This window comes from Haliotis asinina, chromosome 1 (assembly GCF_037392515.1).
Source record: "Haliotis asinina isolate JCU_RB_2024 chromosome 1, JCU_Hal_asi_v2, whole genome shotgun sequence".
Classification (NCBI taxonomy): Eukaryota; Metazoa; Mollusca; class Gastropoda; order Lepetellida; family Haliotidae; genus Haliotis; species Haliotis asinina.
In genome coordinates, this window is record NC_090280.1 from 36,112,830 (window position 1) to 36,257,008 (window position 144,179).

The 144,179-nt window shown below is 40.5% G+C and overlaps 7 protein-coding genes across 10 annotated transcripts; 3 read left to right on the forward strand and 4 right to left on the reverse strand.

The window, feature by feature from the left end:
* Window positions 1-3,608: 3,608 nt before the first annotated feature.
* LOC137272194 (uncharacterized) lies at window positions 3,609-11,493 on the reverse strand. Its single transcript, XM_067804551.1, has 7 exons — window positions 11,250-11,493; window positions 9,957-10,313; window positions 8,887-9,045; window positions 6,537-8,746; window positions 5,903-6,134; window positions 4,298-4,705; window positions 3,609-4,141 (listed from the first exon to the last, which is right to left on the reverse strand). The coding sequence occupies exons 1-7, from the start codon at window positions 11,491-11,493 to the stop codon at window positions 3,609-3,611; spliced, it is 4,143 nt and encodes a 1,380-aa protein (XP_067660652.1).
* An 8,686-nt stretch (window positions 11,494-20,179) lies between these two features.
* LOC137272203 (uncharacterized) lies at window positions 20,180-20,740 on the forward strand. Its single transcript, XM_067804563.1, has one exon. It carries the CDS (start codon window positions 20,180-20,182, stop codon window positions 20,738-20,740), a length of 561 nt encoding a protein of 186 aa, XP_067660664.1.
* A 1,143-nt stretch (window positions 20,741-21,883) lies between these two features.
* LOC137290920 (cilia- and flagella-associated protein 68-like) lies at window positions 21,884-28,313 on the reverse strand. 2 transcript variants are annotated; one of them, XR_010957239.1, is made up of 4 exons: window positions 27,954-28,313; window positions 24,826-24,910; window positions 22,783-23,564; window positions 21,884-22,711 (listed from the first exon to the last, which is right to left on the reverse strand). XR_010957239.1 is itself a non-coding variant. In XM_067822127.1 (3 exons), exons 1-3 carry the CDS (start codon window positions 28,173-28,175, stop codon window positions 23,395-23,397), a joined length of 477 nt encoding a protein of 158 aa, XP_067678228.1. In that variant the 5' UTR covers window positions 28,176-28,313; the 3' UTR covers window positions 21,884-23,394. The 2 variants fall into 2 exon arrangements, 1 of the variants encoding a protein (XP_067678228.1); XM_067822127.1 differs by having other exon boundaries at window positions 21,884-23,564.
* A 1,564-nt stretch (window positions 28,314-29,877) lies between these two features.
* LOC137290867 (uncharacterized) lies at window positions 29,878-64,614 on the forward strand. The gene is made up of 19 exons (XM_067822032.1): window positions 29,878-29,983; window positions 31,922-32,040; window positions 34,580-34,642; window positions 35,379-35,411; window positions 37,395-37,567; window positions 39,179-39,338; window positions 39,746-39,812; window positions 46,954-47,039; window positions 47,372-47,536; window positions 50,306-50,387; window positions 50,986-51,143; window positions 51,813-51,975; window positions 52,493-52,573; window positions 53,630-53,775; window positions 54,781-54,898; window positions 61,126-61,261; window positions 61,606-61,629; window positions 63,527-63,659; window positions 64,259-64,614. The coding sequence occupies exons 2-19, from the start codon at window positions 31,934-31,936 to the stop codon at window positions 64,380-64,382; spliced, it is 2,019 nt and encodes a 672-aa protein (XP_067678133.1). The 5' UTR covers window positions 29,878-29,983; window positions 31,922-31,933; the 3' UTR covers window positions 64,383-64,614.
* Window positions 64,615-67,683: 3,069 nt separating this feature from the next.
* LOC137278653 (uncharacterized) lies at window positions 67,684-74,240 on the reverse strand. Of its 2 annotated transcripts, none has more exons than XM_067811156.1 (2): window positions 74,019-74,240; window positions 67,684-70,231 (listed from the first exon to the last, which is right to left on the reverse strand). In XM_067811156.1, exon 2 carries the CDS (start codon window positions 69,488-69,490, stop codon window positions 68,864-68,866), a length of 627 nt encoding a protein of 208 aa, XP_067667257.1. In that variant the 5' UTR covers window positions 69,491-70,231; window positions 74,019-74,240; the 3' UTR covers window positions 67,684-68,863. The 2 variants fall into 2 exon arrangements, with proteins under 2 accessions (XP_067667257.1, XP_067667265.1); XM_067811164.1 differs by lacking the exon at window positions 74,019-74,240 and adding an exon at window positions 71,967-71,995 and having other exon boundaries at window positions 68,224-70,231.
* A 3,096-nt stretch (window positions 74,241-77,336) lies between these two features.
* On the reverse strand, window positions 77,337-115,498 carry LOC137290900 (uncharacterized). Of its 2 annotated transcripts, none has more exons than XM_067822078.1 (2): window positions 115,469-115,498; window positions 77,337-82,088 (listed from the first exon to the last, which is right to left on the reverse strand). In XM_067822078.1, exon 2 carries the CDS (start codon window positions 81,320-81,322, stop codon window positions 80,303-80,305), a length of 1,020 nt encoding a protein of 339 aa, XP_067678179.1. In that variant the 5' UTR covers window positions 81,323-82,088; window positions 115,469-115,498; the 3' UTR covers window positions 77,337-80,302. The 2 variants fall into 2 exon arrangements, with proteins under 2 accessions (XP_067678179.1, XP_067678190.1); XM_067822089.1 differs by lacking the exon at window positions 115,469-115,498 and adding an exon at window positions 82,291-82,322 and having other exon boundaries at window positions 77,378-82,088.
* A 15,015-nt stretch (window positions 115,499-130,513) lies between these two features.
* On the forward strand, window positions 130,514-131,026 carry LOC137272212 (uncharacterized). Its single transcript, XM_067804576.1, has one exon. It carries the CDS (start codon window positions 130,514-130,516, stop codon window positions 131,024-131,026), a length of 513 nt encoding a protein of 170 aa, XP_067660677.1.
* The last annotated feature ends 13,153 nt before the right edge of the window (window positions 131,027-144,179 follow it).

Genomic DNA, 144,179 nt, shown 5'->3' on the forward strand with positions numbered 1-144,179 from the left:
CAGGACTGCTACTGTCAACATGATCTCATATCTAATCAACACTCAAATATTTATCAAACATGAATAATGTTGAGGCCTGACATGCACATTATTGCTCCTGTCTACATCATGTCATATCTAATGGAGTATGTGATGCAATCTGTCAGACAGTCCTTGGATGGGTGATCTGAATACACAGGACTGCTACTGTCTACATCACGTCATATCTAATGGAGTATGTGTAGCAGTCTGTCAGACAGTCCTTGGATAGGTGACCTGCGACCTGAATACACAGGACTGCTACTGTCTACATCATGTCATATCTAATGGAGTATGTGTAGCAGTCTATCAGACAGTCCTTGGATAGGTGACCTGCGACCTGAATACACAGGAGTGCTACTGTCTACATCATGTCATATCTAATGGAGTATGTGCAGCAGTCTGTCAGACAGTCCTTGGATGGGTGATCTGAATACACAGGACTGCTACTGTCTACATCATGTCATATCTAATGGAGTATGTGATGCAGTCTGTCAGACAGTCCTTGGATGGGTGACCTGCGACCTGAATACACAGGACTGCTACTGTCTACATCATGTCATATCTAATGGAGTATGTGTAGCAGTCTGTCAGACAGTCCTTGGATGGGTGATCTGAATACACAGGACTGCTACTGTCTACATCATGTCATATCTAATGGAGTATGTGATGCAGTCTGTCAGACAGTCCTTGGATGGGTGATCTGAATACACAGGACTGCTACTGTCTACATCATGTCATATCTAAAGGAGTATGTGTAGCAGTCTGTCAGACAGTCCTTGGATAGGTGACCTGCGTCCTGAATACACAGGACTGCTACTGTCTACATCATGTCATATCTAATGGAGTATGTGCAGCAGTCTGTCAGACAGTCCTTGGATGGGTGATCTGAATACACAGGACTGCTACTGTCTACATCATGTCATATCTAATGGAGTATGTGCAGCAGTCTATCAGACAGTCCTTGGATAGGTGACCTGCGACCTGAATACACAGGAGTGCTACTGTCTACATCATGTCATATCTAATGGAGTATGTGCAGCAGTCTGTCAGACAGTCCTTGGATGGGTGATCTGAATACACAGGACTGCTACTGTCTACATCATGTCATATCTAATGGAGTATGTGCAGCAGTCTATCAGACAGTCCTTGGATAGGTGACCTGCGACCTGAATACACAGGAGTGCTACTGTCTACATCATGTCATATCTAATGGAGTATGTGCAGCAGTCTGTCAGACAGTCCTTGGATGGGTGATCTGAATACACAGGACTGCTACTGTCTACATCATGTCATATCTAATGGAGTATGTGCAGCAGTCTATCAGACAGTCCTTGGATAGGTGACCTGCGACCTGAATACACAGGAGTGCTACTGTCTACTGAAGCACATGTGATACATGTGGACTGACCTTAGGCAAATGAGTTTGTACGAAGTTGCCTCTGTTCACAAAAAAGAAAATGGGTAGCCAGTTTGAAAGTAATGTGACCTTCCTGAATATGAACCTTCTAGTGCTTCACAAGGAGCTTGGGTTATCCAAAGTAATACTAACCTTACCGCTGTTATACTTGAGTAGTACTATTCAAGTCACAAACTACATTTCTGTAACGTAACATAAATTCACGATGTGCAAACACTGGCATACAAATCCCTTAGTATTAAAGTACATACAATATAAAACCGTGGCAATGTGTCTTCATTACAGTAACAAATCAGTTTAATATACAATAACTCATATTGCGAAGAATCATAAAACACACATACGCCAAAACCATATCTCCACACACAATGTGGACAGAACTTAAAATACAAGAATTCCTATACAATTTCATTGCTCCACGTTTATGCACCTATAGACATTTTACAGAACCATGACAAATACATCAGGACTCCATGACATCCGTGGAATCACTTATATACAACTATGGACTCACAATGTTCTGTCTCTTAACCAGGCCTATCTGATACACTGCACAGAATGCACAACGTATGAATTACCTCCCTTTAGATACAGTCTATATTCTTCTGGTCCTTGCAGACATAACAATTAATTTAATTGCTCACACGCAGCTTGGGTGAAAGGATTTTCATTACATCTTGTATCCATGTCAAGAACGTGTCCCTCACATCTTTATATATCAGGACACATCTTTTTCAGGAAATATGTTTTCTGAACATTTTCAGTCTGACGCAATCAATCTGGCAAACAGAATTCTAACGCTGATTTTCATAGAGCATAGAAGTTCATGCAAAATATTCATGACATTTCAGCTCCTTCAGCTAAACATTTCAGCTAAATAATTTACCACTAAACCTCATGATCAGAGTGAACATATTAGCACATAGTGATGATGCAAATCTTGTGCTTTTAGTAGTGGAAAGCTCTTCACATTTGCTTTCATATTATCTTTGTCATAAAAAACCCAACAAAAAACTAAAACAGAAAAAAACAAACCAAAACAACAACAACAAAAATACCCAACAAAAAACAAAAAACAAAACAAAACAAAAACAAAACAAAAAACCAAACAAAAACCAAAAACAGCTGCAATCTCATTCTGTTTTACCAAATTGTCTACATTTGCAGTTGAAACATAATCAGGGAACACCTATGCTCGGGTCGAAATAAGAGAGGATCTAACATGGAGGCATCGATTGGTGTACCCCTAGTTTAGTGACGTTTATGGTTTTATGTGGAAAACAGCACAAGGGTTATCATAGTTTGCAAATATTTCAGTTACAGACATTACCATCAGAGTGGTGATTTTATGAAATTATACACTTTGGCGACTGTCCAATGACAGTGTTCATTTCTTTACATGAGTGAAATATCTGATGACAATTTCTGGTGTCCCCCGCTCTGGTATTACTACATTAAGCAGAAATTAAGCAGAGAGCGTGAGTGAGTGAGTGAATGAGTGAGTGAGTGAGTAAGTGAGTGAGTGAGTGTGTGAGTTTAGTTTAGGCCGCACTCAACAATATTCCATTTATATGGCGGCGGTCTATAAATAACCGAAATAACATGAGCACCGGTTTGTGCAGTTGGGAACCGATGACATGTGTCAACCAAGTCAGCGAGCCTGACCACCCGATCCCGTTAGTCGCCTCTTACGACAAGCATAGTCACCTTTTATGGCAAGCATGGATTGCTTGAGGCCTACCCTGGACCTTCACGGCTTAAGCAGAGAGCACACACATACGTGTATCCGTAGATTCCATCAATACATTAGCATCAAGCATTATTCTGTTCTTTTTAACTAGCTCCAGCCACTAGTAACGCATGAACGCACTCCTCAGATATCAACACTGCTGCTTCTATATGAAATAGGATATACCTGTATTACTTTGTTCATCCACAGTCAGGATTAGCTGACACATAGGCACAGCCTTAGGAAGCTCGTGCTGCTGCTTCTTTGAGTGGTGTGCGACCTTTACATTTCAGGACATTAATATCAGATCCAGCCTTCAGTAATGCATGGACACTTTCTGTACACGCCCACACTGCAACCGCTGTATGAAGTGGTGTGTCACCTGTATTGTTTTGTTCATTAACATTCACTCCAGTCTTCAATAACACATCAACACACTCTTTAGATCCCTGCCCTGTTGCTGTATGAAGTGGTGTCACCTGTATTTTTCTGTACATTAACATTCGCTCGTGCCTTCAATAAAACATCAACGCAATCGGCAGATCCATGTCCTGCTGCTTGAAGAAGTGGTGTGTTACCTGATTTATTCTGTACATTAACATTCGCTCCTGCCTTCAGTAATACATGAACACAATCTGTAGATCCCCACACTGCTGCTCTATGAAGTGGCGTGTCACCTGTATTATTCGGTACATTAACATCAGCTCCAGCCTCCAGTAACACATCAACATACTCTGTATGTCCCCGTCCTGCTGCTCTATGAAGTGGTGTGTCGCCTGTATTATTCTGTACATTAACATCAGCTCCAGCCGCAAGCAACACATGAAGCCAATATGTATAGTGCCACACTACTGCGTTATGAAGTGGTGTGTCACCTGCATTATTCTGTACATTAACAACAGCTCCACCGTTCAGTAACATATCAGCGCATTCTGGAGAACCAAATCTCGCTGCTTCATGAAGTGGTGTGTCACCTGTTTTATTATGTACATTGACACCAGCACCAGCCTTCAGTAACATATCAACACATTCCGTTGTAGGAAAAGATACGTTACAAGCTATGTTTTGCACTTCAAGTAACACATCTGTATATCTCATCATTGCTGCTGCTTTATGAAGTGGTGTGTCACCTGTATCATTCTGTACATTAACATTTGCTCCAAACTTCAGTAACACATCAACACACTTTGTGGACCCCTGCTCTGCTGCTGTATGAAGTGGTGTGTTCCCTGTGTGATTCTGTACATTAACATCAGCTTCAGCCTTAAGCAAATGGTAAACAGTTTCGTTGGCTCCCCACATTGCAGCATTTGCTGCGTGAAGTGGTGTGTCACCTGCATCATTCTGTACATTAACACCAGCTCCAAAATTGAGTAAGACATCGACACACTTTGTGGACCCCTGCTCTGCTGCTGTATGAAGTGGTGTGTTCCCTGTGTGATTCTGTACATTAACATCAGCTTCAGCCTTAAGCAAATGGTAAACAGTTTCGTTGGCTCCCCACATTGCAGCATTTGCTGCGTGAAGTGGTGTGTCACCTGCATCATTCTGTACATTAACACCAGCTCCAAAATTGAGTAAGACATCAACACACTTTGTGGACCCCTGCTCTGCTGCTGTATGAAGTGGTGTGTTCCCTGTGTGATTCTGTACATTAACATCAGCTTCAGCCTTAAGCAAATGGTAAACAGTTTCGTTGGCTCCCCACATTGCAGCATTTGCTGCGTGAAGAAGTGGTGTGTCACCTGCATCATTCTGTACATTAACATTTGCTCCAAACTTCAGTAACACATCAACACACTCTGTGGATCCCTGCCCTGTTGCTGTATGAAGTGGTGTGTTACCTGTGTGATTCTGTACATTAACATTCGCACCTGCCTTCAATAACACAACAACGCAATCTGCAGATCGCTGTCCTGTTGCTTGAAGAAGTGGTGTGTCACCTGCATCATTCTGTACATTAACATTCGCTCCTGCCTTCAATAACATATCAACGACATCTGCAGATCCCTGTCCTGTTGCTTGAAGAAGTGGTGTGTCACCTGCATCATTCTGTACATTAACATTCGCTCCTGCCTTCAATAACATATCAACGACATCTGCAGATCCCTGTCCTGTTGCTTGAAGAAGTGGTGTGTCACCTGTATTATTTTGTACATTAACATTCCCTCCAGCTTTCAGTAACTTATCAACACACTCTATGGATCCCTGTGCTGTTGCATGAAGAAGTGGTGTGTTACCTGTGTGATTCCGTACATTAACATTCCCTCCAAACTTCAATAACACATCAACGAAATCAGCAGATCCCTGTCCTGTTGCATGAAGAAGTGGTGTGTCACCTGTATTATTTTGTACATTAACATTCGCTCCAGCTTTCAATAACACATCAACACAATCTGTGGATCCCTGTCCTGTTGCGTGAAGAAGTGGTGTGTCACCTGCATTATTCTGTACGTTAGCATTCGCTCCTGCCTTCAATAACACAACAACGCAATCTGCAGATCCCTTTCCTGTTGCATGAAGAAGTGGTGTGTCACCTGTATTATTTTGTACATTAACATTCGCTCCTGCCTTCAATAACATATCAACGATATCTGCAGATCCCTGTCCTGTTGCTTGAAGAAGTGGTGTGTCACCTGTATTATTTTGAACATTAACATTCGCTCCAGCTTTCAATAACGTATCAACACACTCTATGGATCCCTGTCCTGTTGCGTGAAGAAGTGGTGTGTCACCTGTATTATTTTGTACATTAACATTCACTCCAGCTTTCAATAACACATCAACACACTCTATGGATCCATGTCCTGCTGCTGTATGAAGTGGTGTATCACCTGTATTATTCTGTACATTAACATTCGCTCCAGCTTTCAATAACACATCAACACACTCTATGGATCCATGTCCTGCTGCTGTATGAAGTGGTGTGTCACCTGTATTACTCCGTACGTTAACATCAGCTTCAGCCTTCAGTAACACATCAACACACTCTGCAGATCGCAACAGTACTGCTGTATAGAGTGGTGTATAACCTCTATTATTCTGGGCATTCACATTAGCTCCAGCCTTCAAAAACTTATTAACACACTCCATAGATCTATGTCCTGTTGCTTGAACAAGTGGTGCGTCTCCTGTATCATTCTGTACATGCAGAAAAGCAGCAGTCTCTAGTGGCACATCAAAACCCATTGTGTATTCAGGTACACCCCTAACTATAGCTCTATGAAGTGGTGTGTCTCCGGTATTATTCTGTACATTTACATCAGCGTTAGCTTTCAGCAACACATCAACGCTCAACGCAGAAGTTTCTGCTGCTGTATGAAGTGCTGTGTCCCCTACATTGTCCTGTACATTAACATTAGCTCCAGCCTTCAGCAACACATCAACACACTCTGTAGACCCCTGTCCTGCTGCTCTATGAAGTGGTGTGTCTCCCGTGTTATTCTGTACATTAACATCAGCTCCAGCCTTCAGTAACACATCAACACACTCTGCATATCCAAATCCTGCTGCTGTATGAAGTGGGGTGTCTCTTGTGTCATGTAGAGCTTTGTTCACACTGGCCCCTTTCTTCAGCAAATACGAGACTACATTAGGGTTTCCTTTGCATGAGCTCAGAAGAGGAGTGCTTCCATCAGATGACTTCATGTTCACAGTAGCACCCTTCTCAAACAACATCTTGACGACATTCACCTCCCCGACCTCACATGCTTTACAAACAGCAAAAGCATCAACTTTTACTCCCCTGTTTAGAAAGAACTGCACCATTGTCTCGTTCTGACTAAAGATAGCACATTTCAGACCTTTCTGGTTCTCTATATCACATCCTCTATTAATCAACAGTTTCACCACCTCTAAGTGACCCCCTCTTATCGCATGGTATATTGGGTGTTCATCTGACCCATGATTCTTATTGACGTCCACACCATTGTCAATCGCATGTTCCACAGCTGACGTAAGACCATGTATGCAAAGATAATAGAAAACACTTAAACCGTCTTCGTTTCTTGCATTCAGGTCAGGGTTAAGGGATAGAATCTGATTCACAAACATACTGTCTTTGGTTCCTGCTGCTAACATTAGGGGCGTCCTCCCCCGCAATTTCATATTTACATGTAGTTTCATATGTCCAATGACGTATTTCAGTACACTGGATGCAGCATGCACGCACACACCAATTAAAATGTCCCTTCCTTCTCTCCGGTTGAATGATATATTTTCTTTCTCCATAAGAAATTTAATGAGATGATGTGACTTGCTGCTGGAAAGTAATTCACAAAATGACAGCTTTGAAGAGATATCAGTCAGTTTCAAAATATCAGTTATATGCATGTGACACTGGGTCTTCAGGCAGTCCATTAGCAAGTCAACAAAGTCTGAATTACAAAGTGACTGGTGGGATAAAACTTGCCACAAATTCCTCTTTTTAATTTCACTTGCAAATCTTCTAGCTAAATGTCCAGCATAGGTCCAAGAGATATTTGCAACAGTACCCGTCTCACAGGCAACGCTTGCCTCTGTTTCCTTGGCCGGTGAGAGGCGAAGACGCTGGCGGATAAATGATAAACTACAATTGTCAATGACAAACTTCGACAGTTTTGTACTGAGAATAAAGGAAACACTGTCATATATAGACGGATGATCAAACATGTAAATGTCATCTCCCTTCTTGAGGTAAGATCCAACTAAATCATCAGCAGCTTCTATGCATTCATATCCTAGACTGACATCCTCCTCCATTTCTAGTCCACTAATCTTCCCATCTCTTCTAATCATAGCCATGAACAGTGAACGTTTTCTCATATCCTGAAGACATTTATCCAAGGTCTGTCTGAGGAAATCAAGTGGTGCTTGAAAAAACATCTGCGTTTGAAGGTGAGTCCAATTCGTTTCATATGCTGTGGCAAACATTTTGCAGACATGGGGGAAGCCGTGTGGACAGTCTACCTTACATATTTGAGACACAACTGACTCTTCAAAGTCTATGTGTTTTGATTTAGCATGAACACGCCATATCTTCCTTCGCTCGTGAGAGTCTCTCTTTGAGGAAACTTCCACTACGTAATGAGGGTTGGAAATGTAGTCTGCCATCCTTCCCAAGTCTGCCGATGAGGATTTCAGCACATAGTCACGGCCTACGAGAATAATGATAGTTTTGTCTTTGTTTGGACCTGTTTGTTTTAGCTGTGTTTGATCATATTTTGGCCTCTCGGGGTCCTTTTCAGCATATTTGTCAGGTTTCGTAACATCCAGAATAGGCCGTAGGCTTGGTCTCCACTTGGTCCACGCAGCTGTGTCGAATTCCAAATCACCAAATATGTCATCTAACAGAATGACAGGATTAGAGCAGGCCATTATGACCTCGTTGAACTCTGCTGGTGATACCACTTGATATACTTGTCTCCCCTGACTGTACAGATTGTTCAGAGCCATGTAGGCGGTTGTGGACTTCCCCTCTCCTGGTCTTCCTTTAATAGTCACCCATGTCACTCCTCTGTCGAGCTTCTCTTTCACTTTCTTGAGGGCTTTTGTCTCCACCATGTCTTTAGTCCACGACTGTATCCTGGATGCCGTCCTTTCTGTGGAACAAAGCACATTGAACACATTTAACTATGAGTAAAAGTGAAGATTTTGACAGATTATACCCAAATTGGAACGTTTAACGTGTAAAGAGAGTGAGAGACAGATAGACTACACTGCTGTCTTGAGGGGGACTCACTCATGATCTTCTGTGCGGCAGTCAGCGGTTTCTCCTCTTCTTCCTGTGTGGTTGGGGTTGTACCGACATTCTGAGTTCCGCCAATGTTCAGATTCTCACTGCCCTTCACTGTCACATCTCCGAACGTCTGCTGGACCTGCATAAGGTTGTATTGTGTGACTGTAACAGAAACCAATAGATTGAAGCTTACAGGGGGATCTAGATGGGTGGGTGTGGGGTAGAGGTGGGAGTGGGTTGACTAAGATCGAGTGACTGAGGACAGAACTGTGTTCATTGAGAGTTCAGTGGACTAAGGACGAACAAACCCAGACGTATTTAATGGCAGAAGGAGTCAGGACATAACGCTGGGTGTTGCACTTTGAAGGAACTGTGTCACATTCCTGGCATGATGAGCACATGCATCATCTTCTTGACAAATGACCAACACATCACAATATGTTTCCCTTTAGTATTGACCTGTCACTGAAACAGAAAATTTGGAGGTATTTCGGTCACCGTTTTGCATCAACGCTCAGCAGACAAGTTCGAACCTCCTGGCCCATGCACTGAGTGGGCAACAATATTCACCTGCAGCAGACCTAAGGCTTGTAAAGATGTTGCAAACGTTGAATGATAACTATCTCCTTTATGGTGAAACGTTTTCCTTGTAATCTTTTAGCGTTTGGTTAAAAATGAGTCCGCTTCCTATGGTAAATCCCTTCCATGGGTCGCTCGTCTGCCCGGGAGATTGATTTCTACAGAAAAGGGCGCTTGAAGCGGTGAAGAGTCCCCAAATGGTTGCAATGTGTGAAGACCATTTCTGGTGTCCCTCACCGTGATATTGCTGGGTTAGTACTGAAAAGCACTGACGTAAAACCATACTCGATCAGTCATCAGAAATTTGTCCTTTACATTAACCCTTTGTTTTCATTCCCAAGCACTGGCGTATGTTAATGTAGTGCAGCAAAAACAAAACATCCTCTTTTTGAAAAAAAATATTCCATAACGTGACCAAGTTAATCGTGTCACAACACTCACCTGCGGAACTGTGGAAGATGCCTGAAGTTTATACATCATAAAACAGTACTTACTTGTAGAAGAATCACCATTCGCTGGTACAATAGGCAGCCCGGGTGATTGTCTCTCTGATACAATAGATCCTTGTATTTGGGGTGGAAGAGGCAATGTGGAGTCTGGCATCAGGGCTGTTGTTCGCGGAACCTGTGGGCTTGCTTTTTGCGGAACTAAGCACGCTGCACCTGTGGACGCTCGTGTCAAGGATGCTGTTTCTAGGGCCTGTACACTAGACGTTGCAGATAGCGGTAATTGACTTTGATCAACTTCACCAGCTGAAGACTGGAGCTGCGTTTGATGCTGTGGTGCTGATGCTGTTTCTCCTTGTGGTTGCCGACAACATTCCACAATGTGTTGTTGTGATGACGCGAGGTCTACGAATTAAACACACAGATTGCAGTTAGATATCCAAGGACATGTAAATTAAACATTGTGATTTCATTGACTTGTTTTGTTTTGTTTTGCATGATGTGAAGCAGGTGCTAGAAGTAGGGCTTGATAACTGTAGTGTACCATGTGTCTCAACCTAGTGCATGATTTACATTGTTCACCAATTGCTTCAGGGTTGTAACACTGTTCACCAATTGCTTCAGGGTTGTAACACTGTTCACCAGTTGCTTCAGGGTTGTAACACTGTTTACCAATTGCTTCAGGGTTATAACACCTTTCACCGAATGATTCAGGGTTTTACCACTGTTCACCAAATGATTCAGGGTTGTAACCCTGTTCATTGGGAAAACGTCCCGTGGTGGACTCATCTCAGAAGAATATACTGGACAAAAATATTTGGGGATTTATGTAAATTTTGCAATTATGAATAATGATGTACTTATTCATTGACACACTGATGAAATATCAATCATTAAAGCAGGAATGTCCCAGACTTATTTTGTCCAGTACACAATCACACCGTACACCCTGTAGCGGCGTGGTCTTCATTAATGAAGGACCCCAAGTCACAGGTTACTACAATACCATGGCACGTTAGACTGATTGTGCATCTATTGCTGGCTAATCAAACACATCACCATTGTGGTTGTGAGAATACATGTTTTAACTCAACTCCAAGGTTTTGGCTGCCAAGGGAAAAAACCATCTGGCTTGCCTTGGCGTATGTTTGTGAATGGTATCTATCTGGTTTAATCTGACATTTTCATCACTTTAATTCATAAGCACATGCTCGATCCAAATATTACATTAATTGCATATTAAATGGATTGTTATATAACCTAACTTTTATGTCTGCTTTACAATTAAAACAGAACCTTCCTGAGTATAAAGACACATATAGTGTCAGCTAGTAGTAGTACCTCTCACAAAGGGACGTATCCTAACCCCTTCTTCTTCGTCTGTGCCATCACTAAATCTGTCAGCATTCACTTCTTCATTTGTATTTTCTGCATGCGCCATGCCTTCTTCAAATGCTCCTTTTGGGTTGCCCCTATCAACACCTGCAGGTTCCAAACGTTCCTCGTCTGATGACGTGTCTCTATCACTGTGTGTTTTGTACTCTGCTGGTGTATTATTATCTGTGTGTTCTTGACATTCTTCCATCCTGCCTATATTGAGCTCCACAGCATAATGTTCTAATTCAATACTGTAAACCTCATTCCTTTTCACTTGCCATTCACCAGTATCTTTGATAAGAACGTTTTCACCAACATCATCCTACAACAGAAATGCATTATTATGTACAACTTCCTACACTTTGTCATTGGGTATCACACTACCCAAGTGAAATCTCTCTTTTCATATAGGTATGTTGTTTCATCTGCTGGTGATGCAGGTATGTTGTTTCATGTGCAAGCCATGTAGGTATGTTGTTTCATCTACGCGCCATATAGGTATGTTGTTTCATGTGCGGGCCATGCGGGTACGTTGTTTCTGACATCGGGTATCACAAGGCTGTTCGAGCGATCCGGAATACCTATGAATATCGGAGGAATGGCGTTTAATTTTACGCCACAATCAGCAATGTTTCAGCTGTATAGCAGCGGTCTGTAAATAAGTGAGTCTGGACAATCCAGCGATCAACATCATGAGCATCGATCTTCGCAATTGGGATACGATGACATGTTTCAACCAGGTCAGCAAACCTGATAACCCACTCAGTCGCTTCTTACGGTAGGGATGGGTTGCTGAAGACAAAGTCTAACCCGGATGTTCATGTGCCTGATGTATAAGATGTCAGCTTTCGGTGCTTAAACGGAAATATGCATATCAAGTATCATTTATCAAGGAAACATATGAAACACAAAGAATTAAAGATCATATTACTAAAATGCATCGGTTGATTTTAAAATGAATTTGATATCCTCGTATTATTACTAAGGTATAAGAACCTTTATATTACCAATACATCATTATCGGAGAATCCACAATATGTGTATGATAAACACCGTTGTCCGAATAACACGGACAATGTTGGAAAACGTGTAATCACATTACTTGATTGGTTTGATTGATTTCTGTTAGCTGACGTTAGTCATAAGCTGTAACAGTCTCCTCGTGTTGATGTGACGTTAAATATTCACTCACTCACTCGTGATGAAATATACAAGCTGATGTCATATACGTCTGTCACGAGAAGACGAGTTGTCTGTTCAGCACTACAGGACCGGCCACAGACGACCCAGTACAATACATGTATTTATGCGTTCCGTCTCAAAGTATTCCGACTCTACTTATACCCAACACAAGCCGCTAGTGTGAGGACGATAATAAATACAAATGACCACGTGTATTTCACGTCCTGTGAGTGAAATCTGTGTCTCAGAATTCTGTGAAATTTCTCTAACAAAGCCGCACCTAACAAACATCTTTTGTTCTACTTCCTCACATTGTTCTAAATTCGTAATCACAGTCAGCATCAGATCATGTACATGAAAATGACTCAGTCCCAGGCTTCACGGGGTCAACCCGACAATTTAGTGATGAAAATACACCAGCATAAATCCACCGGGATTTTCGTACTTGTTTTGTATGTTTGGGAACTGTATGGACGAACCCACAGCCGATACTAGATACCACACAGCTGGAATAACGTGTCTTAAATCTAACTGTGTTTGCGACGCGGTATTCTGAAGAGGGAAGGTCCTCCACAGATTGTGATTGCTTGTCTGGATTTTCATACTTGTTCATGGCCTTCACACTCTCCTACAGAGTTCCAAGCGGCTTGTTGTGCTTTCATCACTTTACTGGAAATTGTTGTGCGCTTGCAAGCGCAAGCAGAGTGGACCAGAAAATCCAGTGTATCAAAATAAGTCAGTGGACGAAACAACAACATATATATAGTTTTTCTGTGAGCTTTGCAAACGTGTCGTTTGCCGTAATTCTGAGAACTGCCTGCAACATAACAGCAGTGGAAACTTCTCCACAACGCTAGCCTAAACTGGTTGTCCGAATCCTGTCAGTGTTTCACACTCTCCTACCCAGAGTCCCATGTTGTCATGTCTGAACTGGACTGCCAGACTTTGTTGTTGTTTGCCATTTGTGATCAAATATTTGGGGAAAAAGCTCTTCCGGAAAATGTTTTTCTAGGTAGAAGGGGGTGAGTGTGTGTGTGGGTTGGGGTTTACAGGGTACTTGACTGAGAGCAGATCTGTTGATGGCAAATTGGGGATAGATGTTCAGACTGGGCCTGTTAAGCATATTAGGCAAGGCATATTAAAACAAAAGAGTACTGTCCATTCTCAGAAATTTTCAAGACTATCTCCCTGTATCACATAATTCTCTTTTGAGTTGACTGAGGATGCAGTCAGGATGTATTTCATGAGAGATACACTACCACTCACAGGGGCTCAACAACGCCCATTACTGAATTACACTACTACTCAAATGTGCCCCGGAACACCCACTATTGAGATACGCTTCCATTATTGAGACATGTTACCACTCACATGTGCCCTGGAACGCCCATCATTGAGATACACTACCTCTCACATGTGCCCCGGAACGTACATCATTGAGATACACTATCACTCACATGTGCTCCGGAACGCCCATTATTGAGATACATATTATCATTCACATGTGCCATAGAACGCCCATTAGGGAGTTACACTTCCACTCACACGTGCTCCAAAACGTCCATTATTGAACTACACCACCACTCACATGTTCCCTAGAATGCTTATTATTGAGATACACTACCAGTTACATGTACCCCCGGAACGCCCAGTATTGACGATACACTACCACTCACATGTGCCCCGGAACGCCCATTACTGAGGTACACTACCACTCACATGTGCCTCGGAACGCCCATTATTGAGATACGCTACCACTCACATGTGCCCCGGAACGCCCAGTATTGACAATACACTCAAACTCACATGTGCCCCGGAACGCCCATTATTGAGATACGCTACCACTCACATGTGCCCCGGAACGTGAATTATTAAGATACACTACCACCAGCATGTGTTACAGAACGCCCATTATGGATATAAACTGCCACTCACATGTGCCTCTGCAATACACTACCACTCACTTGTGCCATAGAATGCCCATTATTGAGGTACACTACCACTCAAATGTGCCCCAAAACGTCCAATTTTGAGATAAATTACCACTGACATGTACCCCAGGACTCTCATTATTGAGGTACACTACCATTAACATGTGCTCCGGAACGCCCATTATTGAGATACACTTCCACTCACATGTGCCCCAGAACTTCCATTACTGAATTACACTACCACTCACATGTGCCCCGGAACGTCCATTATTGAGGTACACTACCACTCACATGTGTCCTAGAATGCCATTTATTGAGACACCCCCAGAACTCCCATTATTGAGGTACACTACGACTCACATGTGCCCCAGAACTCCCATTATTGAGGTACACGACCACTCACATGTGTCCCGGAACGCCCATTATTGGGATACACTTCCACTCACATGTGCTCCAAAACGCCCATTACTGAATTACACTACCACTCACATGTGCCCCGGAACGTCCATTACTGAATTACACTACCACTCACATGTGCCCCAGAACGTCCATTACTGAATTACACTACCACTCACATGTGCCCCGGAACGCCCATTACTGAGATGGACCACGGCAATTTCCGTGAATATGATCGGTAATTTTCGTGATGAAGTATAAAAAATACTAATATCATTCGTGTTTGCTTTATGTTAGTATACATTATTAGTATGGGAAATGATTATTGGTCACATCATTGCATTTTCGAAAAATGTACCGCAATATATGGTATTGTGAAGTTCGAAATGCAATATATCGTATTGTGAAGTTCGAAATGCAATATATCGTATTGTGAAGTTCGAAATGCAATATATCGTATTGTGAAGTTCGAAATGCAATATATCGTATTGTGAAGTTCGAAATGCAATATATCGGTTAACCGGTATTATCGCACACCCCTGATATGAGTTGAGTTCATATTTGTTCAAACCTGGAAAAGTAATTTCAGCAAAAAGTCAATATTCTTTTCATGAATTGTGATATAATACCGTATTGTCCCTGTGTTTGGAACTATGGAATAAGTGCTGAGATAAAATAAAACTAAGCGATCGACTTCTAAGCTAGCTGTAATGATGTCAGAAGGAATTGTGATGCAGTAACACTTGCAATTTCGACTCTTTGACCAAATGCATGTAGATAAATGTCCCAAATATACTGTTCCGAACAATATTCATCGCTGCATCAGAGTTTAGCAGTCGCAATGATATGATGACGTAAAACAGATCCGTTTGAGGATGTGAAGTGAGGATTCAAAAGTTTATGGATCTTTATGTCAGTGGTTTCATACAAGGACCGCATTTTTTATGCGTCATAAACCTGGTTCCAATGTGGTTACGGCATAAAGTAAACACATTGAAATTCCCTGTCCATTTTGTAACCAAACTCCCTAACAATGCCTTGTTATAGTTCGATAGTTGTAACTCCCAACTGGTTTGTAAGATGGTAAATGATGCTTGTACGTTGTCAGAGTAAGTTGTCAGGAAGTACGTTGTCAGAGTAAGTTGTCAGGAAGTACGTTGTCAGAGTAACACTCTAATGACATGAAGGCATCGTGAAACATTTAATGTGAACATTCCACTTTCGGCCGTGGGAGCCGTGCCAATTTACACACATCAGAGGGGTACACAAAGTACGCAGTCTAGACTACCAGTTGTCCGACTTCCATTTTTAGTGGAAGTCGCGGTGGCTGAGCGAGCTAGGCGGCTGACCCTGTGTGCTGGCGATTAGGTGCTTCACTCTGAGGGTGCGGGTTCGAATCCCATATGGGACTCAACCGAAAAAGTACTAGCATTTGTACTTCACTAAGACAGCGAAATCATAAATATGACATATGTTGCTTAATGGTGAACACTTCATCGTAAGAAACACACTTAGGAGTTCTGTCTCCATCAGTCTGACAGCCCAGGTAGGTAAAACCAATTGTTAGTTTCAGTTCGTGACGTTTATTTCTTCCTACCTGGGTGTCCCACCTCTTACATAAGGCCCTGGGCATACCGTTCGACAGGAGAATACATCAAAATAATTGCAAAGGCAATCTCATAATCTTAGTTTCCCCTTGTCATTACGTCTTGAAGTTACTTCCGTGTGTATCAAAGGAAACGTAGTTTCTGAATCCATAAAGCTGTTTTTTTTCAGTTAGTTTTAAACAAACATAAATTCGGTACATCTGTTTGCTGTGCAACCATGAAATAACTTTCAAATGTGTCTTTACCAAGGATATTATTTTAGCATTTGTACAATACATGAAGAAAGGCAATACCAAATTTCTCTCGACGAAAGAGCTCACGAAAGAACTGTGCCAGTTGGTTTGACGATGAACTTAAATAATTGTCTTAAGAAATATTCTCCATTGTGCTGCAACACACCTCGTTATAGCGTCGTCGTCGGACATAGAAAATATATATCACACACGTATATTAAGACAGAAGAGGTTTCAAGTTCAATTCTGTAGGCACATTTCACTTGTATTAATGTGTGAGAAAGAGTACATGTGGACATTTGTCAGAATAATTTTATTTGCAGTGTTCTTTAATTCATTTATTCTGTTGTATCTCGTCCTTTGTCAACAACGCGATCCAGACATCACCATGTCTTATTCCTAACTTTGCTCCCTGTCGACTGATTTCTTTAACACAGTCACCTTCCCTGCATGTATATTAAAATATCCCCAGTCCTAACTCTAGATTATCCAGACGTTTAAGAATGAGTGGTGACTAGAAATAAGCATAAATTTGTTAACACTCACGTATTAGTCTGTATCACTGCGAAAATGTGAGGACGAACTCAAAGTCGAGACCATCTTCAATACCGCCGGAAACCTTGTGGTGAAACAGTCGGAAGTGGTGACGAAAGGCCGTTTACGAAACAATATTCAAGTTCCTCACAGCATTGTCACTAGGCGGTCTCCTTGTACTAGCAGAGGCAACGCCTCCACAGCGGTAGCGTGAATTGGTTGTCCGAATTCTGTCCGTGTTGTCGCTGGTTTCCAGTCCTTAGTGTAAGCAGCCAATTACATGGTTTGAGTTTTAGGATAATAAACATCACGATACTAGTCAGGAAAGCAACTTTCGGGTTTCCAAGGACACAAGCATATAAACTAAAGAAACTAGCATTGTTAAAATGCCATATAACAGATAGTAAAAGATAATTATGTAAAGACAATTTGAATTTTTGGAATATAAAGATGAGAGGACACGTCGGGGTTAGGAGGGGATTGTAGTTGGGGTGGGGGTGGGGGTGGGGGTGGGGGTGGGGGATGACCTTCAGGTCGTTATCTGGCTTTTACCACCACTGACCACATACTGTCCATGAACTGATCATGACGGTCCCACAACAGCCATCACAACAGGTAACGTACACAAACGTATTTTAGAGTTTTTGAGGAAAATAGTGTACAACGACATCAAAGTGTTCTGGATTCACCTTATCTACTGGGGATTCAAACCTCAAAGAATCTTTACAACACACAGGTAAGTTAACTACAGGTACAAAAGTTTAATTTCCTTGTTTTTACCAAATCTACTGGGAGACCAAATTCCAAAGCAAACTGTACATTTTGAGTGAGTGAGTGTATTTGATTTTCCGCCGCTTTGAGCAATATACAAGCAACACTGAGGCGGGGGACACCAGAAATGCGTTTTACACAATATACCCATTTGGGGAATCGACCCCGGGTCTTCGGCATGACCAAACAAACTCTTTAACCACTAGGCTACCCCACCGTCCCTGTACACTTTGAAGCTCAACATATCACACATGTAAGTTACTTATAGTTAACCAATTTTAGTACAGAAACATCACAGTTTCCGTTTTTTTTCTCTAAATCTATCAGAAGTCCAATGTTGAAAGAAACTACGTTTTTAAACCTAAAACAGCACACAGGTAAGTTAACTACAGGTAATTAATTTATTACACTATAAGGCCTCAGGTCCAAAATACAGTATTGCATTCGATTTATAGTGTACACTGCATGCATTACACGACGTGCGTTGAACACTTTGTACAAGAACAAAGCTTGTAGCTTGGATTGTTTTTACATCACTGGATTGCATAAGCTGAACGAAATTATGCAAAGTTGGATTTTCAAAGACATTTTGCTTGATAAATAACTTGTAGTTGCAACATTTTGAGTTGTCAAGTAGGGATGAATACCAATCCTGAAATAGATTTATCTTTCGTTGCTTGAATTCCAATAAGAACATCGATGTTTCCCATGTGGTGTAACCATACATGTCCAAATCCCAGTTTAAAGACTATTTTTCTAATCTTAGAAACCCAAGTACAACGACCTGTATCAGAGGTGGATGTAATCATATAGTAGGCTTGGTAGGGGAGTCTTGAAGGATTTAGATGGATAAGTCTGCACCAGGAGTTAATAGCTTTTGTCATATAAGTTGGCTGTAAGTAGGTTTTGCCACATTCTCCATGAATGATTTTGTTCGGAGAAACTTTGCTCAGTCCAAGAAACCTTTTCCAGAATTGAATGTAAACAGTCTCAATAATTTTCCTATGTGATGTCCCCCATATTTCATCTCCATAGCATACTATGCTTTCATACAGTTTAAAAATGGCACCGTATAGCTGAATTTACCAAAATTATTCTGGTATCGATAACTATTGATGACTGATTTCTTCGCTTGAGATGCAAAGCAATTTAGTGCTTTAGTCCATGAAAGTTAAGGCGTGAATACAATTCGCAGATATCTGTAATGGTTTACAACTGTTATTTCTTTCCCTTTATAATTCCACTTCTCATACTTCCTCAGCGGGCCGCCGTTTCGAAACAACTATTTTTGCTTTGTCTAGGTTAAGTTTCATACCAGTTTTATCACAAAATTCTTCAAGAATACGTATTTTCTTGTGTAGTTGTAGAGTAGTACCTGCTTTCATTGATACGTCGTCGGCGAAGAGAAGTGCATATACATTTGGAATTTCAGCTGATGTAAAATTACCACGACCACCCTTTACTTCCAGCAGGGTGACCAGTTGATTAAACAAAGTAAATAATTTTGGCCTCAGTATACATCGTTGACGAGTTCCCATGTCACGTGTGATATATTCTGGGAGACCTGGTCAAGGTTTCACTCAAGCTGATAATTTACCGTACATGACACACAGTACCATCTATATCTATAGTTTTCAGTTGTTTTAGTAACACATCGTGATGAACGCAATCGAAGGCCTTCGACAAAATCGATGAATAACAATAAAACCTTCCATTCCCTTTCATATAGTTTTGAGTGATTGATTGTAAAACAAACATCTGGCCCTCCGTGGTCGAAAATCAGCACGGATTTCGTGGATCGCGTTGTTGTCGGCACACCAGGTCTGGGGTCGTGAGTTCAGAACGGAGGTGAACGAACACCTTACACACGGAGATGATGAGTGAGAAGCCTCGGTAATTTCCGGGATTGTGGCTATCGCCTGCTTTTTGAAGCGGACATATAATGCTTTACCCACACTGAGAAGGGAATATTCCTGAATCAAAGAGTTTATTAAACAATATTGTTAATAGAGGGGTGACGTAGTGTTTAGTCGATTACAGAAATTCACAGACTATCCCATCTTCGCCGGGAGATTTGTTTCTCTTCAGCTTACTAAAACTATTAAATACTTCTTGTTCTGTACATGGTTTGTTTACAAGAGCACTGAAATGAATGATCCACTGGTTTGCGGACCTCGTCATATACATTGTAGAGTGTACAGTCACACCTGGACATTCCAACCCTGGATATACAGTCACACATGGACATTCCAACCCGGGATATACAGTCACACCTGGACATTCCAACCCTGGATATACAGTCACACATGGACATTCCAACCCTGGATATACAGTCACACATGGACATTCCAACTGTGGATATGCAGTCACTCCTGGATATCCCAACCCTGGATATACAGTCACACATGGACATTCCAACCCTGGATATACAGTCACACATGGACATTCCAACCCTGGATATACAGTCACACATGGACATTCCAACTGTGGATATGCAGTCACACCTGGATATCCCAACCCTGGATATACAGTCACACATGGACATTCCAACTGTGGATATACAGTCACACATGGACATTCCAACTATGGATATGCAGTCACTCCTGGATATCCCAACCCTGGATATACCGTCATACCTGGATATTCCAACCCTGGATATACAGTTAAACCTTGATATAAAGCCCCTTGATATAAAACTAAACGTGGATAGACCACCCCTGGATATAACATTAAACCTGGATATACCGCACCTGGATATACAGTTAAATCTGGACATGGTTTTGGTAGGAAAAAGATGGTAGGATCCAGAACATTCTGTTGCTGTGTGCTCTAGACAATGAATCCTTGAAACGTACGTTACAATTCAGTAACCCTGTATTTATCATTGAATGGTAATATCATTTTGACTTTGTCACTGCTGTTTCACATTGTTCGCTATGCTTAGTCATACAAAAGCCATAGTTTTGTCCTCTTCTAATTCACGGAAAGTGTGCAGAGTTGTGTCCCTTGGACGCACCAGTAACTAGTGATTGTAACTTCGAATGCCGAGACGCCTGATTATGATTACATTGACTTGATGAATAATTCTACTGATCTGATCTATAACGAATTTAGGATTCGCTGCGGCGTCAGTCGGTAATACTCAATGGCGAAAGGCACAGAATTTCAAAAAGAGAACTTGAGACCCTTATTTATATGACAATACTACTAACGTGTGACGTCACTTCGCCAGCTGTGTTAGGAGATAAGGACTTTATTTAACTATTAAACTTTTAACCTTAAATGTCTTTATGTCTATAAGTAAATAGTAAATATGTACCCAAATGTTGCGAACAGATATCGGGCTATGGTCAATGTGTTCGCTGAGAACACAGAATTCGCCTGAATAATAAATGGGTTTCACATATTGTACCCGTGTGGGGAACTCGGGTCTTTGACGGATCGGGCGAATGCTTTTAACCAGTAAGCTACCCTAGCGCACCCAATGGCCAGTAGAAAGACTATTGTATGTGACTAAAATGCCTAGACTGATAGAATTTCTTTGGACTTGGTGGCGAGGTGGGGCCGACAATAAAATTAGAAGGGTCGATCAGGCGATGAGAAACAGGGAAACTATGAATCCTGTCTTTTTGGATTACACTTTCACAGTACGTACAGATTCTGGAACATCTGTTAGACTGAATCCCAATCGAGATTCGAAACCACACTCTCAGAATCAGGAACGTAATCGCCAGAACACAAACTGTGGCTGAGTGGGCTAGATGGCTGACTCTGTGTGGTGGTGATTTGGTGCGGGACTGTGCAAATTGTCAACCAGAGATAACAGAATCGATACTTTACTGAGAAAGTGTAATCCCAACATAACGTTTTATATTTCACCACTTTGAAAATGGTATTGTGTATCAAAAACACTGTTTAGCCAAACCACAAATAACACAAGCAGATACAACAGCGGAAATGTGTATTCATGAATAACACAATACAATAATTTATTACACAGATATATTCATAATACTGAACAGGTGCTTAGAAAAAAAGATAAATAAACGTGTATAGATTATCACAGCCAGCCATGATTCGTTACATGATAATCCAAACGGTCACAGCGCCCCTTGTGCACAATATTCACTTCGCAATAATTCAACCTCGTAAATCTGAAAATCTCAACATGCGGGCAATATTAACTTGAGCGTCAAATCACAGACAGTCCTGATTTGTTATGTGTTAATCCAACTGACTTCACAGCACTTCTTGTTCATAGTAACCACACAAACAGCTATGAGACATATCCATACATATGTCATACACATCGTTTTGTAACAAAGACGTTTATAGTCACGTCTGACTCACACATACAAAATCAAACTTATAGGAACACTTTTCTGGGGTAACTGACTTTCTAAATAAAAGCAATTATCACAAAAATGGGTAATGATACTTGGCATGTCTGATCAGGTATCACTGTTGAAAAAAGATCATCTGTTGTATAAACAGCTTATCACAAGAACACCCGAATATACTCAAGCTAAATTGAATCATTATTTACAGATGATTCATGGTTTCATATACGCAGTTGGTTGTGGGGAGGTAAAGATAGTTGGAATTAGGGGGATTTTCGGGATTAACTTCATAAATGTTAAACTCACCAGGTCGGTGTGACCGGTTCAGTGATTTGTGAGTTGAAATTCCGGTTTTGCTGATTTAGGCAATTACTGCTAGTAATCTGATGTAGTATGTATCACCTCGTATCACACACTGGGCCTCTCATAATACTGACTGTGAGCAGGTTAATATGGTAAAATATAACATGTATACAATATATCACATCTACGCCATCGAATACCGACTGTGAGCAGGTTAATATGGTAAAATATAACATGTATACAATATATCACATCTACGCCATCGAATACCGACTGTGAGCAGGTTAATATGGTAAAATATAACATGTATACAATATATCACATCTACGCCATCGAATACCGACTGTGAGCAGGTTAATATGGTAAAATATAACATGTATACAATATATCACATCTACGCCATCGAATACCGACTGTGAGCAGGTTAGCATGGTTTAACGTGTTGTGTACAATGACATCGACATAGTTTAATACTGACATTTGAACAGGGAAGCATAGCAACGGCAACTATGTTGGTTAGATACAATTTTCTTAACTACGTCATTGACTGTGCAAGTTATATGGTCCGAAAAAAGAACCAAGTTGGTATCCTTGCCGTATAATTTGATTGGAGAGTGATTGTCTCTTAATCGGCATATAATACTAGCATTATTCAATGATTTGTTGTGTGACCAAAATGTCTTAAAGTTACAAATGAGTATATATCATACAAAATCATGCAAACCCGTTTACACAACAATTGTTTTTCACGTGTTTACCACAACATCAACAGGTTAACAATCAACACAACAAAGTTGAATGGGAGTTTTGAATTATGACTGAGCTTGCGCTGTTGTCGTTTCCGGTCCTGTCAAAGGCTGTGCCCGGATGTTGGGGTGTACATAGGAGGCGCGTGTTGTCGTTTCCCAACTGTTATAGATGGCCTTGAGACTGGGGTGGTCAAGTTCAGGCTGGTGACCGGGGAAGGCGTGTGGGTGTCGTTCTGCAAAAACAAGCCATAGCCGTCATCATAATGTCACATGTGGATTCATAATGTCATAAAATCACATGTGACTTCACAATGTCATAATGCCACGTGTGACTTCACAATGTCATAATGCCACGTGTGGCTTCATAATGTCATAATGCCACGTGTGGCTTCATAATGTCATAATGACACGTGTGGCTTCTTAATGTCAGAATGTCACATGTGGCTTCATTATGTCATAATGCCACGTGTGGCTTCATAATGTCATAATGCCATATGTGGCTTCATAATGTCATAATGCCACGCGTGGCTTCATAATGTCATAATGCCACCGTGTGGCTTCTTAATGTCTGAATGTCACATGTGGCTTCATAATGTCATAATGCCACCTGTGGCTTCATAATGTCATAATGCCACCGTGTGACTTCATAATGTCATAATGCCACATGTGGCTTCTTAATGTCTGAATGTCACATGTGGTTTCATAATGTCATAATGCCACGTGTGGCTTCTTAATGTCAGAATGTCACATGTGGCTTCTTAATGTCAGAATGTCACATGTGGCTTCATAATGCCATAATGCCACGTGTGGTTTCATACTGTCATAATGCCACGTGTGGATTCATAATATTGACACGATGAGGTCATAATGCCACCTGGTGGAGTCCTGGTGTCACGTGGTACCGTCACAATGTTACATGATAAGGTGATAATGTCATTTGTGGGCGTCAAAATGTCACATGGTGACGTCACAATGTTACATGATGAGGTGACAAAGTCATTTGTGGGCGTCAAAATGTCACATGGCGGCAGATATGTCAAGTGGTTGCGTGATTGTGTCGAATGGTGTCACGTCAGGTCACGTGTCGAAAAGTCATATTGGTCACGTGGTGGAGTGATTGCAAATCATGCCATGTGGTGGCGTCATTGCACACGACTATAATGTTATTACTACATAAAACAAAAATGATTATCCGGAATGTCGAACAAGACATTGGTAGTTGGGGACAAGTATAGGAACAACACGTTCCCAAATCTGCGAAACGTGACTGGTTGAAGCCGGGATACTTGTCAAATGAGAATTGTTCTTAACAGACATCGCCAAGTTGACGATGGATTTTAAACTAAAAAAATCCCGACTCTGAGGGTTAAATGAAATTTGATGTTTTACCTGTGTGTTGCAACGAATAGAATATGTTCGAATCGAGGGCCCAATCTCGAAAATGGAATCGAATCGAGGTCTGGGTAAATCGAAGTAGACCTAGTCGATACTCACCTTTCAGGTGCTTGAGATCCTTCGGGACCTCATGCGGCTGTACGTTGTAGCTTGAATCGTAAGTAGACTCGAAGAAGTGGTTGTGCTGACAAAAAATACAACATATTGAACAAATACAAATTTGATGGACACATAAACGTGGACAATCGAGTCTGGACCAGACAATCCAGTGATCGACATCATGAACATCGATCTAAAGATACGTTGACGTATGTCAAGAAAGTCTGACCATCCGATCCCGTTAGTCGTCTCTTACTACAAACACGGGTTACTGAACATAAATTGTAACCCGGATCTTCACGGGTCTCGTCGTAAGGAGAGATTCAATAAGTCAGCTACAAGACGGTGTGGACTGGGTTGCCTGGTCCAGTTTCAATCATTTATAGGTCACCGTCATACAGATGGAATTTTGTTGAGTACGACGTTGGCTTAAGCTTTTGTCTCTGAATATACCGTATTTCCTCTCGTGATCGCTCGGGCACTTATATTTTCAATGGATTTCCATACCCAGCGCTTATTAGAGGTCCGGCACTATCCGGTGATACGTTCATAACCCCGTTGACCCAGACATACTAATGATCAACGACATGAGCATCTAGCGCCGTAATTGGGAACATTCGTCAGTTATCCCCTGTGCCTTTATCTCCTTTTTCGTCAACATGGAATTTAGTATCAGGGTGTTTGGGGCACGTGCCTATATCACTGTGCTAGTAAAACGGCATGTCTTTGATCTGACAAAACAACATGTAGGGGTTCTTTGTTACCATCGTAGTTACATTTTCAAGGTTTTAAGAATTCCGATTGACTGACAGTTATTTTAATTCACGAGGAACAGCTGCGTAGCCCTGTGGTTCAGGCATTCGCTCGCCACGCCGAAGACTCTGGTTTCAGACCCAACTTGGGTACATTGTGTGAAGTCCGGGTACATTGTGTGAAGTCCATTTCTGGTGTTCCCAGTCTTGATATCGCTTGAATATAGCTAAATGTGGCATAAAACTAAATTCATTCAATCTTTAACTTTTATCCACATCTAAATTTCACTATTGATATACATACTTCAAAATTTCATCTTAATTTCACTATTGATATACATACTTCAAAATTTCATCTTGATTTCACTATTGATATACATACTTCAAAATTTCATCTTCATTTCACTATTGAGATACATACTTCAATGTTTCATCTTAATTTTACTGTTGACATACATACGAGGGGATATCAAAAACGTTTTGAGCCTCGCCCTGAAAAAGCAAGATTTTGGAATTCATACTGCTTTATTTTTCAACATAGCCCCCTTCCAACTTCACACACTTCTCCCATCTGGTTTGCCAATTGCTGATTTCTGATCTGAAGAACTCCACATCTTGGTCCCCTAAAAACCCTCCACAGCAGCGATAAGCTCATCATCATCCTGAAATTTCTAGTCCCGGGTGTGTTTTTTCAGTCAAGGAAAGAGGTGCAAGTCACTAGGGGCTAAGTCTGGAGAATAGGGAGAGTGAGGTAAAATTTCGTACTCTCACTCGCTCGCAGTTTCCATTGCAGTTCTACTGGTGTGGACTTGTGCATTGTCCTGGTGAAGAAGAATCCCTCGCCGGATCTTTCCTCGCCGCTTCTCTTTAATGGACTGGCGTTCCTGCTTCAGAAGGTTAGCATAGTACTCACTCCATTCATTGTCGTACCATGAGGCAAGAAGTCTGTGTGGATAACACCTTTACTGTCCCAAGAAATAGTTGCCATAACCTTCTTTGGGGACCTGGTCGATTTGAACTTCTTTGTCCTTGGAGAGGTGACATGTTTCCATTCCAGTGGCTCCTGCTTGCTCTCAGGGTCATAATGATGTAGCCAGGTTTCATGACAGGTTACAATTCTAAAGTGAAAATCTTCTGGGTTGGCATGGTAACGAGTCAGCATCGCGCCACTGATGTTGACCCGAGAAAGCTTCATGTCATCAGAAGGCATTCTTGCACACACCTTCAACATGTGGAGATTGTCATGGGGTATGCTGTGAATGGATCCATATGAGAGCCCGGTTGCATCTTCTAACTTGTGCAGGGTGATACGACGATTTCCCATACTAGTTGATGCACAGTGTCAATGTTTGCTTGGGTGGCACTGGTTGAGGGTCGTCCTGGACGGGGGTCATCATCTAAGCTCTCTCTTCCTCGCTGAAACTCTTTCACCCAACGTTGGATGGTTGTAAACAACATTTTTACTGCTCTATATTCAACCTCGTCCATTTTTCACGGTCACTAGGGGGTATATCTCTTCTACAAGGCACTGCCATGGAAGAAATGCATCTAGCTATGTGATCCTACCGGGAATATGTAGCTAGGACACTAATATACGTTAGGTGCCCTGCCCATTACTATTTGTCATGTATAAATATGCAAGGCTTAAAACTTTTTGATATCTCCTCGTATACTTCAATATTTCTTGTCTATTTTCTTAACATTAAGGCATCAGGCAATGAGCACAGGGGCTTGTATCGCTTTGAAACGGCGTTCGAAAGACATATATGTGTATAGACCCTACGTACCCTAGTAGCCGTTTCAAAGCGATACAAGCCCCTGTGGCAATGAGAACACGAAAATTATGTCATGATGATGCATGATGGTGTCACAGATTTGTAGATCACTTCTTCTGCTGTCATTCATCATATTGTCTGGTCCTGGCACAATTGTTTACATACCGCCGCCATATAGCCGGCGTGTTCCTGACCATGGCGTTAAGCAACAAGGAGGCACATTATAAAAACATTATGCCTGCTGAGAAAGCGTTGATGGAGATTAAAGACGAAATACATGCATAACATTAGCCGTTTACACTGACAAATAACATTGTCTGAAACTTAAAGTCTGCAAATCAAGTTTACGAATTTATTGCAGTTTTGCTGTTCAGATATCGTGTTCACTGGGTTTCATTTAGCTTGTTATTAGATGTATTTATATGTTTTAAGAATGTCTGATCTGGCGTCCATATTGCGACGGGGGACAACAGAAATGGCCTTGAACCATTGTACCAATCTGGGGAATCGAACCCGGGTCTTTTGCGAGACAGGCGAAAGCTTTAACCACCAAACTACCCCACCAAACATAAGGTGATGGTTATATATGCTAAAAACTCACCTGTGACGGCAAACTCTTCGCCTGACGCTCTTTCTTAATATCAAATTTGTCCTCATTCCAATTCCCTATCAAAGTCCCATTAGAAAACGAATTTTCTTTAGTGGTGCATCGCCAGCCAAACTGGTTAAATTTAACCTGATCGGTTGCGTGGGTCCAGATCTCGCCGAGTCCGCTGGCTCGGACCATGCTACGAAAGGGCAGGTTGTCTTCGGCCCGCTCCATTCTGATATCTGGCGAGTTTTGCACTTACTGGGTGTCAGTGGAATAATGTGAGAGCTCCTAGATTGTTTACAATCCGCGAATTACTAGCACTTTCGCGTGCTTCCCGGCTGACAATCGCGTCGCGTTGCTAGGGGAGACAACGTCACATGACCAACCATGCAGCCATTGTTATTGGCACAAGCTCCACTTCATTGCTTGCCGTCATTCGCAGGTGTTGGGAATTCGATAACACTGTAAGGAATTTAGAAGGGCTATTTCCATAGGCTCTGTACGGGTAGAATTTCGAACGCGTCATGTTTAGAGTTCGGAGGCTGCTGAAGTTTAGAACTGTCTGCATTAATCAACTTCAAATGATGTCTCTAGATGTGTATTAATGTAAAACAAACACTAACTTTTAAACCGATTATATCATTCACACATTTAGTTCAACTTGAGCATAGACCATCATGAGCTATATTTTTAACTCTCTAGTTTAACAAAGTCTTCATTCCATTTATTCTGAAGTGGAAGATTTCTTTTTGGGGCTTTAAACATTGGTTTTGTGATAATTTGAAAACGACATGTCATTATAATACTTTCATCTTCAAATATATTTGTGTTTTTTATTGTTTAACGCTGCACTCCTAATTATTCCGGTTACATGCGATCTGTCAGTAATCGAGCCTGGACCCATAAAGGTATACTTAGCTTCCTTATTTAGTGTAAACGAAAATTTAAAGAAGTTTTATGCATCTGAGCATGCGTATTCAACCAACCGTTGTGTGCAAAATAATCCGTGTAATTTTTGTGGAAAAATATTGGTTGTAATACACTTTTTAAAGATGCCTAAGATACCCATTAAAAATCTTGTACTCTGCACTTTTAAATCATTTACATGATATGCCATGATATTGCTAACCTAACTTAGATTTACTTATTCCAAAACTGAAGTTATGATAAAATCATCACAGAGGTAACGTTTCTTGTCTTCGTCAGCTTAGTTTGTAATAAAATCTCTATATTCTGTTCTACCAACTTCATTATTGATAACTTTATTATTACTTAAAACATTTTCATATTCTTTGCCATTCTACTAAATCATCTGTCTCAGCGTGTGTTCCTCCGTGTAGAATGGGTCATGGCCATGAAGTAGCCCAAAAGTTAAAGCGTTCGCCCGCCACGCTGAAGACCCGTGTTCGATTCCAAACACGGGTGTGTAATGTCGCACACACGAGTCTCTAACTTAATGATTGGTGGTTTGAATGACAATTTCTTGAAAAACGGATGACCAGCTGTCGGTCTTGTACTTCCCTTGTCTAGATTTGCATCTTTAAAGGATACACTTACCGGTACTATACATCTGTGGGCTTAGCATTCACTTCTTGTGTCCTCTCCGTAATGTTGCTGGAATATTGAGTCTGGCGGCGTAATATTCACCTCTACTCACCCCACACTAGAAAACTTTGTGCTTTAAACTGTTTATTCCTTAACTACACTTTTGTGTATAAGTATGACAGTATGTATAAGTATGAAAGCTATATTTTTCACAATTTTGATCACAAATTCTAGTATAATCTTTGTCTGAGACACAGGAGACTCGACAACGTATTAACAATATGAGATGTAGTATGCTCTAGAATATCTTCAATTACATCTATACACAATACCAAATGCGGGGCCTGTAATAGAATAACAGTTCTGGTTCCTTTCGGTTAATCTAGTCGTTTTAAAAAAAATTCCGGGCAACCGGAAGTCAGTTCAAAAAAGATGGCGGTAATTCAGAAGTTCTTGTCGACCACCGAATTGTATCTGTGAATTCAAGCTGTGTGGTTCGTTCTTCCGGTTATGTGTTTTATTTATTGATACTGTATATTCAGAACAGAAAGTTTCGGTGAATTTCAAACACCAGATTTAGTGATAGTGCGACGCTGCAACTCTCTACTCTACAGTCTGGGCTTGGTCTAGACTTGCGGTGTTCTCCGTCTTGTGTGGGTTATTTCTGACAGAGTGACAGGTGCTCAGGAAAAGTGCTGATAGGAACTAAACTTGGTTGATTTGAGTCACAATGAAATAGTGATGTACCCCTTGTAAAGAAAGGGAGGTAATAAATTTATCATCTCGGTACGAGTCGCGATGAAATAGTGATGTATACCTCTTGTAAAGAGCACATGGGCTTGTAACGCTGAAAACTGCCATCAAGGTATATATTGTCCAGAATGCGTATTACTACTATATGAATATATACTTTTATATAGTAGTAATACCCATTCTGGACAATATGTACCTTGATGGCAGTTTTCAGTGTTACAAGCCCCTGTGGTAAAGAGAGGGAGGTAACAAGTATGTCATCTCGGTACTTCTGTACATTATGTTTCCCACCACTGGCTAGGGCCAGCTTACTACAGGACGACATAGCAAGGGAGGTCATGGCTGGAATGTGATTTTTTTTATATGAGCTAACCACTGGCCTGATGACAGTATTTGATTGTTGACAGACATCATTAACTTAATTAACATATAGGCTATTCTACTTGATTGTCTTTTTAATGAGTTTTTACAGTGTCTAGACTAACTGCTACTGTCACAATGAGAAATCTACATTATCATCTGTGGACAAAATTGAGTGTTGAAGGTCCCTACTGCAAACATGGGTGACGAGGTAGCCTAGTGGTTAAATCATTTGCTCACCAGGATCGCACGACTGTAGCAAGAATTAATGAATTTTCAGGTCACCAGAGTGCAAATGGCTGATAGCTTGTGTTATTTTTAATGCTAACAATTTGTTACTTGTGATTCATTAGTCTTTTCAGATTTTAGTGTTTTTCTAGTCAGTATGTTTCAAAATAATATTGACGCTTTAAGCTCCAATATCGCACTAGTATTCATGGTTAAATGGATTCTAAAAGCCAAATCCTCCAATGATAGCATGTGAATCGAGTGAATCACAGTGTGAGTTGGTAGAAATAATAAGATTTTGATGAATTCCAGTTTTGTATACACATTGAAAATAGGTATTCAGCACCTGCCCAACCCTTTTTACTATCAACCATCAGAGCTGCAGTTAATGTTTCAGGCAACTGGGTATTTACTCCCAAGTCTGTTTATAAATGAGTAATTGCACTTTTTTTTTAGGAGTAACTAGAATTTTGTATACTCCCACTAGTAATAATTAGTATAGAGAATTGAGTTCATATACACAGTTTCTTTAATGTCCTTTTTGGGTGATTAACACTCCTAAATATACAAATATTTCTCATTAAACTAAAAGTTGTTATTAATTGTTATAGAGCCAAATAGTTTTCAGCCATTGTTAAATACTCAACATGGAAGTCATGTGACCATTAGAGTAAACTCCTGACAGTGGTTACAGCTGTAACAGTATATGTATTATTTATATAGGCATTGCTTACCATTTACTAATGCTGTTGTGGAGTTTGGGTACCATGACAAATCATATGCAAGCCAATTTAGTTACTTGAGTAAAGTATGCAAGGTATTATAGATAGACCTTATGTAATTTTTTTGTTCCCAGGTTTGTAATTATTTGAGTAAATGTGATTTTTATGGAGTAAAATATGCACATGCACGCCTGATCTCTTGCTCTGCAACCAGTCAAAACCAGTGATTCTTCATCTTGTCTTGTGGGCATGTGCAGTTTGTTTTTTTTACTTAATGGAAATGTAAATTGTTTCCCATGTCATGGATTCACTGTCAAAGTGTTTTATACAAATCATCTCAAGTCTTTTAAATGACTGCTTATGTTTCAGGTTGTGAGGAAAATGTCAGACAAGGATATACCTCATAGGCTTCACAAATGGCTGACACAGGAAATGCACTTTGCTCCACCCCCAGGGACTAATCTGCCTTCACCAGATGATATCAGAGGGTATGTAACACCCGCAGGCTTTCACCTTGCCCCTCACACACGTGAAGATCCAAATTAGAATAGGTCTTCAGTAATCCATGCTTCTTGTAAGAAGTAAGGTGAAATGGGGTTTAGCATCATACTTAAGCTTATTTCGCTCATGTGATGACGTTCATGTGTGTCTATTTGTGGCAGCTTGTACTATTCCAGACTTTATTTCGTTTTCATCAATGAGATACCATTGGCGCAGTGAAGAGTGAATACCACCCTCAGACACATTATACTGACTCTGAGCTGACCAGTCTTTGTGTTAACCATTAATATCAAGTGCCAGGCATGGACCAACAGGTACTGTATTTGAACATTTTTTTTATGACGCGACTGGAGATCAAAACCATGACCTGCTACTCTCTAGGCAGACTAACCACTACACCACAAAGGTGCATTTGTCACCACTTGCCCCATTCCGTAACCTCCAAGAAGACTCGTCCCCCCACTTGATGCTTGTTATCATGGTCATGTGCGAAATTACCACAAACCAATCAGAATGTGCGTAATGGATGCGGTACTTTGATAAAAATAGTGCCCTCTACTTTCTTCCTTTGTCATTATGTTATTTTTTAAGAAATCATGAAAAATGTATATTGTTATCATGGTTATATTGAAAGTAGAAAAGTATGTAGCAAACAGAATTGTGCTGTCTAATGTGAAGTTTTTGATAAAAATCATGTGACTGACGGTCAGAGATTCAAATACATGCACGTGTGTTTGTTGACACAACGGCTCTCACTGGTCCAACTGAGTGCTTTTCTGACGATTTTGCGGGCTTATTATGGTGATTGTACATGTGCTTCCAACAGTTTCACGAAATGTAACGATAAATCGCTAGGAGTTTCAGAATAAAAATATTATATCAATCACATTTTACTTCAGTAAGACACATAATGTCATACTTTGTATACATGTATTGCAGTGTATGAAATAACGTCTGCCTGGTGGCCCGCTGCTTGCTAGTTGCATGGCGGACTTTCAACTTTACTTTCCAGCCGGCCCTGTGGGACAGTTAATTTTCCATGGGTAGATATTTTACCATGGGTATATATTTTACCATGTCACTGACTATGGGTGATCTTTTGAAAATAGTTTACAGTTGTGGTAGCTAAACGATGGTCTGTATGTATAGTTCATGATCAATCACACCGTAACTTCCACAGATCAACCTACCCTTTTGTCAAACACTAAATGTGATTGTCTAAAGAATGCAGGACCAGCACCAATTTACAGTTATCAGCCTGCTGGGCTTCCTGATATTTTTAGGAGTTTCATACACTGATGTATTGTGATTTAACATTTGAGTGTATGAAACAGCCACTGGCCCACTAGCCTGTTCCCAGTAAAAATCATTTGGGGTCATTTTGGAAATTTATCAAACACTCTGACTTCTTAAGTTAAAATGCACAACATAAAAATAGATCGCTAGCATCTGAAGGCTGTTCATCACATTGCGGACCATGAGCTTGGACCTAGCTTTTGGCAAGCATGGTATGAGTGGAGCGCACAAAAGGCCTGAAAGTTTCATGATGTGCTACTACTGGTCCATTTCCCCACACCAGCTTGTGATGTGTGAGACAGGGCCCTGCTTTTTAAGGGATGAATTTTTTTAAGAGCCACTAGCCACAAGGGAAGTGACTTTACGAAAGTAACTTTTCCTGACTAATTTTCCACTTACCCTAATTTTATTACATAATCATGATGATGTAATTATGAAAGAATAAATCAACATAGTACTTGATGTTAATGTTTACTGGACTCTTTATTGAAACGTGATAAATAGCCAAGAGGGATGTTATTTGTTTATTTAATATGCAAATAAAATTTACATCTTTAAAAAAATAACATACTATATAAAATCCAAAAGCAGAAACTCAAAAATGACTTTGAAATATTTCTCAAACTGGACATTTGCTGTCATACTCCAAGTGGAATTTTAACTGAATTCACTGAAAAATATATGAATGACCCAAAGAAAGTCAGACTCAAATATTCCCAGAGATGTGAAATATGTGCCCAGTGTTAAAGATAAACATTGAATAGTCATACAGATAACAGAAACTGTTTAAGAACCTTTTCATGATTCCCAGTTGTGCTCAGTTGCTGCTCACTCACTCGATATCTCACTCGATATCTCACTCAGTTGCTGCTCACTCGATATCTCACTCAGTCGCTGCTCACTCACTCGATGTCTACTCAGTTGCTGCTCACTCACTCGATATCTCACTCAGTTGCTGCTCACTCACTCGATATCTCACTCAGTTGCTGCTCACTCACTTGATATCTCATACAGTCGCTGCTTGCTCACTCACTCACAAACTACTCAACAGTCTGATGCTACCTATATTATTGCTTGGTATCTCATTCAATCATTTTTCACTCACTCGATATCTCACTCAGTTACTGCTCACTCACTCATTGTCTCATTCAATCCCTGCTTGCTAACTGCTCACAAACTACTCAACAGTCTTATGCTACCTATATTATTGCTCTGCTGTAACTGTTTCAGGATCTGCCGGGGCTCAACAGTAGATGTGTGGAAGTTCATCCTTAGCCATGTCCACTCAGTGCAGTAAGTCACTGTAATTATACTTTCACACAGGGAATCCCAATCCCAAGCATGTTACATGGGTGTTCAGGTAGAATTCTTTAATTGTAGATCCAGTGAAAATAACTGCTATGTAACTAGGAAAGTTTTAGTTGACTTGGTGCAAGTATAACTCTGGGTCTTAACTTTAAAACTTTGAAGATATTCCGAAATAATTGGTAATTCTGATTTAATTGACAATACTGTCTCTTTCCCTTGATGTCTCACTCAGTTGCTGCTCACTCACTCAATATCTCACTCACTTGCTGCTCACTCACTCAATATCTCATTCGATATCTCACTCGGTTGCTCCTCACCCACTTGATATCTCACTCAATTGCTGCTCACTCAGTCGCTGCTCACTCACTTGATATCTCACTCACTTGATATCTCAGTTACTGTTCACTCACTCGATACCTCACTCAATCGCTGCTCACTCACTCGATATTTCACTCAGTCGCTGTTCACTCACGATATTTCACTCAGTTGCCTCTCACTCACTTGATATCTCCGTTAATCGCTGCTCACTCACTTCATATTTCACTTGATATCTCAGTCACTGTTCACTCTATCGATATCTCACTCAGTCTCTGCTCAATCACTCGATATCTCACTCGGTTGCTGCTCACTCACTCACTGTCTCATTCAATCCCTGCTTTCTCACTCACTCACAAACTACTCACTAGTGTCCTGTTATCAACATGTTGTTTCTCGTTTACAGAACAGTGAAGAAAGTCAAAGGAAATTTGGCCCTGTATCCTGCTATCCAACCATGTTAAATGTCCTTATAGTCATGAAATTAATATTTATTGAATTGACAATATAGATTAAATACATTTAGTTTATGTAGAAGACAGTGGTAAACATCCCTGTAGTAGTAATTGTGGAATAGAAGATAAATAGATTAAGGGCATGTAGTTATCAGCTAGAAGACCATGGTAAACATCGCCTTGCTAATATTTGTGGAATAGGAGATAAATAGATTAAAGTAAGTATTTATCATCTAGTTTACCATGATAAATTTCCCTGTGCAATACTTGTGGAAAAGAAGATAGAATAAACACATGATTTATCAGCAAACTGACCATTGTATAACTTTTGGTGGTGTGGGTGTACTCCATATTACAACTTGACAAACTTAATGTATGTTACAAGGGTATTTATGTGTGTACATGATACTCTTGAAATGTTATATAGCCGCATGTCATTGGTTTTTAGGCATACATTGTGCCTGTGTACCCTTTATCTGTAGCCTTGGTAAACATCCCCGTAGTGATGTTTGATGAATAGAAGATAACACATGTATTACTTAGATACTTGAAGATGGTAAACATCTCTATGGTAACATTTATTGAGTGAAGATACGAGGAATCCCTGTACAGTCTAGTTATTAGTCAGTTATTGGCTCCTGCTTGTGTGCCTTGAAACATTTTCCAGATGGCTCCAGATAATTATTTTGACCAAGGGGTATGTAACTCCTCAAAATTAAAGTTGAGACAATACCAAATGGAAATAAAAGGGGAGAATTTTACAGGTTGCATTGGTTTTATTACTTTTCCTAGCTGATTGAAACAGTTTTCCTTTGGAAAAAACTTGAAGTGTTTCTTTTGGTTATTCGTTATTATTCACTCAGATGACTGGAGCTAAATGATAGCTGTTACAAGAGTGTATTTTCTATAAATTGTATTATTGATTAAAGGATAATTATTATTGGGTCACAATGTTTAGCGTTTTGAGTGATAGTTATTATGGGTCACATTTCATATCATAAATGTTCAGTCCTGTTAGTATTTTAGTGGCAGGCCTTAAAGGTATTACTTTAGAGTTACCTCCCTTTGGTGTGTTTGACTTGTCAACCGCGAAACATGGTGAAGGTTCCATGTTTTGCTGGAATATTCAGGAATCAGTGACTGTATACTGTATATAAAGGCTGGTTGTTGTTTTGACATACGGACACACATACAGATGAACTGGAGTACATCATCCGCCTACCATCAACCTGCCTGCCTTTGTAAATGCTTGACTTACATGACAGTTGCCTGGCCTCTCGCCGTGTTGCATTCAGCATAACTGTTTCTCACTCTCAAACCAAGACTCTGGTGAGTTGATATTAAATTTGTGACCCATAAATTTAGATTTGACTTGGTTGCATTGTACATGAAACCTCTGTTGTGAATCATTGTATCTTGTTCTCTGCTCAACACAAAATATTGAAAAGTTTAGACTTGTCAGTGTTATATCTTGCTGGTTCTGATTTCTTACACCTTTTGTCACAGCAACTTATTCACCGTATTCTACAGTAGCCAAGCTGTATTATTACTGATACAGAGCAGAAATGTTGTGTTTGGGCTAGCTTTTGAACAAAAAGCTTTTAACAAATCGTGCTCCTAACATGGATTAGGGATATTAGCAGAGATCATTCAGAAAAACGCTTCAATTCATTCCAGACAACCAACACTGATCTTAAGATCGAATGTCCAGGACTGAAACATTTTGACAGGTCTGGTTCATGCTTGTAAACAAAATTTGACTTGAACTCTGTGTAAGTTATGTGTATCTTTCACTCATTAATTTGATGTTTTATGCGTATATCCGAATTATTCATGTGTAATTTACCCAGATATGCATCTTGTCTGGAGCCCTGTTTTCATAACATGTACCCAGTGTCCTGGCAACTGTTTGAACATCACTGAGTTAATGATTCTATGAACTGTTGCAACCTTAACCATGCATTCAGTCGAGACAAACGGCAACTGAGGAACACCTCAGAAAGAACTCCATACAGCGATGAGCAAGAGGCTCTTGCAGAGCGACGAGTTCAGTTGACAAGGGAGGTTACCCAGTGTCGCTCTGACATTGGCCACATTGAGAAGGATCTGAATAGACTTGAAAGGGAGATAATCCAAACGGGTGAGTAAAGAGCATCTGTTCATGTTATTTGGTAGCAAGTCTGTGAAATAAGATAAAACTAGATTTGCGATTAATTTGTCAGCAGCAAGTAGTGATGTAATGATATGAAACACATATTAGTGTACATCACAAGTTTTTGAAATATGGTTATACCTTATATTGAGGTTGTTTTTTTTATCATGCATATTTTCTTTCAAATTTCTAGCTTAGTTACACATAAATATCTCAGCAGGCACATCCTGAGGCAAGAGTGTCCACTTGCTTAATCAAAGCTTAATTTCTGAACTTGCCACTCTTTGTGGAACAAGAATTCATTCCAAGTGATATCAATCAAACTGCTGCTTTCATTGGACAAAATGTTATTCAACTCAACTTCTTTTTTATTGTATACATTACCAGTCACTTGTACATGTAACGGGAGACCGTTTCACGTACACGTTACGTCCTCTACTGATTACGTTTGTGGGCTAGGCTATTTCTTGCCCCTTCGTCTGGTGGATGGATCCATCAGACGAAGGGGCAAGGAATTGCCGAGAAATGTGTATACAATAAAGAAGACGGTTCCCTATTGAGTGGAGAAGTTACTGTGATGAGGTCCCTGTTGAACAGAGGCTGTACTGCGATGGAGTCCCTATTGAGTAGAGTATGTATTGTGATGAGGTCCCTTTTGAGTAGAGAGTGTACTGCAACAGGGTCCCTACTGGACAGAGAATGTACTGCAATGAGGTCCCTGTTGAGTAAAGTATGTACTTCAATGAGGTCTCTATTGAGTAGAGAATGTACTGCAATGAGGTCCCTGTTGAGTAAAGTATGTACTTCAATGAGGTCTCTATTGAGTAGAGAATGTACTGCAATGAGGTCCCTGTTGAGTAGTGAATGTACTGTGATGGGGTCGCTATTGAGTAGAGAATGTACTGCAATGAGATCCCTATTGAGTAGAGAATGTCCTGCGATGAGATCCCTATTGAGTGAAGAATCTACTGTGATGAGGTCCCTCCAGGGCAGGGGACATGCTGCATGGGGATCTATGGTGTTAGGATCTGTTGGACAAGGGATCTACTCAGCCTACCTATGTGGGCAATGTTTGTTTTATGTGTTTCACATAGCCAACAAATTCTGAACGTGTGTGAACATGGTTTGTGAAAAACAAGTGTATAAAAAAAGTAAAGACAAATCTTTTTGAATAGAGTTGTCATTTGTTGTAATTGGTTTTACAATTTTTCACTTTCCTTGGACTTGTGGCAGCGAATGATTGTAACATTTTAGATAGATCATACATTTTATATGACAAGTTTTCTTTAAGGGTTGGCAACAAAATTAGAAGGGTCTTTTTGGCGATGAGAAGAAAAAAACAAAAATGCTACCCTATTTATGTTGTGCGGGGGACTATATTAGTTGTCGGGACCTACCACTTACAATATACTGCATCACTTAAATAATAACTTCCAATAAATATTTGATCAATTTTGAATTAGCATCTTTACAATATGATATGCTTGATGAATTCAATTTGAACAATGCATGTTTGTTCCCATTTCAAGTGAACCAACCTTATGGTGTTGGTTTGGATGCTGTTTCTCACTATTTTACATTGCCTGATTTGTTTGACAGAGAGGAACTACCGCAGTGGGTGCGAGGACCTGAGAAACAAGCAGAGGCGAAGTGGGCTGCTCCGTGTGTACAGCAAACACAAGAAGGAGAACATTGCCGAGTACCAGGAGTTTAAACACAGACTGGAAGCCCGGGTTCAGGCGCTGGTAAACAAGTCTAGGTGGGTGATTTTGTTGTTCCCTAGAGTCTCTACCTGACCCTGTCATTCCCTAAACCAGTACATGACCTTCCCTACATCCTGTACCCCAACCGTTTTAGTCCCTACAGCCTGTATATGACCTTGTTATTTCCTACATCCTGTACCCGACTTTGTTATACCCTGCAGACCATATATGATGCATGAAATTCTTATACACTGCAACCTGTGTATGATCTTTATATTCCCGATAAACCATGACTCATGATCTTGTTATTCCCTACAGCCAGTATATGACCTTGTTATTCCCTACAGCCAGTACATGACCTTGTTATTCCCTACAGCCAGTACATGACCTTGTTATCCCTACAACCTGTACTTGACCTTGTTACTCCCTACAGTCTGTACATGACATATTATTCCTTTTTCAGTGAATCACAAGTATTCCTGGCTGGTGGCAGCAAAAGAGGAGACAGTGGACTTGAGGCTGTCAGCTGTGTGAGTTACTGAAGTTAATTGATGCTTCATCTATTTCATGCCAAATTTTACTGATAGTCCATTTCATATTCTACTGACAGATGCTGCATGTTGTATTCTACTGGAGATATTGCATGTTGTGTTCTACTGATAGATACTGATACCCAAACCAGTATAACCACATTTACTCCTATTGTAAACTTTGGTGTCATGTTATGACTGATTAAAAAAACCCATGATGACATTTTGTGAAATGATTGATTTGAAAATATCAGGGTTTTTAACCCTGTTGTCTTCAACAACCCATGCTTGCCACAAAAGCCTACTATACTTGTTGTAAGAGTTGACTAGTGGGATGTGTGATTATGACCTTCTAGTGTCTTAACTGCCAGCTTGGGGTACTCAGGGTAATAGTAATAAACTGATTGTTTGGGCGTTTTCAGCAAGTCTTTGTCAATAGACAGGTTTACACAACATCTGTATTGAAGTATGCCCATTACACACTTAGGGGGCGGTGAGCTAGCCTCATGGTTCATCGTCACATCAAACACCTGGTTTTGAGGATTCTCAGGATAGGTGCAATATGTGAAACCCATTTCTAGTGTCCCCTGCCATGGTATTGCAAGTATGTAGCAAATAGCAACGTAAAACCATATTCATTCACTCACTCACTCACTAAGGCATCACATCTTCGGAATATTGTTACTTTGTCACCAGTCCTTAAGCATAACCATTCATGGTTGTTTGAGTTCTGACTTGGAGCAACGCAGCATTTTCAATGGACACTCTTCGCCTCAGAGACCCTTTCCTTTTTTAATTCAAAAACTCTAAGTAACATCAGTTCTCCATGAGGGTTGCATCCGTGGGATGTAACTTCAAGTTTTATCTAATTTCTAACATATTATTGATTGCTGACCTGGGACTGGATCATATTGGCTCATCTTGCTGATGTCAACTCCTTTAGGACAGACAGACAGACAGACAGACAATGGTTTATTTGTGTCTCACTTCTGTACAGCATGATATACAACAGATATAAAACATATGTAAAAGTACAGAACCACTCAATGTGAGTTATGAGAGACAATAGTCGTTTCAAATCGTAAAACCTATAAGCATATATAAGATGTAGTAAAAACATACAACTGGTAAAACATTATGAGTATAAAAGACGTTTCCTTCTCTGTAATATTAAAAAGCAGGTTTTGGCAAAATAATAAAAAATATCGGCACTTTGACATATCAGCATTTTTGCAGTATTTGTTAAATCATAAAAGTCCTCATCACGGTAATAGCAAAACGAGAAAAGTTTTTCTCTAATATCCTTATATACATCACAGTGAAACAGTACATGAAACTCATCTTCGACACGATCGGCACAATTGAAACATTTCCTATCTGTAACAGGTAGGTTTTCATATCGCCCAGTTTCCATTCTTATTGGGGCTACACCACACCTAAATTTGGCCATAGCTGATCGGTAACTCCTAGGCATATTACAGGTAACAAAGGGTTCAGGGTAAAAGTCATGTTTAAAAAGCCTGTATGTTCTTAGCTTGTTTAAACCCCTTCGGCCTTCTTCGAGATTTAACCGATATTTCCAATTTAAAATATACTCTTCCATACATTTAGTTTTTACTTCTGTACAAATCAGGTTTTTACTTGGGCTATAGGATGGATTTAAAACATACCCCATATCAAGGTCACTGAGCTAAATCTAAGTCTAAAATTCCAATTTCTAATACTCATTCCCGCTTTAACTTCAGCCCACTTAAAAACAAAGCTGTTAATTCTGTCAGGCATGTATTTAATCCTCTCAATGCTATCGTCGAACCCATTCGACAGGAGTGCAGGATAATGACATCTCCAAATAAAACTTGCAATAATTATTCAACGAGTCGGATTTACGTGTCATATGAATTATGTATGGAATGTACTAATTCTCACCTTTTTAAATATGTAATGTTCAATACGTTTATATACCTTAAAACGAAACGCCCGCGAATTAAAAATGAGATCGCCGAATTTCTCGGCACGCAGTCGAAAATAACGGCCATTGTTGACTTCCAGCGCACCACGCCGTGTGGTACCCAGTCTAATATTTTCTTCATAATGAAATATTTTTTGATAGTTTAGTCGATATTTTTTGTTCCTTGACTAAGAGAAAGCTCATAAGTTTCCCATTTTCTAAAAATTAGTAACTTTCGGCTCAAATAAATATAAACAAAACCAATCTCAATGTTATATCATCGATTGGACGAACAGAAACGATCATGGCAACGGCGGTAAACAAACAACTCCACATGTATCGTGATGCCGAAGAAAATGTGCCATCCTTTTGACATATCCAATTATTTTATCTGGAATTAATTACACGGTGTGAATAGGTAAATGTTATTGCCTCTGCACATAAATTACCAGATTTAGCGATTTTATTTTGATTTGGTTTGATAAACCTTCCAACATTCACAAAGTTGACAGCCGTTGGTGACCCGAAAGGGCGTGGCCAAACTCGCGGTCTTTCTAAGTGACAAGATACGAAGGATGTTTGAAAATATGCGTTCAAAAGCAGAATCTGAACACATATACATTGAAAGAAAACGACTCAATACCTATATAATGCAGATCATGAAACAATATCACAAAATTTGTAATTGTACCCACCCTTGATGAAACCGGAAGCACGTACACGGCATGGCACTCGTGGAAGTAAAATGTGAACGAGTTGGAAAACGACCATTGATACATTTTCTAAACTGATTCAAATTCCCGTAAGATCCATACTATACACCAGAATTACCTTTCAGTCATCCTCAGTCATTTACTATTAGTTGTGTTCAATAGCAGTTGTCATTTGTTGCTTGTGTTGTAGTATTTCTCCTGAAGTTAGCCGTCGATGTGTTGATCTTTAGTTTAGCAAATCCGAAGTCGATGATTTTCGCGGTCTATTTTTTTCAAAGAATGTTCTGACACGGGGAGACATATAAATTGTCAGTGTGTCGTAACAATAACAGAATATTCTTCTGTGTATATCGTTACAAGAAGTACAATTTTGTTGATTGAAGATCTCATGAAAAAAAAATCATTTTTCCTTTTGCAGAAACGAACGAAACCAGAGCTAGTGTGAGAATGTAACGTACAGTAAATGTATTTCATAAAAATTAATTACTGCTTAGAAAACAACTGTCATCGTCTTTGTGAATCAGTATTTATTTTAGACATTAAAACAGCTAAACATCACATCTTTTGTTCACGAATTTGGAGCAAAATTGAAATTATTTTGTTACTCCAAACAGCAGAGCTTTCGGAGTTAATTCTACCTAGTATAATGCAGGTAATGTTTGAGATCAAATTGTTTGACGTGTGTGCATATTTGTATTAAAAAAATCATGTCATGTGGCTCAGTCCGTGGTTCCATACAGCTTTTAGATATTGCACTAGTGCAATCTGAACTGCAAAATGTACCTCATGTTTATGGCCATACTTTTTACCTACTTGCACACTGTCGTATGTTCATATTTTACTGTTAAAACAGACTTCATCTGGGAAACAGACTGATGATCCAAACTCTTGGAGCAGTGATTACACTGACAGTGATCGAAAGACAGACTCATTTTTTTCTTGTGATGAAATTTCATGAAGTAATATGAAATTATCATACCAGACCTAGAATAATTTTGTTGTAGTGATGTTTTTAATATGGAATATCAAAACTACAAGTGACAGATAATTAAGTGTTGAGTAGGAGGTGCAACCTATGTTAGTCTTTGGCATCAAGGTAATCATGTGGTGGCAAGTAAATTTCTTTTTTCCTAATACTGAGCTCTGCAGTGAGTGGTTTTTGTTGTCCAGTTTGGAGCTATTCTTTAAGATTTCAATTTGGAATTTTTTTAATTGCCATGTGTATATGGCAAAGACATATATATCAAATGCTTCCAGATCTTTAACGGAAGACTGCTCAGTCCTTGGCATTTTGTTATTCAAGGAAGACTGTTCTTCATGTTTCTTGTTTCATGACGGTTTAGGCTATTGAACACTAAATAATTGGAGCATATCATCATCAGACACTTCAGCAAACAGAAACAATCCTTGAAAGTTCATTAGACCCATTTCATATTGTGACATTGCTCCTAAACCCAGGAAAAGACAATAAGGTAGAATAATATATATTTACAGAATATGAAGCATGTTTACTTTCACCAGAGACAATGTAACTTCTTATATGTATATGGTTTCTTTTTTATCAAATGATAACATTTTCCGATAAATTTACATGTACTGTTACTTCAACAACATAAATGACATTATTTGTCATGTGCGATTCAAAATAATTCAGCAAACAAAGTGGTACTGCTGAAAACAAAAATAACTCATCACCCATTTGTATTTGATGTACATTTTGGCACGATATTATGAAGAAATAAAATACACAAAATAATTTGTAACATCTATCCATATATTTTATGGCATACATGTAGTTGTAATAAAAAATTGTGCAAAACTGTCAGCTTTCCACATTACTGAAAGACATTAATTAAAATTTGGTTATTTACACGTTGCTAATGCATTGACAGATTTTAAGTGTCTTTGCCTTTGTCTATTTGAGAGAGAAAAATAATTGTCATATTATTAATATCATTTAACATATTAAAGTATATGAAAAGATTTAAAGTTGTAACCAATTATGAAACATAAAGCATTGACAAATCTGTCGTAATTATTCATCAAGAACGTTAATTCATTGCATAAAATTATGAATGTAATTCAACTTGTTCTAAAGTGAGACATATAATTTTCCCAATCATGTAATATGAACGCAATTTTTATCAAATCATCTCCGATTTCATGTGAAACTATAACTGAAAATATATTTTTGTTTATAAAACATGTATACTGCAGTTCTTACTACACTACATCGTCATAAAAAGAAAAGCATGAATGTTATTTTGAAACACAAATGCCACGCCCATATCCGCGCACCTGTTGTTGAGAATGATCTTTGTACACGTTTCTGTTGGACCATGTGAAAAAAAGAATAAGCTGAGATCAACATGCATCACAATTATATCTTTGCTATCTTTATATTCAGTGGACAATAAAGTAATGTGCCTAATATGAACAAAAATTCAAATAAAAGATACTGAAAAACTTGCATCTGCAGTGTTGATCGACTACTGTTTCCGGGTCACGGGAGCATACAAGGTCAAACTGGTTCGGCTATGTGCGAATTATATAGTAAAAAATACACCAAGAAAATTCTATGAGCTCTGATTAATCACTTTAAACAGTTATTTGTGCTAAATTCAGGCGAAAATCTCCAACTTTTCTGTTCATATTCAATAGCGAATGAATTTCATCAAGCAATCCCCGTCTGTGACATCACATCCGGTGACCTTTGCACTTACTAGAAAACAAGTTAGATTTCACGATCTTAATTTTCGCCCGTCTTTCGTCATACTAAACGGAAAATGATACATGGAACACTTGTAGAATGAGAAATTCTCCCTCTTTCACCAGGTCTTACACAGAAGAGTTCTGTAATCTTTCTTCTGACCAAAAAAGCTATATTTTATGTAGGAGTTCGACGAAGCGCGCCATGTTTGTTTTTTCGTATGCGTAACACGATTTAACACCGTCTTTTTGTGGGTTTGTGCAAAAATTAATGAACCATAACACTTGATATTTGCACTCATGAATGCTTATGAATCATGTATGTTATTCTGCTATTTTCATTACATGACACGTTTAAATAAACGTAATAGTGCCATTTCAGTAAGACCTGTCATGACATCGAAAATATTATTTGTTTACGACGAACGTTTTCGATTATTTTTTTTCAGAATTATTTTTTAATTTGTCGTCGCGCGGATATTTGCCGATACAAATATACGAAATTAAAGTCAGATACTTATGAAATATCAGTAGTAAGAATATTGAAATCGGTTTGCGATAATTGGACAATTTATACGGTTCCTAGTATAAAACGCATCCGGCTACCAATCGAGTAATTCAGGTAAATTCAGGAAAATTTACTCTATTTATGTTTGTCTTGTAATTAATATCTGTACGTTTGAAATTATCTGGATATTTTTTGATAATAATGTTTATTTTTGTATGTAGTATTAATGAGCTGAATATTTTTTGAGTTGTCCCTTATTTAGTGACGCACTGAGTGTTTGAAATCAGCCACCCTCTTATTAGCGCCTTATGCTGAAATTAATTCAGCAGGCTAAAGGTTAAAACGAATCCATTGCCTAGCAACACTTGTCCATTGTCTAACACTGGGTGGTATCCAACCCATATCCCCGTTGATGGCTACATTAGGGGCAAACTTTCCCAAGCCAAGGAAAAATTTAATGGCTCTATTCTGTACAGCGTTAACAGCAGAAACATCATAGGTACCCCATATGGCGGAGCCATAATCAAGAACAGACCATACCATACTGTCATACAGTTTGGTATATGTATCATAGTGCATACCCCCCAATAACTTAAACCTTGATATAAGTAAGCCGAGTGCTCTGCTAGCAGATTTGGCTGCTGTACCTGCCATTGCCTTAAAATCTAAATTTTCAGGTAAAAGGAGTCCAAGGTAGGTATAACGGTTGACAACTTCTAATATTTCTGGCCCAATATTAAAGACAAACTTCGTCCTGTGTTGGGACGGGTTCCTAAAATGTACAATTTTTGACTTTTCACTGTTAATGTTAAGTTTATTTTCCAAACACCAGGTATGAAGAATATCTAATAACACATTAAGGTCATTTTCATTTTCCGCCAGGAGTGCTAAGTCATCAGCATATGCTAGTGAGGCTATCTTGGCATTATTTATGTCAACGCCGATATCACTGTCATTTAGCAAATTGAGGAGGTCATTAATGAAAAAGTTAAAAAGCACAGGGGAGAGTAAGCAGCCTTGTTTCAATCCTCGATTCACACCAAACCATGGCGTTAGATGCCCATTTAGGATGTATGAGTGAGTGAGTATGGTTTTAAGCTACTTTTTATCATGGGTTTTCATTAACAGTAGTAGCAATGATAATTAACCTTGGAGCAGGTTAGTGCACGCCTGATTTGTAACAATCAGTCTGTGTGGTTCAGTGAATTATTATGAAAATTCTTGGCACTAGTTCATATCTCTTTCTGTGTGTGACTCCTTCAGCGGCAAGTCCGAGAGACCTGTGACAGCATCGGTGCCTTCCTACATGAGACACTCCAGGGGAGTTTTGCTGGGGACAAGAGAGCCTTGTAAGTGTTCACTGTCTTTATCTGATATATTTGTTTCCAAAAGGGCCAGGCTCAATATGTATGTATAGGCACCTGTGAAGATCCGAGTTAGAACTGATCTTCAGCAACCCATGCTTCTCGTAAGAGGTGACTATCAGAATCAGTTGGTCAGACTTGCACTTGGTTGACACGTCAGGAGTTTCTGTTTCCCAACTACGTAGATCGATGCTCATGATGTTGATCACTGAAATGTCTGGTCCAGACTGGAATGTTTACTATTTCATTGTTGGAATTTTGCAGACTGCTTTGTTTGACAGCAAACAAACAAAAACAAAAACAAACTTGATTTTCAGTAATGAGAAGAAGCAAGGGTTGTGGACTCAGGTGGAGACAACTCTGTCAGACTTGAACGTTAGTCAGTTGGTGAGCAGTCTGGTGACAAACACCAACTTATCTGCCCTTGCCCTGCGAGAGAAGACCCTTGCCATCAACATCAAGCAGGATGCAGAGAAACTCAGGTGAGTAGCTCCTGCTGTTGAGACAGGGTCAGGTCACCATGTACCCCAGCTCACTCTCCAGGTTTCATGGGGAAGCAGCTTAACTAGACACTGTCACTATGGCGTGTAAGATACACATTCTGACAGTGGTGGTCATTTGATGATCTACTAATAGCAGAGATGCCAACCCTTATGCATTGGGCGTAATTATGAGGATTTTGACCATTAAATTCAGTGTTCCCTTTCTCCAGTAATTACTGGATTTTTACTGGTAAAAATTGGGATGATCCTGTATTTTCAACTGTCGTCGGTAGCTGCTGCCAGTAAATTTTTCATTGCATTGAGTTGCCTTTTATCAGTAAATGTAATATAATTGCAGTTAAGAACAATGTCTTGGCACATCTAGATATAGACTTTAGCTCATTGTGCATATGCAGGTCAAGCCATGCTATTGATTGGCTGATTCAGACAGTTGCACACTGCCACGCCCCGTTATCTATTTATAGTCGTAGCACATGGTAATCATTGCATGTGTAGTGGAAAAGTGACTTCCAGTAGTAAAAAGGAACAGCGTATACTGACAGGGTTCTTTTCGTGAACAGATGGGATGCAACATAAAAGTCCAACATCTAATCCAGTGGTTAAGGGTTTGAAAAAAATATGGCGATGTTTTTTCCAATTGTGACATGTCATAACAGCCCCGTGCCTTTTCTTTTATTTTATCATATTTACGTACTCAGAAAATTATCATAAAAAGATATCTTAAGTAGTGTATATTGTCGCCCATTTTCTGTTGTCAGAAGCTTTCCAATCGCGAACATGACACAATAGTGGAAAATACCTCCGTTTTATAAGCTTCGTATGAATAACATGTGAGGCAATTTGCTTGATGGCAGGTTTCGTTCGAAAACTATGATTATCAATTATGTCACTGTACCCTTGCCAAGAGTATTTTCACAGTTGTAAGAAGTGATTTTATTGGATAAAAATTGGTTTCAAATGATGCGTTTTCGGCACAGTCTACTATAGGGATTGTGATTGGCCAAAATCAGACATGTGACCCAAGGCAGCCAATCATATTACAGTAGTGTTGTCTTTGTAACCGAAAACTTTTAGATTTTGACGAACATTTTGGGTAAAATAATGGTATTTTGAAGGCATTAAGCAAGAAATTGCTATCAATGTGTAAATTATGGAATCTATTAGACGTATCGTGCTGCAACCTGTGACAACTATACTACATGCATGTTTACTTCATTAAACGTCTCAGCGTCAAGATGGAGGTAGCGAAAGATGACAAGTCACTTGTCAGTGACCAGACTTACATTACACGATCACACAAAAGGATGGACAGAGTAATTTATATGTACGTTTGACACATAAATTTATGAATGCACTTGTTGATTTTATTTATCAGTTTATTCAATTTATTTAATGATATTCTGAACACATTTATTGAATGTAGTTGGACCGCTCATTTTCTGATTGCCTCAGTTTGGCATTGAATCGATAATTGTATTTAATGTTGGTCTAATGAACATATTCTCAAACAACCAGCAAAACACGGCACACCCTGCAACACATTTATTGACAGTTTTTCGTTATGAATACTGATTACTTTCTCTGCAGATGAAAACTGGTTCAGCTGGAATTTTCAAAACCACCGGGAACACTCTCTTATTATTATGCCATTACTCTTTGTGAAAATTACACTTTTTTACTTTTTATGAAAATCAATAAACTGGATGCATTTTCATTAGGAAGTGTTTTGTAACACCAGTGCTGGGCTTCAGAAATGGCCTTGCACCAATAGAAATTGCTTAGTCTGAGCATAGCGCTCATTCCAATTAACATGTAAGGAATTACAGTATTTTATGTCACATGACCCACAACTTTTGGAGCTTCATAACAATTGGTCACATGTATTTCTGTGCAGAATCTGCCTTTTTTGGACACGTGTACCATGTTGAAGCAGCTGACAGACAAGTACTACACTTTTTAGAGCCAAATTACATTTATTACCCCCAGTATTACACTTGGACCCAAAATAGGGTTGTCATCTCTGCCACAGAGTCCCTGTCATGAAAATAATGATCTCTGTTATAAAATTAGCGATCTCTGTCATGAAGTTAGCGATCCCTGTCATCCCTGTCATCCCTGGTGATTCTGCTATGAAATAACCAATCCCTGTCATGAAATTGCAAGATGGCAGTGAAGGAAGAGTCGTTATTTTGGGACTACAAACTGATTTTCTTGGTCAAAGGATACAATGTATCATATGGACTTTGGGAAACAAATAAGTGTACATGAGAGCACAAGTTTTCCTATATTTTCTTCCAGGTTTCTTCGTAAGTTTTGTGTTGCCTTGTGTGAAGAAATCTTGAAAAAAATAAAGGAAAACTTGTGCTGGTTTGTGGTCCCTTATTTGTTTCCCTAAGAATATCAAACTTTCATCATTCATTATCTCAGACCAATCGGATCATGTGAAAACAGAGGCAATTAGGTTGACTGATCACAATCAGAAAGAAAACTTTGCAGTCTGACATCTGTTTATATAATTAAAACCAATACAAGATATAGCCCATCTGACTCAAAAATGATGTGCTCATATCACAGTTAGCAGGCATGAACTGCTAGTTGGTAGAAATTTGAGATTATATCAACCAAATATATGGGGATGCCCTTAGGATTCCTTAAATTCTTCTGATTCTTGTATGAAATGCATAACCTTCAATTGTGGGAGCTAGCTTGAGAAACCTTGACTGTTGTAAGGGTAATTGTTTGATGCAGGTTCAAGTTTGAGAAAGTAGGACAGCTGAAGGACATGTCATCTTCACAGCCACTATTGCTGTCTGTCCACCAACTGCTTGAGGTAGGTGTACATTTGTCAGTGTTAAACCACTACAGGTATCTGAGAAACAACTTGATGATTCTATTAAATAGGCCACTTGATTGATCAGTTGCAAGAGACATCTTGATGGGTCTTAGTAAAATGCATCTTAATGGATCTTTGTAACGAAAAGTGATTTCTTTGACAAAGTATAAATTGTGTAATAAACGCTCATGGTAATATTAATGAGTGAATGATGTATGAGTATTGATTATTGAAGCAATGTCAGATCATATATTTATGTTCATGCCATTATTTCAGTGTTTGCAATTTTCTGCAAATCAGCGGAGGTAAATACAAATCAATCTGTCATAAGCGGCAACTTAGACAAGATACATGAATTGCTGATTTTATTCATCTACAATGTTTTGTCCAAATGGTATAGATCAGAGTTCATTATATTAGCACTGGATAGTCTGGTCTAGTCATTTGAAGTGTCGTTGACGGTAGATTTTAGATGCAATCAAACAGCTCATGCTAACTCTGACACACTCACTCACTCACTCACTCACTCACTCACTCACTCACTCACTCTCTCACTAACTCTGTCACTCTCACTCACTCACTCACTCTGTCCCAGGAGAGTCAGCTGAGTCACCTCCATGACTACATGATGACAGAGAAGTCTCTCAACCAGGCCTTCAAACTACAGCAGGAATACAATAACCTCCAGGACAAGCTGGGGAAACTGCTTACAAGGACGTTCAGTGATCGACCAGGGGAACTGCAGCTTGCGCAGTGAGTACACAGTCTGTTCTGTTTGATACATAGCCCTCGCCCAGACACATCCATAGCGACATGATGAGTCAAGTGGAGATTTTTGGAATTAGTTCTGTTTGGAAATTGATCAGTGAGAGCTGTTTTCTGTTTCTGAGTCATTCAGGGAATAACGGAAAACGTCACTGTGTCCCAAAGAGAGGCCAAGTGTTTGTTCAAAGCAGTGATGACAGAGAGGTAAAAGAATGACCTACACATCTACACTGTTTTCAAGCATGTTTTAACATCAGAATTGACCCCACTGTGTGTTCTGTATAATAGTGTAGTTGGTGGAACTTTCTTAAAATTCTGTCTTCCCCAATTTTGTTTATAAATTTGAAATTTATGTTATTCATAACATGTAAAAACAATTTGTTATGGCAAAAATCTGCATTTTTATTTGAAATTTTTTTTGCCCAAACAGTGATTTGAACCCCTGTGTTTCTAATTCTCTGTCAATTAAAGTCTTTCAGGATCTTTGATCTTAGAATTTCTCAGTAAACCCATCGTGCATTCCAAACTATCGCCCATGGGAACTGCGCCAATTTAAATCTCTCAGGATTAAAGTAATGTAAGGGCATACAGTTACTGAGTACTGCTTGTACAATGCCAGCCTTTAAACCTGTCTGTGAGTTGATGATGTTGTTACAGGAAGGTTATAGAGGGCAAGTTGGAAGTGATGCGTTCCCGAGCCACACTGTACTCCCTCCTGGACGTGAAGGACAGACTCCAGGAGAACATTGAAAGTGCACAGAAAGCCAGGGAGAAGTTGCACCTAGCATACAAGAAAATACATGACTTCCAGCAGATAGCTGTGAGTAGCACTGATCTGTGGCAGAACACATGACTGTACTCTGTGCCTGTCACCTTTTGGCAGTGTCAGGAGCCTGACTGTATGCTTGTCTTCCCTTAGCAGCCCATGGAGGTTAATTGACAGTGCTTGTCTCCCCTTAGCTGTCCGTGGAGATTAACTGACTGACTCTGTGCTTGTTTCCCCTTACCATTCACTCTTGTTTCTCAGTGGCAGATCTGGGACTTCCTTTGGCAGACCACGGACTGAATAGATGCCTATTCTCAGTGCTTGTCTCCCTCTACAATCTAGGAACTGAAAAGATGCCAGTGTCTGATGTTTGTCCTCCTGTACAGATTCAGGGAGGAATTGTCTCCCTTTGGAGATTCAGAATGAGAAAGGATCATAGCTCCCAATACTTATTAAACATTGCAGCTGTTTCACAAAAAACTCTATCAGTACCTGATTTGCTTTGATAAAACTGGAATATTGCTTAGTTTGGCGTAAAACAACATTCACTCACACTGTGAATGTGTTCCAGGACTCCAAGCAGAACCTGATTAGAATCTTGAGCAAGCAGAACCTTAACGCTCAGTCGCGGCTGACTGCCCAGCAGTCCGAGGTACGTAGTCAAGCTGATGTTTTTCCACCCCATCCAACATCATCCAGAGTTGTAATGATACACTGAAGTCTAGTATGAAACATATCCTGGAAATATGAATGTGGTACAATTCTCATACTTATATTTCAGAGGTTCCCTCCCTTGGAGATCTGTGTTAGAATTGATCTTCAGAAACCAATGCTTGTTGTAAGAGGCAACTAACAGGATCGGGTGGTCAGATTTGCTGACTTGGTTGACATGGCACTGTATTCCTATTGTGTAGATGGATTCACTGCATTGTCTGGTCCAGACTCGATTTACAGTTATTATATAGCCATATGGGTTGAATTTGCAGTTTTCCAGTGACAAAGATAACAACTTTCGCACTGTATTTATCAATATAGGCAAATGATTTTTCAACTATGTCAAGCATAATTATTGTTGACAAACTTGTCCACTGATAAGGTGTCAGTCCCTTTTGTTCTAATCTTCAGGAAAAACGTCTCCATTAGTGGCCTAACAACTGGATATTTTGTTTTCAAAATTAAACATTGGTCTAGTTAAATATTTCATGTTGCAATAAATTAATCATCATCACTGTACCTGTGCTTGTTTTCATCACCTTGGTATATGCTTGAAACCTGTCTAACTTCATACTGAGTAGCTGCATAGTTAAAGTGGCACTCATCCTGCCAAAGACCCTGGTTTGATTCCCCACATGGGTACACATTGTGAAGCCTTAGTCTGACTCGAATATTGTTAAAAGTTTTTGGTAAACACCTTACACACTTCTTAACCTCAAGCTTTACATCATCGTTTTACAATCCTGAATTACAATTCGTTTTACAATTACTGAAATATAGCTTCAACTGTGGGAAAAAATGTCTCTCTCACTCACGTCCATTTTTCCATCAGATTTCTTGCCCAGTCTATTGGCCAACACAAGCGCGTTGTCTGATTGTCTCTCCCATTCAGTCCCACACATTTTTACATCAAATTTCTTTCCCTGTCTATTGCCAACACACGGGCACTGTCCGATTGTTTCTCTCATTCCATCACTCATCCATTTTTCCCCAGATTCAGCAGTACATCCAGAAGTCCTTATCAGCTCATCTGGCTGACACCAGGGCACTGACCAGTCATCTTGAAGGGAGCGTGGCTGCAGAGATAGACAGATTCAGTGTGCTCTGTCTCCCTTACTTGTTGCATGTGTACCTAGATGGGTAAGAACAGTTCTGGGTGTGTTGGCCGAGCTGTGCAATATTACTGGTAAACTGGTATATACCTGCACAGTATCTTGCGTTGCCAATATCATGATATAGGTCAGATTCTGTAATATATTGAGTCATTCAGATTTGCAAGTGTCACTTGTGAAGATCCGGGTTAGAATTGTCGTAAGAGGCAATTGACCCATGAAGATCTGGGTTAGAACTGCCTTAACACTAACACCAAACCATAACCTTATGGTGTGAGTGAGTGAGTTTAGTTTTACGCCGCGCTCAGCAATATTCCAGCTATATGGTGGCAGTCTGTAAATAATCGAGTCTGGACCAGACAATCAAGTGATCAACAACATGAGCATCGATCTGGGAACCGATGACATGTGTCAACCAAGTCAGCGAACCTGACCACCCAATCCCGTTAGTCGCCTCTTACGACAAGCATAGACGCCTTTTATGGCAAGCATGGGTTGCTGAAGGCCTATTCTACCCTGGGACCTTCACGGGTCCCCTACGGTATGACCAACAAGAGTGGGTTTTGAGAATTGCTCACATAGCTGACATGTCATTTGTGAAAACTTTGTTGATCAGTGTTTATGCTATTGATCACTGGATTGCCTGGTCCAGACCTAGTTATTAACAGATAACCTCATATGTCTGGAATATTGTTTAGTGCAGCATTGACCAATAAACAAAATAAAAAATAAATTGTTTATACCCATAAACAAAATTGATAACTCATCCATCTCCCTTAGCTACCATGTTTACTTGCATTTGAATATACAGATCTACAGAACCAAACTGCCTTGGTATTCAGCACCAGTGTATATATGGCAGCTAATGAGTTATCAAAAGCCTGTTCCCTTTCCGTTAATCAGGCAGTAAAATGCCCAGCTTTCTCCAAGATCAGTTATGAGAGAGAAATGTAAAAAGCCATGTGCCGTTCATTCACACACTGTCATACTACCGGTTTTTTGCCTGACTCACTCACTCTTCACTGTGTTGCAGAGCCACCAAGGTTGGTCTCCTCAACCTGTCAGTTCATCAGACTGACCACCCATCTGTAGCTTCAGTCCGGCCAGCTCTCCACAAGACACTGGATGCCATACACTTCCCAAGCTACAAGGTAGACAACACTTTGTCCCTGTGAAAAGTCAATTTGTGTTCAGGCCCCGGAGTGTGTATTGTTGTCAACTAGAAACTGTGTTTATATTGACCGTCAAAGGCCAATATGTACAGGCACTGGAGTGTGTATTCTGTATTTGTGTTCAGGCCCTGAAACGTGTATTCTATATTTGTAATGAGGCCATTGTGTGGGTATTATGCATTTTTTATGTATGTTGCGTTTGGATCCCTGGGGTGTGTACTCTGTGTATGTCTTCAGGCCCTGGGGTGTGTACTCTGTGTATGTCTTCAGGCCCTGGGGTGTGTACTCTGTGTATGTCTTCAGGCCCTGGAGTATGTACTCTGTATATGTCTTCAGGCCCTGGAGTATGTACTCTGTGTATGTCTTCAGGCCCTGGGGTGTGTACTCTGTGTATGTCTTCAGGCCCTGGAGTGTGTACTCTGTGTATGTCTTCAGGCCCTGGAGTGTGTACTCTGTATATGTCTTCAGGCCCTGGAGTAGGAATACTATATTTGTGTTCAGACCCATGAGATTGTATTCTGTAATACTACCCATGTGGTCAATGTATGGGAAGTTGCATACTAATTTCGTAGGTCACACAAGTGTCGTATCGCATTGATCTGTGACAACTTGACCTGAGATTCTAATGGTTCTCATGTTGTGACGGAACTATGTTTCCATTCACAACAAACATGAATTCATTCGTTCTACTGCCTGTATGCATTGTGGGAATGTCAACATTGCAAACGTTGCTGTGTCGCTGTTTAATTGTGAGTCGAAATGAGACATTATATCCGTCGAAAAACGCAAACGCAGTGTTTCTGCTATGGAGTAGTTTACTGTAGGAGGCTGTGTGAAGTGATGACAACTAGCATGCATTGTTACCAAGGGGACAGATGTAGTAACGTCAGTACAGTGTGACGTCATGCAAATAAGGGTACAGCAGTACAACATTCTTCCTCAAATTCTTTCTGAAACTGGTTTCGGTTTGAAGCCATAAAAATAAACAAAATACGCTATTTTGTCAGTTTAATGCATGTAAAATGTGGGTAATAAATAAAATGCCACACTCAGTCTCATTGCATACGCATTGTGTGAAACTCGTAAACCTCATATCATATCTGAGCGAGCAAAAGTGAGGTGAGATATGATAGGAGGGACACTCATTTCATATTATAATTCGTATGTAATGAGACCTTGTGTAGTATTCTCTATTTATTCCCCATTCAGCTGAGGAGATCCTGTGTAATATCTTTTTGATATCTACACAGTGTGCAATTTAGTGATTCTCAGTGTTGATTGGACAGCTAAGCAGAGAAGAAATATGATTGGTTGATGGAACTACTTTTCATAAATCAAGTTCATTGACCTGTCACAACTTTTTTGTGTTTCATTGATGATTAGAATGTGCACATGCTCACACATCCTAAAATTAAAAAAAAAAGGAAATATATAGGTTAAGGAATATGCCTCTGGCAATGCTGTACCGCATCAAATCTTTTCAGGGCACAAAAGTGTTCTGTCAATAAACAGTTATTCTTCAATTAATGAGAAACAGCATGAGTCCATCAATGAATTGTTGTCAAACCCTTGTCACTCCAACACCCTGCCCACTCATCCTCTGCCTCAGACTGACACCATGACGACCCGAGAAGGTCCCGGGGTAGAATAGGCCTTCAGCAACCCATGCTTGCCATAAAAGGCGACTCAGCTTGTCGTAAGAGGCGACTAACGGGATCGGGTGGTCAGGTTCGCTGACTTGGTTGACGCGTGTCATCGGTTCCCCATTGCGCAGATCGATGCTCATGTTGCTGATCACTGGATTGTCTGGTCCAGACTCGATTATTTACAGACCGCCGCCATATAGCTGTAATATTGCTGAGTGCGGCGTAAAACTAAACTCACTCACTCATTGACACCATGACGTCACAGTTTTTGTCGCAAGCCTGTAAATCATTCTTTAGATACAATATTTTTCAGGTCCAGTTTGTGGTGGTGAATTCTGCTTCAACATCTTAAATGACTCCTCTGTCAGTCGACCTGCTACAAACAGGCATAGTCTTCCCGTTGACACATATATTGACTAGAGTTATCCTTGTTGGTGGCTGTAACATGCCTTCCACAGAATGTAATGTTAATCTGTTATGTAAACTTTCTGAGTTTCTTGACAAAACTATTCCTAGATGTATTCAGGGGATGGTTGTCTTTTAAATTTCCCAACATTTGATTGTTGACTTTCACCAGAATTGCCCACGTATATTTCAACACTACACCATAATTAAAATACCATATTATCAAAAGTTAATAAGATATTCCATGAAAGATATTTTGGTTGTATTTTTAAGTGATTTTACATGGTACTATTTGCTCATAGCATAGTTATATTATTACTGCTGGAGATGTTAGGTTTAAGTCAGGAACAGACTGATGAATTGCCAATTTTATCATTGTACAAAATTGCCACATGAATATAATAGTACATATTTATCATTTACTAATACCCAACAGCTTTCTTATATTTGAACACTTTCCGGACTCCACCAAAAGAGTTGTTAAGAAACTATCATCATTGAAAATGTGAAAAAAGTTATCTGTTGCAGTGGGGTGAAACTGCAGAACGGAACAGCCTCTATTGCTTCAGGCACGGGATACATGTGCCTGATGAAATATTCTGTAGGCCTGGGAGTGTGTATACTGTATTTGTGTTCAGACAGCAGAGTGTGTATTCTGTATTTCTGTTCAGGCCTTAAAGGGTGTATTCTATGCTTGTGTTCAGGCCCAGGAGTGTGAATGCTACATTTATGTTCATAAACTATATGGAACATGCACATACTCACAGATTCTGAGGCCTTAAAGGGTGTATTCTATGCTTGTGTTCAGGCCCAGGAGTGTGTATGCTACATTTATGTTCATAAACTATATGGAACATGCACATACTCACAGATTCTGAGGCCTTGAAGGGTGTATTCTATGCTTGTGTTCAGGCCCAGGAGTGTGAATGCTAAATTTGTGATCAGGCCCAGGGTGTGTATTCTCTATTTGTGATCAGGCCCAGGAGTGTGTATTGTGTATTTCTCTTCAGGCCCTGGAGTGTGTATACTATATTTATGTTCTGGCACAGGGTGTGTGTATTCTTTGTTTCTGTTCAGGCGTGCGCTGATAGTGACATCTATCCTATCGATGATCGAAATTCTCACGACAGTGTTGTTAATAACTTTGGTAATTTGTTATTAGACTTATGCTATTCCTTCAACCTTTTCATAGCGAACGGTAGAGTATATGGAGACTCGCAAGGCGAATATACGTTTCATGGGCAACATGGATCAAGTGTCAATGACTATTTTATTGGTTCACCAGATTTCTTTCAATGTATTAACTCGTTAAATATTGGAGACAGAGTAGACTCCGACCATTTACCATTAGAACTGACTTGCCAGTTTCCCAATATGAACAGCTCAGATAACAATAGCCATATTGATGATTATAAAGAAAAGATTGTTTGGAATGACGCCTTCTGCGAAACATTTCTAGATAATTTGAAAAGTAAATTATCACTTTACAATGACCGTCTCTTATTACAGCTCGAGTTCGATCTAAAGGGAGCTCTAGATGAGTTTGTCCATGTCATATTAGTTTCAGCAGATTGTATGAAGAAAAAGATTAAGCCTTTTAAGCAAAACCATAAAGCACCCTTAAATGACGAGTGTAAAACTGCATGACCAGACGCGCGTAAAGCACTTAGACGTTTTCGGTGTAGACCCTCGGAGAGCAACAGATATTATTTTTGTAAAATGAGGAACATGTACAAAGCTTCATGCAGAAAATTCAAATCTAACCTGTGTAATAAAAGACTGAACAGATTGAATGATTCTATCAACAATACTACTATTTTCTATAAACAAATTCGTTCATTTAGAAAGAGATCAAATCCAAAAAGTAATATTTCAAAAAGTGAATGGATGACGCATTTCATGAGGGTTTTTTCTAATGATGCCGTTTTTCCAAGTGATGGGTACACATTCGATGATGATAACTTCCCTTCGAATGAATTTGACACTGTTGATCAAATGATTTTGGAAACGCACATTTCAGTTGATGAGATTAAGAATGCTATAAGTAGTTTAAAGAGCGGAAAAGCAGCTGGTCCCGATAACATTATAATCGAAATGGTTAAATGTTCTCAAGCCGTGTTAATGCCCTTCATCCATAAGTGTTTTAATACTGTATTCGAAAGTGGTTTGTTCCCCGAAAGTTGGTCTCGTTCAGTCATTATACCTATACATAAAAAAGGGACTAAAGACAATCCAGATAATTACAGAGGCATATCTTTAATGAGTGTTATTGGGAAAATATTTACAACTGTTTTAAACAAAAGAATTTCAAACTGGTCAAATATGAGAAACTTAATTCCTGAATGCCAGGCGGCTTTTAGAAAACAATATTCAGCCATTGATCATATCTTTACATTATATGCGATAATACAAAAATGTCTGTCGCGTAATAAAAACAAACTCTATGTAGCATTTGTTGATTTTAAGAAAGCCTTTGACTCTGTGGATCGTTCTAAATTATGGTACTGCTTACGAAAATCTGGTTTACAGGGGAAAATGTACACTATTTTAAAATCTATGTACTTGAATATAAAATCATGTGTTCGTTGTGGTGATGATGTCACCGATTTTTTTGACTGCCCCATGGGAGTTCGGCAAGGGTGTATTTTAAGTCCTATATTGTTCTCCTTCTTTATAAGCGAACTGTATTATGATATTTCTAATTCAGGCAAACATGGTGTGCAAATGGTTCCAGATATTATCGAAATTTTTATCCTCCTTTTTGCCGATGATGTAATTTTAGTGTCAGATACTATTGTTGGTCTACAAAACCAACTGAATATTTTGGAATGTTATACAAATGAATGGAAATTATCTGTAAATTTTGAAAAAACAAACATAGTTATCTTTAGAAGAGGGGGCCCTGTGGCCTCTAAAGAAAAATGGTTTTTGAATGGCAAACCTCTATCTGTTGTTAACCACTATACCTATCTCGGACTAGTGTTTTCTCATACCATGAACTTTAAAAAGAGTGTTACAGATTTGAAATCACGTGCTAAGAAGGCTCTGATTAACGTTATGTCAGTCTCCCAAAATATTGGAACTTTAACCCCGAAAATATATTTTAAATTGTTTGATGCACAAATTCAACCGATTATGCTCTATGGTTCTGAAATTTGGGGATTTCAACGTTATGAATGCCTGGAGAAACTGCACCTTTTAGCATGCAAAAGATTTTTAAATGTAGCGCAAGCAACACCATCTTGTATGGTTTATGGAGAATGCGGTAGATATCCGATCTATATAAATTCTCAAATCAGATGTCTAAAATATTGGTTAAAGATTCTTGGAATGCATGAACAAAGAATCCCAAAACTAGCTTATAATATGCTTGTATTTTTAGACGCTAGGGGTAAGACAACATGGGCTTCCTATATTAGAAATCTCTTGTTTTCTCATGGCTTTGGATTTGTTTGGCTAAATCAAACAGTTGGTAATATCAGTCTATTTCTTAAACAATTTCGAGATCAATCTGTAAATATGTATTATCAAGAATGGCATTTCTGTCTAGACAACAGTTCGAGATATCAGTTGTATAGATCTTTTAAGAGCTTAATCCAACCAGAATTATATCTGTCTGTATTGAGATCTAGAAATATCAGACGTATATTTGTTAATTTTCGATTGGGCCTATTAGACTTATCAGTCAATAAGGGCAGACGACTTTCAATAGAGAGACATTTAAGGTTATGTCCATTATGTAACTCGGCCATAGAAGACGAAATCCACTTCGCTTTTGTGTGTCCACATTACACTGATTTAAGAAAAAAATATATCCCAAATAACTACCTGTTGAAATATCCATCAACTGCATTTACTTCCATTCTGTCCTCCAAAAATGAAAATGTAATACGTAATCTTGCCCTCTATGTGAAACATGCTGTTAACCTTAGAAGCAATATTTTATCTGCACTGTAAGTTCTTCCGTGAAATGTCTGTAACATGTGCTAACAATGTACTTGTATTACTTGTATATGGGCCGGAGGCCTTAAGTACAATAAATATCTTTGTCTTTTGGCCCCAGAATGTGTATTCTTTGTTTCTGTTCAGGCCCCGGAATGTGTGTTCTGTGTTTCTGTTCAGGCCCCAGAATGTGTATTCTGTGTTTCTGTTCAGGCCCCGGAATGTGTATTGCCATGGTGTATGGAGCTAATGCAGGAGCTGAAACTAAATGAGCAGATCACCCAGTCTCTGGAGCAGGCTGATCGTAAGTCCAGGCACAATAACGACAACGTACTGGAGGATATTGCAGGTCAGTAAATGCTAAATAGATACTGAGATGTTATCATAATATTAGATTGAAATGACCATATGGTTCAAAACCCAAGAAGATCAGGGTTAAAGTTAATTTCAGCAACCCATGCTTGTCATAAAAGGCGACTAACATGAGAGGGCGGTCATGCCCCCGACTTTAGTTGACACATCATCGTGTCGCAGTTTTGTAGGTTGATGCTCATGCTGGTGATCACTTTATTGTCAGGTATAGACATGTTACAGACTGCTATCATATAGTTGGAATACTGCTATATGTAGCGTTTAGCTTTTCTAGCAAAGTTTTTTGATCAACTAGTGATCAACAACTTTGTGTTTTTTCAGCCATTATTCTGCCCAAAGTTAATGGTAACCTTTCTACATTTCCAGTGTTTCAACTTCCACATTTTAGTTAAACCTGTGTGCACTGCATTAACCCCAAATTGTGATGTTCAGATCTGAACCTGTTAAAAGATTAATGATGAAATTCCAGCATACTGTTTGAGATAAAATGGGATTTCAGGGTCTATGAGGTTTTCATGTAAAATAAAGTTATCTGTTACTTTGTGAGAATATAATGAGACTGCAATCTAATAGTATCCAATGATAAAAGGGTGTTAGAAGGGTGGAGGTACCACCACTGTGATAATGCTCTGTGCAGTTGTGAATGTTATGTGCTGTTCAGTGAATGTTCCGTGTTACGGTAATGTTCTGTGCTGTTGTGCTAGTGTTCTGTGCTGTTGTTTGAATGTTTTGTTAGATTGTGTTATGGCTGTGGTAGTGTTCTTTGATGCTGTGTGAATGATCTGTGCTATTGTAATATTCTGTGCTGCTGTGTGAATGTTCTGTGATGTGTAAATGTTCTGTGCTGTTGTGTTAATGTTCTGTGATGCTGTGTGAATGTTCTGTTACGGTGATGTTCTGTGCTGTTTTGTGGATGTTCTCTGCTGTTGTGCTAGTGGACTGTGCTGTTGTGGTAATGTTCTGTGCTGCTGTGGTAATGTTCTGTGTGTTTGTGTTCATGTTCTGTGCTGCTGTGGTAATGTTCTTTGCTGTTGTAATGTTCTGTGCTGTTGTGGTAATGTTCTGTGCTGTTGTGTGAATGCTCTGTGCTGTTGTAATGTTCTGTGCTGCTGTGGTAATGTTCTGTGTTACAGTGATGTTCTGTGCTGTGGTAATGTTCTGTGCTGTTGTGGTAATGTTCTGTGCTGCTATGTGAATGCTCTGTGCTGTTGTGGTAATGTTCTGTGCTGCTGTGGGAATGATCTGTGCTGTTGTGTGAATGTTCTGTGCTGTTATGTGAATGTTTTGCACCATTATGTGAATGTTCTGCACTGTTGTGTTTTTGCAAATTTGAGTGACTCTTCACATTTGTATTGGGCACTTTTTTGCACCAAGACTTTTCCTTTTTCTGGTTGGGGACTGCATTGTCTTCTGCTGAACTGAATATGTTGTACCTTAATCTTCTATCAACCTCTTTCTCTACGAAACAAATGGACCAGTGCAGTGAAAGTTTGCTTTGTTGATTCACTTGTGTTGTGATATGTCACTTTCCTACTTGGTCTGACAATTCTTCAAAAAGAAAAAATAGCAATGTATTAAGCTCATTTCTGGTGTCCCCGTTCTGTGATACTACAGGAATATTGCTAAAACTGAAAAGTGGCATGAAACTAAGCTTACTCACTCACTCAAAATTAATTTTATGCTCTGTAAACAGAAACTGTAAATCTGTTACAATTATGTTCGGTCTATGATAACGATTCTTAATTGCCAGTATGATGACGCCACAGTCTAATGACAGATTTGTTTTACTGACGTTTGAATTACAGATTGCATACTTGCCTTCCTTACTCAACACAGGATCTGTTGATTATGGGTTTGAATCACAGATTCAGTTCTTGTCCTTGATATGTGAGATCCACCATGGTATCCAGTTCATGCTATTGGCATAGAGGGACACAGACTGAGAGAGATGTCGGGCCCTCTTTTCAGTCAGGTACCCTGGTCATTGTCTGTGGCTTTGTCCATGGTCCAGACTGAGTTAAGGGGACACAGGAGAGACTTTAAGATAGACTTAAGACTGTCTCAGTGCTCAGAAAGGCAGTGGGGTAGCCAAATGGTTAAAGCATCCACTTATCATCCTGAAGTCCTGGGTTCGATTCCCCACACAGATAGTCTGTGCAAAACCCATTCTGGTGTCCACTGCTGTGATATTGCAGGGATACTGATTAAAGCGGCTAAATGCTATATGCATTCACTCTTCCAGAGCTGAGGTCGGCTGTGACTGAGCAGGACAGGAAACAAGTAGAGAGACTACTTCCTGTTCTCAACAAGCGGTTGACTCTTGCTGCAAATGGACTCGGGGACTCTCTGCAGGCACACTCAGCACTACAAGACTGGTATGTATCTTTACTCCAAGGCCAAATGTACAGATAGCAGGTAAATCAGGTAAAACAGTGGAGTAAACCTTGTTTGTTATTAGTAACTTGACTAGTTTCAGTTCAACAACAACTTTGAAAGAGTGGGAAGTGTCATGCTATTTACATGATATCACTTTTACTTCTGCTGAGAGATCCTTACCAGCTAAGGATTCTTTTCGCATTTGGCTGAAGACTACATTGTTGTTCCAGTCACATGGCTTACCAGCCATAATTTTGTAAGAATAATGGCGTTCTTAAAACAAGTATAGACAGTATAACCCCAGTCATTTATGCTATTATAATGTTCAACTGAATCCTAGGTTTCTCTTGGCCTTGAACAAACTGATGCAATGAGATTTGGGTTGGCTAGTCCTGTGGTTAAAGCATTTGCATGTAATGCCAGATGCCAGCTCATTTCCACGTGGGTACAGTGTGTGAAGCCCATTTCTGTAGTCCTGCCAGGATATTGTGGGAACATTGATAAATTCAGTGTAAAACCAAACTCACTCTCTCACTGATAGATTTGGTGTCCAAAAGAGAAATGGTTCAGGTTCTCGGTTCATCTATGTTGTATGTAGGTGGGATCAGCCAGCACAGAGTTGTGTCCCTTGGGTGAAGGTTGACAATCACACATACAAGGAGTGGCAGGACAGATGGAAGGTCATGGTCACAAAACTGGTCCAGCTGCAAGTTCAGAGGTAGAGTTAACCTCCTGGACGCCTTCACACATGACAGAACCTCTCAGACCTAACAGGGAAAACCTGGATGATCACTATTGGACGTTCTTGACAACTCTGGAGAGACTGAACAAGTCTTATAAAGAATACATACTCCTTAATGTTGTCAGTGTAGTGAGCTTGTGAATTTAGCTTTCTTGCTGAGATTTATTAATCTATTGACAGTTATTCTAATTCAATAAAACCAAGAAACAGACTGTCTTGTGTTTCTTGTTTTTTAGAGGACACTGATTTATAACAATATTTTGCATTAATAGGGAGAACCTGTCCAGTTCATGTGATGGCCTTTCTTTGCAACTGGCAAAAGTTTCTGCACAGCACACGTAACTGAACATGAACATGTGTGTTCTAGTTACAGCAGTATCAGTAAATGACTGATGGGGCAGTGTTAGCCTCTAACACAGAATTCTCGGGTTTGATTCCCCTTATAGCTACAATGCGTGAAGTCCATTTCTGTTGTCCCCCAGCTTGAATATTGCCAAAGTTGGCGTAAAACCATAGCACTCACTGGTTTTCAGTCACATGGCCGAGGTAGTGCTGCAAGGTTCAGACTTCATGGTCATCATTATAATTGTGAGAGTTTGTTTGTTTAGTTTGTGTTTAGTGCTGCACTCAGCTATATCCCAGCAATACAGCATTAGTCTGTAAATAAAGTACAGTCCAGTGATCAACATCAATCTACTCCATTTGCAATGAGGTGTCAGCCAACTTACATAATCCTGTTGGTGTAAGTTGCCAACATGGTTAACCAAAATAAATGACTTATTCTTCTTTTAAGGAATGGTATCCTTTATTTTGATTGTTCCACTGGTGTTGGACAAGGATGTCCACACAGTCACTGGTTGTACCCCATATTTGGGAAAGTGTGAACCAGGGGGAAGAATCGGGGCAGTGGGGTAGTCTGGTACCAGTGGTGGTTACATTGTTTGATCATCTTGCTGAAGACCTGGGCTGCTTACTTCATGAACAATGGTTTCTGTAACTTCATCCATAATTTGGATGACATTTAATCCATACACTGTTGTAACTCTGCGTTCACAAACATATAATTCTGCCTTTCATGGCCAAGTGAATTGGTTTCCCCTAAAATTTTGAATGGTTATTCCATTTCGTTCATACTTGTATATTTTTGTAGTTTTGAATGTAATGCTGATAAAGTGACTGGCTACATAACACATGAAGATCAGGCTAGTTTAGATCAGGTTTGCCTTGAGCAACCCATGCTTGTCTCCACCTGTGAAAATCACGGTAAAATTGGCCTTCAGCAAACCATGTTTGTGGTTAAAGGCGACTAAAACTTGCTTGGCTGACATGCATGATTGTACGTCAGTTGTGTAGATCGATGATCATGCTTATTAGTGTGCCATGTACAAACTAGATTATTGACAGACTGCGCCATGTGTCTGCAATATGCTGAATGCAGCGTTACAAAACAGAACTGTCAGCAAAATAACCAGTATTGTTAACCGCGGCCAACTGCTGACATGCTTGGCTCGATACCGTTTTGCTGCAGGTGGTACTCTTTCATCGATTCGTCCCACGAGAATGTATGTGGTGGCTGGTGTTTTCGATATGATAGAATTATGATAGGAATCATATGAGAATGTGGACACCTGAAGGGAAATGATTATGTAAAACGATACCTGAAGTATACATTAAACAATACCATGGATTTGCCTTAGATTTCAAGGTGTGTTGACAACAAACCATCTGGAAATCGATATATGTCCTGTACAGCTGTCATTTCACTGAAATACCTTGATTCTACACCTGTCAATTATTTATAGGATAAAAGGGAAACATGGTACAAAGTGCTTTTCCCGATCGTATTGAATTATTTGCCGAGGTAGTTTCATTTCACCCAATCGTTATATCATACGTTGATTTTAAAGCTATCAGTTGTCTAAACAGGAAGAAGGATAACATAGTACGGAAAAGAGATTCTACCTCTCATTATGGATATTTTTTTTTCCCGAGGTAGTTTCATTTCACTCAAACATTATACCATATGTGGATTTTAAACCCACCAGTTATTTAAACAGTACATAAACATGATATGTTTCTCCGTCACAAATGGAGATTTATTGCCGTGGCAGGAACGGCTCAGTTCACTGAATTGTGCAAAATGACTTGCAGTGTTAAACTAAAAATGCTTTATGGCAGTGTAAATTTTAAAACAAACAGGTTCGAATATTCCATTAAAACTCAAATGCCATTTCCAATATTCTGAAGTTTATTTTGCTTTCCAGTATATGTATCTGGCGATTGTAACTTGTCACGTGACTATGTCAGTTTATTCACACTGGTGTATAGCGTCATTGGTCACCCAAGATACGGGGGATACATGTTATAACATGTTGTTTTTGACTTAATGATTAACTTTCCTATATGCTTTCGCTTATGTGTACATCAGATTCCAGCTGAGTTATTGCTTTGTTTAAGAAATTCTGTTTTTCCAGAGACAAGAAGAATTTCGATGTTTTTCTTTCTCCTTTTTCATAAATTTTACTTTTGATCTCAATATAACGCCTTCTGTTTTGTATTTATTTAATGCACGTTGTTGATCTGTTATAGTATTAGTTTCTTCTATCAATTTTGACTTTGTTCATCGTCAGTGCTGTCTTGGTAACCCAAGATACGAGGGGCGCTTGCTTAGCTTATTAAAGCGCTTACTAAGGAGAGGTACTCAACTGGCTCCGTTGACACCTTACTTCAATATAACGCTTGTCAAAGAAATAGCTTTCATAGTTCAATGCTCAATTCACCATATGACCCATAGACATATATGTCATTACTCACATGGAGTGTCAGCCACAAGTGACCAGGGCTCAGATTTTCTAAGGAGCTCTCTTAGCGCCATGATAGTCGTAAGTGACGTACATTAACATTAAGTTACGACTATCTTAGCGCTTCGAAAATCGAGGCCCAGAAGTGGTAAAGGGAAGCCTTTAATGAACACCCCTCGCAGTACACCTGTCAACCCGCTCAGACACCGCAGCTTTCACAAAAAGAACCTGGACAACTGGTGGTCTAGACCACAGGCTTCGTTTAAACCTCTGATAAGTGTAAAATGGCAATGCCAATGCCAAAATCTACAAATACACAATGTCATTAACAGAAACTGGGGATTTGTACTTTACTAAGAAAGTGTAATCCCATATATGAGGACTGTTACATTTCACCACTTTCGAAATGGCATTGTGTGTCCATAACTGTTCAACGAACGGACCTTTGTTAAAACAAGTTAACAGGTCTCCTACAGAAAGCCACGTTTTTATTAGAAATCTCTGGTTGTACTTGTGTACAGGTAAGAGCTCGTGTTTGTCTCTCAGTAAATGTATATCGTCCAGTTTCAACCAAGGTGCATTCGAAAGATACCGGAATCGAGTTTGAGCTATTTGAATTATTTTCATAATCAAGAGTGGGTACAATGCGTGAAGCCCATTTCAGATAGTGATAGTGCTCAATTACGTTCATTCCGACCCGCACCATTGCGCATTTTCACGCTTTTATATGATTTGTTCCGATGTCCACTACGCAGCCCGTTCTGAAACGGTAGCTAAACATCGACATGTTTAACATTTTGCTACGATTATAAAGATGCCTCGCGATCACGGAGATCTCTTTCGCTCACCAAGACTTGGATCTGCGATGTCTCACGCTTCCTAAGATGAGTTACGATTTTAAAAAGAAATCTGAATCTTGGCCACTGTGGCTGAGTGTAAACGCAGCATAGTGCAACTTCCAACTTATGAAGGCAAATTCATCGCCAGGTTAAAATGAAAATTTAAAATGAAAAGTCCATCTGTACAGCATATATTTAACAATATTCGACCATTTTAAACTATCTTCCGCCTCAGCATTGGAACATAATTGATTTCCGAGATACTGACGTCCATGAGATCTCTGGGCCTAGATTTTCGAAACATTCTTAGTCTTAGCTCTAGGATAGTCGTAAGTTCATTAGCATTAAGTTAGATCTATCTTAACTAGCGCTAAAAGAGCTTCGACAATCTAGGCCCTGGCAGAGATCGTCTCCGTCGGATCATAAACGAGCACACCCCACTCACGGATCACTAACTCGTAATTGGTTCACAAAGTGGTTAATTCGTATAGTGATATAATTCAAACTACATAGTGCGTTCATTCACCATGCCTCTCTCATCAAATGATCATTCTCTGAATTATCAGGTTGTCTTCTTTCAGAAAACATCTACGGGCCAGTTTCTATAACGCTTCATGTCTAAAGCCTATCAGTAGTTGGGTGATATGGTTTCATTGAATGTCTGGTAAAGAAGTCGATTATCTCCCATCCACCCGGGTTTTTCCTGTGTCGTCCCCATTCGAGCTGAAGATATCTCACGTCGACCGATTTGAAAAAGTTATCTCCCCCGAGTAAAACCTTTGCTTCGTGAGTCTCGACGTCGAGTTTGATGACGACTTTCTTCAGACTTCTAACAAGTCGTCGAGGAGCACGGCCTGTGCCGTCTCCCCTGATGACGATGCGTTTTTCACTTTGGTCGCGCCAACGTTTCCCTCATACGTTCTGAAGCCGACCTTGAACCTGGTCGACGACAAAGCGTTATGAATTACATAAACGTCTGAGTATTTCCCAGCACGCACTGAGTTGCACAATTTCTGTACATTTTTTAATAAGGGTTCCACAAACAACACCGTCCGCCCAAGCTTGGCGATGGTTAATCCATAAATACCAATATTACCGCCTATATCTACAAACTGCATGTCTCCATCTTGTTTTGCAATGTCGTGGAATTTTTTGATCTGGTCATGTTCCCACACCTTGCCCTCGATGACATACCTCGACACAATCATATCAATCTTCTTAGGGTGGACAAAGATGGGCAGGTCCCCCGCTGGAGAATGAAGCACGGTCTTCACGTAATGCTCGTCCCCGTCGCACGTACCATCCTCACGTGACCAGTCTGTGGCTGACCTCATGACGACCGTGGCTCCGACGAGTTCGGACTTCAACAGGAAGTCACTTTTCCAAGCTGGTTTCTTGTCACCGCCTGCGACAGCAGTAACAATCCCCATCGGCACCCTGTAGTCCATTGGCGTTCTGTTGAGAGCTTGCCTGTTTGTGTGAGACAAGTTAAAAGAGAATGGTCCAGACTGATGCCAGGACAGCGAGGCAGAGAAATGCTTTATTTCTGTTGCAGGTAATTGTCAGCCTCATCTTGATCCAGTAATGCCCTCTACTTTTTTGCCCAAACTGACTTCCACAACGTTTCGAATATGAAGACTGGTATTCTCAATCCAGATCAATATCCTGCTGCGAAAAACATTTGCTGTGAAAAAAATTTAACTGAGCGAATAATAAATATATATATCCATGCAATATATCCTACCTTAGTGAAACGAATGCTATTTCACGATATATATCTTTCCCTAGTGAAAGTAACGATATCAAGGTTACATGCAAGTCGTTGTTAAAGCAGTGATATCCAAACAATACCCTCCTTTGTGAAAAAATATATATTATGTAGTATATCTTTCTTTATAAACAGTGATATCAGAACAAACACTGTTATTTTGTGAAAGTAGTGATATCCGAAATGTATAGTATTTCCTTCTGTGAGTGTGTGCGCACAATTTCTCTGCAGCTGCGTCTCGCCTGTAAGGCCGTCGGTCTAAGACAGGCTCCCAGTCATGTGGTAACCCAACGTGCAGTAAGGTTTGGACATATAGAATCAGTAGACTGCGGGAAGTATCTCATCATCCTGGTTATTCATGATGTTGCCTCGACAAAACCCAACGCCTCTGGCGGTGTAGTTGAGGTCGTCAATTCGCCTCCTGAAGCAAAAAACGGGTCGAGTGAATCAATAGAAGTTCCCAATAGATGAATAGAGTGAGTGAGTGAGTGAGTGAGTGAGTTTAGTTTTACGTCGCACTTATTCCAGCTATATGGCGACGGTCTGTAAATAATCGAGTCTGGACCAGACAATCCAGTGATCAACAACATGAGCATCGATCTGTGCAATGGGGAACCGATGACATGTGTCAACCAAGTCAGCTAGTCTGACCACCCGATCCCGTTAGTCGCCTCTTACGACAAGCATAGTCACCTTTTATGGCAAGCATGGGTTGCTGAAGGCCTATTCTACCCCGGGACCTTCACGGGTCAGATGAATAGAAGTTCCCAATAGTGTATATACACTGTCTTAAAAAAACACTAAATAAATAAATAAATAAACAAATAAAATAAATAAATAAATAAATAAACAAACAAAAACAATTTTTGATCTGCATTCTAGAAGTTGGTGACTCCACAAAGGAAACATACTTTATGGATCACAACTTTTTATTCTTTGCATAGAGCGACGTTTCGATGTAGGATCATACATCGATAAACTAAGAGAGACTACAACCAAATGTTGAGAGGTATACTGATTTTCCACGGGGCTGATGGTTTCAAGAATGGTGGAGAAGTGATCACTCTCACATAGGTGATCATGGACCAGCCATTCACATTCATAATACAAGGTTGAAACGGTGAGTGCAAGATCGAAGGCAGAATATGTTGCTGAAAGTTGATACATGTATTAAATCGCGAGTTCGGGGAACTGGCTCGCTTGGCAAGATATATGACTATACCAACCCACACACAACACAATACCTGTTTAAAACAAACAAGGAGTTTAATGCACAACAGTCACGGGATGATTTTTACATGATTATTCAATAGTAACATGTTACAATTATAGTTATGAATCAGCTTTCAAAGAACATAAACATTAGACGTAGCTTCGTTATACATACTACATTAATCACGATACACATTCCACAGTAAACAATGTAATGTAATTATTAAATTCACCGCCATCTGGCAGGGTGGCGAAGACAGAAGCCGGCAAGGTGATACTGAGATCAATGCTAGCTGCAGATATGTGTGGCTGTATTCTGATTCCAAGTGGTGGAACCAGGCTTGGCAGATTAGAAAACACATTTTCATAGAAAGGGTTAAAAACATAATTGTATGCCGGATTGGACAGATCTGAACATAATGTAGTGATACTTTGATGACCATCACGAAGGTTGAGAAATTATTCCTCATTTTTTATTGCAAAACTCATAAGTTATGCAAGCGTGTAAATGATTAGACATTACTAGATGGCTTTTATGTATTTCCCCTATGTATGTTTACAGTGCAATGCAGATATTATTGCCATAATTATCATGTAATTAGTTTTTCAACTATGTACTAGTATTATTGACAACCTCGTTTTCACATAATTCAGTGTTTGAAATCTCTTTTTGGTAAGAAATCTGTCAAAAGATTGTAGCATGTTGTTTTGATCATTATAACGTATTTCCATTCGTAAAATATCATAAGTCAGCGCAGCCACGTTACGCTATTGGTTTAGAGCACAGCTGCTCTTTGTAAGAGGCAATGTCAACAACGTCGCCTGTCAGAACGATCTCGTTTACATTTTCAAGAGCTTTTGAATTGACCGTAACTGCTTTTGATATTTCCTCGTGTGAAACGTCCAGGTACAAAAACTGACTATCAGATATGGGTCAGTCTTACCTTGTCCTACGACAAACTGTGACAATCCCTGTGACTCTGAGTTAATTAACCATTCTATGGTGAATTTGTGATCTGGGCTAAGCTACGTGTTTCGGTGACGCTCGCCCTTTTAGGTGGTCTATGTCGCAATGGGGTTACCGCTACTTTTGACTCAGATTGGTGTTTTGCAGTAAAACGTTTATATAATCTTGTGAATTACGAACAGAAGAACGAAGAATTGTATTGGATGATATGTCGGGTCATGTTGCAAAGCCGATGTTAATTCTGACAATGAGGACTATGTGATTCCCACTGCTGTATTCATACGCGATGTTCATGCGCGAGGTTATTATTTATGAACATGTTTTTTTTATAAATATGACTTCCAGTGCCTCTGTCAAATTGTATGAGCAGGTGAGGGATGTTGTTCAACATCTTATGTGATATAAGCACCAATTGCCTACTGACATCTGTAACCTTCCTCTTTGAATTGTCCATCGTAGTAGGCAGCAAGAAAGTAGCAGGACCTAGACATACGCAGTTGTTGATCTTGTGACATTGGAGGGCATTTAATGAATTAATTAGACGTAAATAATCGGTGGGTAAAAATAGTCATTTTCCTACGACATCACCATCTGAGATAATGCGTCTTCCTCTTTATTTCAGTGGTTTCATGATGTGAAAGTAGATCCCTCCAAAGAATAAGGACATAACGGGACGTAATATCTCGTGATTTGATTGGTCTAGAACTGACATGTGACCATTTCCTCGCACCTATAAATACGATGCGATCCATATTGGGTCATTCTGACTTTGGCAGTCTACAGGTCAGTCTCAAACTAAAGGCAGATAATTCAGCCCAAAAGTTGCCTTGTCCTCACATAATTATAATAGCTGATGCTATAAATATAGTGACTACACTTTTGGAACACAGACACAAATTATTATCGTAGTAACCATCGAGTTATTCAGATTACCAAATAATCAAGCCATCACTGTATGCACATGCTATAAACCCTAAGCTTGAGAGGGATCTGCTTAGTGAAAAAACGAGATTTGTGCTGAATTACACTGAATGTACACATGAATAAAAAGCTATTTATTCATTGAAAAGAAGTGTTTAACTTTTCTTGAAGACAAGACTGACATGGTGTATTGAAAGCTTGAATCCCGGCCTTCACAATGTACTGCAGTGAAAATTTAATGCGACATTGTTCGAGTGGAGGGTTGTTAGCCTCCGCATATAGACCGGGGAGGTCCCAAAAGCTCCAAGACAGAGCCAAAGGCCTTGGTGGTGGATAGAATTACATTTTTTTCGAGATTGCCTTTGCATGCTCCACCGTAGACAATGGAGTCATAATCCGGTTTGAGCGAACCAGCGATCTGTACAGGTAAAGGAACGTAGCCTGATCTCCTCCCCACTTGTATTTGAAACAACTTTTAGTAAGTCAAGGACCTTCAAGCACTTTGTTTTCAAATATTATACGTGTGGTTAGAAAGTCAAGTAAAGGTCGAATATGAGTGCAACCTTACGAGGCGTACCATGTAAAGATAGGTCTGGATAATTGTGCGGTTTGTATTTACGGCAAAGTGAATACAATTTGTTTTGGATTTTGAAAACTTAAAGCTATTTCCATTTTGGTGTATTTTTGGATTTTGTTAAGGCAGGGTTGTAGCTGCATTTCTGTTGCGTGTATGTTCTTACCATGACATGAAATATTACCACAAAAATGCACCAATCAATATGCAACACAGCTGTCGTTTCGAAGTTTCGAACTTGCAGCATGCGTCATAGTATGACGTCACATGAGTTTGACGGTTACCATGGCAGCGGGAAATATTTTTTCATGTATTCACCGTCCTGGGTTGGGGGAATCGAAAACTTGTTAGAGCGTCATTGACCAATGAAATTTCAGCAATTAAAGATCGCTGTGAAGAGGACGATTATCAGTGTGAAGCATCTATTCACGTTTAGTGCGTTCAGAGCAAAGCTAATTTAAGTGACAAGCTCTATTTTACGTGGCATGTCAAGCAGTTTTAGCAGTACGAGTAAAATGTGACTTTGATACTTACCGCAAAAATAAACTCTTTCACCTTATCCGTGGAAAAATAACCTTGGTATCCCTTGTCTTTGGTCAAACGAAAGGTGTCTCTCCCCAGGTATTCCAGGCATTCACAATGGCACTATCTGGATAGAGCTTACCCTGCTACTGACATATTTTATTCAAATTCATCTCATATTCCCTAAGAAAGGTATGTGCATCAAACAGGCTGTTACCTAATCGGCACATACATGGTAAACGTAAGTGAAGTGACAATGGTTACTTGGTGGAACATTGACGTTTTCCGTGCACAGCAGCTGCAACAGCTGCGACAGGAATGTTAACATCCCGGGGATCCGGCGAAGAATTGATCTTCAGAGGCGACTGACGGGATCGAGTGGTCTGGCTGGGTGATTTGGTTAACACATGTCATCGTATCACCATTGCGTAGATCGATGCTCATGTTGTTGATCACTGGATGTTTAGTCGAGATTCGTTTATTTACAGACCGCCACCATATATACTTGGAATGTTGTCATGAAATCTTCAGTCATGTTTAACGTACTCGCTAGAAAACGCTTGTCAAATCATATCTAATTTCACTTGTATCTCAATTTATTTATTAAATTCCTAATTCACAAGACTGCCAGGTTGGCTGACCATACCAATTAATGAGTCATTTAGTTTTAGGCAACTGTTATCAATATTCCATCAATGTCAGGTCAGTAGACATCAGAAAACGGCTTTCACCTATTATACCCATATATGGAATCGAACCTGGGTCTTCGGCGTGACGAGCGAACGCTTTAACAACTAGACCAACCCACGGTCCCGCGGAACTGAATAATGTCTAACACAGTCTATACCTTTCACGTGGCCTGCAGCTGTTGTGGTTGTCCAACATTTTTATGAGTATTCAGAACTGTTAAGCATTATCGATTTACGTTAGTGAGGATAATTTCAATGTCCACATTTGATATTGTTGGATAATGTTTACGGGACAATAATTAAATTTTTATTGTGTTCATAAAAAATCTGGCAATCTGATTGGTTATCTGGGAACATTTCTTTTGATTTCATTTCCCAATGAATCTAAAAAGCTAAGCCACGCCCACCGAACCGGACTACTTTCGGACCTGAGGAATGTGGGGGAATACCTTTTCACGGCGAGGGAATTCCCTTGCACTCAGGTACCCTGATGAACTTTGGATAAACATTGAAGTGATACATTGTGGTTAACAGAAACAAACAACTCAAAATTATCCGTGAACGTTAATAACTTTGTAACGCCTCGACAAGAGCATGCGCACGATGGAACATCAGTTCATGGCATCGCAATCCCAGTCACATCACAGCCTCTTTCCACTTGCGCAAATACTGCTGCCACTAACAATCTCATGATCAGTTCCACTAACTTCATGTCATCGGGCTTCATTTCCAATTCTCACTTTTCAAACAGAGTCTTTCATTTCGCTGGTAATAATTCAAATGTTTGAACTTGAAACTTTGCTGTTACCGGAACGCGTCACGTTGTGTTGTTCCGTTCTGATTCGTCACCCGATGTTAGCTTGGTTGATTGACAGCAGTTTGGGGGTGCTCTAATGGTTTGGTAGGCGTGCTCTATGCTGATTGGCTAATTGTTTTGTAGGCGTATCATTTTATTTAAATGAGTCACCTGAGTCATGTCACGCCATTACCGAATTCTTACACCGAAATTGTTAATCAGAGGTAGCAAAGATACCTGTTTCGATGAATTTGATTATGTTTAAAGGAATATTGTTGAAAGCCTATAGTATTTGTTGTTGAATTTAATTATAAGAAATGACTGTGTATACAGTTTGCACATTGGTTTTTCGTGTCATACCTCAATGCAACGAAAGAAACACACAGTCAATCCTTAATTAAACCTCACCCACTCAACTGTCTTGTCCACTGACTCATTCACTTACTCACTTACGGAACGTTAAACTTCACTTACTCAAAAGCCCTCTGACCCAGCCGCACACCACCAAGCACCACTCACTCACTCATTCACCAAAACGATGAGTGAACACACAAGGTACCTGTGTACATATCCCTTGTAGGGTACAAATCAAAACAACTCATCCCAGTAACCTTTTTTCATACATACTAAAGAGAGAGCATTTGTCTACCCGAAGTACATTTGGGTGGGGACTTACGGGTGGGGGGTGAATTTTCTGTCCCTTTTGACAGCAAACGTGATTGGCAAGATTCAGGAAAAGCATGACCTCTCGCTTCTATCCCAAGTACACTGTCATCAGGCTCCCCATTGTCCTCGTTGTCCTTGGTTTGGTACCTCCTGATCTCTTGATCAGGAGAGTGTCCGGGTTCTCCACCGGGAGCACAGCCCTTCTGACAATCTGGATAATGAAGAAGGCTGCGGTGTTGGAGAGCTTTCGTGTCCTCCGAAAAGTTCTCGGAAGGAAGAAAGGAAGCAACGCCAATTCCTGATCACCTCGTTTCGATGATGTCTGTCTTAGGAACAGAAAACCGCGTCACAGCACAGTTGTAAATTCGAGTTCACGCCCTTTTGGATGCACGTGAATTGACGTTATGAAACGACGGATGTTGCAAATATTCACAACGATGTCATACCGCAGTTATAGCGCTCTGGCAGCAGTCCTTTCGGAAATACAGAAGTAAGATTAGGTAATCAGAATTTATAGAAACACCAACGTCTACCCTGGATATTCAGATCAGGAACTCGTTTCACAAGGGTCTCTTAAGTCTAACATCTCGTAACTTTTGTCGTAGCATTCCTGTTTCTTGTGTTACAGGGGCCAGTTTCACAGAACTCTCGTAAGCCTAAGAACTTTTCACGTAGCATTTGCACCTCCTATGTTACAGTATGCCAGGTACAAGAGCTACGAAACACGTTACGAGATCTAAGGCTTACGAGAGTTTTGTGAAACAGGCAACAGGATAGGGGGTACGAGTGGTACGAGACACGTTACGAGATCTTAGGCTTATGCGAGCTTTGCCCAGATCCTTACGCAGAGTTTACTTGAGTTACCATCTTGCTTTTGAATTAAACCAAATGTGTCAACTAACTCAGCGACCATCCCACAAGTCGCCTGGGTTACTGAAGACCAATTCTAATTCGTATCTGGACGCTTCACGTATTTTGAAATTCGATGTCAAACTGTATGATGATATGACGACTCGACTGAAAATATCACCCCATGCCATCCCAGCCAACTGAATTACATGAATTACTCTTAAAAGTCTATAGACCATGTGAGAATACAGATGTAATTTCAGTGGCAACATATTGCAAATGGACACATAAGTACGTATTACAATATAACGAAAACAAGACAACTGATCAATAGTACATGTATTTATTTCATTCTCCACGTATATCCGATACGTAGCACACGTGTAATAGACATCTACGCTTCGCCGCAAATTTCTATACATGTATATACTGAGGGACAAAAAAAAGGGATCATATGAAAGCACACGTGTTCCTTTGTTTCCAGGTTTCCTCACAAACTTTGTATCACACAGCGTGTGAAGAAACTTGAAAAAAATAAAGGGACACACGAGCTTTCATTTGATCCCTTACTTTTTCCCTTAGTATATTTATATTCTGCACAAATCTTAAACATTTCTGTAAAACTGACAACATATGTTCCAGCTGGAAAAGTATAATTGCATAAAACCACATGTCAAATTGGACAACATTCACACCAATGTATCTGCTCGTCGTTTAACGCCGCATGAAGCAATTACCACGGCGTCTGTTAAATAACCGAATCTGTACCAGACAAATTTGTGATGAGCATCAAGCGCCACTTGTGAAGATCCTTGTTAGAATTGGTCTTGAGCAAGTCATGCTTGTCGTAAGAGGCGTTTAACGGGATCGGGTGGTCAGGCTCGGTGACTTGGTTGAGGCAAGTCATCGTATCCCGACTGCTTAGAGCGATGATCATGCTGTTGGTCACTGTATTGTCTGGTCCATACACGATTATTTACAGACAGCAATTATTTACAGATATCATATGACTTGAATATGTCTGAGTGCGTCCTTAAACAACAAAGCACCCATCCCGGTTTTCATGATCGAGATCGTCATATAAGCGAGCCTACCACCGGATCGATGCTCACGCTGGTGATCCCGCGAGTCGCCTTCGAAGGCAGTGTGGTGAGCTGAGTGAGTGAGCAATGGGCTTTTACACATTGTGCCCATGTGGGAAATCGAACCCAGATCTACGATGTGACGTACGAGCGCTTTAACCGCCAGGCTACCCGCCGCCCTGCCAGCTATGAGCAAGGAGATCGAAAGGTGTCTGTAATGTGAGTGAATAGAACTTTGAACAGTATTTCATGACAAATATTCGAGCGTCTCCCTGGCGAAGTGGAGGTGGGGCGGTGACGCAGCCTAGTGGTTAAAGTGTCGGCGCATATATACCAGGGTAGAGAACAGAGCGTTTCGTGCGAAACTCTCCATATACAGGATAAAGCGTTCAGTATCAAACTTTGCATGCACAAGATAAAGCGTTCGATATGAAACTTTCTGCATACAGGATAAAAGGAGCAGAAGATAGATGGAAGCTCATCTTAAACAATAATTTGCAAACAACGCTGTTATGAAATGAAAACTATCCCCGCGCGGGAAACATTTTCGGAATTCTAGTTGTGGGGATGATGATAACCAACACTGATCTGGATCTCATTTCTGTGTTTGATAGCTGCATATGTTTTGTGCATTATAGGTGGGTACTTAGTCGTGAAACACTATAAAGCACATTCGCAACAATAAAGTTTGAGCTTGATACTCTGTACAGTAACGTTGTTTGGAGGCAACTTAATAGCATCTGAAAACAATTTCCTAAGTATTCCTTTATCCCATGCATGTTTGTGGTATAACCCAAACTGTATTTCACCCATGAGGTGAAGAACTAGCATAAATATCAGGGACAGCATCCGAAAAGTGAGTGAGTGAGTGAGTAAGGTTTTTGTAATATCACAGCACGGATATTCGAAATGCACTTCACACACCGCTGTTGTGGCTATCCAACAACACATTTTTGTGTTTTTAAAAAAAGACTGTTGATTTACCAGAGATCAGGGTCCACTGACATTGCTGGACATAGCTCACGAGATTCTAAACATCACTTATTCACTTATTAACTTAAACAGGACACTATATTCTCTTTTTCTAAAACTGACATTAAGAACTTTTGTTGCCCTGTTGATGAATTGGTGTTCAAAAACGACAAGCACTAAAAACATGTTGTTATTCCGTAATTTTTAAGCTCAGTGCACCCTGGTTACAATCGTTTTGCAAATATATGGAAGTCAGATTCTAAACCAGAATGGATCGAAATGTCGGCTTCTACCCTGATTATTTAGACCAGATCTTTTCGGAGAGATTAATGGAGTAAACATCTTGGCTTTAAGAGATAGTGTCACTCATATTTTTTTTTTCCGAAGTTCTACATTTTAATGAGCTACGTCCACTTCAGTAAAGGAACATGCATTAACTTCCCAGATACTGACGTCCATGAGATTGCTGACTGAGATTGCCTCCCTCACATCATTCAAAACACACCCAACCAACGGATCAGTAATATTGGTTCCTCAGCGGCGCAAAATGGTTAATTTCTGTTGTGACGTGATTCAAAATACATTGTACGCTAATTCACATGCAACTCGCATCTAATGGTCTCAGTCTAAGTAAACTTAGTCTCAGTGTATTTCGTTACACTCCACAACTGAGTCTAACAAAACCTAGTAGAAGGTCGCCTCAGGTAACCTTTGAGCGACCAATAACCGTCCAATCAAACGCGAGACTGTTAAATAGATTTAACCAATCAGACAAAGGCAACTATTTAGGGATCGGGGGGACTTTCAAAATATTCAGGTCACCAACACAGATCTGTCCACAACCAAATATCCGCATGTAACACAGTTATTTGACCTGCAGTATATACGCTTTGTTGTTTCTGTTGACTTGGTTATTACCTAATATTTCCGCAAGATAACATCCGTGAATATTGCCTTTTTAAAAACACTATTTTCAGTGACTGTTTACTCACGGTTGTCATTGTTGTACGTACGCCGTGTGCATCACCCGGAAGCGAGCGTACGCTAAATAGCATTCGGAATCGTTCGGGTACGAACCTTTTCGAGATAAAAAGTTCCAAAGGTATGTGCGAATGTGCACTTTTGCGATTTGGTAAGCTGTGTTCTTATTGCTCAAAGGTTACCTGGCGCGACCTCCCATAAGGTTTTGTTAGACTCTGTAGTGGAGTGTACTTAGACTGCTAATGGTCTGCCCGTAAATGATCACGTTGCCTTCTTCCAGAAAACATCCCCGGGCCATGTACTGTAATCCTTGGTGTCCAGAAGCTGATCAGTAGCTGGGTGATATGGCTTCATAAAATGTCTGGTCAAAAAGTCGATTATATCCCTTCCATCAGGGTCGTTCTTGTGAGGGCCCCATTCGAGCTGAAGGTATCTCACGTCGACCGATTTGAAAAATTTATCTCCTCCGAGTAAAACCTTCGCTTCATGTGTCTCGACGTCGAGTTTGATGGCGACTTTCTTAAGTTTGAAGACTTCTAACAAGTCGTCGAGCAGCACAGCCTGTGCCGTCTCCCCTGATGACGATGCGTTTTTCACGTATGTTCCGCCAACGTTTCCCTCATACGTTCCGAAGCCTACCTTAAACCTGGTCGACGACAAAGCGTTATGAATTACATAAACGTCTGAGTATTTCCCAGCACGCACTGAGTTGCACAATTTCTGTACATTTTTTAATAAGGGTTCCACAAACAACACCGTCCGCCCAAGCTTGGCGATGGTTAATCCATAAACGCCAATATTACCGCCTATATCTACAAACTGCATGTCTCCATCTTGTTTTGCAATGTCGTGGAATCTTCTGACTTGGTCATGTTCCCACACCCTGCCGTCGATAATGTTCCCCGACACATACACATCAATCTTCTTAGGGTGGACAAAGATGGGCAGGTCCCCCGCTGGAGAATGAAGCACGGTCTTCACGTAATGCTCGTCTCCGTCGCACGTACCATCTTCACGAGACCAGTTTGTGGCTGACCTCGTGACGACCGTGGCTCCGACGAGTTCGGACTTCAACAGGAAGTCACTTTTCCAAGCTGGTTTCTTGTCACCGCCTGCGACAGCAGTAACAATCCCTATCGGCACCTTGGAGTCCATTGGCGTTCTGTTGAGAGCTTGCCTGTTTGTGTGAGACAAGTTAAAATAGAGAACGGTCCAGACTGATGCTAGGACAGCGAGGCAGAGGAATGCTTTATTTCTGTTGCAGGTAATTGTCAGCCTCATCTTGATCCAATATTAGCTTTCTCTTTTCGTCCAAACTGACTTCCACAACTTCTTAGAAATGTACAGACTGGTATTCTCAATCCAAATCAATATCCTGCTGTGAAAATTATTTTGGGAAAGAACACAACTCAGGTTGCTTTTCAAACAGATGAATCAATGTTTGCAGATGTTTCAAACAGATGAATCAATGTTTGTAGATGTTTGTATGCGACAGAGACGTCCACGTACCAAGTGGTGACAACAGCAAATAGTCCAAGCGATATATCCTACCTCAGTGAACCGAAAGGTATCAAGCAATACATTCCACCGTTATGAAAACACGGATATCACACAATAAATTTTCCTTTGTGAAAACACAGATTTCACGATATGTATCCTTCCTTTGTGAAAGTAACGGTATCAACGTTGCTTATTATTCCTTGTGACAGACAAGGTATCCAAGCAATGAACGCTTTCTTTGTGATACCAGATATGATAGTTTCCATGCAAACAGTGAAAACAGGAAATACACGCTTCCTTTGTGGAAGTGATATCCAAACCGTGTATATTTCCTTCTCTGTGAGTACACAGCTTCTCTGCAGCTGCGTCTCTTTCGCAACGTCGTCTGTCTAAGACAGTCTCCCAGTCAGGTGGTAGCTCAACATACATTAAGATTTTGACATACAAAACCAGTAGACTGCCCAAACTGCGACAAGTATCTCATAATCCTGGGTTACTCATGACGTTCTTGCCTCTCCTGGTGTAGTCGGGGCCGTCTATCCGCCTCCTGAAACAAGAACGGGTCGAGTGAATGTATAGAAGTTTCAAATAGGGGATACATAAAAAAAACGGTCCCCAGGTATTAAATCTAACCGTTGTGATAATATGGACACACAGCTGTTTTAACGTGTACATGTGTAGATTATGTCTATGTAGTCTATGTACACAGTTAATCAAAACGACTCTAAGGTAAATCATCAAATGATCACCTAAATGTCCAGCACATCTATTACACCGGGATCCCACACAATTAGGTTCAGTTCAGACTGAAGGGTCACAGGTTCACCTTTCCATGTTTTCTGAAGGTGTGTGTCATTTTCAGGATTAATGACTGGCGCCTCGAGGGATGCAAAACCAGTCAACCATTTCGTCCGAATTCCGCTTCCTTGTCGAGTAAGGGACATGTAATATGATTAATTATATGCAGCATTTGCGTTGCAAGACAACCAACGAATATTTGTGACAGAAAGAGTGATGGGTATGTTAATGTCTTTACTGACTCCCTACTCCAAACAAACTGATGTCACGCGTCATATGCACATACAGTCGAACACCGTCGTCTCGATATTCATGGGAAATGACATCGAGATATCCGAAATATCGACACATCCTTATCGAGTTAAAAGAGCTTGAATAATGATAAATTATGAAGGATTTTGTGGGGTGAGAGATGTTATGTCGAGACAACTAAGATATCGACTGTATGGATTTGCGCATACTGCCTTTTTCGGCACACTCGCGAATTGATGATGTAGCTTTTCTTGTTTTCGTCACGTGAGTGAGCCGGAAAATACGACACACGTCGAATGAAAACAAATACTCAAACGACTATGATGTGTTTTTGTATAGCACACAGGTGAGTACTAATTCTGTAAAAACACTTTTGTACAAACCAGTGATCAACAGCCTGAGCATTGATCCACGCCAATGGGATATGATGACATGTATCAACGAGGTCAGCGAGCCTGACCATCTGATTCCGTTAGTCGTCTAGCTAGCTCCTACCACAAGGTGCTGTGGAGCATTTGCTTTTAAAATGACTGTAGGAACAAGTAATGCATCTTTAAACAACTGCATGAATATCTCCAGCAGAGACAATCGGCGTGTTGTTCCTGTTGTAGGTCGCCTTGAAACATTCAAAATGTACATCGTTAATTCGTTTACTAGAGAGATACAGTATTTCATCGTTTTGAAATATGTGATATGGCACTATCAGTGCTTGTCCCTTTTGCGATCGATTAACCATTAGGTGTGACTAAAGTGAGTTTAGTTTTAATCCTGCTGTATGGCAGGACCAGTCTTGACCAAGCAATCCAGTGATCATTGTCATAAATATCGATCTATGCAGTTGGAAATACGTTGTATGTGAACCATTAGTGATCAAAAATGATTGTAGCAATCATCAGTACTGTCGTTACGTAAACAATGGTATGAATATCATTGGAAGAGAGAATGTTTTATCTCTGCTGTTCGTCCACAAGGAACACATAAAATGTACAGTACTTTTACTAGAGACATGTGAGAAGTTTTATTGATCGTTATATTGAACGTCCATGCGTGCCCATGCTGAGATCGATTAACCTGCTGAATGGATTGGAAATAAAATATGCGAAGTATTAGTGCTGACAATGACTGTAGTGATCAACAATACAAATATTACGTAAACAATAATATGAATATCGCTGGTTGAGAGAGTGCTTTTCCTATCTGTTATTTGAACATATAAAATGCAGTTCTTTTAAAGGTGCTATGTGGCAGGTTTTATTGATTTGAGAAATACCTTACAGCGTCAGTGCCCTGTCCCTGCTAAGATCATTTTGACCTGTGGTTTGATTAGGAAAATGTATATGAAACCTCAGTATAAGCATTAGATTGGATGTTTGTACTAAGAAAATGTTACGTTGAGACTTACCGCACACAATATCCTCTTTCGCCTTATCCCTGGTAAAAAAGCCTTGGTAGATTGTGTATTTCGACAAACGAAGGGTATCCACCTCTTGCATTCACAGTAGCCCTACCTACGTAAACCTTTCACTGTCCAATCCAGACCCATTGCTGCTAACATGTATTCATACACGCCATCGATTTACTCACTTTTGCAAAATTATGGGAATTGATTTTATATTGTTCTGTGCAATTTATTGTCGCACTTGAGGTGAACACATTCAGAACTGAAAAGCTGGTGAAGCCTGCTGTTTCCATACCTGTTGTAGATATGTAATTGACTAATAGTTAACATGAATGGACGATGGCGTCCTTGAAGTGGCGTTGACGTTTGTAGTTTTGTCACGTTGCTGCTCTCACAAAGACACAAGCAAAAAAATGTCCACATTAACCAACGCACGACAATGCGACATTGTGGCTCCAACAACAGGAACACACGACGTACTTAGTGGTATGTGGGATTAACAGAAAATCTTAGTAATGAAATTTTGTGATATCGTCAGGAACAAACTCCGCCATGGGACCGATTGAGCGAACATCCCAGCCTGGTTCCCCGGGTGTGATGCGCCAGCGCTAACGCTCCTGCGCAACGCTCCTACTGACCCACGCAACCACTACCGAATGGTGGTCTTCAGTGCAGGGAGACGCGCCATACATTTATTATGGGAAAGCCCTAGAAAGGGTAGTTAGAAGTTTTTTCATAGCATTTTCATCGATACTTTGACAAAGTCTACCTTACTAGAACAACGGCCATCGTTACTTTCAGTGGTGGAAAAGGTTATTTAAGCAGTTTCGAAACACGAAAATCATCGTTACATTGGCGATATCCAATCAATGTCACACACCCTATTTTCATCAACGACATGTGCTTTACTATTTCGTGCCAGCTCTCTATTACCACGAAATCGTACACATAAAACATGGATCTGAACGATCACACTGATTGAATATAGTTAGCATCTTCATTTGAGCAAATTTGATGACGTGTAATTCGTTGATTTGGCCCGTTTTCTCCTTTTATGTGTGTTGGGAACAAACTAAACGCCCAGTAATAGTAACCAGAAAATGTTTTTTATCAGACCATATATTAAACAATAATTAGATCTAATACTTTTGAAAAACATAAATGATTCATTCAATAACGTTTTTTTTTTCATAACAATGTATGTGCTTTCAAATATCGAATAATAATAATAGAAGAATATGGCCTATTTATTATTTGTGTTCATTTGGTATGCATCATTTCAATTTACCATTGGGCTGATCATAGTGATGGTATGGTAACATCTGGGTGATGCTGCTAGGAAGCTGATTACACAGTCGAGTATTATATGTAGCAATGAATATACCCCATTACCAAACCCGTATTTAGCTACAGGGTTGTGTATAATAGAGAAACGGACACATCATGAAATATTCATAATTGTGTGTGTTTTCAGCTTTTAGCTTGTTTTGTAAGGGCCCATTCATAAAAGGAAATTTGCCTTGTCTAAAAGACACTGATGTACAACACTCCCAGATAGGGCTCATGTTTGTGAAAGACATGTTTAGTAAAACACAGATATTAATAAATATATCTGATAATGTGTCCATTTCCTATTACATAAAACACTCTTGCTATATCAGTGGTGGGAGATGGATAGGGAATGGAGTACATTCAATTTTGGAACCTCTTGCTGTAACGGGTTGGGGGTGGAGCAACGGGGTTGTCAGGATGTTCTGCTCCGCCTCAACCGTCAGTTTCTCAAATTATTTATAAAAAACGGATAAAAAGAAAATAATAAATAAAAATAACAAATAATAAAGCCAATGGAAATTTTACTCTGTTGTTTGTTATTTTTTACATGAATTACAATTCAGTTTAAAGATAGGCAGCTGCAAGGCAAACTCAAGTTTTTTTCTGGTTTAACACCCTGGATGCCGAGTTTTTTTTCAGGCGCACATTTTCATAAGGTTTGAAAAGTGAACGTTGTGCGAGATTTGCGCTCGCGTGGTCCTGGATCTGAGAAATAGACACTGCTAAATGTTGTCCAAAACCTTTGTGTGTGTTCAAAAACAGTAAATTTCTCAGTTTTTTATCGTGCACCAATAAAAGCACTCTGCTACGATTTTTTTAATTTGGCATCTTTACGGAAAGTTTGAGCGAAGAAAATACAGCTTGATATCTGAACGACATAAGTGTATATGAAATGGATGTATGTGCTAATGCATAACGTCATGCTCACAAAATAAAAAATGACCCACAATAAATGTCCAAAATCGATTTTCTACTATGACGTCAAACGTCGACAGAGAGGTCATGCACGTATGAATAAAAGGGGGCATAACTCTGCTATGGTTTACTCTAGGTCAGTGTAACTCAGATCACATGGAGAGAATTTGCTGTGGATACGGACAGTATATCTTCATTATGTTTTGTTCACAGTGAACCAAACTATTCCAATAAAAAAGTTCCCCAATGTGAGAGGACACCTTTTGGTAGTTTCACAATTTGTAAGAAAAGATGCAGGTGTACTACATCAAAAATCAGGCAATAGCGATTTGGATGTCCCCATCCGATACATATTTTAGCTCTTAGATTGCCATATTCTCCTGTTTGTGTATATGTATTTTTATTGATTTTCCATCATTATTAACGGAGTTAAAGCCACATTTCCAAGCGTAATGAAATAACTGAAAATAATGAGACATTTTAGTTGACGTCACAGCATGTTTTGTGCATTTTGTGACGTCGGAAAAAGACTACTCTGGTTGCTGATTAGTATATATCTAAGTTAAACCTAATTTCCACTCAATGTGTAAAAGATATCGGCTTCTGTGTCAGAATTCAACACTTTTTAGCCAAAATGTGAAATTAATGGTTTTATCACTGAAATAGTGTCCTGAATATATCAACAGTTACACGGTTTTACTACATATCTTATTGTGAGCAACACGCGCACCTGCCTACCATCAAGTTAGCTTAAATGAAAATTTCACAACACCTGAATATTCATTGAGTATTCATTTAGGAAAAAGACTTTTCTTCTCATGATTATGAAATCAATTCCCTTCATAAGTATGAAAGGTACAGAAAGATCGCTTTTTCAGTAAAGAAGTATTAGAAAATGGACGTAATGCTTGTCGAAATTAAGACTTGACCTGATGTATATATTTTTAACAATTTCCGTATAAATATTGTTTGAGTTAGACATTCTGCCATCAGATATATTTTAATCGCATTTGAATTGACTTTATTATCGAAAAACAATGATAATGAATCATGAAACGTTTTGACAAAGTCGCACCTGGTCAATTAATATTCATAATAGTTTTGTCTATAAAACGACAAAAACCAATACAATGAACAAGACAATTCCTTTAAATAGTAGTATGTGTGCCCTACATTTCATAAAATGTACAAATCATTTTCATTAATATTATCCGTCTTACATCTAAGCTGGAATTAAATCGCTGTTTATTAACCTGTTCATATGCATATTGCACATCACGGGAACTAAAGCACATGTTGCAGTAATGGCTACGTGTGATCTTCCAACACTTGTGTAGAGGCTTAAAATGTGGTATAGTACACATACTGAGTCAATTTCCCATGCAAGTATTATTCAAACAATCAAAAGCTTTCAAAGAATAAAAACGCATACCTTATATCCACACATGATATGGTGTTGAACATGGATATATGTACATACTGAAATCAGTTTCATGAAAAAATATCGGAACGATGCGCAAAATATACATCACAATACTAAAAGTGCAATAGGAATGGTATGGGCATTGTGTTTACTCTTGTTCAACCGACCTTCACCTCAAAGAAATTGCCTAATATGTGCAACAATATTGACGTGTGACATCACTACCGATGACCGATTTCTTTCAAAATGGCGGCTTCGCAGAGAAGGGTCAACAGGAATTTGCGAGGACTTTTTGCTTGATTCAGGGATCTTTTGTATATAAATATGAGAGGTAAGTAATCAGAATTATTCTGACTATCCGTGTGTTGTTATATGTTCTTGTCGTTTACATTGTAAATGTAAATGCCTATAAGTACCGTTGTCGTTCTGCGTGATTTTGCGTCAGTCATGGCGTCACGTTGCACTAAAAGTTTGACAGTTTCTTATGAATTACCAAATGCTTTCATTGTATCTGTTTTCAATTTGCTCTTTCTTGCTACGATGCTCTTCCCCTGAATATACTAAGCGTATTGAGCCATTGTAAGCAATGATTAGGCTGCTGAATGTTGGAAAATTTCCGAAAATCCTACGCAGTGTAAAATTGGAATTTTTCTTTGTTTACATTTCAGTCAAGCGCTGTCTTTCGAGCACTGCGTTCGTTTTCATACAAAGTATATTTCGTTTCGTTTTGTCTAGATAGTTGGTAATGGTGACAAAGACCTTCTGTAATTTGATTCTTAGATGTGTGGGGAATTCAATGATGCATTTGTCGCAGCTAACTATGAAGTATACATGATGCAATAGGCGTCTCAATACTGGCCTTCTCGAAACGTGATTTTGTAAACACTATCCAATATGGCGGAAAGGGCACTTCGGCGTTCGCGTAAGCGTATTTTCGAAAACATCCCAACCGATTCTGGGTACATCGGTGACGTTTCAGAATTACCATTACTGGTTACATGAAAACTTGATATCATTGATCATTAATATGCTATTTTTGAAATTCATTACTCCCAGTAATTATCCGATTTTCACATTTCAAAACATACTACAAATAACGTTGTGAATCTCGATTTTGTACAGTTTGAAAAATGGCGACATTTACGATGAAGCCTATTTTGAAAGGCGATTTTAAGCACTTTAGCTTGGTCTGAGATAATAGTGGATGGTATCAAGAAACTGGGAATTTTCCGCAGAATTCAAAATTGTGAAGTATTTGTATATGCGTGGTATATTTAGAATTTTATTGGACTTCCAAGTGAGGTATGTAGAGGAAGGACATATATGTCCCTGTGGCATCCAGAGGGTTAACGGTATGTCCGTTACTGCATTCCAGAAAAAAATATTATTTCTGCAATTTCTATTATTTTTTATCCTCAAACGATGACTAAGGTGCGCAAAGGCAATGCCCAGATTGCTGCACTGTAGTTCTTTTGATTCAACTGTAAGACTCCTTAAAAATACCTATGTAACTATAATTTTTGTACGAAATAATACCCCTGCTAAAAAAACTTCGACTTACGCTGAGTCTGTTATGTCTCCAACTGTTTTAGAACGAGAGTATGCAATGTGACGTCATTCTACTTCCGGTGACACACAAAGTAGAAGACGACGAACGTTAGAGCAAGAACAATGCGATTTAATATACAAACAAGACGTGACATTACTTTAAACGGATATAGTGTAGTTAATATCACTTCCGGGAACACGTCTAAGTGAGTAGTTCTTAATATTACTTTGCAATTCCGTAGATATAATGTCTAAAACAATCTCCGAATCAACAACACATGTTTTGATACACTACAATCGCCGGGTAAACTGCACTTTACGGGTCCCCGGAAGTGTACGTGACGCATGCGCAGAAGCCATATTTACATCGAAGCGAGCACTAACGCTGACGCCATTTTTTGTTTACACCGGCGATTAACTGCCGCTCTTTTATGGCCTTGTGTGACCTATTAAATTACATTTGGGTTATAATCGAGAAACAGCTCAAGACCTTCATTCCTCAACGTTATTTTAGGATCAGTATTATGTCATGGTATTGTCAATTGCAGTGTTTATTCATTTTTTAAGATCACGATACAATTTCCCAGTGCTAACCGAATGTATGATTTTTTTGCAATCTCATATTTCAACAGAATGGGGGGTTTTAGGGGGGCAGGTGCCCCCCTACATTATTTTTACATATTACCTATCATTTCTTTTCTATTCCTAATAAACAAAAAGAGGTAAGTTTATTTGATGTCTAATATCAAAACGCTTCACTTACATTACAAGAACAAACCTCCGCTTGCATTAAATTCATCCGAATCCTGAACACCATTCTTTCTTTTCAATTTCAATCATTTTAAAGTATGCATGGTTTTTTTTTTTTTTTGTTTTTTTTTTTGTTTTTTTTTTTTTTTGTTTGTTTGTTTGTTTTTTTTGGGGTGTGTGTGTGTGTGTGTGTAAACGCACGGCGGATAAATGTAAGAAAGGTAACAAAAGGATCATCAAAACAACGTAAATATTTTTACCTCACGATGAACTATCAAACAATCCTTTCGCAGTTCCATACCTGGGCAGGGACGCTTTCACCACTCTCCACGTACTCTCAGTTTTATTTATGCACCCACCATTCTCTGCATTCACAAATTCCTTACTATGATTTACTGTCGCATGCACATATCCCATCTCATTCAAGTTGTGGCATTCCTAGAGTAGTATAGGGAATGATAGTTCTGGCTCACTTTCAAGAAATGTCTCTACAAAGCCTTATTTAGTAAATAAGGCGTTGGTGGGCCCCTTAGCTCTTGCTACTATTACCCCTACTACAAAAAAGTTGGCGGTAATTACTGTGCCTTGGTAGGAGGTAACACTGTGCCGTACGGTACGATCAATAATTCTTCTCTTACAAATCCCCTACCCGGCCCATCTCTCAAGTAGTACAAGTTAGGTTCGTCGGCTTTCATATCCACTTTATCTATGTTGTAAGTTTTGACTGACCATATAGGATCGGTGGCCCCTACTACTTAACGTCTGTGCCTATGTCATGTTTATATCGATGAAACAGTTTAACGTGAACCGCCTACGATCTCTTTGGTGTTCATAATAAAGGCTTGCTGGGCTTTTTGTATCCCCTGTTCTATGTACTTTTTTTTCTCGTCCTCGCTGATAGCAGACTTACGAGACTTGGACCGAATATCTTGTTTCATTCCGTTATATTTTTTGAGTTCAGATAGGATTGAACGAAACTCCTCTTCTGAGATCTTACTGTCAGAGAGTGCCGTGGAAATTCGCTCACTCACTGTGTTCAGCTTTGCTTCGGCCAGAACCCTGATCTCGTCGTGTTTCAATGCCTTACGATTAAGTCTGCGTGATACTAACTTAAGCGCCAACCCTACCAACCCTGTCACCCCAGCCGTTATTTCAATACCTAGCACTATAGGTGCAGCCACGATGGTAGCTAACAATCCAACACCTGCCGCCCCTAGTCCCATGCTGGTTGCCATAAGGGTAGTGTCAACCCCGTCCACGATATTGAAAGCTCTATTGTACTTTTTACATAGTGCTTTCCGCGTGTCACGGTCTTGTTCTAGTTGACGTTTCACATCACATAACTGCCTCAAGCGGAACCCATCTACGGTTTCCAGCGTCTTCGCTACTTCCTCTACGACTGGGTACAGACCCATCCTATAATGTATATTTTGAAAGATATTTTAATTGGGGTTCAGTTAATATTCTATCAATTAATTTGAAGTCTATAAGGTCTAGATTACTAGTCAGGGTAATAGGTGAGAGGCTAATAGAATTTCCTGTTGTAATAAAAACCCCACTGAGGTTTATTAAGCGGTTTATAGGACCCCCGTGGGTATCCTGTTGTATAACAATACGACAATATTTTCTTGTGTGTTCGTCAAACCAGTGTATTGACACCCCGGGTAAAATTTGGTGTACTCTTGAGATGTTTTCATGTTGTAAAAACGTAAATAAGACTTCTATGATGAGTGTGAAAGGGGTGTATATATCAGGCCTTAAGTTAGCAGGATAATTGCTAAATGTTAATTTATTTTTTACTTCACTCCTTAACCTATTTTTTTCGGTATTAGTAGTTCCTATGGATACACTATCCGGAATGAAATCCCCGGCCCAGATGCCGTTGTTCCTAATCTTAGCGACAGTCCCATGTTCGGTTAATGTGATATAAGGTGAGGTGAGTGTTAAGTTGATCAGCCATTCAGGCTCTTTTAAATCTGATAACGACACCCGTCTGTACACGTTGTCTTTGAAGTGCAGGATGTATAATTCATCTTCCTCACCAGGCTGATCGAATCCCTCCGTGTCTCCTAGGTCGTTAAGCGTAGTGTTGGGACGATGACTGGTCATTATTATACTATTACGATATAATTTCCAACTGGTTTTCTGATAATAATTCATGGGTTAACTTCATACCTATGAAGTGTATGTTGTCAGGCAGGAAGATATTGGTTAGTGATATCTTATTTTCCACGATCACGTTGACCCCCTGCAGACTGGTCTTGGAGTCGACACCCGTCCGCACGTAAACATTGCAAACTTGAAACTGGTGTCGTTTCACCCACCCGAGTTTGATCCCCTTCACGATCTCGACATCATTCACCGATGGTTCCCCTAGGTAGACTTTGATGAACAGTGTTGAGTTTGCCGGTAGACTCTCTAGTATCTTGGTCACGCCTTCGAATTCAGACACCAACTGCACTTGCACGTTTTGTATGGCCGGTTTACTCGATAGCATGTGGGCTGCTATATTGTTGACGGGGCTGACGACTACGCTACGTCTCTGAGTTGGGACGTAAGCCACGAGCAGGATTCCATTGTTCACGACTTTGTTTAGGTGGTTGTCTTTGTTATCCGTGAACACGTAAGGGGAGACGAGTCTAATATTGAGAAACCAGTCGTCGTTATCGGGTAACAACACCCACTTGTCATCTTCGGTGAAGACGAGTATATATGGTTTGTTTTTGACGACGGTAGTGCTCTCAACATCGTCTAAGTCGAACAGTTTACCCCCGAACGATGGGTATATTACCCAATTATTATCACCGGTGTTGACAAGGGCGTACTTAGTGTTGACTGTTGCTCTTGTGGTATCTATCATATCACTTAGGGTTCCACCGGAGGGGATTTCAACGCGTTTGTAAATGTTGTTTTTCAGTTGCAAGGCATACGATTTACCATCTACTCCGGGAGCGTCGAAACCGCGTGTGTCTCCGAGGTCGGAGATCCCGATATTGACGCATTTTTTCACTCCGGGCCCTTGTGCGCTGGTCATGTTACATGAAGTGTTAAGCTGAGGTATCCTATATTTACAGGATTATGATTTATATCTAACACCGATATTGTCAGCTCAGGTATGTTGCCCTGGGTTAATCTCTTATACTGCCGTGGTGAAAACGACTCGGTTCTACCGTCGTTGAATTTCTCAGTTTTCACCGGCACTGCTCTCAGTATAGTGGAAGGGTGACCTCCTTGAATGTTGTACGTTGTGCTCACCTGATCGAGATGAATGTACAGCTCTCGGTACGGTACTAGATCGGGTAACTTCGTGCCTGTGACGGTTGTTGTTGGTTTTATCTCGTCAGGAGACATACCGAGTATCCTCGCTAATGGTCGGCCTAGCCTCAATGAGGTTCTTCCGTTGTTGATTAACACCACTGTGCCGTTTGAGTCGTTCATCTTGAGTTCGGCTCCCAGGGGTTTGAAGACCTCGTCGTTTAGAGAGCACACGCTGTAGTAGCCGTCAGTTATTTGACTGCGAGTTCCACTGACGAACAGCTTATTGTTGCTGATGTTGATGTTAGTCCATTGCGGTAGGTAGGTGATATCGCAGAGTGCGACTTCGAGTTGACCTGACGTGTTATCGATCGCGTGCGTCAGCTGAACGGCCTCACCGCTCGTTATTCCTGGAAGTGTTATGTACATGTTAGAGTATATATGCTCATTATATAATAGTTTTAAAATGTATTCCCCTGGTGTGTTTTACCCTAAACTGGATGTAGATTTCTCCCCCATGAAGATCGTGGTTGCTCCTGAGTTGTATTTCAATGCCCAGCTTTTAGATGTGTTCGATAAGTATAAGCTTTCGGTGACTAACATTGAGTCAGTCCACGCTTGGTTCAACAACCCTATGCAGTTCTGGCAGAATCAATTCAACTTTGCCGTGTGGTGCGCTACAACGGGGTGTGGTGTGACATTGGCCGACACTCGGCGTGGACCGCTGAGTCAGTCTGTGTTCAAGTTCCACGTGTACTACCAGGTCAGACGTATCCTTAAAGAGAACAGCGCCCCCCTCCCACAGGACAAAGTGTGGGGCGCAACAAACAACCCGTACGATAGACGGGCCTACGAACGTATTTGCAATGAATTCGAAATAAACCCGAAGACGGATTGGCGTTTGCAGGGGCCGAACCACGGGTTGGGTATTCCTTATGATGGCGCGCGATCAGTGAAAGAAGTCAGTGATGATTTACTGAAACGAGATATACTACGCCAGGACTTTGCTTTGTCGAGTAATGAATGGAGGGATGATCGTATGAACTTTAAAGGTGGTGTTGCTTTCACAGTCCAGAAAGTGGAGCAGTCAACCGCAGACGGGTGGAAAATGTTCATGCTGGACACGTCGAAAGGATTCACTCGTGCCGGGGTAGTCAGGTTGAACGACTCGATTTGAACGTACGTGTGGGCGCTGTTGGGTGCGCAGTCGATGACGCGTTCCAACATCCTCGGTAAGGGAACTGCTTACGACGCTCAGACACAATTCGTTTCCAACGTTGAGGATGCTATTAATTCACCAGTTGATCTCCCGCGGGCTATCGAACGCTACCAAAACGTGTTAGAATACGCCAGATCGAAAGTCAATTACGTGTTCGGCGTGGGGTTGTACATGGCTCCGAGTGATATGCAACTGAGAATAAAAAAAGTGGTGGGTTATAACAACAAAATAGTCATAGCCACGGCGGACCAAAAGTTGGGTATCAACCCCGATATTAACACCCCCTATATCCCACACATCCCACCACGTGAAAAGGGCATAGTGGCGCCACCCCCGGAGTCTAAAGTTCATGTGCCCCCCACACACACCCATATACATGTGGGGGTACCCCCCTATCAGCAGCATATTGATAATAAAACGGCCCTGGTGGTTGGTGGGGTAACTTTGGGACTTATTTGGTTAAAGATTTCTTAGCCGCTACGTACACCAGACCCGCCACGGCGACGATGGCTGCCCACAGGTTTTGACTGAGCCACATGGCAGTTTTAGACAGAGCGCTCAACAACCACGAGACGATGCTACCCAGGATGCCGGGAAGGGCTTCGGCGGCTTTACCAGCCAGTTTAGCTAGGCCTTCCCCGAGTTTTTTTATCCAGTCTTTAACACCACCGCCACTTGGAGTCCCCCCGCCGCCGGCAGGCCCCACAGGGGTTCCTCCCACCAGTGACACCACCAGGGTTGATATGATGAAACCCAATGCAGTCAGAATGCTGGCGATGGTGATCCCTTGCTCCCGGAATAATATCCGAATCCTGTTGGCTAAAGTTGTATCCTCGTTCAGTATTCTATCGATTGTTTCCCGAATACGACTGATCTGGGATCGAAGCTGTTCACGATTCGAGGAAGCGGATTCCAATCGTGTACGTCTCTCGTCTTCTAAATCACGTAGTCGTTCATTGATACGACGCTTCATATCATCGTTTTCAGTTTCGTTGAGTTTGGTTTTTTCCCTAGCGATGTGCTCGTCGATTTCGTTCAGTTTCCCCATGTTGTTCACGAGTTCTCCACGCACGCGTTTCACGGCTTCGTCTAAGCCGCGCAGTTCCCTTACCGGAAAGTCAAACCCCGGTAACGGTTTGTCCCAGTAGGTGCTCAACAGTTTTTCTATGCTGTCCGAGGCTTCTGTAGCACGCTGTGGTGTTATTTCATCTCTAGTGGTGAGGTGGGATCTGGTAGCTTGCAGATCTTCTTTAACGGCCTTAGGTATTGCACCACCGTAATCATGCATGTTTAGATTTTTACGGATAAATTCGACACCATGGCGGCTGGCTAGAGTTGACAAGGCCAGTGGTTTTTTATTGCTCTTGTTAAAGAGGTCAACCCCTGGGTCAGACTTAAGGCGTAGAACACCCTTTGTATCAATAAAAAAATCCTTATGGTATCGACCCTGTGGTTCAACGTAGTTTTTATCTCTTCTTAAACTTTCGTAATAATCATTTACCGTTGTTTCCAAGAGTTCTTGGTTCAATGGTGAACTAGTAAATGAGGTCTCCTGCTCATCATCGAATGCCTGGGCACTAGCGCCCGGCATCTCCGTCATATCTATGTCTTCATCCATTAGTATTAAAAATATATTTCTTTTATATAACAATGTACGGCAGAAAATTAGATCCTTTCAGAAGATTGAGAGAGCCATTAGGAGCCAGAGCCGTGCGCCAGTCGGTGACCATCACCAACAATCCCAGCAAGATAGACCAGAATCAAACTCTGCTGGTTAGATTTCCAAACCTTGGTGAGAATGACCTCATTGTACCAGGCACTGTTCGACTGGCGTTCAATATCACGTTGACCTCCGACAACGACAAACGCGAGCTAGTGCGGAACGTGGGTCGAGCTATCATCAAGAAAACGACCGTCAAGATCAGCGGTAACGAGGTGCTGAGCATCGACGACAGCGACGTGTTTCACTGCTACAAGGATCTCTGGAAAAGCGAGAGAGAACGAGTCAATGATGTGTACCAGGGTATCAGCAAATCAACCCGGGCGCGCATAGGGTATGTCTTCACGCAAGACCAGCAAGACAAGCTATCGGACGGTGAAAAGGCCATTGCTCGAGCATACGGGAATCGATTCTGCGTGCCGCTCGACTTCGAGTTGCTCACGGGACACGCGCCGTTTTACCAGGCCGCGCTGGGTGATAGGCTCGAATACGAGCTCACGTTTAACGACTATAGCAAAGTAGTGCGTACGCCGAACGGTGATGAGGCTAGTTATACCATAGACAACATCTCTCTGGAGTTCGACATGGTCACTAGCCCGGAGCTGGCCAGGCAGGTTCGAAGCCAGTACTCTGGGAAGATGGCTATCCTGTACGATCGCGTACTGAGGCATAGATCAGTCGTGCGAGATAAGAGCGACACTGTGTGGAATATCAACCTGAACGTGCCGGCGCGATCGATGAAAGGTATCCTGGTCGTCCCCGTGGAGGATTACGATCCATTCCGGAGGGACAGCAAGAAGTTTTTCAACCCCGAGATTGAAAAGGTGGAAGTTACCATCGAGGGCGTGCCAAACCAGCTGTTCAGTCATGGTATGAGGCCACACCAGCAGTGGGATGAGATAAAAAAGCTACCAGTGGGGGATTACATAACAAAGGACCTGGACCTCGGCTCCGTGCAGATCGGTGAATACCTGACCACCAAGTACGCCCTATGGTTGGACATGCGATCCACGGATGATGATAAACTGCACGGTAGCGGGCGCCGTATAGATAACGGCAGCGAAGGGATAACCATCCAGATTACTAAGAAGGCTCAAACCGCTGGTAAGTTGAAATTATATCTGTACGTTATTATGGACGCGCAACTTAATATAGACAATGGGAGATTCGTGCAAGCCATCTACTGATGGGGGGTACCCCCCCACACCCCCCAACAATAAACAAGACCCCCACACCCCCCTGGGGTTACCCACTGACCCACACTGCGCCATAGTGTGCGGGCAGACTGGATGTGGGAAGACCGTTTTCGTGTTGGATATGTTGGAGAGTTACTACAAGGATGTGTTCAATAACATCGTTATCATGTGCCCTACTCTGAGCATGAACAAATCGTACGCGCGACCTTGGGTGATGACGGACCCGGACGTACACAAAATCGACCCTGGAACACGCCTGCAGGACTGGTTGAAAGCTCTTCACGAGAAATTTAAAGGGGAACCGACGCTGTTTATACTGGACGACTGCAGCGCTAATCGCGAGATAACAAAAAAGAGAGACATGCTATCGTACCTGGCCTTCTCCGGCCGGCATGCAAATCACAGCGTCTGGGTGCTAACGCAGAAGTTCAACTCGGTGTTGAAAGACCTCAGGGAGCAGACGCGATGGGTGGCCTTATTTCACTGCAAGGACAGGGATTCGTTCGAGGAGTGTTTGAGAGAGAACGATGTGATGAGCAAATTAGAACGGGAACGGGTGAAGAAACAGCTCGCTGAAACTAAACACGCTAAGCTCGTGCTAAAGACCGACCAACCAGTAGCATATATAGTATGCTAAGCAAAGCTAAGCTAAAGCTAAGCAAAGCTAAGCAAAGCTAAGCAAAGCTAAGCAAAGCTAAGCATAGCTATGATATTTGAAGTATTTATCGTGTGCAACTTAACCTTCATTTCTCTGTGTTTTGTCTGCATCGGGTATTATATAGTTAAAACTAAATCTTACTTGTTATATTATAAGATGGAGTGTGAGGAATTGCTCGAACAGTTGGGGGTCTCCCCAACGCCGCCGGCAGGCCCCACTGTGGGGGATTCCCCCAAGCGAGAGAAACTGGTGGCGTTGGCTGTTGGCGGCAAAGCCAAACATTACTTTGGAGACTACACCCCGGATAAAATTCACAAAATGTCAGCCGAAGAAATCGATAAGCTGTACGCTAGATACGAGTCCCGGCTCGGAGCAGAAGTGACAAAGACAATAGGATCGGCTATGACCCAGATATACACCGGTATTGTATCACACTTCCTTCCCATTCCACCAGAGCGCCGACTTTACCTGTGGGAGGACCTCGAGAAAGACCCTTTTATCGAACACGCCGTGAGCTCTATCAGCTGCGGGCTGTACCACAAATATGGTATGTTGTTGGCTCCAGTGACGGCGGCGATTATCACGGCAAAACATTGTCAATTTGAGAGAAAGAATAATAATAATAGTATAGATGGATGCTGCACAGGAAACCCCAGTGGAGGAGACCCCACCCCCAACAGTGACGGTGGAGACCACTTCAACAGTAACCAGGCAGAAGAATCCTAAGAGAGTAGCTGCCGGTAAAAAACGGTGGTGTAACCAACATAAAGTGACCAACCCAACCCGACTGTTGTTGGCTGTAGGTGTAACTGCTGCCGTGGTTATAACATGGTTATACGTGGGGGTACCCTCCCACAGTGAGCCACCACCCAACAGTGAGCCCCCCACTCCGCCGGCAGGCCCCACTATTGACCCGCATATCATGTTATAATTTTAATATTTTATATCATATACATAATGTCTGAGGGGAAAACGTTCGTCAACGACGCATACCACGCCACAGTGGTAGCCAGTCTAGCCGTAGGGTACGCTCGGTTGACTAAAATGGTGCTTAAACAACCAACTATCAAGCTAGATTTCAACCTGCAGGATATGGGTATGCTCATAATGAACCTTGGTATGGCGATGGCCACAAAAGACATCCTAGTAAAACAAGGGATCATACCTGATAATATAATGAAATAAATATAGGGATGGCCACGATAGCTATGATGGTCGGTGGGGCGTTAGTGAATGCCCTGGCATTTTCCGGGAGTAATTTCCTCTTCTCGAAACTACGAGATGATCACGCGGCTGAAATACATGAAGAAAGGAAGCGACACGATCTCGCTACTGAGAAATTACAAAGAGCACAGGCCGATTACGCTAAAAAACGCCTCCAGAGGATCGATTTTATTAACGAACAACTCAAGCGTGAAAACCATGCCATTAAAACATTCAACGATGTCGATGAAGCAATGAAAGAATACTACCTACTAACTGGTAAACAATTGGAACCGCTCAATAAACCCACACTCGCTCAGTACTACACACCATCCAAGGGACAAATGAATCGTGAACTGGGCTTCATAGTGTTGGGTATAGCAGCTACTGCGTTGGTTGCGAAGCAATTAAATTAAAATACCTATATAAGTAAACATGAGACCCGCTCCATACCGATGCGAATACATACTTATGGGGAAGACCAAGGCCTGTGGTAGGAAATGCAGGAATCAGGGGTTCTGCTGTTTCCATATGGGAAGTCCTAACTACACGTGTTCTGTGTGTGGTATCGGGGTTAAAGGACACTACTGTCTATGTAAAGCTCACGGAGCGAACTGAGCAGATCCGCGCAAACAGACTCGGGCCATCCGACTGGCCACTGCCACTGTATATTTTATTTCCCACCAATCGGATGGCCCGAGTCTGTTTGCGCGGATCTGCTCAGTTCAATGAATGTCAAGGTCACGTATGGCCGACAAGTGAGTAGGTTTGCCAGCGATTTTGGTGAAAATGTTTTGCTTACTGTCGAGAAAATGACATGTAGGTGTTGCAATAAGTTTTCCGACCCACGGAATGCCGCAGCCGATCGAATCCAGCCAGCGCTGGTGCTGTCAACGTGTCTGGAATTAATAAACTAATTTAAAAGGTGAGTTTTCGCCGTATTTGGTGATCCATGATTTTGGCGTGAAATTGCGGAGGTAGCTGTTTTCGATGATTCGTGGAGTATAACTTTTGAAATAATGATCCGATTGTGGCCATTTATGGCTCGTTTTGTAGGGAAATCATCTAGCGTTCGATCCGTTGGCCTCGACGTTGCCTTAAAAATATTTTACGCGGTGACATGTAACTTTGATCGAACAGGGGGTGGTTTCTTCGTTACATCCCTTTCCTTTTATATAGTACTAGGGTAGGGTCTATACACATATATGTCTTTCGAGCGCTGTTTCTAAGCGATACAAGTCCCTGTGGATAGAAACATAGACATTACAGATATCAAGCCTCTGATAGCTGATAAGGTCAACCAGGAACTAAATAACTTAGGAAGTATCAAGTTTCAGATCACAGTGAAAATGTCGCTCGATAAGCAGGTTGGGAGTACCACTGAGTATGTTCAGCCTTACTTCCGAGGTAAACAAGAGGTCGTCACACATGCAGAGACCATTGACGCATCAATCGATACCAGTTTTCAGCAGATACGAGAATACCTAGAACGCTACACACACTTAGGGTCCGGGTGGGCTGTAGATAAAATCGATAATGTCTATCTAGACATAGCTAACTACGTGCCGTTCAGAGGCGGGTCATACCTAGCCTTGCCTCCCTACTATAGGAACAAACATGCCATAGTAAACGTTAAGAATAGAGGAAACGATTGCCTGAGGTTAGCTATCAGGTCAGCCTTATTTCCAGCTGGCAAGAATTCAGATAGGTTTTCTAGCTATCCCCAAGACGATGGGCTTAATTGGGATGGTATAGATGAACCCACCCCAATATCCCAGATCACTAAAGTAGAAAAACAGAATAATCTGGCTATAAATGTCTTTGGGCACGAAGGTAACACAACATTAGTACACAGGGTCAGCCCGGTGAAGGATCGCCAAGTTATCAATATATTCATGATCCAGCGAGGTGAAAAGTATCACTACACGTGGATAAAACATCTCAGCCGGTTGTTGCACGACCAGTCGAAACACGTTGGGGAAAAACACTTTTGTGTACGATGCCTACACGGTTTCAGTCGAGCTGATTTATTAGAATCCCACCGGGATGATTGCCAAGGTGTGGGGCAGACGGCCATACGAGTCGACATGCCTAAGGAAGGTGAAAATATCCTAAAATTCAGTAACCACAAGAACCAAATGTCTGTACCTTATATTATATACGCCGACTTCGAAGCCTTAGTGGCTGCCGCCGGCGAGGCTCCCAGTGGTAGCTTCACCCACAAGACACAAGAGCATAAAGCCTGTTCGTTTGGATACATTGTCGTCCGTTGTGATGGGGAAACGAAAGCTCCGGTAGTGTATAGGGGCCCTGACGCGGCTGAAAGGTTTCTAAAGTGTTTGCAGGAGGAAGAAAAAATTATTAGGAATGCATTGTATAGAATCGCTCCCATGCGTATGACCCGAGTCGACAGGCTAGCTCACGCTAGTAGCACTAACTGTCACGTGTGCGACTCACCACTTAACGGTGATTCGGTGAGAGATCACTGCCACATAACTGGTAAGTATAGAGGCGCCGCTCACAGCGCGTGCAACCTCAAGCTTAAAATCAACCCTAGGACAATAAACATCCCCGTTGTCTTTCACAACTTGAGAGGGTACGACTCACACTTGATCATGCAGGCCATCGCGAAAATCGATGGTAATATAACGTGCATCCCCAACAACATGGAGAGATACATCTCCTTCAGCTTAAACGGACTTAGGTTCATTGACTCGTTTCAGTTCCTCCTGTCGTCACTCGACAGTCTGGTCAAGGCCAACAATACCTTCCCTATCACCGATCGATACACAGACGCCGAGACTAGACCCCTGCTTATGAGGAAGGGTGTGTACCCCTATGAGTACATGGATAGTTGGGCCAAGTTCACCGAGACCAGACTACCCCCTATTGACTGCTTTTATAGCAAGCTGAATGAGGCGTCCGTCTCACGAGATGATTACTCGCACGCGACTAACGTATGGAATAAACTGGGTTGTAAGAACCTGGGTGATTATCACGACCTGTACTTGAGGACAGATGTACTGCTGTTAGCCGACGTGTTTGAAACGTTTCGGCAGACATGTTTAAAGCAGTATAAACTCGACCCCGCATGGTATTACACCAGCCCAGGTCTGTCGTGGGACGCCTTGCTTAAAAAGACCGGAGTTAATTTGGAATTGCTCACAGATTACGACATGCACCTATTCATTGAGAAAGGCTTGCGAGGTGGGATTTCCATGGCATCCAAACGATACGCGAAAGCAAATAATCAATACGTGAAAGGTTACGATCCTAACAAACCAACCAATCACATTCTCTACCTCGACGCAAACAACCTGTACGGCTGGGCCATGAGTCAGTATCTACCTACAGGGGGATTCGAATGGGTACCTGACGTTGATGTTATAGAGGTTGCACCAGATTCGAACAAAGGGTATATCCTCGAGGTTGACTTAGAGTATCCCAAGGAATTACACACATCGCACAACAGCTACCCCCTGGCCCCCGAACGTATGAGGGTTAACCCAGACTGGATGTCTGAGTACCAACATAACTTGTCAGGTGGGCGTGTGACAGACGTTGAAAAACTCGTGCCTAACTTAATGAATAAGACCAAGTACATCGTTCACTATCGCAACCTACAGTTGTACCTGTCGTTGGGTATGAGGCTGACCAAAATACACAGGGTGCTCATGTTCGACCAGAGCCCATGGATGGAGCCCTACATCAGAATGAACACAGACCTACGAAAAAAAGCCACCAGTGATTTTGAGAAAAATCTCTACAAGCTCATGAACAACTCGGTGTTTGGTAAGACTATGGAGAACCTGAGGAAACGCGTGACCGTGAAGCTGGTTCGGTCGAGTGAGGAAGACAAGCTCAGGAGATTGATAGCCAGTCCGGCATTCAACCGTAGTAAGATATTCACAGACAACCTGGTTGCCCTACACATGAAGAAAAGCCACATAAAATTCAACCGGCCTGTTTACGTGGGGATGAGCATCCTCGATTTATCCAAACACCTGATGTACGACTTTTACTACAACGAGCTCAAGAAACAGTACGGCGACAGGTGTGAAGTGCTGTACACTGACACGGATTCCCTGCTGATGGAGATTCGAACCGAGGACGTGTACGAGGACATGAAAAAACACCTCGATTTATACGACACCAGCGACTACCCTAAGACCCATGCCATACACAGTACGGTAAATAAAAAGGTCCTAGGTAAAATGAAGGACGAGTGTGCTGGCACGCCCATAGCCGAGTACATAGGTTTGAGACCTAAGATGTACTCCATACTGAAAGCCGACAATAGTGAGATCCGGAAGGCTAAGGGGGTTAAGAAGTATGTGGTGAAACAACACATCAAACACGCCAGATTCAAGGAAGCCCTGTTCAAGACCCGTACCTTTAGGCATAAAATGAACACACTTAGAAGTGATGGACATAAGATATACGGACTGACTATAAACAAGACGTCCCTGTCGCCTATGGACACGAAACGTTGGATAGCTATTGATGGGATAAACACATATGCATATGGACATGAAAAAATTTGAGGCTATTTACTACAGCCCGCGTGGGTACTGGAAAGGAGCTAGCGCAGTAGATAAGCTAGCTAAAATAGCGCGAGTACCCCCTGAGGAAGCCAAAGCGTGGCTTGAAAAACAAGCCCTGTGGCAGATCTATTTGCCGGCACCACGCTACGTGCCTAGAAGGAGGTTCGGTATTAACATACCTAATAGCGTTCACCAGGCAGACCTACTGTTCCTACCCCACGACAAGAGGTACAAGTATGCCTTAACCGTAGTGGACGTAGCCAGTCGTTACAAGGAAGCCGAACCCTTGACCACGAAAGATTCGGCCCAGGTAGCCAGAGGATTCGAACGCATATACAAACGCAGTCCGCTGACGTGGCCAACAGAGCTGCAAGTTGACCCCGGACGGGAGTTCATGGGTGCCGTGTCACAACTGCTAGCCAAACACGATACAAAGGTCAGGCGTGGCACGGCCGGAGCCCATCGCAGCCAAGCCATAGTTGAGAGATTTAATAGGACTTTGGCTGAGCGCTTGTTCGGCTATCAGTATGCTAGGGAGATGGCCACCCCTGGAAAACGATCGACTGAATGGGTCACGAGGTTACCCAAGGTGGTGTCGGCAATCAACCATGAAGTCACCCGTCTCACCGGTAAGAAACCGGCAGACGCTATCAAACTAAAATCAATAGTTGCAGAGTCGGCCGCTCCATTGCGTGGGAAGGAGAAACAGATACCAGATAGGGCCCTAGTGAGGTATCTATACCAGCCGGGGGAACACGAGGGCGATAGCCGTAAGCGAGCCACCGATCCTATATGGTCAGTCAAAACTTACAACATAGATAAAGTGGATATGAAAACCGACGAACCTAACTTGTACTACTTGAGGGGTGGGCCGGGTAGGGGTTTTGTAAGAGAAGAATTATTGATCGTACCGTACGGCACAGTGTTACCTCCTACCAAGGCACAGTAATTACCGCCAACTTTTTTGTAGTAGGGGTAATAGTAGCAAGAGCTAATGGCCCAACCAAAGCCTTATTTAGTAAATAAGGCTTTGTAGAGACATTTCTTGAAAGTGAACCAGAACTATCATTCCCTATACTACTCCTAGTAACCCACTACCTTATTTGGAACATTCGACACGTGCGTCCACATTTGACCAATCAGATAAAAGGAACGTCATGAGGATTTCCCTTTGATTACTAACGATTGGATTAATGTTTTGGAGCATTACTAAAATTCGTGTTTAAAACTCTCGTCTTTTAGACGATGTTTTAAACTAAACTTTTGCCAGTAAACACGAAAATGACCTCTAAATTCGTCTATAATGCCTACTAACGGAAATCAGCCCGCTCTCGCGTGCTTTTCTAAAATTATATATGACGCGCTGCGCGCGTCGTTTACTGCCAAAGGCAGTAAGCTCGCGCCAAAGGCGCGTACACGTTACTATAGAATACATTCTACTTCCGGGTGACTGCCGAAGGCAGGGACCCGTATACTGCAGGTGTCCCCAATCGCCTGGCGATCGCGGGACAATACGAGTCAATCTCTCGAACTACTCATTAGTCATTACTGTTAGTTCTTGCGAAGTTATATACATATATTAATTGAACTTGCAACTACAATATACATACAAGACGTATGTGTAACGGGTAATAATCTTGGCTAAGGAACATATTAAACATGAATACGATCTCGGAACTGTGGTACCATTACTCTGTCGTAGACGATGACGACCTGACTATTACAATAGCCCCGTTTTCTTAAAAAAAACTCGTCCCGAGTTAACATATTTACATTAATACAGTATTGCGCATCCGATTAGCTCTTTCTTGCAGTTTGCCTGTACAAATTGAGCATGACAATGACGATGATAATTCAATTCAACAATACAATTATTCATCTTCAGACAAATACTAGTTAGATAATGTTATGTACATACAATGATGATACCTTACCCTATGCTGATAGTTATGAACATTTTATACATACTTGTATCCAACCCGAAAATCCAAGAATTAGAATATTTCTCCACGAATACATTTATATAGATCACCTTTCATTAATATGTTACAACAAGGTAATTCATTTCTGGTAAAAAGTCCAATTGAACACATTGTCAATCATCCGTCTGTATGACACAGTTCTTCAGATAGCAGGAAAAAACAACACAGTCTTGTTCTGCAAATACAGTCTGTAAGTCCGTGAACTAATCTTTTTCTGTACTCTCCAGGTTATGGTGCCGTTGGTTTCCCTCATGAATCACACAAGAACAAATCTCCAGGAATTGAAAATGGAACAAAATTAGAAGATTAAACAGATGATAAATGCATTTATATACAGTGAATTAACAACTGTGAAACTTTTCCACACACTGGCAGACAGCATTCACCACAGATCCCAATTATCCATCCAGTGCCAGCTGGCTGCCATAGTTCTTGGAAGAGAGTAGCCTCATACTGTCTGCCCTGGTCACTGTGTATCAATGCAGGTGTACCAAAGCGACAAACCCACTCTTCTTTCTTCTTAGCTACTGTTCTAGCCTCAATATTTGGAATGGCGTAAGCCTCGGTCCATTTTGTGAATGCATCTGTAACAACTAAGATGTACTTGTTACCAGACTGTGTGCGATCGAGCGGTCCCATAATATCAGTAGTTAGTCGCTCCATAGGTGAGCCAGTCACATACTGCTTCATGGGTGCTCTCCGCTTCGAGGGTCGTTTCCGAGCAGTACATTTGTCACACTTAGTACAGTGTTGTCTGATGTCTCTTTTCATGTTTTCTCCACCCCTAGGTGGCCTCCTAATGAAGAATCATGATTTTGAGTTAGGATAAGGCGACGTTTACAAGTTGGCATGGCAATCTGCCAGTGCCATCGTCTGCCATCTTTGTTTTCCCATCTTCTATGGAGTACCCCTTGTCTAATAGACAACCGATTATATTGTCCCCACAGAGCCTTGCAAGCATTTGAAGTTTCAGACACTTCCTCCCACTATTATTCGCCCTTGCTCTGTAGATGAGTGCAATATCTTCATCAGCTAACTGAAGATTTCTCAGTTCATCGGGCGACAATTGCTCACAATGAACATCTTTTTGGGTCATATTTCCTGTATCTACCACCTTGGACCTAGTCATTGCACCACAAAAGCTTGGAGATGAATCAAAACCAGCGCATTGTTTGCTGCAAGGTCCATTCTCCCGTTTGCATTGAGGACATGGTACACAAGGTCGGCGACTTAGGGCATCTGCATTCCAATGAATGCGCCCAGGTCTATGAACTTCTTGCAAATCATAACTGCTAAGTTCTTGTAACCACCTGGCCATCTGATTTACAGGTTTCTTAATTCGCTTGGCCCAAACCACAGCAGAATTGTCAGTTCTAATAATGACAGGGCGTCCAAATACATAGGGATGCCAATACCGGCAAGCAGTCACCACTGCAGGAAGTTCTCGTCGGGTAACACAATAGTTCCTCTCAGCTGCAGAAAGAGTCTTACTAAGATATCCCAGAAGTTATTAATAAATATATCTGATAATGTGTCCATTTCCTGTTACATAAAACACTCTAGCTATATCAGTGGTGGGAGATGGATAGGGAATGGAGTACATTCAATTTTGGAACCTCTTGCTATTAAAATCAAAATAAGCACACAGTTTAATACAGACAATGTTGGACTGCATGACACAAGCATGCCAGTGAAACAGTCTATTACATTTCCCTTGGCTGTTTAATATAAACATAGACATAAGTTATACACTTCTTCTGAAAAGAACCATGGGTAGTCTTAAGTGCATAGTGATTTAACTTCTTGTTAATAGAAGGAATCAGACAAACTATTGATAGAACTGCATCATGATTGTTGGAGGTTGTTAAATGATCTTTGTTTCAAATGGTGAAAAATGATCTTCACACCTTGTGCTAATCACACATATAGTGATCAGATCTAAACAGATTATTTTTAGTGGGCAGTCCATGCTGTACAGCACTGGCGAGACAGTTTGCATTCATCGAAATACAGTAGCATGGACCAATAGCCCTTGTAGTGTGCACAATTTATAGAGGGGTTCTGCCACATCCTCCCCAAACCATAATACTGTTTGCAGTTTTGAGAAACAGGAACAATCATAGCATTTAATATCATAATTAATGACATGACATAGACATCTGTATAATGCCATAAAACCCTTTTTACTGTGTGTATCAAGAGCAATTAATGCTTTAGTCTAGAGGCGGTTAGGTGTCAAAATACTACCCAATATCTATATAAAGATACAATGTCTAGATACACGCCATGAGATTTGGATTTTTTAGAAATAAAATCAAAATAATAAACTGGTCAAGAAGTACTGAGCAAATTACTCAAAATTCAAAAGCAAAATCACTAATGGTGATATAAATTATGCATGCATACACTAGTGTAAAGTATAATAAAGTAAAGCAACAAAGTCCATGACACCATTTAACCAAACTGGTTAACTAATATCTGACTGAATAACTGCTGATGTCAGATGATTTGTATCAGACGTATTCTAATAACACCAGGATTATCATGCCAAAACTAATCAACATACACCAAATGTATACAGAGGTACTGGCTACAAGCCATAAAAACTAAAGTTCTCATGGCAGGTGTCATAGGTAAAACTCATCCTTTATTTCAACATTTCACAAGTATTGGAATGTTCATCTGTCTAAAAGGTTCTTTCAATATATGTATGTCAAGGTGATCATAACATGTATTTTTGTATATGCACTTTAGGAATATAAAGTACCAAATTCATTGTCTTTAGCTGCACATGTGTGTGTACGTTTGCATATTGATTATTTGAGTCACTATGTTTATTATAATCATAAACATGTCTGAATGATATTGGTGTATATGTTAACTATTTCATGTTGTTTTGTAGAGGTGGACTAAATCTGCGTGTGTACGATTTCGTGGTAATAGAGAGCTGGCACGAAATAGTAAAGCACATGTCGTTGATGAAAATAGGGTGTGTGACATTGATTGGATATCGCCAATGTAACGATGATTTTCGTGTTTCGAAACTGCTTAAATAACCTTTTCCACCACTAAAAGTAACGATGGCCGTTGTTCTGGTGAGGTAGACTTTGTGAAAGTATCGATGAAAATGCTATGAAATAACTTCTAAGCACCCTTTCTAGGGTTTTCACATAATAAATGTGTGGCGCGTCTCCCTGCACTGAAGACCACAATTCGGCAGTGGTTGCCTGGGTCAGTGTCGGAGCGTTAACGCAGGCTCATCAGACCCGGGGAACCAGGCTGCCCCATACTAACAACTTAAACTATGCCCGGTCCCACCACCAACATTGGAAAACATTGTTAATAAGAAATAGTCAAACATGTGTAGCTAACTCGCTAGAAAACAACAAGAAAACATTGGTCTAATCATGCTTAATTTTATCTGTTTTGATTTAATTTATTTAGTAAATTCCGAATTACTAATAGATGAGGTTCTCGATATGCCATGTTGATTATACATGAAATCAGGGATAATCTACAACAATCTTCGTCTTCTCTATATATATAGTATATATTCTCTATATACCATTACAAGAGTCGCTCTCAGGGACATGCTTAGGAAATAAATTCGCTCCACCCCAGTTTGTTTTGCTATGAAGTATAGTTTTGCCTTGAACTATTATCATAGGAGATCTTGAATTTATCTTCCCTTCACTAATCCGCTAGGTGCGCTGACCCTAACTACATCGTAATATGTCGTATGGCCGGTGCGAGCCGCTCCTGTTACTATTACACTTAGAGACAGTTTACCAGTATACCAGTATACTAGCCTTGACCTTCACCGGTAACGTTCACACCGGTGCATGGACCGTATGCTATTTCCCTTTTACGGTGATATGTCAAGTGTTGTGTGCTGAAATATTTATTCCATGATTCTAATACACCTGGTAAAGAATAAATCGCGAAATGGCAGTTCGAAGCGTTGCTGTGGAATCAGCTGGTCGTTTCGCGGTCATGTCTAAAACGTTGTTACGTAAATTTCAGCGGGTCGTACAAGATGGGATTGAGATTTTTGACAACACAAATATTTAGCAGATACAGACAGAAGTGAGAAACAATGGTCAAGTAATTGTAAAATAACAGTAACGGACGAATTATGTCAGTCATCGCCTACGTGTAGCCAATTCTCATATGCGATAAACATGAGCATAACTAAAATCTACTTTTTTTCATGTCTGTAACGGTTAGTGATGCATGGGATATAAAATCCACTGTATGGATATATAGTGCATAAAAGTATTGCAAATTTCTACTATGACTGTATTTTAATTATCACGAATTAAGAGCATCAATTAAAACGGTGTTTTGTTTTTCTTAAGTTTAACAAAAGGAAATAATATTATAATATTGATATTTATCTTAATGGCACAGAAGCAGGAAACTACCGTTTGGTAAAGTACATATTCAAGCGCATTTTCCAGGTTCTATTTTTCATTATACAACTAAACAATACATATATCCATATTGATAATAAATTTCAATCTCTAGTATAATAAATGACAATCTTCAGTGTTGTCAGCATCAAATGGTTTACATTTTCCTGCAGTGTCTACACAGATCTTGTCTTCACAAAGTTCGGATTATTATAGCAGTCGTGTAAAAGTTCATATTTTCTTTTTTAGACCTAGCTCATTTTGTTTTGTGTCAATAAATGGATTTTTCAAATTCTAACACAAATATATTAATAAATTAAAGTCAATATTTTTTCCCACTTATCATTTTATCTGCGCTGTACAATGTTGTAATTCTATCTGATTCTTTGTATGCTGATGCGTGTGTACTTTAAAATTATATTGCACATGCATGACTTTAGGCAGTCATTGACATATTATCTGTTTATTTTTTATAGACACAAATAAATAAATACATAAACATATCTTCATAAAGTAAGTGTGGGGTTAAATCAGAATTTATGTCATCAAACACACATACTTGATATTATGTGAGCACCGTGACGTCAGTTTCATTGTCACGTAATTAAGGAGTGAATGATTGGGTATGGTTTTACACCGCTTTTCGCAATAGTCACGCAAAATCACGGCGGGGAACTCCAGAAATATGCTCCACACATAATACCTGTGTGGGGACTAGAATCCGGGACATGAGTTGCTTTAGCAACTGCACTAACCCACCACCCCAGTCTCTGGTAATATGTAGCTACTTGTACATCTTGAATGAGACGGATGGACTCACTGACTGAGTCCCGCACCGGGAAACCTTCCGTGCCATGTATTTCTTTTTAAGTCAAGTCGCTATGTTGAAATGCCTAGGTACAAACTTGACTGAATCACCCATCCATCACCCAGTCACTCACGCCCGCTCGCCTGCCCGCAGTCACCCACTCACTCATCCTCCTCCCCCCCGCACACACACACACACACACACACACACACACTCGCCACCCCCACCCCACATACACAGGTGTGGAGCCTATCCTGAAAGACGGTTTACAACAGTAGATACCAGTAGAGGTCACGCTGCTAGCGTTGGTTATTAGTGAGCTGCATTGGCGTTGCCATGGTAAACCGCAACAACAACCCCAACACCTGACCTGTTCCCAACTGCCAAGAGGGCAAGACTCAATCAATAGGCCTGGTCGACGCTGTTGTTGATGAAAGAAACGGCTCAGATTCATGTTTGCGATTCGGTGTGGCTTCAGTGCACACTCAAGGGACGTGTTATCAATGAACAGAACATAACATATAGTTTAATTAGACACGAACCTGAAGGTTCATTGTTGAAACTGAATACAGGTATATACATGGACAAGTAAGAATTTATTATTTGATTACAAAATATTACATTACCAAGTTTTGCAATGGTGTTATCATTATTACATACAGTAATTGCAACAAGACAGAAACACTAGGGGGTTACAAATGGTATATATTATTGTAATATTTACGGATTTCAATATACCTGGGACAAATTAACAATAATAACATTAATAAAATGATTGTGACTTGCAGATGAAAAATAGACACATGCAGGTGTCAAAGAATACAGACTGGCTTTCATCAAATATCTACGAGCAAACATGCTGACATCATTTATCCTTAAAGGTTAAACAGTCATCTTTTAAGTTACGTGCCACAGCTTTAAGACCCATTTGTTTATATTTATATTGGGGGCACCTGTGGAAACTCTGGAGCAGAATACACCCCGATATGAGCATTTAAGAAATTAAAAAAAATTATAGATTTTGTGTGTGTGCGTGTGTGTGTGCGTGTGTGTGTGTGTGTGTGTGAGAGAGAGAGAGAGAGAGAAAAAAAATAGAAGGGATATAGAGGGTGAGTGAGGGGAAGAGATAGAGGGGGAAAGAGAGAAAGAGATATGTGTGAGAGACAGAGAGAGGGGAGAAGAGAGACAGGTGAGGTGAGAGAGAGGGGAGAGAAAGGGAGAGACAGACAATCAAATAGAGCCTTAGTACAAACAGAAGACGTTAGACAGGTACATGGATAGTGACTGTGATAAGCACGTGCCAGTAGTGTTGTCAAAACTGAACCTGGGTTGATTCCCTGGATGGGTTAAATGAGTGCAATATCTCCCCCGCCGTGATACTGCGGCGTATACACTAACTCTCTGAAAAACTACACTCACTATCTCATCCACGCACTACTAAATGTATTAGAGAAAATACCACAAAAAATCCTGTGAGCAAGATATTTATCAGCTTAAAGTTTTCATTATGCGTCGACATAAACATATATGACAATTATATATTATGGAGATTATTTTTGCATTAAAAACATTAATCTGTTAACTACTCTAATAAGCCATATATTGTGAAATCTAATTTCTGTTAAACCTCATTGACAAATTAGCACAAGTCATGTCACGGACCGAGAGCCATTGGGTGGGTGACCGTCAGCTTGACTTCTGAGTCTCTAGGACCTCTGTTTACCTAGCAGTAAACGGGTTCCTTCTACGATAAATCATGTGAATATAATAGCGCCTCACAGGACAGCGTGGGTTCTCCGGGGTAATAATGTCATTTATGTTTACTCGCTTAGAGCACGTCCCCGCGAGGTCAGAGCTACGTAAGTGGCCTTATTAAACATGTGGACTAACTCTCGTTAGGCCAGTTGCCTCGCACCGTACCTAACACAGACTGGTTCTCATGAACGATATTTCATCGTATTATTCAGTACATGTATTGACATATTTCAGAGACGGTGCATGTTGTGCTAATGGTTTATGCACGAAATATCGTGAACTTGTAAATGAATAACTGGTTATATTGACTACACATGGGGGTAGTGAGGCCAGTAAAAGTATTTCCTTCTTGGAATAAATCAGAGCGTAACTAATTATTTTGGTCATTTACAATATGAAAGATGGAAAGAAATATATTTCAAAGATTCTAGTTTATGAAAAGCATTAAATTCCTAGGTAAGAAAGCAAATCCGATGTGTAATGCCCAGGAATTATCAGCACTTACGCGACAATATTTTTAAAATGTTCAGTCGTCTGCCGTTTAGTGTAAATAAATGTTAATATAAACTATGTCTCTGTAGCGACACCCACGACAAAGGAAAACCTACATGGAGAACACAACTCCAGTCGTAACCGAATGATCGGCATACTTAAGGTACTATTTCTGGTTGCACCGAGGGGCGTTTCCACGTTTATTCTCACAACGCAAGATAAAAGATGTTACTACCAGGTGAAGGTAAGAATATATATGCATAGTGACAGGCAGCGAACTTGCAGCAATTTTGTAAGCTGCAGACAGGTGAGGGACCCACAGTGGGGTAAGATAAACAAATTATTGTAAACAGGCTGGTTCAGTGCTAATTGACACAGTTGAACAACTGATTGACACATTCTACCTCTAAAAGAACTTCAGGATGAAAAAGTCGAAATCCACTCCATCGGTCAAGTGATTGACTCAGACAACATTCATACATCGAAATGCCGCTCTGTACAATAAACAGGGAGTTGTTATCACTTATGTGCTGTATTTCGTTATATATCCCACACTGCAGTGAGATCTGCTTCAGTTAACCGTCAATACGTGTAATGTCTTGCCATTCCTGGAACAAAAATGTCCTAAAATACACTGTACCATTGGATCCCCGAACATCCGGGAAAGAACTAGTTTTCAGCCACCCGTGTTTTTCGTAAGAGGTGACTAACAGGTGGTCAGACTCGCTGACATGGTTAACATATGTAATTGCATAGATCGATGTTCATGCTGTTGATCACTGAATTGTTTGGTCCAGGTTCGATTGTTTACAGACCTCCACCATATAGCTGAAACATATCTGAGTGATGCCTTAAACAATAGCTAATCAGACATCTTGGGTTACAGACACGATTATGCAGAGACCGCCGCCATTAGCGGGAATATTGTTGAGAACGGCGTTAAACAGTCAACAAACACTGTAAGCCCAGAGCTGTGTTAAGCTTAGAACTGCCCTTTATTTACACCCCGGCATTTCACGAAATGAATGATTTCACAATCTGATTAGAACATGTACACATCCCTATCTATTTGGTTGTAAGGATAAACTGTCTGTACATACGCGTAATCAGCTAAATCAACAATGTAACATTTATGCGTTATTGCTTAGTTTTTGTGAGGGCTTTGCTTAAGATAAGACATTATTATATATTTTCCTTCCTTCGTCAGAGTGAAAAAGCTGGTATTCGTGTTCCTACGGAAACTGATATATTTATTTCCGTTCGTGGGCCAAGAAGGGGCAAATGAACAAATAGTGATATTCATTTCCAATAATGGGAATGTCGTTTGCATTACAGAGAGTACATGATCTCATGGTCGAGTTTTGATCCACCAGACTGTTGAAACAGGTGGTAGATAATGGTTGACGTCCTGAAACTAAATAACGTCCACCGATTATTATACTGTGTTCTCATTCCAGTGCTTGCTTTTGTTCCCCTTAAGAAGTAGCATGAAATGCTTTTGTGAGAGACGTAACAAAGGTGTTGCTATGGTGACAACTGATCGCCCGTCAAATATGCACAGCCCACCATGTCCATGATTCCTTTGTTGAGTAGGATATCATATCGCCAAGCCACTGGAGTTAATATCTTAAAATATCTGTGCTGTTTGTATTAATTACTACCTGTATTACATATAAAAGCCGTATGGAAGAAAACAATCTGTGCTGTTTGTATTAATTACTACCTGTATTACATATAAAAGCCGTATGGAAGTAATAATTCTGTTCTGTTTGTATTAATTACTACCTGTATTACATATAAAAGCCGTATGGAAGTGAAAAAACCCCACAAAAAACAAACAAACAAACAAAACAAAAAAACAAAACAAAACAAAACAAAAATCAAAACATCAGCATAGCCATGACTGAAACGTGTAAAAGCTGAAATCCGTCATAGTCTGATTTGAATCAAGATTATCAGATCTCTCTACTATACCTTTTAGTTTTTGAAATTCCATTTAGATCAGGTGTTTTTACAACAACACGACCATGGGACACAGGTAATAGCGTACAGGAACACACATTGCCGCCCTGTTCAGGTTTCTGTTTTGTGTTCACACAAGACCAGGTATTTAGCATTAATATACAGGAGTTTATTACAGGTGTAAGCTAATGGTATTTCAAATAGCACAGCAACATCGACGGCACAAACATGCATCTACAACACCCGGAACACACGTGAGTGTAATTCATGTTCGTGTGACAAGTAAACTCAAAGTTGCACGTACCTTATCCCTGAGACTGAGGACGTCCCTTGTCCTACCTGTATGTCGAGACGACAGGGGATCAATAGTACTTGAACAAGCAGCCACATTCAGCTGGCGATTGAGTTGGGTCTAAGTACAAGTATCAACTCGCAACGAGCACATAGTTTGAGCAAATTGAATCTTGGAGACCACACTACCTCGCTGATCCACATGTATGTAGAAAATAGACTTGCACTTTTTTTTCAATTCACAGTGAGTGTGTCTGTAGACCTATGTTATTGTATCACATGCACAGGATCTCCCTTCACAGTGAGTGACGGATCCATGTGTCTGTAGACCCACGTTATTGCATCACATGTACATGATCTCCTTTCACAGTGAGTGACTGATCCAAGGGTATGTAGACCCATGTTATTGCATCACATGCACAGGATCTCCCTTTACAATGAGTGACTGATCCATGTGTCTGTAGACCCACGCTATTGCATCACATGTACATGATCTCCTTTCACAGTGAGTGACTGATCCAAGGGTATGTAGACCCATGTTATTGCATCACATGCACAGGATCTCCCTTTACAATGAGTGACTGATCCAAGGGTATGTAGACCCATGTTATTGCATCACATGCACAGGATCTCCCTTTACAATGAGTGACTGATCCAAGGGTATGTAGACCCATGTTATTGCATCACATGTACATGATCTCCCTTCACAGTGAGTGACTGATCCAAGAGTGTGTAAGTCTATGTTATTACATCACGTGTACAGGATCTACCTTCAGAGTGACTGATCCAACTGTAAGTAACCCTATGTTATTAAATCACATGTAATCTCAGGAGGTGTATGCCATTTATAGGAGATGTGGTTCTTCTCGGTTCATTGGAAGGTGTTTTTTGACCCGTACGCTTTGGTATATTTGTTAAAGCGTGGCGTCGCGATAAGGACAAAAGACGTTGAAATATGTATCGGCAAGCACAGTGTATGAAACAAAAGACAGGAAGCCCACAGGGCTGATAACTTAAAAATGTTGCTGGCCCTGTCAACATGTAACCAGCCCTGTATTAAAAATAGGAAATTGAGATAGTGTTAGATAAATATGTAGACTGATCTGTTGAAGTTACAGTTTGATTGATCATGAACTATACACACAACATCTGGCTACCACAACTGTAAATTATTTTCTAATTATTTCCCTTAGTTAATGAAATGGTCAAATATTAACCAATTGGAAAATGTATTGGCACACAGGGCCGGCTATAAAACAAAGTTCTAAACCCGCCATGAAACTAACAAGCAGAAGGCCGCCGGGCCGACGCTATTTCATACACTGGCAAGTGGTCTGTATTGCTTGTCAGTGGCCAGTCACAACTTGCTGAACAGGTCTAGCTATGAAATGATGACGTATGTCAGACCATCTCGGTGGACAGTGTGTATCCGGTAAGGGCCAGGGTTTTGTTAGCTAGCTCAACCCCATTAGCCTCAGGGGTATGCACCTGTGTGCTTGTGTGTGTGCTTGTGTGTGTGTGCTTGTGTGTGTGTGCGCGCGCGTGTGTGTTCATATAGCACAATTTTAGACGGGTACCCGAACGTTTTCTGACAGGTTAACTTGCACCTTTGTTAAAAATGATGAGATTCCTAGTAGAAAACGCGTAAGATTTGTTGAAAGTAGTCTTCAAGAACGTCAGACCCGAGGCATTAAAGGAAACAAAACCTTAGCAACTTTACATGTAGCTGTATTGCGCAAGTTTCTCTCACAAAAAATGACTTTTGCTATACTTAGTTTCTAGTTTCTGTGGGTGACTTTGAATGCATAGCCTGTGCGCTGGGGCGTATAACAATAGGGCTATGCACATTTAGCTGTGTGATGCCCTGAATCGACAGTGGTTACATCACTTCCGGATTGACTGTGTGTTTCTTTCGTTTCATTGAGGTATGAACTAAAAACCAATGTGCAAACTGTATGAATCCCCGTAGGGGATTCTTACAAAAATACACAGTCAATTCTTATAATTAAATTCAAGAACAAATACTATAGGCTTTCAACAATATTTCTTTAAACATAATCAAATTCATCAAAACAGGTATCTTTGTTACCTCCGATTAACAATTGCGGTGTAAGAATTCGGCAATGGCGTGACATGACTCAGGTGACTCATTTACAATTAGAGCACCCCCAAACTGCTGTCAATCAACCAAGCTAACATCGGATAGCGAATCAGAACGGAACAACACAACAAGACGCGTTCCGGTAACACCAAAGTTTCAAGTTCAAACATTTGAATTATTACCAGCGAACTGAAAGACTCTGAAAAGTAAGAATTGGAAATGAAGCCCGATGACAAGATTGTTAGTGGCAGCAGTATTTGCGCAAGTGGAAAGAGGCTGTGATCGATGTGACTGGGATTGCGATGCCATGAACTGATGTTCCATCGTGCGCATGCTCTTGTCGAGGCGTTACAAAGTTATTAACGTTCACGGATAATTTTGAGTTGTTTGTTTCTGTTAACCACAATGTATCACTTCAATGTTTATCCAAAGTTCATTAGGGTACCTGAGTGTAAGGGAATTCCCTCGTCGGGTAAAGGTATTCCCCAACATTCGTCAGGTCCGAAAGTAGTCCGGTTCGGTGGGCGTGGCTTAGCTTTTTAGATTCATTGGGAAATGAAATCAAAAGAAATGTTACCAGTTAACCAATCAGATTGCCAGAATTTTAATGAACACAATAAAAATTTAATTATTGACTATTTAAAAAAGTACTCAGGCTGATAAAACACTTCAAAGAAATAGCCAGCCCCCCAACCGGGTCACTCTCATTACGACTACTCATTAGACTACCCGTCCAGTATGCAGCCAATATACGAGTGTTTTTATTTTACTTACTAGCTCTCTCTCCCCTCCGTGAGGTAGACTCTTCCACTGGTATTTCCCTTTATGACTGTTCCCAGCTTGAGTGAGTGAGTTTAGTTTTACGCCGCACTCAGCAATATTACAGCTATATGGCGGCGGTCTGTAAATAATCGAGTCTGGACCAGACAATCCAGTGATCAACAACATGAGCATCGATCTGCGCAATTGGGAACCGATGACATGTGTCAACCAAGTCAGCGAGTCTGACCACCCGATCCCGTTAGTCGCCTCTTACGACAAGCTGAGTCGCCTTTTATGGCAAGCATGGGTTGCTGAAGGCCTATTCTACCCCGGGACCTTCTCGGGTTGTTCCCAGCTTGACTAGCCATCAACATGCCCATACGTTCAGCAAACTATTATACACAATTATAACTGTACCGGGTCCATAGATAAGGTTGTAACATAGTCCTTAGGTGCCTCGGGTCATGGCCTCCGACGAGGTGTCTTGGACAAGTTCAGGAGGTAAACAGGGAGGGTTACAGCATATCTAAACAGGTAAAGTCGCGCTTCGCTTTGTACCCTATCACAAGCCAAAGGTCCTGAATTTGCACTACATGTCTTGCGTGTAATGAAAGTAAGACCGTCTCACAGACATGTTTGGGAACGCATCGAAGAAAGCCTTATGAACAGGGTACTCAAAGTCAGAAGTTGAAGAGGTCTGCCTGTTGTTTGTTGAACAGCATCCTTCAGCACAAGAATAATTTCTACAGTAAGTTGTTCGATGACGATCAGGCATAAGACAGAAAGCTAATCATATTATTGCCAGTAAGAGATTGAATCACGTACAACTGATGCCAAAGTCTTGGACACGAACAGGAAGTTCCATCCATAAATCCAAAATCTTCCAAGCAGCACTTGTCAGGTTCCTCTCTGTGAAACAACGATCTCTGCTCTCGGAACACCAGCTATACCTAAATCAAAATGTCTGAGACTGGCTCTAATATACTTGTTGATAAATGTGACAATTAAAACATTTTAACTTTTAATCAGAGTAGAAGGATAATCTTAGCTTGGTTCGTAGAGGAGTCATCTCCAAATTTGTTCAGTTTTTGAAACAAATGAAAGTTACAACAACGAAATCGTCATCGCAACTGCCGATCAACAGTTGGGCATCAACCCCGATATCAACGCCCACCATGATCCACCACCCACCCATACAGGTGACATGAAAGTCCGTCTTGTTTCTCGGATTGTGAAAAAGCTGAAAAACTGAACGAGTATTTCCAATCTTTTTCAACAGCGGATGAAAACAACGCATCTCTACCATATTTCGGTAAGCGAACAAGCGAAAGTTTTGACACCTTACTTATATCCAAATATGAAATTGAAGATGTCATTAGATGTTTACACGTGACAAAGGCATCCAGTCGTGACAGAATATGTCAACAACTGTTGAAACACGTTGTATACTCAATAAGTAACGTCTTATGTTTGTTGTTCAATATGTCCTTACAGACATGCGTGTACCCATCTGAGTGGAAAGAAGAAATCAAGAAAGGAGCTCCATCTTTAGCTTCCAACTATAGACCGATATCCCTTATAAGTTGTGTTGGAAAAGTATTTGAGCGAATTGTCTTCAAACACCTCTTTAATTATTTCCATGCTAACAAACTCCTATATACATATCAGTCTCGTTAATTGAACTTTACAACCGGGTTTGCGTATCAATGGATAAAAAAGAAAAATTTTGTACGGTATTTTGCGATATGTCTAAAGCGTTTGATCGTTGCTGGCACAGAGGATTACTGTTAAAACTTGAAAAGTATGGTGTAAGCGGACAACCGCTAGGATGGTTACTAGTAGCTTGTAACATAAGTAATCGGAGTTGGAGTGTATTTGTCAATGGGTCAGTTTCGTTAGGACCTGGTGTCCCACAGGGCTCAGTGCTTGGTCCTCTTTTATTCATTATTTACATTATTGGCATAGCTGATGAAAAAGATTACTTAAAACAAACAGGTGACGGCCTAGTAAAGTCACCACCAAAGCCGCCGAAGCCTAGTATTCAACCACCACGCGAGGAGTTCGAACACCAGCAACACCTCGACCGTGAAACGGCGCTCGTGGTCGGTGGAATCGCGGTCGGGTTGTGCCTCATTTAGTTAAAAATCCTTTACTGGCGACGTGCAGCAGGCCAGCCGCCCCGACGATGACCGTCCACAGGTTCTGGCCGAGCCACGTGACCGTTTGTGACAAGAAGCCCAGAAACCAGGACACGTTGCTGCCCAAAATGCCGGACAGGGCTTCAGCGACTATGGCGGCAAGTCTAGTCAAGGTTTCCCCGAGCGAGTCAAATGTTTTTGATCCAGCCTTTAAAGTCGGTGCCACCGTCTGATGGGGTTGGTGGTGCTTTTGGTGTTGCACCTCCGCCAGCGCTCGTCAGAGCTAAGAAGAGGGTCGATTTAGTGAAGAACGCTGGCGCGGGTGGCCCCTTGTTCCCGGAACAACGTTTTAATCCCTTTGACCAAGGAGGCGTCTTCGTAGAGGACTCGATCGGTGGTTTCGCGCTCTTCTTGGAAGGAGGACGTGACTTCCAGTGGGGTCTGTCTCTCGTCTTTCAAGTTTCTCAGTCGACTGAACTTGTCCTCCGCTTCGCTGAGTTTTTTTTTCGCGAGCAATGTGCAATACGTGGTCGCTGTCGCAAAAGTATGTTGCAATAGACTATGGCTTTCACAATATAGTTGTTTCCCCCTCAATAGTCACCCCAACCCTTCCAGGACTCTATAAATATGTGATGTCAAATGTGTAGAACGAGACTTTGCAGATGTTTTTGTCAACATCATTCTTGCAAATGTCCCGGTCAGTGAAGCGATAGAACGGTGCAATGAGCAAATACAACAATACAATTTGAGTGAGCTAGTCCATCCTTCGCACAACGCTGCTATATCAAGATGGTGAAAACCGTGTGGGCAATCGAACTCATTTGGCGTGAGGAGCGAACGCCTTATACGTTAGACAACCCCACGCCTCCCACCGTGACCTTAATGTGAGATAAATGCCAAAAGGGGGGGAAGTGTTTGCTGACAACCCTGATAACCCCGATCGGGATTCAAACCAATAATTATAGGTTTGTGGGGTTGTCCTATCAACGCAACTCTTCAATCCAACCCAACACATTTTATAACCCTTTTTCCTTACGTCACAACTAAAATACCGGATGTCAGCAACTAAAATGGTGACTTTGGACACGCTCGATTCCTCCCCATAAAGGTAAAATAATGTTCTTCATTCATTGTAATTATTACAACATTTTTTAGGCCTATTTAATTACATAACACCTGTATGGTGTAGTAGGTCGCCTCCAGCAGTGTTTGAATGGTTGCTATGTGAATGTCCTTTTAAAGAATACGCAGATATGAAATGCATATTTAGGGAGACGTGGAATCGACAACCGCAAGATATTAATTGATCATAAATCACATGATGTATAAGCAACGTGGGGACTGGTTAACTCATTAAGACTGTCTTGCTGTTCATCATATAGGGAAACCCTAGCAATTACAGCATCCACTGGTGACGCCGAAGACCAGGGTTTGACTCCCCACATGGGTATAATGTGTGAAGCCCAGTTCTGTTGTCGGTCTCCGTGAAAGTCCAAAATATAGCGAAAAAGCGGCGTAAAACTAAACTCACTTACTGTGGCAGGTGTTTGCATTTGTTGTTCAAGAAGAAATAATTCACATAAAAAAAAATGAGAAATTATTTTAGTGTCACACCTTGTAAATCAGTTACAATTGACGGCAAATATTCTGCACAATGGTATGAAACGTTAACTGTAAGCAGAAGTATTAAAACAACGTAAGGTCTCGAGAAGTGCCGTGACTTACTTACGAAACTTATATAAACAAGGTGTGCATACAGGTAAACAGGCGGATGACACAACACCATCCAGGTATGAAAAGTAAATACTAAACTGTTAAGACTGGTTGTTGGTTGGTTTGTAGGACGCATCAATGTTCCAGCTTCATGGCGGCGGTCTGTGAATAACCGAGTCAAATAAGTAAAAGCGAAAAAATCCTTTCATCATCCTTAAGAAATCTCTGCTAAGAATAGAGTTGTTTGTATACAATATTGTATATTTTGTGTGCATGTGTCTGTTTTTTAACGCTACATTCAGGAACAGTGCAACTGTATGCCCGCTGTGAATGGAGTCTAGACCAGACAATCCCGTGATCAACATCATCGATATACATGTGTCAACCAAGTCAGCGAGTCTGACCACCCGATCCAGCGATTCACTGAAGACTGTTCTCCAAAACATTTGACAAACCAATGCAGCAAGGGTCTTACAACTCTTCACAGTGAGAAGGAGCTGTCAGTACGGAGCTGCAGCCGATACATTATAGAGTAAATGTGAGTCGAGAGAACCTGCAGTCGACAGAAATTTCCAACCCCGTTCTCACTGTCGAATGCCTGGCAACTTTCGTGACCATGTTGTGGGCTTACCCTTACCCCATACTCGAAACGTGCTCATTGTCTGTGGATGGGTTATTCATTAAAAATAGGTTATATATAGATTAGCAATCTCACAGGTGTTGGTATCGGTTCCCAGCCCAAGGCTGAACTCTGAGTTGAAGGCACATTAGCTATGGCGCACCTTGGTATAACATCTATATTTTAAACAATTAATCTCGTCGCGAGCACATGCCGGAGACAACTTAGAAACCCTTCAACAACAATTGCCGGCTTTGATGACAATCGATAACGTGCGGGTATGATCACGTGACAGGTCTGTCCGATTGGTATTGTTTACTGAAAACCATTAACCGAATGCCTTCATGAGTAGATCAGTTAAAGGTATGCGTGTCATGTTACAAGAGAGACTACATGTTTCGTCGTCAGGATTGACGTCTCATTTGTAACCTGTGGTATTCAGGTATTTACTGGCGGCCACTATGGACCTTCTGTGTGTGTGTTTGTGTGTTTGTGTTTGTGTTTGTGTGTTTGTCTCTCTCTCTCTCTCTGTGTGTGTGTGTGGAGGGGGGTGCGTGGAGGGTGTCAGGTGCGCACCCCACCTTTTGTTCTGAAATTTTCTTAAATGACCATTGAATCTAGGGTGAAAATTAAGTGTGCGCTACCCTTCCTCAAATAGCTGTATCCGCCCCTGAACTGACTAACGTTCACTGGGCCTGGGACGTTATGTCGGATTATACAGTGTCAGATAATTCAATGTCAGTTTGCTTGAATACCTTTCAAACAGTACCATACATTGGCACTGGTATCGTGAAATTAATAATGCCTAATAACTATTAGCTTTCTTGGGACAGTGCTGGCAACCCTGTATGTCGGAATTCACAAACTGTCGGATAATTCAGAGGAGGGGTTATACACTGTCCACCGTACAGAGTTGACCAACATCACCTGTGTGTCATCTTCAAAATCAATGGTCCGCTTCCTTCCCATAATTTTAAGCATTTTTTTATATTCATATGTCCAAAATTGATGCCACCCCATCTCCTACCTCCCCAGAACAGAATGGGTGACCCCCACCCGCCCTTAAAATCATAATCACCCCCGTATCCATAAATTGTGAACGGTCCGGAAAGTCGTTTGATGTGAGACAGTTGATGAACATTGATCGTTGCTGTTTGAGGAATAACAAAGAGCAATATATCCAAACAGTGTGTTGGTTGCCATGGTTACCATTACATTCACATCGGTTTGTTGACACTTGATGTATGTCCGAATAAACTAGAATCGCACCATCGTTTTGGATGGGGTTCTATTCTCTTACTTGTCTGATTGAGCTTGTTATAACTTCAGGACGACAAAGGGAGTAGTCCTGTAGGGTGAAAAACACCGCAGGTACACCAGGTTAGAAGGCTTAGAAACAAATCAATTCAGCTCCCAGCAACCACATTTTTTGCATTGCTTTTTTCTGATTTTTTTCCAAATTTAAATTTTCCAGTGTTTTCCCCCAAATCTAAAACAACCGGTTGGTAGCGAATACGGGAAAAAGTCTTTGTTGTTTTTTCCCTACAAGACAACAGCAGTTTCTGACAGTGAAAGTACACCCTTTTTTTAAAAAAATGTTGTTTTTTTACTCCTATTAGAGATAGGTATCGAACAAACTTGCCAGGAACCAAACTATCGCACGAAGCCTATGCCCAGATCCGACTGGGGCGACTGTCCGTCATGGGGGCAAAGACGAAGTACCACATATCGCATGTATCAGAGGTGGTATCGAGCGCATGTATCAGAGGTGGTGTCGAGCCACCACATAACGGGGGGAAAGGCTGAACTAGTCGAACCTCTACGGACGACAAATTTCCACAAGGTAGAGGTCTTCGGCACCCTAGTGAGTGAGTGAGTGAGTGAGTGAGTGAGTGAGTGAGTGAGTGAGTGAGTGAGTGAGTGAGTGAGTGAGTGAGTGAGTGAGTGAGTGAGTGAGTGAGTGAGTGAGTGAGTGAGTGAGTGAGTGAGTGAGTGAGTGAGTTAATATTTAACGTCACATCCTCAATATCTCAGCCATATCGTGACAAGAACATTTAATACTGAAATGAAATATATGTCCATTATAGTGAGTGAGTGAGTTAATATTTAACGTCACATCGGCAATATCTCAGCCATATCGTGACAAGAACATTCAATTCTGAAATGAAATATATGTCCATTATAAAACCTGTCAACGAAGGACAGTAAAACAACTAGAATATCACAGAGTAGAATATAAAAGTAGTAACTATACCTAAAACAATTTATCTATAGAGGACAATACAACATAAAAATAGGCTATGGATTGCTAACAACTGAAGGTAGATCACCATACTAGGGACCATGGGGACTTACAGTACCTTTCATACCTGCATGGACCCTAGCTGGATTTACATCATCCCCTCAGCCGTCAGCAATTTTTGAAATCTAACAATGCAAATAAAAAGACACTTATTCTACGATTAAAAACGTGGAAAGTTTGAATTTACTTTGAATGTTTGTGGACTTACGTACCCTCTCAGGAGGACAATAGTTTTACAGTACTTCAATTCCATTTGAGGATACAGCCACTAACAAGCGCAGTTATGTATTTAAACTTCCAATAATAAAATATTTATCTATTTACAACTCAGTCAATAAATCTAATTCTTTTAAAAATGCGATGATTAAATTACAGCTTGTGTTATTAAAAAGATCCTTCAGAGTTCGTGAATTAAAATACTGATCCCTTGTGATGGAATACTCAACACAGTCAAGCAGAATATGCTTGACTGATTCTTCCATCACAAGGGATACAAAGCGGAGGATCCTCACCTTTAAGCAAATATTTATGTGTATATCTTGTGTGGTTAATACGACATCGTCGCATGATGACCTTCTCAAATCTGGACTGACAGCCCCAGTAGATGTAACCAATAAACGGTTTTATTTCATGTAATTTATTTATACCTACCTCGGTGTCCCACTTCTTCTGCATCAGATCATGGGTGTAAGTTTTAATACTAGCTTTGTAATCAGAGTATGGAATAAGAAGTGGTGTCACAGATTTGTTGAGTGCTGCCTTGGCAGCGAGATCGACCATTGTGTTACCAGAAATGCCTACATGGCTGGGTAACCAACAAAAAACGATGTCATATTGGTCAGCAGCAAGATCATTATACAATTCAATAATTTCTATTAAAAGTGGATGTTTACATGATAAATTTTTAATCGCCTGAAGACAAGAAAGAGAGTCTGAATAGATTCTATATTGTTTACGTTTAGGGTGTCTTTGGATATATTTAAGAGCTGTTAATATGGCGTTTTCTTCAGCTGTTAAAATAGCGCTGTTGTCAGGCAATCTAGAAGATATTGTTCTGGATCCAATGACAGTGGCACAAGCTACTGCGCCACCATCCTTGGACCCATCTGTAAATAAGGATTTGTAATTGTTATATTTACTTTTTAATTGATTATATTCCCGTTTATATTGCAATTCGTTAGGTTCCGAATTTTTAAATGTAGTTAATGTTAAGTCAACTTATGGCCTAATTAATTGCCAGGGAGGAGAAGAAAGAAGTCGGAAAGGAGCTATATTTTTCAGCTCAATACCAGAAGCAGGAATGAAAGGCTTTATTCTGAGCCCAAGATGAGGCACAAGAGACGACCTTTTGTTATACAAATCCTCATACAGGGGATTGAAAACACAGTTATATGCGGGATTAGATTCGTTAGCGTATAATTTTATGATATATTGTAAAGCTAATTTTACTCGCCGTTGTGTAAGAGATGGTTCATCTGACTCGACGTAAAGACTGTCAACAGGAGAGGTTCTAAAGGTGCAAAGACAAAGTCTTAGACCTTGATGGTGAACAGAATCTAACAGCTTTAAGTTGCTGTTACAGGCTCCACCATAGACGATGGAGCCATAATCAGTTTTGGAACGGATCAGTGATCTATACAGATGGAGGAGGGTATCTTGATCCCCTCCCCAATTAGAATTTGAGACAACCTTTAGTAAATCGAGTGTCTTCAGGCATTTAGATTTAAGGGATTTAATATGCGGTAAAAAGGTCAAATGTGAATCAAAAATAAGTCCCAAGAACTTGGTCTCTTAACAACTTTGATAGGGGTGCCACTTAGAAATAGTTCTGGGTCTTTATGGGGTTTGTGTTTACGACAGAAGTGTATACAATTTGTTTTTTGATGTAGAAAATTTAAAGCCGTTTTCAAGACACCATTTATCTATTCCGTTTAAACACAGTTGTAGTTGCCGTTCAATAGTATGCATTCCCACGACAAGAAATATTAAAATCATCCACAAATAACGATCCATCTATGAAATCGTTTAAAACTTTAGATAAACTCTTGATCTTGATGCTAAAAAGAGTGACAGACAAAATACTGCCTTGTGGAACACCCTGATCCTGATTGTAATGATCAGACAGGGTAGAACCCACGCGGACCTGGAATTGTCTGTTATTTAAAAAGTTGGATATAAATTCAGGCAAACGACCTCGCAAACCGAAATCATGTAACTCTCTTAAAATACCACATCTCCAGGCTGTGTCATATGCTTTCTCAAGGCCAAATAGATAGACACAGCGTGTTGTATATTAATCAGTGCGTTCTTCACAAATGATTCTAAACTCACTAAGTGATAGACAGTACTTCTATTTTTACGGAAACCACATTGTATATCTGTTATGAGGTTATTAGTTTCCAAGTACCAAACAAGTTGATTATTTATCATGCGTTCCATGGTCTTGCAAACACAGCTAGTTAGTGAAAAATCGGACGATAATTGGACGAATCGGTATTATCACGTCCAGGTTTAGGTATTGGTACTACTATAGCATCACGCCATGAGGGAGCAAAGTTGCTCGATGTCCAAATATCATCCAAATTCAGGTAAATGCTTCAGGAGTTGATAATGTATGTTAGTTCATGAATGTGGAGTATGGAGTATGGAGTTCATGAATAGAAAACGTTTCATTATAATCTTCCCCATTATCAGAATTGAAGTTAATAGTTTTCTTTTCTTCTTGTTTTTGATATTGCTGAAATTTAGGTATATAATTAGAAGAGGAAGAATGTTTAGAGAGAGTTTCACCCAGTTTATTCGCAATATCTGATTTGTCAGTAATTAATTCATCTCCATGTTTAAGATGATGGACTGTAGATTTAGTACCTTTATCTTTAATTTTCTGGACCATGTTTCATATCTAGGACATGGGTGTCCGAGAATTTATTTTGGATGCATAATTTTGCCAAGATTGACGTTTGTTCTGTTTAAAAGTACACCGCGCTTTAGCATTTAAAATGTTCAATTTATTTAAATTATGTGCCATAGGATGGCGACGGAAATAATGTTCTGCTTTTTCCTTGCCTTCCTAGCTTGTTTGCATTCATCGTTGAACCATGGTTTTCGAATATGTGGCACTGCAGAGGAATGTGGTATACACTCATCAGCTATGGAATTCAGTTCATCAGAAAAGAATATAACAGCACCAGGAACATCAATAAAACGTTCGGGTTTAAGTTTTGCAGCACACAGTGTTTCATGTGAAGCCCAGTTAGCCTTTTTAAAATGATGATGTAGGAACATCAGATGGAGTTACAGCTTTTAATATAGTAGGAAAATGGTCACTTCCACAGAGGTAATCGTGGACTGACCATTCGAATTCATTTAGTAGTTCTGAATTTGTGAGTGACAAGTCGAGAGCAGAGTAAGTCCCTGAACCAGGGTGTAAATATGTGCTGGAACTATCATTATAAATACATAAATCATTGTCAGAACAAAAGTCCTCCAACAATTTACCTTTAGTGTTTGTAGTTACACTACCCCAGAGTGGGTTGTGCCCATTTAAATACCCCATTATAATACAGGGCTTCGGGAGTTGGTCATATAGAGCTTGAAGATCAGTTTTGGCAAACATCGAAGAGGGCGAAATATAGAGACAGCATAGGGTAAGCGCTACATGTAAAGTAATTCTCACTGCAACAGCCTGCATATTAGTAATAAGTGAAACAGGGCTTTGAAAAATGTTTTCACTGACTAGAATGGATGATCCGCCAAAAGCCCTATCACCCGGAGGTGAAAAACAATGATATGCATTAAAATGATGAAAGTCAAATGTATCTGTTTGTTGTAAATATGTCTCTTGGAGACATAACGTTGAAGGTGTAAAATCTTGGACTATAAGCTGTAATTCATGTAAATTAGTCCTCAGTCCTCTCAGTTCCACTGTAGAATATTATTGGAATAAACTGTCTTTTGGGGGGGATTTATTGGGGATCTACCCCACACTTTTTTTAGGGCTACAAGCTATGTGCCCTAGAATGGACGTTTTTAGATATTTCCCTGTCTTCAAGAGATCTATATTTGTTGAACAACTGAATTCTATTTTGTGACCCTTTTGGGGCTCTGCCACTTTGTTGCTTTGAAGCATCAGACTTAGGTTTGGGTTTAGTTTTAACAATTTGTTGTCTATCAGCTGTTGAATGAGACTCAGAGCATGACTGTGAAGATGACTTTTGATCAGAGGACTTGGATGTAGTAGGAAGTGATTCCTCAGTCCGGGATGATATAGCAGGGTTTAAAACCTGTGGGGAGGCGGAACTGACCCAAGTCAAGGTAGTTTGGCATCCTGTTGATGATATTGTTATTTTAGAGCTGGATTCAGATGATGATTTTGCTACTGTAACATAACTTTCTGGAAGGTCAGATCTCTTCGCCAGTTTCTTTCACTCAGAAAAAGAGAGATTTTGGGTAAACTTTATTTTGTTAATCGCCATTTGCTCTTTCCATATTGGACTCTGTTTTGACGAAGATGAATGGTCACCTGAGCAGTTGGTGCATTTTTTAAAGTCACTGTCACAATCTTCTGTTGTGTGTGTCTTCTCACCATAGTGAGCACACACAACAGACAATGTGTAGGTAGATACACCGTGTCCATATTTCTGGAATTTAAAACACTTGAGTGGGTTGGGGATGTAGGTTTCAAATTTGGATATTGCAGTAACCTTCCTTCACCGATTTGGGAGCATTTGGCGATGAAAAAGAAAACAGATAGGTATTCGTTTGGAATGTTTCATTGTTTTCTCGGGTTGAAAAGCGCTTCACATACAGCACATCTTGATTTTTCATTTCGCATGCTATATCAAGTTCGGATATGTCAGCAAACAACCGATCACGATCTCTGATGATACCTTTACTTGTGTTCAAGGTCTCGTGAGCAGAGACCGTGACTGGAATGCCCACAAATGATTCAATGCTCATCAGATTAGTTGCTTGTTGTTTCTTGCCGCACTCAACTAGTAGCGTACCCGAACGTAAGCCTCTAATGTTCTTAACTGGGCCCATTCAACCACCCGTCTAGGTGAAGTCAGGGCCGAAGTGGTGTGTTGAGCATTAGGAACACTGGTCCTGCTCCCATGCCCTCAACCACCAGGATCCCTTCCTCCATCGACACAGGGCCGCAACCCATGGCAAACGGGTAGGTGGACCAAATATCCCCCCGGGTCCACAACTGGGTGAATGGCTGTTTGAACACCAGACCTGTTCATCTGGAGAAGCTTGATGGCATGGCTACAGACTCCTTCATTAATGCTTTCAAGTGCTTTGAAGCCCGCAGAGGAGCTTCAGAGGTTATCCGCTCTGACAATGGTTCAAACTTTTGAGGAGCCGAAAAGGAGCTAAGAGATGCCATTAAAGACTGAAATTGGCAAGTGATCCACGAACACATGCTTCAGAAGGAGATCGCCTGGATGTTTAACCCCCCTGCAGCCTCCCACATGGGCGGCGTTTGGGAGAGGCAGATCCGGACAATTCGGAAAGTGCTGAATGCTCTGTTGTACCAGCAACAGAGTCTACAGGACATAGGACTCTCAACCTTATTCTGCGAAGTAGAGTCGATAATCAACAGCAGACCTATCACGGTGAATCCTGACCATCACAAGGACAGTGAACCACTGACTCCTAACCATATTCTACTCCTGCGATCAGCAAAATCTGCACCGCCAGGCATGTTTTCCCTGAAGGACAGATACTGCAAGCGTTGGAGGTATGTCCAGTCACTAGCAGACCAATTCTGGGCGAGATGGCTCAGAGAATATCTGTCTACCCAGCAACTACGCCAAAAGTGGTTCCAATCAATGGTGAATATGAAGATCGGAAATATTATTCTGATCATGAATGAAAATGTCCTGAGGTATGTGTGGCTTCTGGTGAGAGTCACTAAGGTGTACCCAGGGTAAGACGGCTTAGTTCGGACTGTGGAGGTCAAGACCAAAGACTCTGTTTTGACCCGGCCAATCCACAAGCTCTGTTTGCTGGATGCTGTCAGTGAAAATGACAGACTGTGATGGACTGTCAAAAGATTGTGAATGGACTGTAAAGTGAAGCTTGTGACGTGAATGAACAGTTTACCTCAAGGACCATATCTCCTAAATGTGATCACTAAATGTGATCAATGACTATAACTATATCATTTGCTTAGAACTTTCATTATTGAATCTTTGTTAAATGTTTCACATTGAAGGGGCCGGAATGTTAGAGTCAAAATATAATTCTTCATTGTCAGGGCCTTTGCAGTCATTTTATGAGTGCTTCAGTCAGGAATTTTGCACTATTTTAGTTGTTCATTAGTTTATAGTATTGATATGCTTTCCTAAATATTTGTTAGTTTGTTTAAATGCAAATCAGTGTAATATGTTCATCTCCAAAGGGTTTTAGTGTGAATTATTATAATTCTTCAAGCTTTCTGGTGACTTCCGGTCCGGTCTGGTCCGGTGAAGGGAGGTAAAACAAGTTATGGGTTCTGCCAAGCACATGTTTATCGTGTGAGAAATAATTTCAACGTTATGTAGGTTTTAAGGATGCACAAAACTTGAAAGTAGGCTAATAATGTTAGCTATATAGTATAAATCATTTATCTATGTGCCTAATTTAATATCAATACATATTTTTGTGTAAATTTCAAGTTTTAAAGCACTAGTTATCTCTGATGTTAAAATCCGGAAAAGTGGTTATGTATTAATCATTGTATTATGGCAAGTTATTTAATATCGTATTTTCATTGTAGCTTGCACCTATTCAGCCCTTGTTCAGAATCTATTCAGTCCCTGTTCAAAATCTATTCAGCACCTCTCCATCAAGTATTAAGAAGTTATTAAGGAACTGTTAAGAAGATATTCAACTATTTTCTGTAATCTTAAGTTTACATTTCAAGACATTAATGCAAATCACTGTGTAATAAGGAACATCAAGAATTGTTCGAAACACGCAACAATTATGTGAAGTTCTGCCCCAAAAGTGTGGAAATATTGAAATAGTACAAGGAATAAAAGCTGAACCGAGTCCAAGATTTGTCCTTTAATTTGAAACCTACAGTACCCATCCCACATGATTTCATAAAATCTGAATAACCATTTTTTTGTACATTATGACTGTTTCCACATGTGATACATTGTACCTATGCCATATTGTGCAGTAACATAATTTCATGTGTTTTATAAACTAAATTATCATTTCTTATCTATTTCTACATGTATTATCACTATACATGCCACAAATAACTTGTAAGCAGTAAGCATTTCTTACAGACATAAATATTTTGACACAGTTTGTAATCGGGGCCATGCTGCCTTCAATACTGAATACAGACTTAAAGAGTCAAATGTTATTTCATTTTCATAACAAATATCTCTGACATAATGTATACCACAATGAAACTATTTAATTTTATCATGAATGAGGCTTTACAGAAATGATTAAACCAAAATGTCTGAACCAAGATTTGGTCTAAGTCATCACTGTCAAAGGTGTGCCTTAAATACTGTCCTATCACACCTCTCCAATCAGGATTGTCATTGCACAATTACAATCAACAGCATTAGAGCCAAATAAGTGCAATTGATTTCAGGGAAAGCTGCTATTATAGCTTGAAAGTTTTCTTCAGTGACATTTCAATAATGACAATTTCAAAGCATTGATAAAACATTCAATATCAATCACTCTGAGACCTCCATCTTTATAAGTTCAAGTGATATTTCACATTTCAATCTTAAAATTGTTCTTATTCCATATAAACCTATAGATTATTTTACTGAGTTAATCAATGAAGGTTCTTGGTGGGTTGAATTTGAATAACACAGATGACACACCACTGCATAGGGCAACAAGACGGGAATCTAGAAAGTTTGTTAATGTGTTACTGAAGGCTGGAGCTGATGTTAATGTAAAGAATAAGACAGGCCAGATGCCACTTCATGATACAGGTGACACACCACTTCATACAGCAGCAGGACATGGACATACAGAGTATGTTGATGTGGTACTGACAGCTGGAGCTGAAGCTAATGTACAGAATAATACAGGTGATACACCACTTCATATAGCAGCAGAGTGGGGATCTTCAGAGTATGGTGGTGTGTTAAGCATGTATAGAGACACCCATACCTTTTAACTAGAGCCCGTCCTCTTTAGATTTCAGATGGTTCAAAGCAGTCCATGCCAACATAAGTGAATGGGGGGTGCCCTGAAGAAACCCTATAAGATAGAAGGTCACCCATTCTTTGATATTCTTCAGACCTTGAACACACTTGCAATGCATAGTTTCTCAAAATTTCATCCACTGTCGTCTGAGCACCGATAATCCAGAATCTTTGTCTCATATGAAATAAGACATATTCTTTCTCGGAGTGGCCAAGAAACTGATGATAGTGATGTCCAATCAGCCTGACAACAAGATGGGCTTCAGGGAAAATCATCTGATGCTTAGCCTGTTCTGGTATTTCGGCAGTCCTGAGACGGCTTCCGGCACACATGATTCCATGAGAGTTCATCACAGGTTAGAGCCTGTAAACTGAGCTTGTCACAGGGTGACCTCAGGTAAGGTCACTGATTTCGTCAAGAGAAATGATATCTCTGATTAAACTTCACCACCACACAAACTCAGCAGTTCTGATTTCATCAACAGTTAGAGGATTTCTAGAAACTCATTGATCCGATTTCTTATTTCTTGACCTGACCAATAGGCACTGTTTCAGTCACAAATCCAGGCAGGTCTCCTCAATTTGTACCATGATGAGTACTGTTCCAGTAACCTGTTAGTACAACCTTGTTTGACATCACCTTGAACAAAGCACACTTTGGGTATCTTATTTCCAAATTCCTTTCTGGTAACTCAAATGCCCCTGGAATAGTTGGCCATGCAGATTTTTCCAGCCAGAGGAAATCTGGCCCTTTCATCCATCTTTCTTGTGATATTATCTCCTCTGCATTGAGCCCTTGGAATGCATCATCTGCAGTTTGGATTCAACATAACACCAGTCATCAGCCGTGGATCCTTCATGAATAAAAGCTACCCTATCAGCCACAAATGAATGAAAATGATGTGAATCACTTTTAATGTAATGAAGAACAACCATCCTGTCGGACCAGAGGGTAGAACTGCTTATCTTGAGCCTCAGTTCTTTATGTAACATTTGATCAGGTGAGTGTTCAAGCCTTGGGATTGTCATTTGTTTCATAGGTGCCAGCCTGGTCTTTCCCATCAATATGGCACAGTGGATTCTGCCATCAGAATTGACTATCCTCAGGTATGATACTGCTCCATATCCTTCCAAGGAAGCATCAGAGAAATGATGTAGTACATCATCAGTGTCAAAGGGAGACAAACAGTGTGTAATTGCTAACTTTTCAGTCCCTGAAAGTTTCTGAAGCCATTCAGTTCACTTTTCCTCATTGCATACCTCCAGTGGATCATCCCATCCCTTTTTTCAGTCTGCTCTCACACTGAAAGATTTTCTTCGCTTGCAGAATAATTGGGCACATAAACCCAAAAGGGTCATAAACTGAGCTGATGACACTTAATATCCCTCTCCGTGTATTTGGTTTGCTCTCTGGCTTGATCAGGAATCCAAATTTGTCAGATTCAGTGTTCCAGCTAACACCCAATGCTCGCCCCTGTGGAGGAACATCAGGTCCACAATCAATGTCCTTGACCTAATTTTCTCAACTCTCGACCCTCGAGATTCCACGGATGGAATCTAGCACTTCCCTTGAATTGCTGATCCATTTGGTAAGTTTTATAAACCTTCTCTCTGGAGTTCACACCACCCCTTCACAAGGTGAATTGCTTTGGATACAGAGTCTACTGATTTTAAACAATCATCCACATACAGGTTTTCCAAAATTGTCCTTATTGTTTCTGGGTTAAAGTCAGTTCTGTGATCCTCAGTAGTGCTTCTCACCTCACTGCAAAACTTGCACAATCTGGACTCCAAACCCCCCCAAAAAGAAGAACTGTCATTCCGAAAATCGCATGTTGTCTGACATATCTCCATCAGGCCACCAAAGAAACTGCAGGGCACTGTGATACTCCTCGGCAACTCTAACGTGGTGAAACATTGACTCAATGTCGCCCATTATAGCTATCTTTTCCTGATGAAATCGAAGGAGACCACCAATTAATGAGTTGATCCAGTCTGGTCCTTGAAGAACCTCCTTATTAAGATTTGTTCCACCATAACTAGCAGCACAGTGAAAAACTATCCTCAACTTGTCCTGTTTCTTCTCACTGATCACAGCATGGTGAGGAATATACCAAAGTGGGCCCTCCGTGGGGTAAGTTTCATCATACGGAACATTTTCAGCATAGCCTTTGGTGAGAAGTTCCTGTATTTCATCCCTGTATCTCTCATGCAGGCTCTTATTCTGGGATAATTTCCTGCCTAGATATTCAAGTCTGACCTCTGCAACATTGTAGTTGTTGTTGTTGTTCTGGACACACTGGCCCCAATAACACCACCACCGACAGAATTATGCACTGAATGAGTTTTGAGTTCCACCCTCTTGTGTCAATGTAGACATCAGTCACTTTGATGAACCATCACCTAGTCCACCCGACTTAGTGCAGCAATTTGGAGCGCTTGCAATTACAACCATCGACTTGACACCGACTTGGTTTGTTACAGCTGTAAGACATATGCTGAGTTGAGAAGCAATTAGAACATAACTTATGTTCCACCTTTCAGTCCAACCTTTTCTGTGGAGTCATTTCTTTGAATTTATTACACACATATATGGCATGATCTCCTAAACAACACTTACGAGGCATGCAGGCCATCCTCCAATCCAGTGCTGATTGTTTTGGTTCTTGTATGAGTTAGTCCTAGCTGAGATGCCACTTTCCTTGCTAGCTTTAACGTTAAAGCTGGACACAGCAGACTTTGTTGACCCTGTTTCTTTACCTGCTGTTCCTGTTGATTATGTTGTGACAAAGTTGGATTATCACCAGTATCTGATAGATAAGACTTCCAGTGTGGCCACTCCTTTGCCAAAGGATCTAAACATTAATGCACCTTTGTGTGAACATTGCCCTGTAGTAAGCCATCATGACCTGAGCCTGTATCCTGCATTACATCCCTTTTTTTGTCAGATGCTCCTTCTTATTTCTTCATTAACTTGCTCTTCTGCTTCATTGCCTAGATTGTGAATTTAGCCTCCAAAGCTTAATGTCAGTCATTAACTGTTCACACCTTACTCTCACCTGAATGTAATATGTCTCAGCCTGACTATTTTCACCATGATCATTCCTAACAAGATCTCTCAAGTTTATAGTTTTCTGTATAGGACTGGTCATTATTCCTTCAATATTGTCTTTTCCTTGTCTGCTTTGTCAAACAAAACCACAGTAGCCTTTTCATGAAGTTTGTCCCTCAGGAAAATCTCTGACTCAGTAAATGAAGACATTATTCCTCCTATTTGTCTTCTTAATTTTGTAATTTTTTCTGCAATCTCACGACTTTCATTAGTGTCAATGCTAACGTTTTCCATTCTAGTACGAGTACTAGTACACTCTCCGGTATCACTTCCATTGTCAAACATCCTGATTTGACTTGTTATTAATCCTTGAAAATGTTTTGAACTTTATTACAGAGGTAAAAACAAGAACCCCTTTTCTGCCTCTTACTTGTAACAAAGTAAGAGACAACACCAGAAGTACCAGGAGATGGATTTTATTCCAAGCAGGACATCTGTTTCATCATAGGCCCAGAGTGATGTTAGGACCAGGTCTGCTCCACTCAGTGGGAAAGGTCCCCCCTGCGTCCAATACTAGTGGAGGTGTGCAGCCCACTGCTGCTGCTGCTGCTGCTGTCTCAGCTGTCCTTTGTCCTTCTGCTTCCCTCTTAAGGCTCTGAGTCCTTGGTTTATATGAGCTTCATGTCCCTTGACCGGTCAACCAGGAGTCAGACATAAGTCATTGCCTCATCCCGGTTATCTTGTGGGTACTTGGTGGGTTTGGTTGTTTGCCCTCTTTGACCTCTGTTGTCACTGTGTTTCAAGAGGGTCTCCTCTTTGTTTTGAGTTAGAGGAGGATACTCAAGGACTCTTTCAAGAGCCCTTTTCACCGTCATCCTGTGGTTACTCGGTCGTAAATCACTTGGCGAGTACACAACTCGTTTGTCGTCCTGTCCCTGACCACTGCTGTCACTGGCCCAGGATCCAAAAGGCTGACTTTGTTACACATTGTCGGGCCTTTATCTTGAACTTGTCTATTGTCCGCAGACTCTTACTTGACACTGCAGCCTTCACTTAAACTGTGTAAATGAAACAAAAGATTATTAGACACAGCTAAATAGTTTTGAATGCCACATGCACAGCAAAAATATGTATGTATGTATGTGTGTGTGTGTGTGTGTGTGGATGGATGGATGGATGGATGATGGATGGATGGATCCATTAGAGACAAGGATAACATAGATAAACATAGACAAAATGATCCATCCCTCTCCTTATAGTGATGGAAAAGTGAATGTAGAGATGACCCAAAGGAAAAGAATATGTCGATGGAGGAATAATCATACTGTGATGTCATAATACTTAAGTATCTCCCTTTTCATATGACTGATAAAGGGTACAGTTGAATTTCTACTGTGTCTTAGGATAACGTTGTCCACAACAAGTATTATGGCACTAATTGAACTATTATTTTCTCCTTTGATCCCAAGCAAGACATTTGTTTTTGTGAAGTGAAACGCAATATTCAAGTCACTTAAGACCCACGACTGGAGGCTTTTTCCAATATTTGTTGTATGTGTGTGTTGTGTGTCTGGTGTGGTTGGTGAGCGTACAGTGTAGGTGTGGTGCGTGTGTGTGTGAAGTATATGACTGCGTTGTGTCTGGTGCTTTTGGCGAACGTAAAGTGTAGATGTGGTGCGTGTATATGTGATGTATATGTGTGTGTTGTGTGTCTGGTGTGGTTGGCGAGTGTACAGTGTAGGTGTGGTGCGTGTATATGTGAAGCATATGTGTGTGTTGTGTGTCTGGTGTGGTTGGCGAGTGTACAGTGTAGGTGTGGTGCGTGTATATGTGAAGCATATGTGTGTGTTGTGTGTCTGGTGTGGTTGGCGAGTGTACAGTGTAGGTGTGGTGCATGTATATGTGAAATATATATGTGTCTGGTGTGGTTGGCGAACGTTCAGTGTAGGTGCGTGTATATGTGAAACATATGTGTGTGTTGTGTGTCTGGTGTGGTTGGCGAGTGTACAGTGTAGGTGCGTGTATATGTGAAGCATATGTGTGTGTTGTGCATGTGGTGTAGTGGGCGAGTGTACAGTGTAGGTGCGTGTATATGTGAAGCATATGTGTGTGTTGTGCATGTGGTGTAGTGGGCGAGGGTACAGTGTAGGTGCGATGTGTATGTAGTTTAAATGTTGTGTGTCCGGTGTCATGGGCGAGTGCGTAGTGTAGGTGTGATGTGTCGGTGTAATGTAAGTGTTGTGTGTCTGGTGTAGTTGGCGAGTCCATACTATAGGTGCAGCAGCGTATGAAACTCCTAAAACCCAGCAAGTCCACAGGTCTGATAACTGAAATATGTTGCTGGCCCTCTTAACCCTTAATAGGAACCTAAGATAAGGTGTTAAGATAATGTAATTAATGAGCTGATGTGTGATTGTTGCACACAATTAGTACAGAACAACACTGTTCATTGGCTGAAAGCATTTCCTAGACCAACCATATTTAGTGTTAGATAAATAGGTAGACCTGTTGGTATATCTGTGAAAGTTATGGTTTGATTGATCATGAACTATACAAACATCATCTAGTAACCACATTTGTAATTTATTTTCGAAAGTGTTTGTGTTTGTATGAGTGTTGTGTCTTGTGTTGTTGGTGAGTGCACAGTATAGGTGTGGTGTATGGAGTGTGTCTGGTGTGGTTTGCGAGTGTATAGTGTAGTTGTTGTGTGTGTGTAGTGTGAGTGTGGTGTGTCTGGTGTAGTTGGCGAGTGTATAGTGTAGGTGTGGTGTGTCTGTGTAGTGTGACACATATCTAATTTGGATGTCAAGTTTTCCAAATTGGCCCATTAGCCATTGCCTTCTGGCATAGGACAAGGCAAATTGAAGTAATCAAGTTCACCCAGTTCTACCATCCGTCTGGGTGAAGTCAGGGCCAAAGTGGTGCAACAGGAACACAGTTCAAGGCTTGTATTGCCCTCAGCCACCAGGATCCCTTCCTCCACCGACACGGGGTCGCAACCCACGGCAAACGGGTTGGTGGACCGAATATACTCCGACGAGGGGTTGGCGAGCTTTTAGCACCAACCACGAGGAGGTGGCTTGCCATGGATGACGGTTACGTCAAGATCGGAAATGCCTCAGATATTATTCCTTTAACACATATAGCAGGATGTGCTTTGATGAGGACGATTGAATGGGTATGGCTTTAAGCTACTTATAACAATATTCTAGCAATATCACGGACAGGGGAAATGACCTTCACACATAACACCTGGGTTCCTCGTCTTGGCTACTCCACTGATCACATGACAAAACATAGGTTCGATTAGACACATTGGTACAATGTGTGAAGCCAGTTTCCGGTGCTCTTCTCCTAGTGATATTGCTGTATTATTGCTAAAAGCAACGTAAAACAATACCGACTCACACACCTTTCGTTCATGTCGAGTAATGAATATTCCTGCATCTCAAACCTTTGATGTTTACCTTTCACAAACTCTTTAGTGCAGCGCAACCATCTGTCTTGGTGAAAATCTAACTACCATACGATTCGGATCCACGTTTTTTAAAGTGCTGTGTTTTTGAGAGCTGCAACACTCAAGGTCGTAGTAAATCAGTCAGCGTTTTATGTTTTTCTATTGCTGATCGTGACGTGAACTATATGTATGTTTTGACTTTGTGATCTTTCAGGTCCTGAAACATAAGACAACGTCAATGACGAAGCCATCAATAACACGCTTTCCTCCTTACAACACAACCATTAGTGGCAGATTATTACTTTCCTTTTAGAGACATAATGCTGTAACAGTATCGGACTTGTATGTTTGTGTCAAACTTACCGAGCTACTCAGCGTTAGATCTTTAAATGGTATTCAGATGTGATCACTTAAGGAAGAGATTCTTTATTGATGTCAACTTCTTTATTATGGTGAATACATGTCAGAGTATGTATTTACTCCTTGATCAGGTAAATGAGTGACTCAGTTACGATTTAAAGTCACATTGGCTATATTTCAGTCTCAGGTCAGTTGATGGTATGAGGCAGTGAGCATATGTATATACATGTTAGAACAACGAAACTAATAAGAGAACAAAGATGGAGGCTAATCAGTGGAACAAACGCACTTCAGCACTAACAGTAAATTAGCATGGAGCATTATTTGACAGTGAAATGGTGTTGAGTAGGAACCAACACTCAACAGTTGAATTATGTTGATAGGTGATGAACAGCGAACAGCTGGAAAGTGGGATTACCTTTCAGGGCATAGACAAGGACAAATGGGAGGTTGCGGCCAATAGCACTAACAGATTAACACAGACAGACAGACATATATTTCACCTCGCAACGGATACATGCTTATATAACAATATAAGTGAGCCACCCTTTAAGGTTTATGGGAGACTATAATGTATTAATGCATTATAAACACAAGACGATAATGGCATGGTTCTATACAGTATAAAAATCTATCCATATAACATATGTGTTCTACTTTGAAAGATATAAAAGCTCTGGGCACTGAAATATACATGATGTATGAAATGTTAAATTAATTTTTCCATATATCAATATCAATATCAATATATATCAATATATATATATATTTACTAAAGAGGCCTGAGGTCTATAGTGCAAATACAGTGGACAATTGATCAGTTAGTAGATGTTTCGAGGATGTACTTTTTTCTGTACGTGGTTGTAGATATACATGGATACATTTTCTAAATGTACTTTACTAGAATTAGTTACAGGGATACGAATGTGTCGATGTCAGGATGCATATAGTTAGTGCAAGTGGCTCTTAATATACTCATTTCTCAGCATATAATAGGTTGGACATATACAAAGAAAGTGGAACTCGTCTTCAATTACATTCAGATTGCACGTTTATCGTCCGTTCTTTTATAATCCTGAATGCCTACCAGATTCTATTAGCAAATCATGAGATGAAGAGCAGCACTGCGCTAGGCTTATTCTGAAGTTTCTTACATTTAGCACCGACAGGTACTGCTCTTTGTGGATAGATTGTTTGACCATTTAATAGTAAAAACATTTGCTAGATGGAAATAACTTTTAATTGCACTTTTGTATGCATATATCTTTTTGTTTAACAGATGGGAGGAATATCGAGTGAGATTATATATGCTGTTAATACCAAATCCAATACAAAATAATAATTCTTTGACGTTTGTGACCCTATTCTTTTGTCTATTGTTATCAGAATAGAATATATAATATATATCATATATCACATAATATAGAATATATATCATGTATAATGCCATTCGTTTTGGTATTCTACTTGGAGCCATACTCAATAATTTTAATCAATATTTAATAACGTCCATATTCGCTTCAAAATATAAGGGAAATCTACCACACTCACCATATAACGCTGAATTACATCTTTTACTTTTTACCCCAAAGTATTTCTTACAAGCACATACATGGTTCCCCAGATCTCAGCGCCATACAAAAAGGACAGGGCATATTTTAGCATAAATATATTGAAAAAAGAGTTACATGATATGTCACCAAGCGTTGTTATATATTTCATAATGCCTATTAAGATCTTTTACCTTGCAATGAAGCTTGAATTATATGCATGGACCATAAAATATGATTTGTAAAATTAACTCTTAAATATATATATATGAATTACCTTTTTCAATAGCATCGCCATTGTAATACAATCTTTCATCTTTTGACAATTTTTCACCATTTTGGAAAACAACTATTTTGATTTTAGTTTTATTAACTCTAATATATAGTCATTGCAATAACTGTCTAATTCATTTATCTTTGTGTTTGTAAACCACCTGTTGTACTTGAGAAGAGTATATCCATCCGCAAGTAATAATAAAGACTTTTTAAATATATCTGGATGTAACTGAATTCCATTTGCACAGTTTCCTGGATCTGGATCTCCAGTTCGTTGATGGAAATGGACAATAAACGTAATTTGTCATCATTACCAAAATCTCAGAAGCTGGGATAGCTGAAAAAGTCATATTTATATAAACTTTCTCGCAAATCTTCATACATAGGGCAATGCAGCAGAACATGTTTTTTCATCCTCTACACTGCCACTACCCTAAAAGCATACCCCTCATTCACTTTCGCATATGTATACATCCGGTATCTGCCGGTTTGCAAATGCAGAGGAGCAATAGCTGATCCGGATTTGGAGAAGGCAGAGCGACGAGAACGGGACATACCTAACATTCACATTCCCGTTTAACCGCATACATTGTCTAATAACTCATACCAAGAATTGGAATAAGTCGACATACAAATATCTCGTATATTCTTACATAGGCACTTAGCTTTAACTCAGCGCTAAGTCCCCATTCATTTAACCTTGCTTTCACTCGAACATTCCATTATCTCACATGTGGCACATTTCACCGGCCACACATACAATCTCTTACTTACTTACTTATTTATTCTAAAAGCCATTATTCTAAAATGACCCTATTGTGTAACAAGACCTACCAACTGGAGGAATCCATTCCATGTTTCAATTCTCAGCAACGTGTTGAGCATGTTTACCCACTCCCAAAGATCTCAAAGCGCGATTGTGGACAGCATTTACAACTACAAGTTCCCGATGACTCCATATAGATGCCCCATAATTTAAAACTGACCACTCCATCATATAACTTGTGGATTTCATTCATGTGTTACATTTCCAAAGTAGAAGGCCAGGAGCTCTGTTCTATTTTCACTCTTCACATCTAGGGGTGACATACGGCTGGAACCCAAGAGCAACCCTGACACAAAGGGTAGTCATGGTGATCGTTACGGTCGTTATGCTGGCCGGCGGATTGCTTCTATGACATAACAAGTCAGTTACACATTGACCTTCAAATGTAACTTCTTTCCCTGGTTTCTTTCTACTACAGTGAATGAAATGTTAATGTTTCATAAGTAATAAGTTTCATAAGTTCAGTGCTCTCGGACGAGGCATCCCCCTTCCCCCTGTGGCAACATCTGTTTCACAGCGACTGCTGGTGCTGCTGCCCCTACGATCGTAGTCCGTGTTATTTTCATCAACGTTCTGTTTCTTTTTTGTCCGGGGTCCTATATCTTTTTCCGTCAAGGTCAACGTAAATGGGTCTGGTGTACACGACTCGCCACATTTTTAGATTTCCAAAGGAATTATAGTTTCGAATGTTTTGGTTTGAAGTTTAATTTTCATACTGTCAGTATCAAACATCACTTGGCAAATCTTGATGACATGATGTTGATGGTGCTTACACAGACGTTTACTAATGTTCTGATTTAGAACAACAATGGAAACGTCAACCCATGGTTGGAAGCAAACGGACAGACAAATTCATTATATCGTGTTGTTGTAATAGTGACTCACATAGAGTGAGTGAGTGAGTTAATATTTAACGTCACATCGGTAATATTGCTGCCGTATCGTGACGAGAACAATTAATTATAAAAATACAAATGAATTAATAGCACATACATTGTAAAACCCCGTCAACGAAGGACGGTAAAACTGACTAGAATATCACAGTGTAGAATGTAAAACTAGTGATTAGACCTACAACAATGTATCTATTGAGGACAGTACAATATAAAAATGAGCTATAGGTTGCCAACAACTGAAGGTAGATCACCATACTAAGGACCATGGGGACTTACAGTACATTTGCTTCCTGCATGGACCCTAGCTGGATTTACATCATCCCTTCAGCCGTTAGCAATTTAGACAAATCTAGCCATATAGTAAAAGAACGCTTATTCTACGATTAAAAAGCTGGAAAACTGAAGTTTACTTCAAATCTTTTGGAACTTACGTACCCTCTCAGGAGGACAATTATTTTACGGTACTTCAACCCCCTTTGAGGGTACAGCTACTAACGA

Excerpts from the sequence above, each read along its gene's own strand:
- LOC137272194 (XM_067804551.1), bottom strand. The coding sequence starts at position 11,493 with ATGGAAGAATGTCAAGAACACACAGATAATAATACACCAGCAGAGTAC. Across the intron at positions 6,135-6,536 it reads GTGTTGATGTGTTGCTGAAG|GCTGAAGCTGATGTTAACGT; the intron begins GCTGGAGCTAAT and ends GTGTTACTGAAG. Across the intron at positions 4,142-4,297 it reads TAATGTACAGAATGATACAG|GTGACACACCACTTCATGAA; the intron begins GTGACACACCAC and ends ATAATAAAACAG.
- LOC137272203 (XM_067804563.1), top strand. The coding sequence starts at position 20,180 with ATGGACATTCCAACCCGGGATATACAGTCACACCTGGACATTCCAACC.
- LOC137290920 (XM_067822127.1), bottom strand. The coding sequence starts at position 28,175 with ATGGAGCGGGCCGAAGACAACCTGCCCTTTCGTAGCATGGTCCGAGCC. Across the intron at positions 24,911-27,953 it reads CGAAGAGTTTGCCGTCACAG|CACAACCACTTCTTCGAGTC; the intron begins GTGAGTTTTTAG and ends ATTTTTTGTCAG. Across the intron at positions 23,565-24,825 it reads GGATCTCAAGCACCTGAAAG|AACGACACCCACACGCCTTC; the intron begins GTGAGTATCGAC and ends TTGTTTTTGCAG.
- LOC137290867 (XM_067822032.1), top strand. The coding sequence starts at position 31,934 with ATGTCAGACAAGGATATACCTCATAGGCTTCACAAATGGCTGACACAG. Across the intron at positions 53,776-54,780 it reads TTGCATGTGTACCTAGATGG|AGCCACCAAGGTTGGTCTCC; the intron begins GTAAGAACAGTT and ends ACTGTGTTGCAG. Across the intron at positions 61,630-63,526 it reads TATTCTGCCCAAAGTTAATG|AGCTGAGGTCGGCTGTGACT; the intron begins GTAACCTTTCTA and ends TCACTCTTCCAG.
- LOC137278653 (XM_067811156.1), bottom strand. The coding sequence starts at position 69,490 with ATGGACTACAGGGTGCCGATGGGGATTGTTACTGCTGTCGCAGGCGGT.
- LOC137290900 (XM_067822078.1), bottom strand. The coding sequence starts at position 81,322 with ATGAGGCTGACAATTACCTGCAACAGAAATAAAGCATTCCTCTGCCTC.
- LOC137272212 (XM_067804576.1), top strand. The coding sequence starts at position 130,514 with ATGCTTCAGAAGGAGATCGCCTGGATGTTTAACCCCCCTGCAGCCTCC.